The following is a 144,179-nucleotide window of genomic DNA, read 5'->3' on the forward strand; positions in this document are numbered from 1 at the left end:
TTATTTGAATGATTCTTACCATAATATGTTACGTTAACATACCAGGCACGTTCTCAGTTGGTTATTTATGCCTCATATAACGTACACTTATTCAGCCTGTTGTTCACTATTCTTTATTTATTTTAAATTGTCTTTCAAATGTCTATTCTTGGTGTTGGGTTTTATCCAATAAATTTCCCCAAAAAGTGCGACGTATACTCCAGTGCGACTTATATGTTTTTTTCCTTCTTTATTATGCATTTTCGGCCGGTCCGACTTATACTCCAGAGCGACTTATACTCCGAAAAATACGGTAGTCACGCTTCTCAGGAAGGAAAAAAACAGTATCTAGTCTGCAGTCGCTCCTTCTGGAGACACTGCCCCTTAGTGTTTTGGAAGAGAATTACAAGTTTGGCGCCAACCCCACATGGAAGAACTATAAATCAAACAAGACGCCGACAAGGGTGACTCAAGCTACGCGACGCAAGAGTAGATTCCCGTCTTGAGAGCAGACAAGAATGTGTGTGTGCTCAGATGATCTCATTCTGAACTAGAAATGATCATTCATGCTCTTGTTTCCTGACGTCTTGACTTTTGCAACTCACTCTTCAGCTGTCTCAACAAAACATCCACAGCTCACTTGCAATTAGTACCGCTAGGCTCTTGTCAAGATGTCATAAGGACAGTCATAATACCCCCGTCTTAGCATCCTTGCACTGGCTACCTGTTCATTTCAGGATTCAGTACAAAATCCTACCCATTACCTACAGGGTACTAACTAGCCAAGCACCAGTTTACTTGATAGATTTGTTTGTTGTCTCTTCACTGTCTTGTTAGGTCACTGCGGTCTGCTGACCGCCTTCTGCTTTTTGTGCCTCGTACAAAATTAAAAAGTAAAGGCGAGTCAGTTGACCCTAAATCATGGGTGTCAAACTCTGGCCCGCTGGCCAAAATTGTTGTGTTACGGTGCGGATGTTCTCCCGAAATGTGTTTGTCATTCTTGTTTGGTGTGGATTCACAGTGTGGCGCATATTTCTAACAGTGTTAAAGTTGTTTATACGGCCACCCTCAGTGTAATCTGTATCGCTGTTGATGAAGTATGCATTGCATTCACGTGTGTGCGCATACAGAAGCCGCACATATCTTGTGACCGGGCCGGCACGTTGTCAGAATGGATGAAAAACGGACGTGACGACAGCTCGTAGAGGACGTTAAAGGCAGTGCCTTTAAGGCTCGCCCCCAAGACTGTGGTCCGGGTGGAGTACGAGATATAATGACTGATGAACACCTTCGTTCGATAATGAAGGTTGCCTCAGCTCAAAGCCTGAGCCCCATGTCACTATAAAGTTATATAAGCCTTGCTTTTTCAATATTCAATGCAAAACTTGTTTGGGTCCCGATTAAAAGGTTAATTTGTTCAACCTTGGCCCGCGGCTTTGTTCAGTTTTTAATTTTGGCCTACTCTGTATTTGAGTTTGACACCCCTGCCCTAAATGGTGAAATGCACTCCCTGTATGAGCAGAGAGCGGCACCTCCTGTAGACATTTTTAACAGCCAGTTAAAAACACATTTGTTTAAGTGTGATTTACTTTCCCTTTTTTATATTATTTTGTATCATCATATTTATTATTTCACTTTGCAATGTTTCTGTTGTTGCATCATGTTGTATGTTTGTTGTGATTGTACTATTTGTATTTTAACCATGTGAAGCACTTTGTGAGATCACTCTGTGAGAAGGGCAGGGCCGGCCCGTGGCATAGGCCGTATAGGCAAATGCTAAGGGCGCCGTCCATCAGGGGGCGCCACGCCAGTGCCACAAATGTTGGAGAAAAAAAAGAAAAAAAAGTTGGTACTATTATTTCTAAATACAAAAAATAATCCCACGTTTATTAAAATGCAAAGTAAAGCCTATTTAATAGAAATATTATTTGTTACAACATTACGCCCCGCCCCCTCCCACCCACCCATCCCCCCGCACGGTGCGCCCCCTCCCTTCCTGTATCATGACTCTTACCACATCAAAAATCAACACAAGATGTCAAAACGGCCAAAACTGTCAGGTGCCCAGGGAAGAAAAAAGAGAAAAGAAGAGGAGAAACGAGAAAAAGACAGAGGTAGCAGGTAGGGAACGTTAGCCTACATTAAATTATTTGTCTGTTACAGAATGTGATAGTAACCTGGCTTTTTAGCATTAAGCTAATGTTACATGATTCGGCAATTGCTAATCAATAAATAGCTAGTTCTGCTTTAACGTCGGGTTAATATTGTGGAGGGGGCTAAATTGTTATGGAAAATAATAATGTAACGTTAGGTAATTACAGTACTCCCACCTTACATTCCTCAGGGACATTTGTATTAGATATTTTAAGCAGTTGCTTTTTGTTTACATTGTTATTGCCTTCTGGTTAGCTAATGTTTGCCCTGCAGGTAATAGTCACTTTTCCACCCCTTTATATATTAGGTATAGTTGTAAGCCTGGTTGTTAAAGTGCACATCATTAATGTTAATTAAGCACTATCACATGAGAGGAAATGCAGTTTTTTAATTTGAGCACTGCTGTGATTCGGTTAAAGATAACCATAACATAACATTCTCATATAATATGTTAATTTGCTTTCTTTAAGTAAAAAAAAAGGTCAAAGACAAAGCTATTCGGTTTTTTGTGAGTATATACACTTCACTGCCGATGTGGGGGGTGGCGGGGGGGTGGGGGGTTTGGGCCACCTAAAGTCTTGCCTATGGTGCCAGATTGGTTAGGGCCAGGCCTGGAGAAGGGCTATATATATACAACATGTTACTGACTTACTTACACGCCAAGGTAACTTTTCATCTCCACCAAGGCAGAGCAAGGGGGACAAAAGCATGTGAGGGGGACGACCAATTTGTAGAAAGCTCCGGACTTTAGACAGCTCGGTCGCATTCTCCAGCGCCGGTTTTGCTGTTGTTATTCTTCAATTCTGGTCGCCTCTCATTATTTAGACAGCCTTAGAACAAAACTAAGCTGGGAGGACTCTTCCCTGCAAAACGCAGAGTACTAATACTAACATCAATACAATGAAGTCATTATTCATGTTTTTATGCAACACCCGCAAGGTAAAGGGAGTAGGGTGGCCAAACCACTGCCATTTCTAAAATACACTACAGTGTGTTGGATCAATGTAAATGTGTAATTAAAAAAACATTTACATGTGTGGAAAGATTGCAGGGGAACTATGAAAAAATATTTAAATTTTGCCAACCCCCTGTTGAGGACCTCTGCTCAAAGGCTATGTTTACACTACAGGTTATTATTTTTTGCTACATCTGACCTTTTCTTTTTAATCTATCCTTTATACTCCCAGTAATATCCCATTTAGATTAACACTGTCTTTTACGAGGAAGTCCTGCCACACGCATGCATACACCAGTTTGAATGGCACTGGGTGCAAGGACACAACGGCAGTGATCACTGACTAGGATGGCGGAAACTGGATTTGTACCAGGAAACATCAAGTTTCTGGACGACCACACTATCATCTGCGCCACACCACCCTTTTTATGTTTTCATTACCAAAATCATATGCCGCTTCAATTACGATGTTTCCCCATATGTGAGATGCATCTGATTTTTCTTCAACAGCACAATTCATGTTTTTTTCAAATCCGACCCTGGCCTTTTTTGTATCTTAAAGGCCTACTGAAAGCCACTACTACCGACCACGCAGTCTGATAGTTTATATATCAATGATGAAATCTTAACATTGCAACACGTGCCAATACGGCCTGGTTAACTTATAAAGTGCAATTTTAAATTTCCCGGGAAATATCCGGCTGAAAACGTCTCGGTATGATGACGTTTGCGCGTGACGTCACGGATTGTAGCAGACATTTTGGAACAGCACGGTGGCCAGCTTAAGTCGTCTGTTTTCATCGCAAAATTCCACAGTATTCTGGACATCTGTGTTGGTGAATCTTTTGCAATTTGTTTAATGAACAATGAAGACTGCAAAGAAGAAAGTTGTAGGTGGGATCGGTGTATTAGCGGCTGGCTGCAGCAACACAACCAGGAGGACTTTGAGTTGGATAGCAGACGCGCTATCCGACGCTAGCCTCCGACCGCACCGATGATCGTGGTGAAGTCCTCTGTCGCGCCGTCGATCACTGGAACGCAGGTGAGCACGGGTGGTGATGAGCAGATGAGGGCTGGCGTAGGTGGAGAGCTAATGTTTTTAGCATAGCTCTGTCGAGGTCCCGTAGCTAAGTTAGCTTCAATGGCGTCGTTAGCAACAGCATTGCTAGGCTTCACCAGGCGGGACAGCATTAACCGTGTGGTTACAGGTCCAGGGTTTGGTTCGGTGTCTCCTGATAGTAGAAGTAATAGTAGTATTGTTGATCTTCGGTCTATCCTTCCAGTCAGGGGCTTATTTCTTCTGTTTCTATCTGCAGTTAAGCACGATGCTATCACGTTAGCTCCGTAGCTAAAGTGTTTCGCCGATGTATTGTCGTGGAGATAAAAGTCACTGTGAATGTCCATTTCGCGTTCTCGACTCTCATTTTCTAGAGGATATAGTATCCGAGGTGGTTTAAAATACAAATCAGTGATCCACAATAGAAAAAGGAGAAATTGTGGAATCCAATGAGCCCTTGTACCTACGTTACGGTCAGAGCGAAAAAAGATACATCCTGGCGTCCTGCACTGCACTCTAATCCTTCACTCTCACTTTCCTCATCCACGAATCTTTCATCCTCGCTCAAATTAATGGGGTAATCGTCGCTTTCTCGGTCCGAATCGCTCTCGCTGCTGGTGGGAATGATTGTAAACAATGTGCAGATGTGAGGCGCTCCACAACCTCTGACGTCACGCTACTTCCGGTACAGGCAAGGCTTTTTTATCAGCGACCAAAAGTTGCGAACTTTATCATCGATGTTCTCTACTAAATCCTTTCAGCAAAAATATGGCAATATGGCGAAATGATCAAGTATGACACATAGAATGGATCTGCTATCCCCGTTTAAATAAGAAGATTTCATCTCAGTAGGCCTTTAATATAAATCTGATATGTATCCGCTACTACAGTCTCTGAACAATCGGGTCGTGTTCATTTGACCTATACGTCATCAAAAAGTGTCATTATTCTTCACCAAAATAGACGGTGCTTAAGACAGATGTTTTAGACCTCACGTCAATGTCCCAACACTTCTGACTACGACTGCTCGCCCACGTGCTCTTTGGAACAGACGTTGAATCAAAAATTGACATCCACTCAAGGTCAGCTATATTTTCCTTCAAATTCCACCAACAAACGATTTGATAAACCGGACTTAGTGTTTCCCACACATTCATTTATTTGTGGTGGCCCGCCACAAAGGAATTACGTCCGCCACAAATAGATTTTTTTTTTTATTTAAATTTTTTTTTTTTTTTTTTTTTTTTTGGTCCTGTCCAGCTTCTCAGGCAAATCATATATTTGATGTAGATGCCCATATAGGCTGTTCAGATTTACTTTACAAAAAAGAAGTGTAGGATACTTCTCTAGTTGCCTTATTTGTATTTGACCACTACTGTTTTCTGTTTATTTGTTACTGACTGTGGCAGGACACCTCTGCCTCTGTTTCACTTTATGTTGCTGGTAAATAATATGGTTGTAGTAGTAGGCTAAAGTAAAAAAATTTAGTATGCACTAATTAAAGGGGCAGAGCTTTAAGAGACATTTTAGCTTTTATATTTTATAAGATATATATTTTTTGTAAGAACCACAATTAATAAATATATTTCAGTGAATAACTTATTGTTCAAAACTGTATATAAATATGTACATAAAGTGTTGTAATTATATTGTAAAATGGATGGATGGATGGATGGATGGATGGATGGATGGATGGATGGATGGATGGATGGATGGATGGATGGATGGATGGACGTTTAAAACAAAACTGTTATTATTAATTAGTAAGTATACATTTTTTGAGCCTTTTTAATGAAAATCATATCATTGTAGTACATTATGCAAATTAATCGATGATGGCATGGTGACCACGCCCATAGCCACGCCCCCACCGCCACAGGTATCTTGGCAGTTTATGGGAAACACTGGACTTATAATGTTCACGTTGACAGGAAAAAAATTAAATACAGGTCACATATTGACCTGCAGTGTGAGCCCATTGGTATGAATGTTTGTTTTTGTGAATGCTGACCAGTCCAGGGGGTCCCTGTCCTCTCGCCCAAAGTAGGCTCCAGCTCAACCGTGACTGAAAACAAGATAGACGCTGGAAAATTAATTAATATTTGTCCTTCCTGCCATCTGTGTGTCTTATCCACTGTGTCAGGTCTGAAACAGACTGTGATAGATCAAACTGCAAGCAGCTGGTTACTCGACCGACGTTGTGTGAGTGCAAACGTCCCACCCCGTGACGTTCTTTTCCTCCAAGGTTGCACGTTTTCACGCTGCGCGTTTACCGACTCAAATTAATCAGCTGGAGCGATCCATCACCACGGGAACTGTGCTGATTAACCCTAAACACCTCAACCTGCATCCCCCAACAGCCCTTTCACCCGTCGGACCTAACTCACCAGCGAGCGAGCCAAGTCTCTCTCGCTAGAGGCAGCGCTCTGTTACACATGGATGCCGTTGCTCCATTAGCATTAAAGTAGTCCATGCCAAAGCCTAAATGTGCAAAAAAGGAGGAAGAGAAGGATGCGGCTCTCATTAAACACATTGAGCACCCGACAGAATCAATTACAGTGATGTATTGATTTGTCGGTCGGTCCCAGAGTCCTAAGCCAGGGCACCTGCAGCCAAACTGTGGGGATGTGGAAGGATTCCAATGAAGAAGGAGCTGGGATACTAGAAAAAGTGATCAAACAAATCTCAAAATGTCTAAGGCGGAAGAAAGAAATGGTATAACAGTGGTCCATTGGCACATTTTTTAACGCATGCTCTACATTTTTTTGCCTATATTAAGTGTTACAAGTCTTGTATGTACCACAGTGCAGTATTTGCCTTATTTCCTACTATGTTGTGGCCAACGTTCCCTCTAAGGTGCGCGCCTGCGCAATTGCGCACTGCTCCAACGTCCTCTGCGCACAGCAAATATATGCCGCGCACCAAATCAAATCCCATCTGAATTCTAAACAAAATAAACACATTTATTCTGTGTAATTTTGCAATGCAACTCTGAGTGACAGTGACAACGAGCGGCCCTAACGGTGTTCGTCAACACCGTTCAATTGAACGGCGTTCAATTATTGTAACGTCTATCGAGATGCTTCGAGGACGGGAATTATATCGATCACTTTATTGAGCAAAACTGTTTATATTCGGCCATAACCACACCTAAAACATGAGTAAAAACTTCTACGGTATCTCGAAAAACTAGCTATTTTCTGCCGTACAAACCAGGCCAAAACCAACTTGTCATCTGTCACCAACACGCATACTACTAAGCCACTGGTGCGTTTATGGCCACACAAAAAGTCGGACAACTCAAACACCACACAAAGTTACACTATGACTCCTCAGTCATACGTGTGTTTATTCTACAGTCATTTATTATTGATGTTAATTTCTTCATATTAATCATGGAATGCTGTTACTAGAGAAAGTTACAGGAATGCACACTTCATCCTATGCTTACATTTCATTGTGCAACATGAGGATGTTTAAGGGGAACTAAATGTGATCTCTGAAAGGGGTACAAATGATTTACAAAGCAGGACCCCCACCCAGACATATTGTACAATACTAATCCATAGCTTATGAAAAACAAGATTTCTTTTATTTTCATTACAAGTGGGCCAAATCACTAATATTACAAAACAATCTCATGAAAATGACTCCTCTGTGTTATTATAAAAGAATGGTTTGAGACAGGTGTGCTGCTGGTATGGCCACGTGTAATGTTGCTCACATGAGCTCCACGAATGCTCAGTGAGTTTTTGTGTTTGCTCACACACATGAACAATTAGAGGGAATATTGGTTGTGGCTATCGACAAAGAAGCTTGAACACTGCGAATAACAACAAGGCGGCTGATATTGATGCTACAGTATCTTCACAGTGACAATCAAGTTGGCCGGACAGCTTTTTGATGCGCTTCATCTTCAACCCCTGCCTCATCAATAGCACATCTCTACAATGGTGAGCTTTTTGACATGAGCGTTGTCAAAAGACGAGATGCGCCACTTAATGCTTAGAAGACTGCTATCAGCTATCAGCAGCCGTCCGAGCTATGCTAAGTGGAAATGAACTCTGTTGATGCACTTTGTCATCAGCATCATCAGCTTCACATGACATTGGTGAGGTGAGAGACAAGCAATACGGAATGTTAACAACACGGCTAAATGATTGTAGTTGCAACTTTCACATTCACCAATATTTGGCAGAACAACCGTGGTTTAAGCACATTGAATCCCAGTTGTAAACTAGTGGAATTACCGAGAATGTGGCAAAGTATTTCCAAGTAGTGGCCAGATGGTGACTATATGGGTGTTACCTTATATTCAGAGGGCTCTAATTACGTTTAAAAACATATTCAGAAGGTCTTAACTGTTTTTTTTTATGCTATGCCTATAAATTACTCGATTCTTTAATGATAATCCTACTTCGCAGAAAATTTGTTTACCACAGTCAGGTGGCCAGGAACTAATTAGCTGCAATAAACGATGGATTGTAGGTGGTTGCTTATGAGTGCAGGTGATGGTAGGCAAAGAGAAATGTGTATCTGCAAAGGTGAGATAGGATGGAAAACAACACTATCTAATGGAACTGGATCACATTGTCACCTTCTGGTGCATCGGGAATAAGAAAGCATCGCCACCCATCTGCCACCTTTGGGAAAATTGTACCCTCTGTCTGTTCAACCTTTCTGTGATGTGTATTTCCTCACAACTTTCCGCACCTCACCTGTATGTCCCGATCATACTGACATAATAATACAACCATCGAGTCTGGTTTGAGTACAGCAGTAAAATACAGCAGGCAGACAACATGTTTCATTATCGTCTTTCACCATTTGCCCACCATCTCCTCTGCGATATCCATTTGAGGCAGACAATACAAATTGTCTGCCTCTAGTAATGAGGTATTGGTCCTCCAACGGACTATGTGGAACAGGATTAGATGGCAAATACCAATCCATCCGGGATTCCCAATTTGAATGCCTTCCATTCAGTGGTGATGTTAAAACTGTATTTCTAGAGACCTGCACTGAAGTATTGACAGTTTGATTATGTTTGCTTGACTACTGGAGGCTTCCTTTTGGTTGCAAGCAGCAAAGTCAGTGTGCCAAGATGGGCAGACGTGTAGGGGTACATGTTCTTTAACTTTCTTTGGTCCCATGGTGGCTTATTTCACAGTTGTACTCAATAAAAATGTACATATTTTTTGTTTGGACACTCACTTGCGCAGAATGATACGCACCAGTTTGTTACACAAAATGTTTGACCATACAATAACAGACTGAGTGTATGGAACCACTCCATCAAATTCAGATAATGATGAGATCTGTCTTGTATATTTGACTCTCACATCTGCACAGATTGTGGTGACTGAACGGTGGCCATATTGAAATGTTTGCCCACGATTTGAAACCCGGAATTGAGGCGGACTGCCTATATCCGTCACATAGTTGCAACACAGCAATAGCCGCAAGCGCATGTTCGTGGAGCCATCAGTAGTGTAGTGGTTCACATTGCTGACTTCAGTGCATGCAATGCAAATCCAACCAATCGAAGTGTTAGAAATCAATTTACCAGTAATTTGAGATACGAGCTATAGATTGGCTTTTTGTTATGTTTTAAATTGGCAGCATAATTTCAGTTACAAGCCTTTCCACCGCGGGTTTAAGCAATATATGTCCACATCCCACAGCTAGAGATCGACACAATCCTGCCCACCAACCATCAGAACTAAGAAACTTAGTGCGAAAGAGTAGAAGCGGACGCCCGAATCAAAATACAAGATGCTTTATTTGTCATCGCACCCAAAAAGTATAACGAAACTTGTTTGTAGTCAACCCATCCAAGAAACAGAAACACAAATATGACAGCGGTAGACAGGACCGGGAGGCTGATGGGTCGACAATGCGGAGAATGTGTGAGTTGGGGGGTGGGGTGTATGAGTGCGTATCTGCATAGTAACCCATGGTTGTGTGTGTGTCCAAAAGCCTGAAAGTCGTGCCGTTGGGCGTCAAACAAAATCAACATCACAGGTGTCCTTGAAGGAAGGGGGTAAGGAATTTCAGAGCGTATTTTACTGCAATGATCTCACAGGGGAATGTACAACATGACCTTACCAAGGCCAGAGTAAAGGAAGCCGAGTTGTAGAAATGGATTGTTTTGGTTAGGGCAATCAGATGCATTCCAATAGATTTATCTACTGGAGTTGTCCGTTCTGGCTCTGAAGTAGTCACAACCAGAGAAACAAACCAATAAAAAATATGTCCTAGCGGTTAGCAGCCGACCCGGCAAGTCAGCGCAGCCACCCTACGCAACATGCAGCCACAAACGTCTGAAGAAAAACAATCGAAGACATTCGTGCGCTACATTGACAATTAGTTCCAATTTTCATACACCGGAGAAGCAACCGGAACGAGACGCTGCTCCTCAATGTAAATGCTGAACAATATTATCGCATTATTACATAAAACTACTGTAGTTGTTTGCAGTACATAGCATTGTAATGTGATGTTTGCATACCTCTTAAAAATTAGGTACTGTAGTTGCACCCCTGCTGTGGACGATCAAATTGTTTTCAGTTGAAAATGTTTGTTCTTTGTGAGTAAATGTGGTAAGTTACGGGTACACGCAAACATCCAAGCTAGTGTTCGACTCAGGCCCAGCATTTCTAGCTTCCTCCTCTCGTCCCTCAACTCCAAATGATAAACTCAGTCGACACTGACAAAGATCTTCCTCCCCTCTTTGTCTCGGCGAGTGGGCCTTTTATGCAGTCTGTCGTTGAGCGGGATTTGTGGTAATTGCCGATTTAAAAGACCTCTAGTGTTCTCCTGGAGTGATTAAAACCGCCAATAATGGCCTCATTTCTGACCATATTGCTTTTGTCCTCAAGTGTCCGTCCCCTTGCACTTCAAGACAAAGTATTTCACCTCAAAGTCACAATGAGGGCATCGCCCCAATTCTTCCTCCTACGACAAACTACATTTCAGGGGTGAAAGACATTGGCTGAGGAAAGCCCACTTTGATTCAGCCGCCTATAACCATATTAAACCATGACCTCCTTCAGATCTATGGGCTTCCTATTAGAAACACCAAGATGCAGTAAATCCTTCTGAAGGATTGGTGACACTAAAACATTGGTCATAGTGTGTGAGGGTGTGAATGTTGTCTATCTGTGTTGGCCCTGCGATGAGGTGGCGACTTGTCCAGGGAACACCCCGCTTTTGCCCAAGTGCTGCTGGGATAGGCTGCGGCACCCCCGTGACCCAGAAAGGGACAAACGGTAGAAAAAAGATGGATGGATGGATAGATGTTTGCGAAAATAAACCACCCTACTATCCATTTCTAAATTCACTAGGTTGAGAACGCACACACCCACGAGGCAAATTATTGTTTTCATTTAAAGGGCACTTTTTATTCAAAACCAACTTTTCTTACCTGTTGGTACTTGCTGTTGTGTATTTGGAATCTGCATAAGTCCCGAAAAACTGAACTCAAACCATGGAGGCATGGCAAAGATATTTATAAAGCAATCGTGCCTTCCTCCATAACATTTCAAACGAGCCATTTGGAATGTGCCCAATTTGTGACGGTTTAACCAAGTGTGACGTCAGCGAATATCTCCATATATGGTAGAAATATACCCGAAAAGCTGTGCGCGAGTCCGCCATTGTAGTCCGACAAAAAGTACACTGCTCGATCCTCTTGTTGTGAGGCAGACTGCCTCGTATATGCACATGCATCTTCCTTAGTTGCCATTTCTAATACAAAGTAGAGAATAGTTCAAACTTATATCTGTCAGTAGACTCCATATGGAAGCGCTACAAACTACAACAAAGCTGGCGGGGAGAAGAACACAGTCGAGGTGGAGGCATGTGAATAAGACTGACCACAAAATGGGGCATCCTGAAGAGACAGACAGTGTCTTGTCGATGGTCTGTAAAACAATCTAGGTAAAAAAACAACTTAAAATGACCACTTTTAGAGCTGTCACTAATCCTTTTAGAGCTGTCACTAATATACATAAACGACATGTCATCGGCATGCGACTGTGAATTGTTTTTGTTTGCGGATGACTCTGCCCTGCTGGTATCCGGCAAGGACAAGTCACAGGTGGAGAAAATCCTCAGTGCTGAGCTCTGTAGAACTTGCACCTGGCTCGCTGACAACAAGCTATCCATACACTTGGGTAAAACAGAATCCATCCTGTTTGGGTCCCACATCAACCTCAAGAAAGTCAATGACTTCACCATAAAAGTGGGTGACATTGTTATCACCAGGAAAGATGAGGTCACCTACCTAGGTTCTATTCTAGAGGCTAACCTTTCCTGTGATAAAATGGCAACCAAGGTAATCAACAAGGTTAACCAACGAGCGAGATTTCTCTACAGAATCTCCTCTCTGGTCAACAAAAGCACCTTGAGGATTCTGGCGGGAACTCTCGTTCAACCCTTTTTCGATTACACATGCACCTCCTGGTACCCTAGCACCTCCAAAACCCTCAAATCTAAACTCCAAACATCTCAGAACAAGCTAGTCAGGTTACTGCTAGACCTCCACCCCAGATCACACCTCACTCCTACCCACTTCTCTAAAGTGGGCTGGCTCAAGGTGGAGGACAGAGTTAAACAACTTGCACTGAGCCTAGTCTATAAAATCCGCTACACCTCCCTGATACCGAAGTACATGTCAAACTACTTCCTTAACGTAAATGACCGCCATAACCACAACACCAGGGGGAGCTCCACTAACCACGTTAAACCCAGATTCCGAACTAACAAAGGTCTTAACTCATTCTCTTTCTATGCCACATCAATGTGGAATGCGCTCCCAACAGGTATAAAAGAAAGGGCATCTCTATCCTCCTTCAAAACCGCAATAAAAGCTCACCTCCAGGCAGCTACAACCCTAAACTAACACCCTCCCCGGATTGCTAATAATCAAATGTAAACAATCAAATGCAGATACTTTTTCTTATGCCTTCTGATCTCTCTCTCTCTCTCTCTCTCTCTCTCTCTCTCTCTCTCTCTCTCTCTCTCTGTCCACTACTTGATGTCCATATCCTACCCCACCCCCCACCCTCCCTCCACACCCCTGATTGTAAATAATGTAAATAATTCATTGTGATTATCTTGTGTGATGACTGTATTATGATGATAGTATATATGATAGTATATATCTGTATCATGAATCAATTTAAGTGGACCCCGACTTAAACAAGTTGAAAAACTTATTCGGGTGTTACCATTTAGTGGTCAATTGTACGGAATATGTACTTCACTGTGCAACCTACTAATAAAAGTCTCAATCAATCAATCAAAAAAACGTCTTAGACCTGTCTTCTAGTCTTCCTTTGCTCCTTCAAGGATGCTAATGTTGTTTACTTGATGGTCATGTCACTCTCCCAGGACAGAGTGACTGTGTGACGCGTGATGAGCCAAGAAGACGCCAACGAGGAATTGTCAAACAAAAAGCTTTATCTGTTTCAGCGAGCCTCAGACTGGAACCTGCAGCTTCCAGGAGACCTAATCACTATTCTGATATCCTCTCGGACAACTGTCCTTAAATACCTTTTACACAAAGACCCCCACTCTTTGTAACTCTAGCCTTGGAGCCGGCCAGTCTGGACAAAAGCCCAGCTTGTTGTTTGGCCAGTCAACCTATTTCCCGTGATCGGTTTGAGTCGGGTGACCTCCAACCCCTATCCTCTACTCTTACTTGTGAGGGCTTCCTACCAGATATTGTCTTTACTCTTCCCCCTAAACTCCAAACCTACATTCCTGTAGGATCCCAATTTCCTGGGAGCAAGAGCCACCACTCTCTGGAGCACTTGTGATGGACATGTGCACTTTTGACCTTAGTAGAATAATCCCCTAAAGGATTATGTGACCAAATACAAACACATGCTAGCTCACAGTCATAAAATTAAATGGTACATAGTATAATTCACCTCACTAGCAAGCTGCTCTTTCTAATTTATTTTGGTCTAACATGTTCATTTATCGATCCGTTGTGGTGAAGAAGGAGCTGAGCCGGAAGGCAAAGCTCTCAATTTATCGGTCGATCTACGTTCCCATCCTCACCTATGGTCATGAGCTTTGGGTTATGACTGAAAAGACAAGATCACGGGTACAAGCGGCCGGAATGAGTTTCCTCACCCTATCTCCCTTGGAGATAGGGTGAGAAGCTCTGCCATCCGGGGGGAACTCAAAGTAGATGAGACAGATGAGGTGGTTCGGGCATCTGGTCAGGATGCCACCCGAACGCCTCCCTAGGGAGGTGTTTAGGGCACGTCCGACCGGTAGGAGGCCACGGGGAAGACCCAGGACACGTTGGGAAGACTATGTCTCCCGGCTGGCCTGGGAACGCCTCGTGATCCCCCGGTAAGAGCTTGATGAAGTGGCTGGGGAGAGGGAAGTCTGGGCTTCCCTGTTTAGACTGCTGCCCTCGCGACCCGACCTCGGATAAGCGGAAGAAGATGGATGGATACATGGATGGATGGATGTTCATGATTGTCACATTAACAAAGGTCCACAAGCCTCCTATGTCTAAAAACGGTAGCCAAAGTCCCAGATAGGCAAAGTAAAATACAGGATGTAATAAGGCATAATCTACACATCCTCATTCCCAAAATAAACCTTGAAACTCACCAAGCAACTCAGCATTTTCAGTTTCATCACCCCAACTCCAGAAATGGACCCAACACACTATACCCAACGCCCTTATCCTATAAAAAGGCTGAAGACTTCTCAATCGGGGCTCACTCTTGCAGAGGCTTGTTCAAAATATTGTTTGTCGGTGATATGAACTGACTTAGATGATTTTACAATATTGAAACCAAGACTGTAATTTCTACCTGTGACTGCCCAAAAAACAGAACCGGGATATACTCCAATGTAAGCCAGCACTAAGCACTAAGGTACTCCCAGGCATGATTGGGACACATCATTGGTGCTTACAGTACCAGACAAGCACTTTGAGCTATAGACTCCTCCAATTATTGAAAAACTGGAGAAAAAGCTGTTTGGTCCAACAGCCAGACTCCCCAAGGAGCGACTGACACTACAAATAAATATATGCACACAAGGACTGGAATCTCACTTCATCTTTGAAGTCAATCCACTGTTGTACGCGTTCTTTATCAACCCGGCAATCGGTTTGTTACTGAGTGATCCTCAAACGCTCGCGAGTGAGCGATGACGGGGTGCTCATGAACCCCGCTGAGGACACCAGTAGTCGAGATTTATTAGCAGCAGCTTCTAGGACTAATGCTAAATAGCAACACACACACACACACACACGCACTCAAGCACAAAGTGCATGAATAAATTCACTATATAGATGACAAACTGGTTTCAGCGCCTGGTGTTTATCTTCCTGCACTCATACCTACACAGAGGGTGCAGCAGCTGTCACGGGCATGAGTTCTTTTTGCTCTAAAGTCATTTATCATCTGCAGGAGTAACCTCTGTGGTGGGAAATGAGATGTGTGTGTGTGTGTGTGTGTGTGTGTGTGTTTGGGAGTTAAAGACTCGGTGTGTATGTGCTGGATGACCTAATCCAGTGCCACCCTAACCTTATTAAGAACAAACTGATGACAAAGGTGCAGCGTGTAGGCGACACCGGCATTGAAGCCAAGTGGTTCTCCCCTTTGTGCCTCAATACACTTTACATGCAGCGTACACACACACACACACACACACACACACACACACACAGGCTGAGAGTTAAAGGGTCATATTATGGGGTTTTTTCTACATTCACTTCACCCGCCTTACTCCTAGTGCCACCCACATTGGTGTGATTGTAGCTTAAGTGTAGTTAATGGGTTTTTCTCAGCGTAAAGCGCTTTGAGTCATTCGAGAAAAAGCGCTATATAAGTATAATTCACATCACTACTGCATACATAACATATGTGTATGTATGTATATCATTTGTTTACCTTAATAATGATATGCAGTTTGTAATACAGCAGACCTGGGCAAATTAAGGCCCAGGGGCCGCATGCGGTCCGTTAAGCTTTTCAATCTGGCCCGCCGGACATTCCCAAATAATTTTTTTAGATCTTTAAGATGGAAACTGTAGCTGCCATTATGCTGTGCACTGATGTTTTCAAATGACCGTAAGTCTTAAAACTATACAAAGTATTTCAGTGGTTGGAATCTGCGCTTTTGCCTTATATACTAGTTACTATGGTAATCTAATTAGTTACTATGGTCATCTAAGTCACAGCAGCTCAGACGAGGCACCAAGCAGTGTGGGTGGGGAGCGTTTCCACAGAGTGTTTCCAGAGCGGCCAGCCTGGGTGTCAGGGACAGACGCTGAAGGAGATTTTTACAACAAAGTTCTAAAGCTTAGTGATGTATCAGATTGTCCGTGGGTTTATTTTTTTACCCTTTGCGTTCATATTTCGCTTTGTTTGTTGCATTTCCCTTGATTATTATTATCATAGAGGTTTATTTGAAATAGGGACAGATACAAAAACCTAGACATCTGAAACAGTTATCCGATGCATGCATCACAGTGTTTGTAGCCAAAGCTAATTTACAACACTTGTCCCCAACAACAACAACAACACGGATCCAACATCATTAAAATAGGAAAATAAAAAATAGAATGAGTTGATAATAATGATAATAGTAATAATACAGACAAAGTGCAAACTAGATAAAAGCCAATAATAATAATAATAACAAACAAAGTGCAGACTAGATAAAAACCAATTAGTAAAAATGAGTAAAAACTAAACATGGGAACACGATTGTTGCTCAACTAGCCAGATTGTAAAATATGTCGATCGAGAGGGGGTGTGACGTTCATATGTTGTCAATAATCGGTGTTTTATCGTTCATAGTTAATATTGTAAATCCCACATTCTTTATTTTCATGTACATTCTGGGTGTGTCATTCAGAAAAACGATGTAAAATGCCATTCCGTTTTTTTTTAAGGCGGTCTGTCATAACGTTTTTAGCATTATTGTGAGGTTTTGTTCATAAAAAGAAGATATACCGGCCCCCAGACATATTTTTTTCTCAAAATTTGGCATCCGAGTCAAAATAATTGCCCATGCATGTAATACAGTATACTACACGACACAGCAGCAACAGAACCAATGTTGGAATACGGGTAAGGAGCAAACTGCTTAGGCCAGCACTAATTAGATTACAGATCCCACCTCACTCCTACCCACTTCTCCAAAGTGGGCTGGCTCAGGGTGGAAGACAAATTAAAACAACTTGCACTGAGCCTAGTCTATAAAATTCGCTACACCTCCCTGATACCAAAGTACATGTCAAACTACTTCCATAACGTAAATGACCGCCATAACCACAACACCGGGGGGAGCTCCACAAACCAAGTTAAACCCAGATTCCGATCTAACAAAGGTTAACTAGGGATTTCCGATATTATCGGCCGATAAATGCGTTAAAATGTAATATCGGAAATTATCGGTATCGTTTTTTTTATTATCAGTATCGTTTTGTTTTTTTTTGGTTTGTTTTTTGTTTTTTTTTAATTAAATCAACATAAAAAACACAAGATACACTTACAATTAATGCACCAACCCCAAAAACCTCCCTCCTCATTCACACAAAAGGGTTGTTTCTTTCTGTTATTAATATTCTGGTTCCTACATTATATATCAATATATATCAATACAGTCTGCAAGGGATACAGTCCGTAAGCACACATGATTGTGCGTGCTGCTGGTCCACTAATAGTACTAACCTTTAACAGTTAATGTTACTCATTTTCATTAATTACTAGTTTCTATGTAACTGTTTTTATATTGTTTTACTTTCTTTTTTATTCAAGAAAATATTTTTAATTTATTTATCTTATTTTATTTTATAATTTTTTTTTAAAAGTACCGTATCTTCACCATACCTGGTTGTCCAAATGAGACATAATAATGTGTTAATTCCACGACTGTATATATCGGTTGATATCGGTATCGGTTGATATCGGTATCGGTAATTAAAGAGTTGGACAATATCGGAATATCGGATATCGGCAAAAAGCCATTATCGGACATCCCTAGTCTTAACTCATTCTCCTTCTATGCCACATCAATATGGAATGCACTCCCAACAGGTGTAAAAGAAAGGGCATCTCTATCCTCCTTCAAAACCGCACTAAAAGAACACCTCCAGGCAACTACAACCCTAAACTAACACCCTCCCTTCCACATAATACCTCTTCGGATTATAAATGATCAAATGTAAACAATCAAACAATCAAACGTAGACACTTTTTCTTACACTTTTTCTTATACTTTCTGATCTCTCTCTCTATGTCCACTACCTGCTACACATATCCTACCAAGTCAGTCCTACACAGTTTCAATATCCATTTCTCTGATGATGCAATTGTTGATGCTGATTGTTGATGACTGAAGTGTTGATACCAACCAAACCTAACCCCCCTCCCCCCTCCATATCCCACACCCTGGATTGTAAATAATGTAAATAATTCAATGTATATACTCTGATGATTATCTTGTGTGATGACTGTATTATGATGTTAGTATATATTTGATAGTATTTGATAGTATATATCTGTATCATGAATCAATTTAAGTGGACCCCGACTTAAACAAGTTGAAAAACTTTTTCGGGTGTTACCATTTAGTGGTCAATTGTACGGAATATGTACTTCACTGTGCAATCTACTAATAAAAGTTTAAATCAATCAAACGACACAGAAGCATCGATGCATTGTGAAAATACCTCAAAAATCAAATAGAGCTGTTGCGCCATTTTGACTGTAAATCACCATAATGAGTTTATCAGGAAGCACTTCTGTCGGCAAACAAGTGACAGCTCGTACTGGCAAAAGTCGAAGGAGAGGCGTGCCACATTTAACACCGTTTGATACAAAAGGAACTAAGAAAAAGGAAAAGAATCCGAAGTATGGTATCATTTTGATCTCAAGTAAATGTTCTTTTCCTGTTTACAATGTGGCTCATTGGCCAGAGTTTGAGATTCCTTTTTTTGCATAGCTGTTCTTTAGAAACATTATATTTACTACTTATCATATTTGCGGGTAAAATGTAGTGACCTTTTTAAACCAACAGATGGCGTCATCATGAAACACTATCACAGTGTTAGGACAGTTCACTGAGACTAGTGTGGAGAATGCATATATGTTTAAGAGTTATTTCTTTTTTCATAGCCATGTTTAGAGCAGCTAGTACTTTTCCTTTGTATATTCTACCAGTTTATCTTTGTCTTCGTAGGTCTGTTTAGTGTCTTACACATTGGAATGTGAATAGCTTCTTACCTTATCAGTGTGGCGAGAGGGAGAGGCATCCCTTTTCTGGAAAGTAGTTTTCTTCCGTTTGAATGCAGATCAACTCGAGTAGCCGATATGAATGTATTGGTGTGGGCTGATCTCCTGAAATTTCAGTAAAACTTGATAATATTCCTATTCTGTCTTGATGGTCCTTCTTACTCAGCATATATGTCATCGAAAGAACTTGGGATTGACCAGTAACGTAGATTCCCTGGGAGGAAGAGCTGGTCGACGCAACAATTTCCACAACCATTGCCTCAGGTGAGGTCATTGTAAACAGCAGCACAGAAAGTGTAACACAACAACAACAACAAGGCGAGTACTAAGGATGGGTACTGAATTTGGTATTTTTATAGGCAACACTGAATTACGCCGGTACTACCACGTATCAATTCACGCACAATCAATCATATTTTGACGTTGCTCGTGACGTCATGCTAGTGCTTACTTACACTACAGTATAAACACTTTGTAGGGCACGACATAAGACTAGACTGACATGCATTAGCCACTTCCTAGGTAGGCAACACACCATAATCGTTACACTACTGCCATCTAGCGTCTTGAAATTGGAACTGTATGCAAAGTCTACTATATAATACTTGCAAATGAGACTGAAATGTAATGAGAAAACAAGCTGTAGCAACTGTATAACACAGTTATCATAATCAGCTGTTTTTTAAATTTTGCAATAACAATATATTCTAATATTAAACAATTAACATGTATTAACACACACAAAAGTAGGGAACATTAGTAACGTTAAGTACCGATATTGATGAAAAGTACCTATCCGTCGCGAGTAGAACAAATAACATACAGATCATGTATTTAACTGCAGAATGTTGACAATTCATAATACTTAATACACAGCTACTGTTCATCTTGGTTGGGTAATTGGTTGGTTGAAATGTATCATCTTGGAGCATTGATTAATAAAAAAAAATCATCTGGAGGTCGCCTACAGCCACATCTGTTATTGGTAATGTTTTTTTGATTGAGCGTTAATGCTGAGTTGCTTTTGTAGACCAAACAGATTAGAATAGGTGATCCAAGTATTTTGGTAGCAATTTTTTTTGCAAACGTGTGTGTAATCCGATCCGGGTACGTGTGTTTTAAGTTGTCCGTCTGTCCCTAATCAGAAAGAACCCTGGAAAGGCTGTCTACTTACTTTTGAAACAAATCTGCTGTGTAAGATTTGAGCGAGCGTATCCAGATTCGTGAGCGTGTAATACAACGTGTGCACGCGCATTCAGAAGCAAGTGCGTATCTGAGGTGTGTCTACATTTAACCAACCACGCAATGTGTTTAAATTGCGTGGTGTCTTCCGTGGTTGGTTAAATGTAGGCTTGGTCTGGGATTGGTTATTTCGATCAATCAATCTGAGTTACTCACCCAACGGCAAGCTGCGAAAACCATTCTGCAGTATTTGTCCTATTCGCTAAGGATAGGTCAATCAATCAATCAATCAATGTTTATTTATGTAGCCCTAAATCACAAGTGTCTCAAAGGGCTGCACAAGCCACACCGACATCCTCAGTTCAGATCCCATATAAGGGCAAGGAAAAACTCACAACCCAGTGGGATGTCAATGTGAATGACTAGGTACCTTTCACATGAACATTATTATCGGTATTCAAGGTTATACTTAGACTTGGACAAACTTTATTGTTCCACAAGGGAAATTGTTCCATGGAAAGTGGGTAAAATCGAGTCCAAAGAAGCATGAGAACGAGGGCATCGGGGTGTTTGGTCTGTTGCCTAGCAACAGCGGCATGAATAGTGTCGCAAGCAGCAGCCTCGTCTGCAGAAGTTACAATATTTGCTACTTTTGTGTGTGTTAGTAAATGTTACTTGTTTAATATTAGAATATATGTGTATTGTAACATTTAAAAATTGCTGATTATGATAACTGTGTTATAGCTTGTTTTTTCTAGAGATGTCCGATAATGGCTTTTTTGCCGATATCCGATATTCCGATATTGTCCAACTCTTAATTACCGATACCGATATCAACCGATACCGATATATACAGTCGTGGAATTAACACATTATTATGCCTAATTTTGTTGTGATGCCCCGCTGGATGCATTAAACAATGTAACAAGGTTTTCCAAAATAAATCAACTCAAGTTATGGAAAAAAATGCCAACATGGCACTGCCATATTTATTATTGAAGTCACAAAGCGCTTTTTTTTTTTTAACACTGCTCAAAACAGCAGCTTGGAATTTGGGACATGCTCTCCCTGAGAGAGCATGAGGAGGTTTAGGTGGGCAGGGTTGGGGGGGCGGGGTTGAGGTGGGGGGGGGGTGTATATTGTAGCGTCCCGGAAGAGTTAGTGCAGCAAGGGGTTCTGGGTATTTGTTCTGTTGTGTTTATGTTGTGTTATGGTGCGGATGTTCTCCCGAAATGTGTTTGTCATTCTTGTTTGGTGTGGGTTCACAGTGTGGCGCATATTTGTAACAGTGTTAAAGTTGTTTATACGGTTCACCCTCAGTGTGACCTGTATGGCTGTTGACCAAGTATGCGTTGCATTCACTTGTGTATGTGAAAAGCCGTAGGTATTATGTGATTGGGCCGGCACGCAAAGGCAGTGCCTTTAAGGCAGTGGTCCCCAACCTTTTTGTAGCTGCGGACCGGTCAACGCTTGAAAATTTGTCCCACGGACCGGTGGGGGTGGGGGGGTGGGGGGGGGGGTGTATTTACATGTTTTTTTTTGTTTTTTTTTTAACATAAATAAATACAATCATGTGTGCTTACGGACTGTATCCCTGCAGACTGTATTGATCTATATTGATATATAATGTATATATTGTGTTTTTTATGTTGATTTCATTAAAAAAAAAAAAATAATATATTTTTTTTTTTATTTCTTGTGCGGCCCGGTACCAATCGGTCCGCGGTCCGGTACCGGGCCACGGCCCGGTGGTTGAGGACCACTGCTTTAAGGTTTATTGGTGCTCTGTACTTCTCCCTACGTCCGTGTACACAGCGGCGTTTTAGAAAGTCATAAAAAAAATTTACTTTTTGAAACCGATACCGATAATTTTGAAACCGATGCTGATAATTTCCGATATTACATTTTAAAGCATAATATCGGACTGCCGATAATATCGGACATCTCTAGTTTTCTCATTACATTTCAGTCTCATTTGCTAGTATTATATAGTAGACTTTGCATGCAGTTCCAATTTCATGGTATTCTTCTGACCCAATATAAGAATCCTAAAACCTACATAAAAACAAAAGGGGTTTGAATCACGAATAGAGATAAAACAAACTCCAAAAAAGGCAGGCATCTGTTATTTGTCCTTGTGGAATACGTTATGGTATCAAGTTTGGTGTGTTCACATTTTTGTTTTAGTTATTAAAAATGCTGGTTGCATTCAGAACTGCAAGGTCTTCACTGTATTCCATTGATGGATTATAATGTGTAGCCTAGTTCCATGATAATACATGCTCTCCCCTCCTAACCCCGTGCTTAGCAAAACGCTGGAAAGCAAAAAACGGCAACATGTGCATAGAGGTGCTCATCAGCATGTGTGTGTGTGTGTGTTTTAAAGATGTCAGGAGCTATTTAGGAAGCCCTCAGTGTGGTATTTGTTAATCTGGTATTACACGTCTCAGTGTGATATTCATAGTGTTCAGTTGCAGGCCTCCAGCGCTGATTATGCCATGCTACATGCGTCTACACAAGATGGCAACCACCGCCAGACACACATGAGCCCAGTTCTTGAAATACACACAGACATGATTTCAGGCAGACATTAAGCATATTAAGGCCTCCAAGCCAACGACAGGCTGTCAAAAACCCTTCAACTGTCTAATGATCCATTACACAATCACCGCGACGGACCGAGACTTAGATTGATGGAGCACAACAAAGAGGGATTACTCCCCGCCGTGACTTGTAGGAGCGGCTGAGTCGGGGGTGAAAGTGTGTAAAAAGTCAAAGCAAAGAAAATGCTTTTGTTGTGGAAATTTGGTCAACAAAGTAACAGCAAGTTCTTGGGAGGAGGACATGCATTTCTCTTGCTTTTATTTTGCTGATAATAAATTGCCAAACATCTTGCTTTATCATCTGTTTTTTTTTATTACAGTCGTGCAGCGTGAAACTGTGAAATCTACTTTGCACCTGTTGCAATCAAGCTAACAGACAATAATACATTTTGATAAATGTGTCCCGTTGCAGCTACACAACAGCTTAACACATAATAGCACACACGCTAGACATATGTAATACATATTTTTATTTGAAGAGTAATATTGTAGCAACATGGTTGTTAACCTTTTTGTGCTTTAGTGTGTGTGTGTGTGTTGACTTTTCATCTTACCGTTGTTGTTGTGTTAATTTGATAATGAAGAGATTATTAATCCATTAGCCCCTTATCTTTGTTTGATATACACATACACATACACATACACATATATATATATATATATATATATATATATATATATATATATATATATATATATATATATATATATATATATATATATATATATATATATATATATATATATATATATATATATATATATATATATATATATATATATATATATATATATATATGTGTGTGTGATGAAAAGTCAACACATCCGCCATTCCCACATTTTTCAAGTGATTCAAACCAATTCACGTTCATAATTTTTCCAAGTTCCAAAAAATTCCAGGAATTCCCAGGATTCACGTTTTTTCAAACCCTTTTTTCTGTCGACGACTTCTTCCACATTTTTCAACCCACTTCAACCGTTCCACCGTCAAAACATTCCTCTTAATCGGGACAAAAAACAAAGTTGTTTTTTAAACTGGAAAAACTCCTGTTTTTTCCCCGAAATTCCAGTAATTCCATAATACCATTCCTCAATTAAAAATGTTACTACTTCAACAATTCTCGACCGATTTGAAAAATTCCACCACCAACTCATTCAGAACATTCACATTTTTCAACATTTTCAAAAAAAAATCCCGCTTTTCCCGAAATTCCCAAATTTCCCATTGAAATGAATGGGACATTTTTCAAAGTTCCACGACTTCCACATTATTTTATCCGACTAAAACCATTCCAACATTCAAACTATTCTTACATTCATACTACGCTCTGTCAGCCTTTCAGTTCAACTTCAGCATTGGAGCATTCGCACGCAAATCCTTCAGGAATTTCCTCATCTGGTTATTTGACCTGTTTTAATCCAAGGTAAGACAATTAAGGACATATTTTAAATCATTTTAATGAATCATTTCCATTTGCATGTTAGAGATGTTGAAGTAAGGATCTGACACACCTGCCAGAATGATGTGCAAGTCCATACCGAAACACCAGATCTTGATGCTCTAATATCCATCCTCAATAGATCAGGGGTGTCCATACCAAGGGCCACATACTGAAAAGTCAAAGTATGCAGGGGACATTTTGATATTTTTTATTTAAAGAAATACTAAAAACAAATATTGTGTATTTTTAGTGACTATGTATATTATTACTTATTATTAGTTAAAACATTTCAGCTTTTTCTCATTACGTACCCATTTTTTTGCTCTTTTTCTCCCATTTTTCCCATTGTTTTTCCCCGTGCAAAAATAGAATAAAAATAATATGATTTGTAGTCAACAATTCTGCCTGTAAGAGATATTTATGTTCAGTTACATATTTAGCAGTGTTTATTATTGTTATTGGATTTTTTCACATTATTAATAAGTTTCTATTTTTTACATTTTTCATTTCATCTAATATTTTAGATCAGGGGTGTCCAAAATTTTTCCATCAAGGGCCACATAATGAAAAGTCAAAGTATGCAGGAGCCAGATTGATATGTTTTTTTATTTAAAAAAATACTAAAAACAGATATTGCGTCAGCTATGTATTATTGGTGACTAAGTATATTATTACTAATTATTAGTTAGAACTAATAAATAGCTCTGTTGGTAGAGCGGCCGTGCCAGCAACTTGAGGGTTCCAGGTTCGATCCCCGCTTCCGCCATCCTAGTCACTGCCGTTGTGTCCTTGTGCAAGACACTTTACCCACCTGCTCCCAGTGCCACCCACACTGGTTTAAATGTAACTTAGATATTGGGTTTCACTATGTAAAGCGCTTTGAGTCACTAGAGAAAAGCGCTATATAAATATAATTCACAAATTCACAAAGTCTGATGATCTCTCATCAGCTCTCATCCACCAACAAATAGATCACTCTCAATGGTTCTCAAAGGCTCTAAACATGCGGATATATGTGTTGGAACATACTGTAAATGGAAGAAATTTCAAGCATAATACATAATAATGTATTTATAATTAATTATGATTAATATTAGTCATTATTAATTAAAAGAGTACAGTAATTTGACAATTAACTCTAAGTATGTGCATTTACTGCCTTTAAGTTAGTGTGGTATAAAAAGAGTAAAACATCAATACAGTATTTGTATTCAAATTTGTGTTGAAATAATGTGCCTTTTGTGGTTAAGGTTAAAAAGTTGATGTTACTGACAACAAATAATCTTCAAAACAGAGCAACTTGTGCCTCAACTTTCTGAATAAGCTGCCGCGCCAAACCGTCAAGCACACACGCGTAAAGATACTCCATTTTGTTCACTCTCAAGCTACAAATCAGTCACTAATTTAGCGCCGTGACACATTTTGGGTGTAAAACTAGATACAAATCGAATCTTTCCAAAAGGCATCCATTAAAAGTTGTTATTGCCAACCTGGGTGAGAAGTAAAAATCCCTCGCATGCTTCATGTTTACATTTGTCTTGCCAAGTGTTATTGGTCCCCCCAGCCTTTATCTTAAATAGGTTGCAGTCATTTGATGGCCAGCCAGGGATCATTAAAATGCAATGCGGTGGCTAAAAAGGGGCTCTCTACTACCCCCTGTTGGCAGAGACGTCTTAAACCTGCAACGCTAAGTGACCTACAGTAAGTGACGGCAGCAGGAGTATTAATATGATTTATGGAGCATGAGCAGTCTTTTTCAACGGGAGAAATTATGACTTAAAAAAAACTGGGTTATTTGTACTGAGGGAATGATGAGTTTTAAAGGAAAACCGAACGATAATTAGGATTATTGGACAACTTTAATACTAATTAAAGCTGCAAGCAGCGTTGGTCGGGCCCGCATATTTGGCAGGTGCTAGTTGCTGAAGGATGTCAATCTATGAAATGTAGGTCTAAGTGAGACCTACATAGAGGTTTTTGTTTCATGTCTCTAAGACGTTCCTACCGGAAGTTACAAGCAGTTTTGTCTGTGTTTTCCTCCGAGGAGCAGTTTTGTCTGTGTTTTATTCCTAGGGGGCGCTAGAGCGCAATTTTGAATCTTGGGGTTCGGTTTTTTTATTAGATCGCAATTTCCGCCAGTCCTGATGTGTGTAAAAAGTTTGGTGAGTTTTGAAGTATTTTAAGGGGGTCAAATTACAGCTCAAAGAGGCAAAAATGAGTGTTTTTATGAAAATGTTGTTTTGAAGGGGTGATTGCCAACTTCCTGTTGATTTTTGCTGAAGGATGTTAGTGTATGAAATCTAGATCTAAGTCAGACCTACATAGAGGTTTTTGTTTCATGTCTCTACGATATTCTTACTGGGAGTTAGAGGAAGTTGTGTCTGTGTTTTCTTCCTAGGTGCTGCGGCACAGTGGTTCTTTTCTTTGAAGGCTCGTAAAATCAAAACCGTAGCACTTATCAAAACTCTTTGAGTATCCGTCAATCAGAAGGGTTCAATCTCTCTCCTGTTGTAGTTTGAAGCCGAAACGACAAACGCGCTCAGAGGAGATAATGTTTGATGTTTGGTGACTGCTTTTTACAAAAATTTAGTTTTGAAGGGGGGATATCAAATTTCCTGTTGATTTTTGCTGAAGGATGTCAATCTATGAAATGTAGGTCTAAGTGAGACCTACATAGAGGTTTTTGTTTCATGTCTCTAAAACGTTTCTACCGGAAGTTACAAGCAGTTTTGTCTGTGTTTTCCTCTGAGGAGCAGTTGTCAATCAATCAATCAATCAATGTTTATTTATATAGCCCTAAATCACAAGTGTCTCAAAGGGCTGTACAAGCCACAACGACATCCTCGGTACAGAGCCCACATACGGGCAAGGAAAAACTCACCCCAGTGGGACGTCGGTGAATGACTATGAGAAACCTTGGAGAGGACCGCATATGTGGGTAACCCCCCCCCTCTAGGGGAGACCGAAAGCAACGGATGTCGAGTGGGTCTGACATAACATTGTGAAAGTCCAGTCCACAGTGGATCCAACACATCAGCGGGAGTCCAGTCCACAGCGGGGCCAACAGGAAACCATCCCGAGCGGAGACGGGTCAGCAGCGCAGAGATGTCCCCAACCGATGCACAGGCTAGTGGTCCACCCGGGGTCCCGGCTCTGGACAGCCAGCACTTCATCCATGGCCACCGGACCTATGCGACTCCCCCTCGCAAGGGACAGGGGAGAAGAGGAGAGAAGAAAAGAAACGGCAGATCAACTGGTCTAAAAAAGGGGGGTCTATTTAAAGGCTAGATTATACAAATGAGTTTTAAGATGGGACTTAAATGCTTCTACTGAGGTAGCATCTCTAACTGCTACCGGGAGGGCATTCCAGAGCACTGGAGCCCGAACAGAAAACGCCCTATAGCCCGCAGACTTTTTTTTGGCTCTGGGAATCACTAATAAGCCGGAGTTCTTTGAACGCAGATTTCTTGTCGGGACATATGGTACAATACAATCGGCGAGATAGGCTGGAGCTAAACCGTGTAATATTTTATACGTAAGTAGTAAAACCTTAAAGTCGCATCTTAAGTGCACAGGAAGCCAGTGCAAGTGAGCCAGTATAGGCGTAATATGATCAAACTTTCTTGTTTTTGTCAAAAGCCTTGCAGCCGCATTTTGTACCAACTGTAATCTTTTAATGCTAGACATAGGGAGGCCCGAAAATAATACGTTACAGTAATCGAGACGAGACGTAACGAACGCATGAATAATGATCTCAGCGTCGCTAGTGGACAAGATGGAACGAATTTTAGCGATATTACGGAGATGAAAGAAGGCCGTTTTAGTAACACTCTTAATGTGTGACTCAAACGAGAGAGTTGGGTCGAAGATAATACCCAGATTCTTTACCGAGTCTCCTTGTTTAATTGTTTGGTTGTCAAATGTTAAGGTGGTATTATTAAATAGATGTTGGTGTCTAGCAGGACCGATAATCAGCATTTCCGTTTTCTTAGCGTTGAGTTGCAAAAAGTTAGCGGACATCCATTGTTTAATTTCATTAAGACACGCCTCCAGCTGACTACAGTCCGGCGTGTTGGTCAGCTTTAGGGGCATGTAGAGTTGAGTGTCATCAGCATAACAGTGAAAGCTAACACCGTACTTGCGTATGATGTCACCCAGCGGCAGCATGTAAATACTAAAGAGTGCAGGGCCAAGAACCGAACCCTGGGGAACTCCGCACGTTACCTTGACATAGTCCGAGGTCACATTGTTATGGGAGACGCACTGCATCCTGTCAGTAAGATAAGAGTTAAACCAAGACAAGGCTAAGTCTGACATACCAATACGTGTTTTGATACGCTCTAATAAAATATTATGATCGACGGTATCGAAAGCGGCGCTAAGATCAAGAAGCAGCAACATAGATGACGCATCAGAATCCATCGTTAGCAATAGATCATTAGTCATTTTTGCGAGAGCTGTCTCCGTAGAGTGATTTGCCCTGAAACCGGATTGAAAAGGTTCACAGAGATTGTTAGTCACTAAGTGTTCATTTAGCTGCTGTGCAACAGTTTTTTCGAGAATTTTGGAAATAAACGGAAGGTGGGAGACCGGTCGGTAGTTTACCATGAGGTCAGGATCGAGGTTAGGTCTTTTGAGCAGAGGATGAATAACCGCTTTTTTGAATGCTAGGGGAACAGTGCCGGAGGAAAGTGATAAGTTTATAATATTTAACACTGATGGACCTAATAATACAAACAGTTCCTTGATAAGTTTCCCAGGAAGTGGGTCAAGTAAACATGTTGTTTGTTTTATCCCACTTACACGCTGTAATAATTCCTCTAATGTTATTTCATCAAAAATAGAGAGACTATTTTGGAGGGCAGTGTCCGTCGTATATACAGTCGTATTTGTGTTAATAGAACCCAGTTGTAGCTGGGATGCGTTGTCTTTAATCTCCTTTCTAATGAGTTCAATTTTCTTATTAAAGAAATTCATAAAATCATCTGCCGAGTGGGTGGAGCTACTGGGAGGAGTCCCTTGTTGGGTTAGCGATGCTACTGTACTAAACAGAAATTTAGGATCGTTTTTGTTGAGGCGGATGAGATTTGAGTAGTATTTAGCTTTAGCTAAGGTAAGCATGCGTTTATAAGTTATTAAACTATCACTCCATGCTTGATGGAAAACCTCAAGTTTAGTCGCGCGCCATTTGCGTTCCAGTTTTCTACATGATAATTTATGAGCTCTAATTTCTTCTGTAAACCATGGGGTGCGCCTTTTAGGGGCCCTTTTTTGCTTTAGCGGTGCTATACTATCAATAATTTCGCGCAAGGCATCGTCAAAGTTGTTAGTGAGTTTATCAATAGAGCCGACATAATTTGGGAATGGTGCTATTACCGAAGGCAGTAGGTCAGCAAGAGTCATCGTTGTGGCAGCATTAATGTTGCGGCCGCTATAGCAGTTATTATTATTATTAGCTTGTTGACAAAGAGTCAAAACTTCAAATTTTATAAGGTAATGATCGGACATTACTTTAGTATATGGAAGTATCATAACTTTGGAGGTGGTGACACCCCTGACAAGCACTAGATCTATTGTATTACCGTTGCGATGCGTGGGTTCATGTATTATTTGTGTAAGACCACAGCTATCAATTATGGTTTGGAGCGCCACGCACTGAGGGTCCGATGGGGTATTCATATGGATATTAAAGTCCCCCATTATGATTATATTGTCGGCGTGCGTCACTAGATCAGCAACGAACTCTGAGAATTCACTGATAAAGTCCGAATAGGGCCCAGGGGGGCGGTAGATAACAGCCAGGTCGAGAGGTAGCGGTGTGACGGACCTCATAGTAAGCACCTCAAACGATTTATATTTATTATTTAGGTTAGGGGTAAGGTTGAAATTTTCATTGTATATTAGTGCGACACCCCCTCCCCTTTTAAGAGGGCGGGCAACATGCGCATTCGTATAGTTAGGAGGAGATGCCTCATTGAGCGCAAAAAATTCGTCCGGTTTGAGCCAGGTTTCGCTAAGACCAATGACGTTAAGATTGTTGTCTCTAATGACCTCATTAACCAATAACGCCTTGGGAGACAATGATCTTATGTTTAAAAAGCCCATATTATAGGTATTGGGCTGTTTTGACGAGTTTTTGTTAAGATTATCCGTAGTGGCAATATTAACAATGTTGCGTTTATTATGCGTAGTGCACTTTAAATAGTTTCGACCATATCTAGGAATTGATATGACGGGAATTTTCCGATTGTTTGCTTGGTGCTGCAATAGACTGGACATATCATAATTTGCCACCTCAGTAGAATGCATGTCCACCTCTGACACAGACACAACAGAAAAAACATTATGTGAATTGTGTATTATTCTAAGAGAATTGCTATGCGTACATGGATTATCCAGCCTGGCGCTGGCTAGTTCTAGCTTAACTGACTCCTCACCCGGACTAACAGACATTGTAATTGCCTGTGACCGGGCTTGCTCTAGTGTAGTCAGTCAAGTGAGACTTAAATAGTAGTCTATGTTTCTAGACAGGATGATGGCGCCTTCCTGGTTAGGGTGAAGGCCGTCTCTCATCAGCAAGCCTGGTTTGCCCCAGAAAGAGGGCCAGTTATCAATAAACGTTAGTCCCTGCGTCCTACAGTAGCTAGCCAACCACTTGTTAAGCGAGACTAATCTGCTATATCTCTCATCATTGCCTCTCGCAGGCAGGGGGCCAGAGACAATTACTCGATGCCTGGACATCTTTCTGGCGAGATCACAAGTCCTGGCTATGTTTCTCTTTGTAATCTCTGACTGTCTCATTCTAGTGTCATTGGAGCCAACGTGTACAACTATATTCGCATAATTAGTGGTGCGATTAGCCTGTCGTACGTGTTTACTAGGCCTGTTGCGAGTTAGCTCCCTAAGATTAGCTTCAATGTCAGGTGCTCTGGCCCCGGGGATACACTTTATTGTGGCTGGTTTGCTAAGCTTTATGTTTCGGGTGATGGAGTCCCCTATAACTAAGGTGTGGTGCCCGGTAGACTGGGGTGTAGGACTAGCTAAAGAGCTAAATCTATTATGCGTCTCAACCGGTACACCGTAGCTTGTAGGCCGCTTAGGACTGCTACAAGCTGGGCTAGTTAGCTCGCTACAGCTAACGCTAGCAGATGTGTCCGCAACATCTAAAGTTACGACATTACTCTGCTCTAACTGGCGGACACGGCCCTCTAGCAGAGCCAACCTCTCCGTGAGTATGGTGCAAGACGCACAGGAAGCCATTACTCACAGTGTTTTCTGTCACCGAGTGAAGTTCTTGCTGTCCTCAGGGAAGTGGTCGCGGTCTGTAGGAGTAGCTTCTTACTGACCGGCGCTGCCTTTCTCCGCGCTAGCTTAGCAGCTGGCTAGCTGAGGAAAGGGTGGTGGGACAGAGATCGGGTGATTTGCAAGTTAAATAGTACCACTAAAAATGTTTGAGAAGTGATAAAGAAAGCTGTAGAACAATTAAAAGCACACAGATAGAGCGCTACTTAGCTTTTTCGCAACAGCGAACAGACGGCGAGCAGTCACGCACGGTGAACCGTGCGTGACTGCTGAAGTTGCTGAAGTTGTCTGTTTTATTCAAAAATTGGGTTTGTTTTTTTTATTAGATTGCAATTTCCACCAGTCCTGATGTGTGTGAAAAGTTTGGTGAGTTTTGAAGTATTTCAAGGGGGTCAAATTACAGCTCACAGAGGCAAAAATTAGTGTTTTTAGTAAACTTTTGTCTTGAAGGGGAAATTGCCAACTTCCTGTTGGTTTTTGCCCAAGGATGTTAAAGGTCTAAGTGAGACCTACATAGAGGTTTTTGTTTCATGTCTCTATGACCTTCCTAGTGGGAGTTACAGGCAGTTTTTTTTGTTTTTGCCTAGGGGGCGCTAGGGCGCAATTTTGAGTTTTGGGGTTTGGTTTTTTATTAGATGGCAATTTTCGCAGGTCCTGATGTGTGTGTCAAATATGGTGAGTTTTGAAGCATGTTAAGTGGGTCAAATTGCAGCTCGAAGAGGCGGCCGGTTTAATAATAAACCTTACAATAACAATAGGTCCTTTTCGTCCCATTGCAAAAGGACTCCCTTTGGGATTCCTTTGACAATGGGCCGTGCGGGCCCTAATAATAATAATGCATTAGATTTATTTAGCACTTTTCTAGACACTCTGTTTACCTAATATGAATCTACAATGTAAATAGTCATGAAAATAAAGAAAATACATTGAAATGTGAAGGTGTGTCCAAACTTTTGGCCTGTGCTGTATATACAGTATATATCCATCCATCCATTATCTTCCGCTTATCCAAGGTCGGGTCGCGGGGGCAGCAGCCTAAGCATAGAAGCCCAGACTTCCCTCTCCCCAGCCACTTCGTCCAGCTCCTCCCGGGGGATCCCGAGGCGTTCCCAGGCCAGCCGGGAGACATAGTCTTCCCAACGTGTCCTGGGACTTCCCCGTGGCCTCCTGCCGGTCGGACGGGCCCTAAACACCTCCCCAGGGAGGCGTTCGGGTGGCATCCTGACCAGATGCCCGAACCACCTCGTCTGGCTCCTGACGCTGACTACAAACATAGTATTAATTAAATATACTACTAAAGAAAGGACTAATTAAAACCGATTAAAAAATAAATGTACATACACTTATGCGCTGCTAAAATAAATAAATTCTAACTTAACTAATAGCAAAAAATAACAATATGTATACATTTTAAATAAAATGTCAATGAAATTTAAGTACAAATTAAAATACAGCTTCTCCACTTTAGTCATCATTTTTGCGCTCAAGAAGCTTCTTTATGACTTTCGCTCCAGACTTCTTCTATTTGTTTGAAATTGTCATCGCTGCCACAAGTGGTGGAAAAGTGTATTACAACTGAGTACTGTTTCGGCCCATACCGACCTCAGCTGAAAAACTGATTTTTTTTGGCCCCATGGTTAAGAAAGACTGGTGTACATAACATGTAATGGTGGTTCTTTGGTGAAAATGTTGCATTGATTACCGTATTTTTCGGACTATAAGTCGCAGTTTTTTTCATAGTTTGGCCGGGGGTGCGACTTATACTCAGGAGCGACTTATGTGTGAAATTATTAACACATTACCGTAAAATATCAAATAATATTATTTAGCTCATTCACGTAAGAGACTAGACGTATAAGATTTCATGGGATTTAGCGATTAGGAGTGACAGATTGTTTGGTAAACGTATAGCATGTTCTATATGTTATAGTTATTTGAATGACTCTTACCATAATATGTTACGTTAAGATACCAGGCACGTTCTCAGTTGGTTATTTATGCCTCATATAACGTATACTTATTCAGCCTGTTGTTCACTATTCTTTATTTTTTTTATTGCCTTTCAAATGTCTATTCTTGGTGTTGGGTTTTATCAAATACATTTCCCCAAAAAATGTGACTTTATATATAACTTACATATGTTTTTTTTCCTTCTTTATTATGCATTTTCGTCCGGTGCGACTTATACTCCGGAGCGACTTATACTCCGAAAAATACGGTATGTTTTAAAGACCATCTTCAAGCCGCTTTCTGACTCTTCAGGATGCGCCGTTTTGTGGGCAGTCTAATTTACGTAGCTCCACTTCGACTTCGATCTTTGTTGTAATCCTTAGGGCTTCCATAGAGAGTCTACTGACAGATTTAAGTTAGAAATAGACGCTACTTTTTTATTAGAAATGGCAGCAGTGGAGGATACATGTGCATGTACAAGTCAGTCAGGTCAAAATCCAAAATTTCGCAGGAAGTATGAAAGGACGCAAGATTATTTTATAAATATTTCTGCCATGCCTCCATAAATTGATTTAAAATTTTCGAAACTCATGCAGATCCCAAATACAGGCACCAAGAGGCAAAACCAAAAGTTGATTTAGAAAAATAGGGCCTCGTTACTGATTAGCCGGGAATAACAAACAATCATTGAATCTTATGTAAATAACCAGATGAGACAATTCCTGAAGGAATTGCGTGTGAATACTCCAATGCTGAAGTTGAACTGAAATGCTGATTGAATATAGTATGAATGTAAGAATAGTTTGAATGTTGGAATGTTGAAGAGTTTAAATTTTCAGGAAAAACGGAATTTGGTTTGGAACTTGGGAAAGTGTTGGTTTGAATGTCCAGCATGAGTGTAATGTGTTGAAGGTGGAATGGTTTGAAGAATGCCCCATTCATTTAAATGGAAATATCCCAAAAAATTGGGAATATCGGAAAAAATTTGGATTTTTTTTTTTTAAATGGTAAACAACTTGAATGGTCGGAATGAGTTGAAATGGTTAGTGTTAAAATTTTTCAAATCGGTCGAGAAATGTTTAAGTAGTAACGTGTTAAATATAGAAATGGTATCACGGAATTCCTGGAATTTCGGGAAACCCGGGAATTTTTCCAGTACAAAAAACAACTTAGTTTTTGGTCCTAATTAAGAGGAATATTTTGACATTGGGACGGTTGAAATGCGTTTAAAAATGTGGAAGGAGTAGTCGCCAGAAAAAAGGGTGGAAATAGGGCTTTGGAGAACCAGGAAATCTGGAGAATGCTGGAATTTTTTGGAACTTGGAAAAAGGGTAGTTTGAATTTCCAAGATGCTGTAATGTGTTGAAGGTGGAATGGTTTGAATTGGTTTAAAAATGTGTAAATGGTGGAAGTTTGAAAAATGTCCCCGGAAAACCTGGAATTCTGGTAAATCTGGGAATTTTTGGAATTTGTCAAGGGAAAGCCCGCGATTCCCGAATAGGCTGAACAGTTTGAAGTTGGAACGGTTTGAATCGGGTGAAAAATATGGAAGGTAGAGCGCGCCAAAATCTGGAGGAGAAGAAGAAGTTTAATAAATAGATGAATTTTGGTGTAGAAAAACCATATGTGTGAATGTTTTGAAGCACTCACACAATAACAAGTAACGTAGCAATGCAATTTACCAAGGTTGGCTTCAACTTAATGGTTAATGTTTCACTTAATTTGATTGACCAATGATCAGATGCCAATCAAATGTCTGTCTGGATGTACGACGGACATAAAGTGCATACTAAGAACTAGGGATGTCCGATAATATCGGACTGCCGATAATATTGCCCGATAAATGCTTTAAAATGTAATATCGGAAATTATCGGTATCGGTTTCAAAATTATCGGTATCTGTTTCAAAAAGTAAAATGTATGACTTTTTAAAACGCCGCTGTGTACACGGACGTAGGGAGAAGTACAGAGCGCCAATAAACCTTAAAGGCACTGCCAGTCACATAACACACAAGTGAATGCAAACCATACTTGGTCAACAGCCATACAGGTCACACTGAGGGTGAACCGTATAAACAACTTTAACACTGTTACAAATATGCGCCACACTGTGAACCCACACCAAACAAGAATGACGAACACATTTCGGGAGAACATCCGCACCGTAACACAACATAAACACAACAGAACAAATACCCGGAACCCCTTGCAGCACTAACTCTTCCGGGACGCTACAATATACACCCCCCGCTACCCACTACCCCGCCCACCTCAACCTCCTCATGCTCTCTCAGGGAGAGCATGTCCTAAATTCCAAGCTGCTGTTTTGAGGCATGTTAAAAAAAAATAATGCACTTTGTGACTTCAATAATAAATATGGCAGTGAAAAGTTAGCACTTTTTTCCATAACTTGAGTTGATTTATTTTGGAAAATCTTGTTGCATTGTTTAATGCATCCAGCGGGGCATCACAACAAGATTAGGCATAATAATGTGTTAATTCCACATTGATATCGGAATCGGTAATTAAGAGTTGGACAATATCGGAATATCAGATATTGGCAAAAAAGCCATTATCGGACATCTCTACTAAGAACGTCATTTTCAGACTGTTTGGTAGAGGAGGAAACATAAATAAAGCATTTTGGATCTCAATGTTGCCTTAAAAAAGTGATGTAAGGGGCAAATGGCGGGCTAAAGGGCCTTAAATGCGTGTGCAGTGTTGTCAAGGCGACCCCACGTCCATCCCCTATCCCCCCGCCGTCCTCCCATCCCGGGCCTTCTCGCGCTCATTAAAGTCGGAGCTTTAACGATTGTGGCACAGGCCGCTGCGGGTTTGACGAGCCGCTGACTGCCCGCTGTGATGAGGCTAGTGGAGTAGCTCACTGTCAACCTCATTCTTGTAACATAAGCTCCGCTACGACACAGTTCAAAAGCTCCACGGACGGGAATTTTGATGAGATCATTTCAGCCCAAGGACGCTCGCTATAGAAAAACCGCGGGACATAAAAAAAAAAAGAAGAAGATTGAACCGCTACAGTATGCACATTTAAGAAACGCTGCTAATATCGCAGCCTGCAGCAGGCAAATAAAGCATAATGTGCATCATGTGGCTCAATAGATGTTTATGGTCTGATTTGATATGAATATTATGTGGAGATTATAAAACACAGAAACCAGCAGTAATTGCCAAATAAAAAGGCGTACACATACTGCACGATAGCGACTCGTAACGCGGCAGTGAATAATAAGATTCATTTGTATTTTCTCTCATAAAACACGACTTTTTCTTTCTCCCCACGCTGCTTTTATATCGTGACACAGAACCACTTCTAGTCGACAGCACTCAGCATAATTCTCCCCCGGTGTGTACTAAATATACAGCAGTGAAGTAGTTACTCAAGATAAGTAATCCATTACTAGGGGTGTAACGGTACAGAAAAATTTCGGTTCGGTACGTACCTCGGTTTAGAGGTCACGGTTCGGTTCATTTTCGGTACAGTAAGAAAACAAAATATAATTTTTTGGGTTATTTATTTACCAAATTTGTAAAAAATGGCTTTATCCTTTTAACATTGGGAACACTATAATAATTCTGCCCACGTTAATCAACATTAAACTGCCTCAAGTCGTTGCTCAGATTAAATAAAATGACAAAAATTTTCTTCTACATATAAAAAGTGCAACATTAAACAGTTTCGAGTCAACTCATCATGCTTACCGTATTTCCTTGAATTGGCGCAGGGAATATAGTATTCGCACGTCTAGAATTACTGCCGGGTCAAAGTCGTTTCTCAAAATAATTAACGCATGCTTGGCCTTATCGCCGGTTTATTATTGAAGCTGGATCAAATTCGTTTCGCAAAATATTAATTTTATTATCGCATGTCTATAATTTTCGCCGAGTCAAACTCGTTTCGCAAAATATTTAGCATATGGCTAGAACTTCCACCGGGTCAAATTCGTTACGTCACGAGTGACGCATCTGTCCTCATTTTCAAAATGGAGGAAGCTGCTTTCAGTAGTTTACAATCGCACAAAGGAAAAAAGATAAAGAGCTATTCAGTAGGATTTAAGGTCCAAGCTATTGAATACCGGTACAGTATGCTAAAGAGAACAGTAAGCAGCTATGTTTTATTAATATACCGTAGCTGCGTGTGTGAAATACTGTATAAGTCATTAAATGACTCCCGCCTCCTGGTGGTAGAGGGCGCTGCCGCGCTAGTGATCCTTCTTGCGACTTCCGGTACTGCAGAAGAAGTGAACACACGCAGCAAGAGATTTTTTTTTTTCCTCTGCCTGAACTTCTAACATGGAGGATTACGTACCGGTATCTCAAATAAAACAGTTTTCTAAACTGGACTTTCAATCGAAGCAGGAGGTAATAATTAAAGGAATATCTCCATCGAAACAGAGACTTTTAAAACTGAAGAAAGAAAATAATGAAGACTTCTATAAACAAGTTATCGATGCTTTTGGTCAGAAGGAGCTGCAAATGGACTCCATTTATAAGTACAGGTAAGACCATAATAACGTTTTTTTTAATTAAATGTGCTTTTCATGATGGTATGCTTACATCACACTCAAAGCGCACGCCTAAATTTTATGGATTCCTTTTGGTAAACGCCGGAGTGAGAAGAGGTTTTAAAATAATTACCGCATGCACGGCCATCCCGCCGGTTTCCGGTAAACGCAGGAGTGACAGGAGGTTTTAAATTAATTAACGCCCCTGCGGCTATTCAAGGAAATACGGTAATTTATTACAGCATTTGGGAAGCCTGTAGTTCATTTTTATTATGTAAATGTTATATTTCTATCAACATGTGATAGCAGGGACCCTGCCATTCAAAACTAGGCTGCTCCATTACTAATGATTAATGTAACTACAGCTGAAAAAATAGTACAATAGCAATAGGAGAGACTATTCATCCCTAAACACCATGGAGTTCATGTAGGCTTAAAGGCCTACTGAAATGATTTTTTTTATTCAAACGGGGATAGCAGATCCATTCTATGTGTCATACTTGATCATTTCGCGATATTGCCATATTTTTGCTGAAAGGATTTAGTATAGAACAACGACGATAAAGTTCGCAACTTTTGGTCGCTGATAAAAAAAAAAAGCCTTGCCTGTACCGGAAATAGCGTGACGTCACAGGAGGTAGGATTCCTCACAATTCCCCGTTGTTTACAATGGAGCGAGAGAGATTCGGACTGAGAAAGCGACGATTACCCCATTAATTTGAGCGAGGATGAAAGATTCGTGGATGAGGAACGTTAGAGTGAAGAACTAGAGAGGCAGTGCAGGGTGTATCTTTTTTCGCTCTGACCGTAACTTAGGTAAAAGGTCTCATTGGATTCCACAGACTCTCCTTTTTCTATTGTGGATCACGGATTTGTATTTTAAACCACCTCGGATACTATATCCTCTTGAAAATGAGAGTCAAGAACGCGAAATGGACATTCACAGTGAATTTTATCTCCACGACAATACATCAGCGAAGCTCTTTAGCTACTGAGCTAACGTGATAGCATCTGGCTCAAATGCAGATAGAAACAAAATAAATAAATCCCTGACTGGAAGGATGGACAGAAGATCAACAATACTATTAAACCATGGACATGTAACTACACGGTTAATAATTCTCAGCCTGGCAAAGCTTAAAAATGCTGTTGCTAACGACGCTGAAGCTAATTTAGCAACTTAGCAACCGGACCTCACAGAGCTATGATAAAAACATTAGCGCTCCACCTACGCCAGCCAGCCCTCATCTGCTCATCAACACCCGTGCTCACTTGCGTTCCAGCGATCGACGGCGCGACGAAGGACTTCACCCGATCACAGATGCGGTTGACGGCTAGCATCGGCTAGTGCGTCTGCTATCCAAGTAAGTACTCCTTGTTGTGTTGCTACAGCCAGCCGCTAATACACTGATCCCACCTACAACTTTCTTCTTTGCAATCTCCATTGTTCATTAAACAAATTGCAAAAGATTCACCAACACAGATGTCCAGAATACTGTGGAATATTGCGATGAAAACAGAGCTGTTTGTATGGTGACACATTGGGTACGAATACTTCCGTTGCCGTCGTGACGTCACGCGCATACGCATCATACATAGACGTTTCCAACTGGAAGTTTAGCGGGAAATTTAAAATTGCACTTTATAAGTTAACCCGGCCGTATTGGCATGTGTTGCAATGTTAAGATTTCATCATTGATATATAAACTATCAGACTGCGGGGTCGGTAGTAGCGGGTTTCAGTAGGCCTTTAATGACAGTTACATTATCATATCAACTATCAGAGACAGAAACTCTTCATTTAACATACTGTAATTTTTTGCTGCTTCAACACAGCTCAATCAACACAGAAAAAGGTAAAGTGAAATAACAGACAGACAGGGCTTTGCTGTCCGTAACACACACACACGCACTGCAAAATGAGCTAACGTTACGCTAAAAGCCCCGTACCGAAACGGTTCAATACAAATATACGCACCGTTACACCCCTATCCATTACACAATATTACATTACTTAAACAAAGGAATGTCAATTTGTATTGACAGGTGAGCCTTGGGCATTTGAACCGATACGGTGCCAATTGCAGATACTTGGGAAGCGTAACCAGTACTCAACAGTACCAATTTTCGGTACTTGTGTGTGGTAAATGTAAAAACAAAATGTCTTTCCTATGTAACATTCAACAGTTAGTTGTAATACCTTGTTTTCTCACACTTCTGGGTCTCATTTGCGAGTATGGATTCATTTCCGTTTGTCCTAGCTGTGTTGCCTTAGTCTGGAAGTAGTCTTTGTCTTTTGTTGAGTCCTACAAAGTGTTTACAATAGGGCTGCCAGACTATTACAATATTTAACAGCGATTAATCACAGTTTGTTCATAGTTAACTCAAAATGAATCGCTATTAGTCGCATGTAGATAATTTTTCATCATTAATAAGTGTACCCTAGACAGATAATTTTCAAGTTTTTATAACCAACACTGAACAATTAGTTTGTCTTGGCGAATTTTGTATTTTGTAGGAATACAGAATTTGTATTCCTGCTGTAGGAGCACTTGCATTCAGAGGAGGAGCTACATGCACCATTTTTAGATACCACTTTCACGCATTAATAACACAAAATCTAGATTGTTATGATCGTGATTTGATTGTCAAAGATGTTTACAGTCTGTGATATTTCTACCTAAATAAATATGTCTGATATTCTGTAAATAACATGTTGTACAAGTTAATGGTATTCATATCTCTGCATGACAATGTTTCATCCTTCCCTATTTATTATTAAAATGTAATATTCAGAAATTGCGAATTATCAGAACAGGTTATAAAATAATGTACACTTTGTTTTAATCAGCCAGAAATATCACAGATTACATCTTTGACAAAGCATGATTGTAATGTAAGACAATTTTTCATTTTGTTATGGTAGTTTAACGCGTCGCACTATTATTGTGAAGCCGGAATAGTGTGATTGGTTTTAGAAGCGGTGTCTTGACATATTTGACGTGAAAGTCTCCGATAAAAAAGTGACTCTAGACTTCTTCTCTACCATCTTTATTTCTAGTGAGCTTTTATTCCATCTTACTAAAGCAGTTAGTGTAACAATCTACATGTTTAAGTTTGTAATGCACTCAATCGTAATACAAACACGGAAGTAAAGCTCCACCTCTCTACAAGCGACAAAGCGCGCCAGCACGCTTTTGCTCCAATGTTGTCGTCTCACGGCGATTTAAGAAAAAATAGTTTTGTCTTGTCGGGAGAACGACTTGCCATGGCTTTGGATCGGAGACTTCCATAATGTACCCTTGTCTTTGTGCATTTCTGCTGTTTTTTTTAAGCTTGTGGCTTAAAAGTACTGACGGAATTCAGTCAATACCTATAGAAGTACTGGATCCCGTACCCATCCCTATGTATACCGTTGTGTAGGTGAGCAGTTTGTTATGTGGTTGAAGTGGTGCAAAGTGGCGGTAAGGTTATGCACAACAAACAGGTTTATTCTATCGGTGGGATTCTAAATACTGTAAGAAAATCATGAGGTCTATTGTTCTTGTCATTAATCCACGACCATCACATGATAATGCACGGCCCAATGTTGCAAGGATCTCTACACAATTCCAAGAAACTAAAAACATCCCAGTGTTTGCATGGCCATTATCAAACATGCTATGGATCGGTAAATATCCAGCAACTTGAGGAGACAGTTGATATTTCAACCAATCAACAACCACCTGATCCAACATTTGCAAAGAACATGTGTTGCGAAAGACAAATAATGATACACTACAGCTAGAGATTGACAGATTATTTGGACCTCCCCCAGTACAGTAAAACTCCCCTTTTTCTAGTGGTCGGACTAATGCACACATGTGCAATATCATATTGTCTGATAGATGGATTATCTTGGCAAAGGAGAATTGCTCATTAACACATTTAGACGCATTTGTCAACAATATTTGAGTGAATATGCCTTTTGTGTCCTAAGAATGATATACACTACCGTTCAAAAGTTTGGGGTCACCCAAACAATTTTGTGGAATAGCCTTTATTTCTAAGAACAAGAATAGACTGTCGCGTTTCAGATGAAAGTTCTCTTTTTCTGGCCATTTTGAGCGTTTAATTGACCCCACAAATGTGATGCTCCAGAAACTCAATCTGCTCAAAGGAAGGTCAGTTTTGTAGCTTCTGTAACGAGCTAAACTGTTTTCAGATGTGTGAACATGATTGCACCAGGGTTTTCTAATCATCAATTAGCCTTCTGAGCCATTGAGCAAACACATTGTACCATTAGAACACTGGAGTGATAGTTGCTGGAAATGGGCCTCTATACACCTATGTAGATATTGCACCAAAAACCAGACATTTGCAGCTAGAATAGTCATTTACCACATTAGCAATGTATAGAGTGTATTTCTTTAAAGCTAAGACTAGTTTAAAGTTATCTTCATTGAAAAATAAGGACATTTTAATGTGACCCCAAACTTTTGAACGGTAGTGTACGTGAGCAAAGTAACATTTTACTGTAAAACCAGGGTCGTCAAACTCATTTTAGCTCAGGGACCGCATGGAGGAAAATCTATTACCACCCGGGCCGGACTTGTGAAAACTTAAAAATAAAGACAACCTCAGATTGTTTTCTTTGGCCAAAAATAGAACAGACATATTTTGAAAATGTACATATTACAAATAATTCTCTTGGCAAAACACTTCAAGTTAGTTGAAAATTCTGAGGAAAACATTGGTGCCTTTTCAAAAGCACCAAGAAAAGCACAATGAACGTAGACTTTGTTTCAGTGTTTTTACAAAGCCATTAAACTTTAAGCACTTCCCGTGTAGCATTCTCATGTTGGCAGTTCATTATCAAAAACGTTTGGAAAAGCAACAGAGTGTTTCCTCAAACTGCCGCATTGGTGAAATCTGCAACTGCCACAACACATTCATTTAGCCCCATTAAATTATTACAATTATAGTATAAACAAAATAATTATCATAATGACAAGGTTAAAGCCCAAATCAAGGTAACATAACCACAAATAGTTTAAGTATAAAAATGAACTGCATTTTTTAAAATAAATTGTTGTTCTGAATGTCTCCACTGGATGTCGCAATAGCAATTCAAGTGTAACCCACATCACACATGACAGTGTTTAAAGATGACATGTCAGCTGACTTTAAGCGCCCTCTGGATTGGTTGCCGCTACTCCAATCGCTGCAGGTGCAAGCAATCAACTGCTCCTGCTGTGGCTGGCGGCAGTATCGTTGTAAATTATCCACTCAACGGATAAAATATTGAAACGGTAAGATGCACAGTCAACTTAACCATCATCTTTTTTGTTAGAGTTCCATGCAGTACTTGCAATTGGTTGAATGCACAATGCGCACCCTAAACTCCATTGTAAAAATGTTTGTTTCTATATATGTTCTATTTTATTTTATGCTTAAATCTACTATGTTCACCTTTGACACCCATGCTGTAAACCCTCAACACTGAATGTGAAGTGTGATATAAGGACTATTGATGGAGATGAGCTGAATGCTAAATGTTATGCAGACATTGATTATATCTGAATATTGTAAAGTGCACATTGTCCGTAAAGTAACTTTAAATATCGAAATAGGAATCCCGTACCCTGGCAAACCAAACTGTACAACTGCCCCAAAGCAAGCTGAAAAGGTGGATCTTCTACGTGACAACACTGAAAAACGTAAACATAAATAGCACCACATCATAGCAACAACAACTCAAACACATCCTGTGCCAAACTGAGCGGAAATGAAAATAAGGCATCGGGGTTTCTCTGTACGTTTGCTTTCAATCGCAATTTACAAGCCAGAAGACAATGCCACACATTCACACTAAGTTCAAATATTCACGGAAGTAAGCTCACAATAATGGAAGCGTGCACAAATATGCTCAAAATAAAAGAGGCATCTCAGGAAATCTCCCCTCGGATCCGGCGGCATTGTCCCCCTTCTCTCATTTTCCAGCACGCATGCAGCGCTCCTCTGGGTTTAAAACTCATTTTCATCTCTGTTGTAAGCTCGGCGTTCTTACATATTTGTTCTAAATCCTATTAGGAGGCCTTTGTGATATGAGAAATGCTTGCAAATTGGAAACTATCTTCAGGCAAAAAAAAGTTGGACACGGGAGACAATCTTCACAATCTAATCTCTTGAAGCACAAAAACACCAACAGCACATTTTGGATGTGGTTCATAACAAAACACGAGGCCAAAAGAAAGCGCTTTTGTAAAAAGCAATGGCAGATATAAGCATGGTTCGCTCATATCTGTAGTATCATATTATACTATTTTTCTACCATTTTAAAAAAAGGTCTCAACAGTCCCACAACAGTTTATCGCGGTCTTGATGCTGGTATTTAGACAGTTTAAAAGCACTCTTAGTAAGTAAGCCCTACTGAGAACACATCAGCGTTTTGCGTCCGTACCTTTATTGCTAATGAGCTGTGCGTGCCTCCAAGAAGCGCTATTGTTTACTTTATCTACTTTTTACATAACAGTGGTACCTTAGGATAGGAGTTTAATTGGATCTGTGACGCAGCTCGTACCTCGAAAAACTATTACGAAACACATCGGCCATTGAAATTATATGAAATCTGTGTAATCGGTGCTTGGACGCCCCAAAACTTAATTTTAATTTGCTTTGTAAAGGGAAAACAAACATTTAGATAACAAATGTTGTATAAAAATAGACAAAATGATCATGTACAGTATTTACCTTGGAGAGTGGACACATATGGAATCTACCTAGGGCTGATTCTCCGTCAAACACACCATCAGCAGCTTCTCCATATTTCTATGGTTAATGGTTTAAGTTTACTGCCAATTGTCGAGCCCCTACACAAATACATCAATACAAAACGAGAAATAACAGTGATATAAAGTTCGTAATGAGACAATAAAAAACTCTTTCTTTCGTCACACGTGCACCTAACTCTCAAGTTGGTATAGTGGACAAAAGGGAAGTACCGTATTTTTCGGAGTATAAGTCGCACCGGACGAAAATGCATAATAAAGAAGAAAAAAAACATATAAGTCGCACTGGAGTATAAGTCGCATTTTTTGGTGAGAGTCATTTAAATAGCTATAACATATAGAACATGCTATACCAGGGGTCGGCAACCCGCGGCTCCGGAGCCGCATGCGGCTCCTTGACCATTCTGATGCGGCTCAGCTACATACATGCCGACCCCCCCCCCGATTTTCCCAGGAGACTTATGGATCTCAGTGTCTCTCATAGATTACTCCCAGGGAAAAACTAATCCAATTTACACTCTAATTACTAAATAAAGGGCATGCCCTAATTGCACTGCAGTAATTGTCCTCTATAGCATTTACATACAGCGTGCCAGTCCAGCCACATGTTGCATGTTGTTATTACTAGCACACACAGGAGACAGCAAAGCATACTTACTCATCAGCCACACAGCTTACATTGACGGTAGCCGTATCAAACAACTTTAACATTGTTACGTTACAAATATGCGCCACACTGTGAACCCACACCAAAAAAGAATGAAAAACACATTTCTGGAGAACATCCCACCGTAACACAACATAAACACAACACAACCATTACCCAGAATCCCATGCAGCCCTAACTCTTCCGGTCTACACCGCTACCACCAAATCCCCCCACACATCAACCCCCCCCCTCTCCGTGCGTTGGTTGAGCGGAAGAGTTAGGGCTGCATGGGATTCTGGGTATTGGTACCGTCAGTGTAAGATGTGTGGCTGCTGATGTAGTACGCCTTGCTGTCACTTACGTGAGCAAGCTGAAATTGCATTCTACATGTGGTCGAGCAGGTACACTGTTAGGGCAGACTGTAGAGGGCGCCAAATGCAGTGTCATCACGCTCTGATTTTCGGGAGTCTCCCGGGAAAAATGAGAGGGTTGGCAAGTATGACGCTATCAAGCGCCATTCATTCAAAACTCGCGGGCTGCACTAACATCAAATTTCCACATTAAAGTGCGTGCCGGTGCGTGTGTTGGAGACCCCTGGTTAACATAGCACAAAGCATTTAAGCTTTGTATGCAGTGTTTTTCATTTTAAATTTTAAATTTTTTTTTGTGGCTCCCATTACTTTCTTTAATTTGTGAAACTTGCCAAAATGGCTCTTTGAGTGGTAAAGGTTGCCGACCCCTGTGCTATACGTTTACCAAACAATCTGTCACTCCTAATCGCTGAATCCCATGAAATCTTACACGTCTAGTCTCTTACGTGAATGAGCTAAATAATATTATTTGATATTTTACGGTAATGTGTTAATAATTTCACACATAAGTCGCTCCTGAGTATAAGTCGCACCCCCGGCCAAACTATGAAAAAAACTGCGACTTATAGTCCGAGAAATACGGTAATATCGAAATCGAGTTGTAAGATAAAGCTAACGAAATAAGACCGGATGTTTAGGTTGGATCTTGCGTGGTTCACTGTGGCATTTTCTACACTAACTGGTGGTGAAAAAAATTGTAACTCAAATGTTTGCTTCTAACTTAAAGGACAACAATGAGCTAAAGGGGCACACATATCGAGGTACCACTCTGCTTCTGTGTGTTCTCTCAGAAAAAATGTGGTCGTATCATCCGCAAGTAGTACTAATGCTAGGTCTTTTGAAACTTTACAAATGTCTTTTGTATAGAGATTGAACAATTTTGGTCCCGGTATTGATCCCTGGGGTACGCCACAAGCTATTTTTATAGCTATAGATGTGTGTTGGCTTAGCTTCACGTATTGCTTCCCGTTGGTTAAGTAGCTTTTTAACCAGTTCAAAACCAACCCATGATGCCATAAAGTAGGGCTGGGCGATATGGCCTTTGATTAATATCTCGATATTTTTAGGCCATGTCACGATACACGATATATATCTCGATATTTTGCTTTAGCCTTGAATGAACACTTGATGCATATAATCACAGCAGTATGATGATTCTATGTGTCTACATTAAAACATTCTTGTTCATACTGCATTATTATATGCTAATTTTAAACTGTATTTATTAAACAGTTATTAAGCAGTGGCACCAACATTCATGTCATTTCCAAAACAGAAAGTGCAAGATTGATACATTTTAAAACAAGCTATTAGTGCACTTTTGTGCATGATGTCACGAAGATGACATATCAAAATAACACTAAATTAAAGTGCACATTTTTTACAGAACGCCACTACAATAGTTTAAAACAAATAAAGTGCACTTTTGTGCATGATGTCACACAAGATATTTCAATAACTGTCAAATAAAAATTAGCTGCATAGTCAAATAGTGTATGTCCTTCGCTATGTGGTAGGTTCCTGCGGACGTTATCTCCTTCTGTTGTTGACTATTTTTTTCATACGGTGTTGATGTGGAAATGGTTCCTTTAGCATTTTGTGGGTGTGGCACCGAACGGAGATGTTGACATGCGGAGTTTCAAGCACTCTTCATTCTCTAGCGGGTGACTTTTCAAATGATGCTACAAATTAGGAATGCCGCTACTTTTTGTAGCGACGCTTTTGCCGCATACTTGACATATTACGGTTGTCTGTTCAACATCTTCCCGCTTGAAGCCAAACCACCGGCAGACGATGGACCCCGTGCTGTTTTTCTTGGGAATTAATTCTTCCTTCATTTGTTACAAGATTCGCACCTTCTTTCTCTCGTATTACCACTCCGCTAGCACCACAACCGGTTTTCCCGGTTGTTCGATAAGAAAAGAACCGAGTCCTCGGACTCGAATCCCTTTTTGAGAACCGGTACCCGTTATCGAGACCACTATAGTAAAGAAAAAGAGTTGCTTCTTTATTCGAATCCCTGGAATCCCGTCCCGACCAGAAATGCCCCATGAGACATCACAAGAAATGACGTCACGTAGCTCAGTCATTAGGCGCAGATAGGGAAAGCAGGAAAAACAATGGACCGGAAAAAGCGCTCCAAGGTGTAATAAAGTTCAAAACAAAAAGGTATAATCCAATGAATAACTTTACTGAGAGATTTGAGCAGGGTACAAACACATGACCAACACTTTTACGACCAACCGGAAACATGGCAACCAGGCTAGCAACGCACCTCATTTACGGCAGCTGTCGCAACGTTCTTAAAGCAACCGCAGCACATACATATATATACAACATATCTCGCTTTTTTAACTTTTGTTTTTCTTTCGTTGTAAACAAAACAAAATCACATTGTATATGTGTTGTCTGTCTAATTATAAATAATGCAGACGTTGGCTGAGTTCTTGACGTCTACTTTCACAGCGTGCTCATAATCTCATTCTTAGCTGCTGGCGGTGACACTTTTCGGGTCTACCGCGCATGCTTGTCACTCCCGTTGCATGCTGGGTAGTGTAGTTGTTATATACCTAGCTCATAACATCACATTTTTCTCCCTATAAAGAAATAATGTTCACTCGATAAAGTCTATTTCTTTTTTTAGCTTTAACTTTTCATTTTTTAGCATTGTAACCACATTTGCAAACAACTTTTCTCTTCATAGAATTGTCTTTCAATAAAGAAATAAAGTGCAAAAATGTCAAAGCATCAAAACAAACAGTTATGTCAAATAGCAGCAGAAGTGCACTTTTTGGAGAGCTGTATTATTTTCAGTTTTGTGCCCAAGGGACTGATTTTATGTAACACTATATTATTATCTATACACCTATAGTCATCACATAGACAGGTTGTTTTTGTGTTACTGTATATATTTGTTTTACTTAAAAATCCCACTTAATATACTTTGGGTAACAACAGTCAATATTTATTTATTTTATTTTATTTTTTTAGGGGGGTAACAGTCAATATTTATTTATTTATTAGATTTTATTTTTTTCTTATATACCGTAATTTCCAGACTATAAGCCGCTACTTTTTCCCCTCGTTCTGGTCCCTGCGGCTTATACAAGGGTGCGGCTTATTTACGGCCTGTTCTTCTCCGACACCGACGAAGAGGATTTCGGTGGTTTTAGTACGCAGGAGGAAGACGATGACACAATGATTAAAGACTGACTTTTCATATACCGGTAGGCTGGTTATTTTGATAACGTACAGGCGAGCACTTTGTATTACTTTGCACCGTTGTATTATTTGTACTCTGCACGAATATTGTTCGCCATGTCAAAGATGTGAAAGTTTGATTGAATGATTGAAAGATTTATTGTTAATAAATGGGACGCTTTGCGTTCCCAAACAGTCATCTCTGTCCCGACAATCCCCTCCGTGGTAGCAGGAACCCCTATATACTACGGTAATTACACATCAAAACCCTGCGGCTTATAGTCGGGTGCGGCTTATATATGGAGCAATCTGTATTTTCCCCTAAATTTAGCTGGTGCGGCTTATAGTCAGGTGCGGCTTATAATCCGGAAATTACGGTAATAAAAGTGAGCTTTTGTTAAACCAAATATTGTGTTTTTTTCCATATACAACAACCTATCTGGACTCCATAAGGAATCGGTTCGATAAGAGGATTCGATAAGAGGATTCGATAATAGGCTCGAACTCGATAATTTCTTATCAAACATCATCCATACCCATGCCGCTACCTCTCTGCTCTGCGAGGGCATATGACGTTGCACGCGCGACAGTATGTGACGTATGTAAGAAGGTGCGCTTGTTTTATGTCTCTGAGAAGGAGAGACAAGAGTGAGAAAAGCCTGTAGTGTAATGCCTGCAGCTAAAAGCAACTGCGTGAGAACGTATACTCAAATTTTACGATAGTCATTTTCTATAACGCACAGAGACAAACCCGCGATATATCGAGTATATTCGATACATCGCCCAGCCCTACCATAAAGATATCTATTTTGCACGATAGACTAACTTTAACATACTGTATGAGGTTTGCTGTTGTGGTCAAAATTCAGTTAATGTCCAAATCATGTGGGGAACACTCACCCAGATTAGAAAACTGGTGCCGCACAGACCCGTGACCATGGAGGTGCATCACTTTGGAGAAAAGACAATTATGGTGAGGTACAAGCAAAGAGAGACATTTATGGCAAGTACATTCTTGGTGGGGTTAAGGGCACTGAAACGAGAATTCAGAACAACGAAGAGTTAATTAAAGTTGGTCCCTGAAGCTTGACTTTCACCCAAACAGTCTAAAGGACAACTTCAATTTAAGGCAGCGTGTGTATTTTTCAAATTCCCAATAATAAGCAAGTCTCTTCCGCCCCACTCCCTCGGTTTCATTTGTTTCCAGCCGATGAATGGATTTTTAATTAACCCCCGGAGCACAGCGCGCATCTCAAAAATGGAGGCGAGGGTTTTCCTCCTTTTCCTGAGAAGGTGCCCCCGTGAGAAACAAGGCTGCAATGAAGAAAGTCTGTTTAGTTAAGATTAGATCAGCAGCATTAGTGTTTCAACACAATGAAGACGGCGAGAAAAATTGTGCTTCAGAGCCAGAAGGGCAATGAGGATGTTGAAAATAAGAAGAGCAAAGCTTAAAATTCCCAGTACATTTTGGCCAAGCAATATCTAACTGTTGTTTATACATCCATCCATTTTCTTCCGCTTATCCGAGGTCGGGTCGCGGGGGCAGCAGCCTAAGCAGAGAAGCCCAGACTTCCGTCTCCCCAGCCACTTCGTCCAGCTCCTCTCGGGGGATCCCGAGGCGTTCCCAGGCCAGCCGGGAGACATAGTCTTCCCAACGTGTCCTGGGTCTTCCCCTTGGCCTCCTGCCGGTCGGACGTGCCGTAAACACCTCCCTAGGGAGACGTTCGGGTGACATCCTGAGCAGATGCCCAAACCACCTCATCTGGCTCCTCTCGATCTGGAGGAGCAGCGGCTTTACTCTGAGTTCCTCCCGGATGACAGAGCTTCTCACCCCATCTCTAAGGCAGAGACCCGCCACCCGGCGGAGGGAACTAATTTCGGCCGCTTGTACCTGTGATCTTGTCCTTTCGGTCATAACCCAAAGCTCATGACCATAGGTGAGGATGGTAACGTAGATCGACCGGTAAATTGAGAGCTTTGCCTTCCGGCTCAGCTCCTTCTTCACCACAACGGATCGATACAGCGTCAGCATTACTGAAGACGCCGCCCCGATCCGCCTGTCGATCTCACGATCCACTCTTCCCTCACTCGTGAGTAGGGTTGGGTATCGTTTGAATTCGAACGATTCCGATTCCGATTCTTTGTTTCGATTCCGATTCCTGACGATTCTCGATTCCGATTCTTCTTGTACCATGCCGGGATCAATGTGTTTGACAGGTAGTCCCTGGTAGGTGGTATGTATTTTGGGTTGAGAGTTTTCACCATATCCCTGCAAACATAAACAAACATGTAATGTTGCTGTTACTGTTTAGCCCAGTATCAATTAGCTTAGCTCTAACGTTATTGCTTAACTAACCTAAATGTTGGAGATTCCACCTCTGAAAAGGGATACAGTCTTTTGACTATGTGTGCAGTGACCTTTTTGTGGCACTCTTCCGTCTGTGGCACCGACATCTTCCCCATTGCCGCTACGGTGAACGGAGTACGCTGAGCACATCGCGGAGCCTGGCTAGCAGGTTGTAAATTGTCTATGAAAAAATACGTGGGCTAATTTGTTAGCTGCCTCGACGTTGGCGCAAAACACATTATTTATTGCATATACATTGTTTTACTTACCGGATTCGGACTGCAATGCAGTCACCGAGGTGCCAGGCTGGGCGTCGAAGCCAGAGGAAGAGGCACAGTAGGACAGTCGGCGCAGCGCGTCGAAGACGGGACACACATTTATTTGTACTCGGAGGAGCTTCATCATGTTCGACGTGCACCCTCCTAAGCACGAAACAGTCCTGTCGCACGTGTTACATTTCACCGATATTTCATTTTTTTTTAGTAAAATAAAGCCACACTTCGACCGCCGACGCCCGCTATCCATGCTTGACTGACTCGCTCGGCTACATAGGCTCGGCTATGCTAACACTTCCAGCGGTGGCCGCTTCGTTGGTGTTTAGCGGCTTCTTCTTCCGGTCGGCGGACTTATTCTTTTTTTCCGGTCGGCGGACTGGGTATCGAAACTAGGAATCGAAACAAGGAATCGAAATTTTAACTTTTGAACGATTCCGGGAGAATCGGAAAATTAGTCCCGGTTCCAATCGATACTCGATACTCGATACCCAACCCTACTCGTGAGCAAGACTCCGAGGTACTTGAACTCCTCCACTTGGGGCAAGATCTCCTCCCCAACTTGGAGATGGCACTCCACCCTTTCCCGGGCGAGAACCATGGACTCTGACTTGGAGGTGCTGATTCTCATCCCAGTCGCTTAACACTCGGCTGCGAACCGATCCAGTGAGAGCTGAAGATCCTGGCCAGTTGGAGCCATCAGGACCACATCATCTGCAAAAAGCAGAGACCTAATCCTGCAGCCACCAAACCGGATCCCCTCAACGCCCTGACTGCGCCTAGAAATTCTGTCCATAAAAGTTATGAACAGAATGGGTGACAAAGGGCAGCCTTGGCAGAGTCCAACCCTCACTGGAAACGAGTCCGACTTATTCCCGGCAATGCGGACCAAGCTCTGACACTGATCGTACAGGGAGCGGACCGCCACAATCAGTTGTTTATACAGGGTACGGCAATTAAGAACTAAGCTTTTACATGTTAGAGATGTTAAGGTGTGATGATAATCTCTCGTCGTCTTTCATTTAACAACAACATTAGCGTTATGGATCGCTCTCAACAGTTCATGAATGCTCTTATCATGCTGGGGGTAAATGTGTTGGAACATAAATGAATCTTTAAGATGGACAGACACTTTTCAAGCATGAAACTTAAACAGAGAATGCCTGCAACTTGTGGACAACATGGATACAGAGGACATAAGGAAGCCTTTGTGGGGTTTCTTTCTGTAATTAATTATTACTATTATCAGTTATAATTAGAGATGTCCGATAATGGCTTTTTTGCCGATATCCGATATTCCGATATTGTCCAACTCTTAATTACCGATTCCGATATCAACCGATACCGATATAGCGGGGGGTGTATATTGTAGCGTCCCGGAAGAGTTAATGCTGCAAGGGGTCCTGGGTATTTGTACTGTTGTGTTTATGTTGTGTTACGATGCGGATGTTCTCCCGAAATGTGTTTGTCATGCTTGTTTGGTGTGGGTTCACAGTGTGCCGCATATTTGTAACAGTGTTAAAGTGATTTATACGGCCACCCTCAGTGTGACCTGTATGGCTGTTGACCAAGTATGCGTTGCATTCACTTGTGTGTGTGATAAGCCGTAGATATTATGTGATTGGGCCGGCACGCAAAGGCAGTGCCTTTAAGGTTTATTGGCGCTCTGTACTTCTCTCTACGTCCATGTACCACTCCGTACAGCGGCATTTTAAAAAGCCATACATTTTACTTTTTGAAACCGATACCGATAATTTCCGATATTACATTTTAAAGTATTTATCGGCCGATAATATCAGCAGTCTGATATTATCGGACATCTCTAGTTATAATGCATTAAAATAGTATAGTAATTTCACAATAAAAGTATGTTTTTCTGCCATCAAGTGTCAATTTCTAGGTCTGTGCTGTACAAAATTAGCAAAACATCAATAGTTTGTTTTCCAATTGGTGTTAAAATCCTGTGCTGTTTGAGGCAAAGGTTACAGAGGAACACTTAAAAGCACTGATAACCAATCATAAAATTACACGTCGAGTTCAATGTTTTTGAAGGAAAAATAAGCCTCAAAACATTACAACTTTTTCCACAAGTGTCTAAAAAAGCTGATGCAAATTCAGACATTCTAGGTCACAACAATCACAAAAAATAGTATGCCAAATCCTGGAGTAACTGAAAAAACAACATCATTACAGCAAGGCAGAAAATGTTTAAATTTCACAGTTCTTTTGGAATGTTTAAAATAATGTATTTTAAATAAACACACTGCTTAATAGTTTAACATTTAAATCAATCAATACATATTTTTTTCCAAAGTTCACACTTGAAATGCAGATTTAAACCAACTAGCAGACACAGCAACATTGATAAATTCAGCTGCTCTGTTTATTTATCCTGCTTACGTCACATCTGTTGCTAGGCAGGGTTCAAAGGGCTAAATTAACACCAGGTGTGAATAAATGATGGGTTTTTAACATGTAAAGTGACTTTGGGTACTTAGAAAAGCGCTATATAAATCCCAGGTATTATTATTATTATTATTAAATTAGAACTGCCCCAACTTTACTTTGTATTTCAAAAATGGGTCTTGCAAATAGGGTCTACTTTCATTTAAGGTTGTTTTTATTCAGGTTAGTAGGGTTCACTATAAGCTCTGTGAATACCAAATGACGTGTTTACAGCGCCACCATGGCCCTGGACTCTAGCCAACAAGAAGTCATCCACATTTTTTTCAAGTCACTCTATTATACTGTACACAAATCTCAATGTTAGTACAGTGGACTAAGCTAAACACTACCAGAGTCCCCAGTCTTGTAGTTGTTTAGTGTGCACTGTCTCTTTAAGAGAACACTATAGGAGAGGCTCTACCAATGATATCAAGGGGTATTTATCACCTTCCACATTAAAAATTGGTCTGTACATTTCTGCAAGTCTGTTTTTTCAGACAAAATGATACAATTGTGCACTATAATTAGTATAATAATTATAGCATAGCTTTAAAGACACGCAAGCTAACCCAAGCAGAGATATTTGTAGTGCTGCAAAATCAGTTTTTAGTTGGTTCTGTGACAAGGGTCGTTCCTTGAAAAACACATAAAATGCCTCTTTAAAAGGAAAAACAAACTAATGTAAGAAATATTGCATGGAAATCAATACAATGGAATGTACTACAAACTAAAGTACTTTTTTGAATTAATACAATAATGCATGCCATTTGCCTTGGAAAGCAGATTACACGGTATCTCCTTCCAGCTGTTCATCAGTCAAACACACTGTCAGGTTCAAACACTGATGACATCTATTAAACAAGACAAGAAGCAAGGAATTAAACAGAGACAGAATTAAATTTGGCTCAGTGAGGAGAAACGTGTACATCTGTACCCTTGTACAGTGTTATTACGCTCTGGCAAAAGATTGTACGACTCCTCTTTTATTTGGACTTTCCCTGATTACATGGCAACAGCTGTTTCTAAGGGGCGGGGGTTGTAAACAGCCTTCGCCTTTGGTTACAGAACAGTTCAAAGAAAAGGTCGTAAACAGTTCACAGAAAAGGTCGTAAAACAGTTCAAAGACGAGGTCCCTGTAGGGGAGTCAGGTCCTGCTTCCTCTTCGCTTTGTAGATCTCGGGTCAAAACAATATCTTTATGTTGATTACACTACATCAAAGAAACAGAACACCTTCATGTTGCTTCCCATCCTACACAGTGGAGTTTTACAAGCCTTTTGCTTGGTAGGTTCAAAGACAGCTTTTGTCCTCTCGCCGGGAACTCATGGCAACAAAAAGTTTTGTGATAACTTAGATACAATTATTCTGACACACACCATTAGCAGCATGTCCATATTTTCATGGATAAATGTCCACCATTTAGATATTTAAACATCCTTGGCTGGCGTTATTGACTCATTCTGCTTCAGTATGGTGCAAACTAGCAGTTCTACACTCCAACTCCTTCATCAAGTTAACTACCTGTTTTTGATTTATTTCTTTAATTCAATAAATATTATCCTTTTTTTTTTTAGCAGAAGGATAGTTGGTATCCTGACAAACTCGTAAGATGAGGCACTTGTACCCCAAGGTACCGCTGTAATTTAGTTACAATGTGGCATAGAGCTTGACTTAGTTTAGTACAGGTGTGTACTTATGTTGTTGAACACCTTGAAAAAGTACATCTATCAGCATGGGCCCACGTTTATAAAAGTAGAAAAACAACAGAAAGATTAAAGGCCATTTGTACGTGCTATCCTCACGACCGCAGACATCATTTTAGCTTCAACACTTTTAAAGAAGCATTATAGGTCATTAGGGATAAATTACAGCACTATATAAGTACTTTGTTCTTTTCCTTCACTGCACTTGCACCTTTACAACCTCTGCCTCGGGTATTTTCAAGCTTTTGATGAATAATGCAAAGTAATAACTTTCAAAGCAACAAACCAGGTCAGCTACAATAATAAAGTCTACTTTAGGTCTCCTCAGGAAGATCATGTCCTCTGGGTTATGAATGGGTTATACTTGTATAGCGCTTTTCTACATTCAAAGTACTCAAAGCGCTTTGACACTATTTCCACATTCACCCATTCACACACTGATGGCGGGAGCTGCCATGCCAGGCACTAACCACGACCCATCAGGAGCCAGGGTGAAGTTTGTTGTTTATACAGTGGAACATCTATGGAATGTTATTTTTCTCTCCTACTTGATTTGAAGAGTCTCATGCTGTCAAATCCAGGCTGTCAATGGACATGTCACTTTCACTATCTGTGGAAAAACAAGCATTTATTGACAAACTATCCTAGGAAATGTGGACATCACTGTAGATAAGGACATTTGTCCACTGTGGGTTGAATACAAGTCTATCCAATTACAATATGGTACCTCAGGATACGGGTAATTGTTAAGCTTTTGGTTAAGAGTACAGATGTCCGATAATATCGGACTGCCGATATTACCGACATTTTATGCTTTAAAATGTAATATCGGAAATTATCTGTATCAGTTTCAAAAAGTAACATTTATGACTTTTTAAAACGTCGCTGTACGGAGTGGTCCACGGACGTAGGGAGAAGTACAGAGCAGTTGTGTCTCCCAGTCATACTTGCCAACCCTCCCGATTTTCCCGGGAGACTCCCGAATTTCAGTGCCCCTCCCGAAAATCTCCCGGGGCAACCATTCTCCCGATTTCCACCCAGACAACAATATTAGGGGCGTGCCGGCCCAGTTACATAATATCTATGGCTTTTCACACACACAAGTGAATGCCATGCATACTTGGGTCAATAGCCATACAGGTCACACTGAGGGTTATCCGTAAAAACAACTTTAACACTGTTACAAATATGCGCCACACTGTCAACCCACACCCAACAAGAATGACAAACACATTTCGGGAGAACATCCGCACCGTAACACAACATAAACACAACAGAACAAATACCCAGAACCCCTTGCAGCACGAACTCTTCCGGGACGCTACAATATACCTCAACCTCCTCATGCTCATTCAGGGAGAGCATGTCCCAAATTCCAAGCTGCTGTTTTGAGGCATGTTAAAAAAAACAATGCACTTTGTGACTTCAATAATAAATATGGCAGTGCCATGTTGGCATTTTTTTTCCATAACTTGAGTTGATTTATTTTGGAAAACCTTGTTACATTTTTTAATGCATTCAGTGGGGCATCACAACAAAATTAGGCATAATAATGTGTTAATTCCACGACTGTATATATCGGTATCGGTTGATATCGGAATCGGTAATTAAAAGTTGGACAATATCGGAATATCGGATATCGCCAAAAAAGCCATTATCGGACATCTCTAGTTAAGAGCATAACTTTGGTTTACCGGCTTCCCAACTGCTAATTGACAATACCAATGTCACAGTGAAACCCGTAAGGCATGGGTGTCAAACTCTGGCCCGCGGGCCAAATTTGGCCCGCCGTGTAATTTCATTTGGCCCTTGAGGCAATATCAAATTAACATTAGAGCTGGCCCGCCGGTATTATACAGTGGTGGTGCCGCTGTAACACCGCATTCACCCCTAATACTCATACTTGCCAACCCTCACGATTTTCCCGGGAGACTCCCGAATTTCAATGCCCCTCCCGAAAATCTCCCTGGGCAACAATTCTCCCAAATTTCCCCTGATTTCCACCCGGACAAAAATATTGGGGGTGTGCCCTAAAGGCACTGCCTTCAGCGTCCTCTACAACCTGTCATCACGTCCGCTTTTCCTCCATACAAACAGCGTGCCGGCCCAGTCACATAATATATGCGGCTTTTACACACACACCAGTGAATGCAACGCATACTTGATCAACAGCCATACAGGTCACACTGAGGCTGGCCGTATAAACAACTTTAACACTGTTACAAATATGCGCCACACTGTGAACCCACACCAAACAAGAATGACAAAGACATTTCGGGAGAACATCCGCACCGTAACACAACATAAACACAACAGAACAAATACCCAGAACCCCTTGCAGCACTAACTCTTCCGGGACGCTACAATATACGCCCCCGCTACCACCAAATGTTGATATTTACCTCAGAAGGCTGCAAATAGAAAAGAGGCATTAAATTTTGTATTTAAATTGTATTTAATATTCATAATATAATATTTGTTTTTTGAAAGTTGATTTTGCACTATTAAGTTATATAAGCGTTGCTTGTTCCATATTCAGTGTAAAAGCAAATCAGAGTAGCAAACTGAGCAATAATTAACATTTTAGTCATGCACTTTCTCTTGCTACTTTAAGGCTTGAATGTTTGATTCATTCATTATTGTTATTTTATTTTCTAATTCATTATTAGCCTGTGGAAAAAGTTTATTTTGATATTTACCTCAGAAGGCTGCAAATAGAAAAGAGGCATTACATTTTTATTTAAATTGTATTTGATATGCCATTGCTATTTTTTAATTATTATTATTATTATTTGAAACTCGATTTTGCATGTCACTATAAAGTTACAGTATATAAGCCTTGCTTGTTCAATATTCAATGCAAAACTTGTTTGGGTCCCTATTAAAAGGTTAATTTGTTCAACCTTGGCCCGCAGCTTTGTTCAGTTTTAAATTTTGGCCCACTCTGAATTTGAGTTTGACACCCCTGCCGTAAAGTCCAATCAAAACATCATCCTTACTCACTATCAAGGAAGAAAGTGAATGAATGTGAAGGACAGTGCTAAAACATTAAATGGATGATATTCATTGAATTAAAGGAAGAAATCCTAAAAAAAAAAAAAGACCTGAGCCTGAAATGGATTTGATAAAACAGTTTGAGTGCAGACTAGCATGAGGCGATAACAACAGCGAAGGAATTTTGGCCTTGAAAATATGTCAAATAATTCTATTGTATTGTTTTTGACACAATAGTTCTTATCTGAAAGTTAGTTTTACTTTTTAAAAGGCATGTTAAATGTTACAATTGTGCTGTTTCGGGAGGGCCAGACACGGATTAAAGTGATTTGAATTAATTCCCAATGGGCGACGCGATTTGGCAAAACACGCTTTTGAAGGTACGCGGTAGCAATGTCCAGATGCGAAAATTATTCCGGCCCAATATCAGCCAGCAAACATGTATCAGATTTTATTTGCTTGCGTTCTAAACACTCTGATGTAAGGTTGCAATATATTTGTGCAACACTCGACAGCCAGTTAACAGCTAAATGTCCTCCAATAAGCACACAAGGTTGGTCTTTTAATCATAGTGAACTACAGGCTACTAGAAGCTAGCAGATACACAACAGCTGAGCACACAATTGCACAGAAGCTACACAAATGTAACAAGTGTCCTTCAGCGAACAACATTGTTTGAAGTCAGGGGTGTCAAACTCATTTTAGATCGGGGGCCACATGCAGAAAAATCTATTGGATTGGTAAAATCACGGCACGATAACTTAAAAAAAAAAAAAAAGTTTTCTTTGTTTAAAAATAGAACAAGCACATTCTGGAAATGTACAAATCATAATGTTGTTGGGGGTTTTTTTGTACACTTACATGTTGCGGTTAATAGCATTCTATCTTTATTTGTCATTATTTATATTTTCTGAAAAAATTATGTGATAATGTTCATCAGTCAACACATTAGTGTTAATTTTCAATCTATCAAGATAAAAAAATATCAATATCAAATTACAGGATTTTATTTATGTAGTTTGATCATTTTCCTCGACTGGTGCACTAACGTGGTTTATTTATTTTTTGCATATGTATTATAATCTACAAAGATACAAAGAATTGATATTGCGACATCTAGTGGACACATTTAGAACTACAGTTTCTTTCATTCAAAAATTTTGGCTCATTTTTATACTTAGCAAACTCATCCCGCGGGCCGGATAAAACCTGTTCTCTGCGGGCCGTACGTTTGACACCACTGTCTTTAAGCACATTTGTCAATATAACCAAGTATCACATAATCAAAGTTGCATAATACAAAGTCTCCAAGGCAACATTTATTGGGAAATATTCAGGAACAAATGTGTCTGCATCTTTCAACTTACTGGGTTATAAGCTTACTTTAATTCAGTTGTACTATTCCCCCTTAAAGACGGCATATTTCCATTCCAGTACCTAACATTGTTTGCTAATAGTGTTTTTCAAAAATTTTTGAGGCAAGGCACATTTTTCTCATTAAAAAATCCGGAGGCACACCACCAGCAGAAAACGTTAAAAAATGAAACTCCACCAGGTTGTCGTGCCTTATTTTGAGTTTGTTGGTGTTTTCCTGTGTGTAGTGCTTTAGTTCTTGTCTTGCGCTGTTATTTTGGTGGCCCTTCCTGTTTTGTTGGTGTTTTCCCGTAGCGGTTTCATGTCTTCCTTTGAGCGCTATTCCGCGCACCTGGTTTGTGTTAGCAAGCAAGGCTATTTACATTGTTGCTATCCTTCTTTGTGTGGACATTGTTGATTGTCATGTCAAGAACGGACGTACTTTGTGGACGCTGTAAGTTTTTGCTGTCGTCCAGCATTCTGTTTCTGTTTACTTTGTAGCCAGTTCAGTTTTACTTTCGTTTTGCATAGCCATTGCCTTTCCCTTTCCTTTTAGTTAATTTTTGGTTTAAGCATTACATACTAGAGATGCGCGGATAGGCAATTATTTAATCCGCAACCGCATCACAAAAGTCGTCATCCACCCGCAATCCACCCGAACTATCATTTTATCAAAACCACAACCGCCCGCCACCCAGCCGTTGTTATACATCTAATATAGACGATACAAGGCATTCCTGTTAAAGAAATGAGACTGATCAAATGCAGCAGAGACATTCAATGCGTGCCACGCAATAATATCTCTTGGCCACGCATTAGAGCATACTTTCCAACCCTCCCGGTTTTACCGGGAGACTCCCGGTATTCAGCCGGAGCTGGAGGCCACGCCCCCTCCAGCTCAATGCGGACCTGAGTGGGGACAGCGGCGACAGTCTGTTTTCACGTCCGCTTTCCCACAATATTAACAGCGTGCCTGCCCAATCACGTTATAACTGTAGAATGATTGAGGGCGAGTTATTGGTTTCTTATGTGGGTTTATTGTTAGGCAGTTTCATTAACGTCCTCCCAGCGCGGTAACAACACACAACAGCAGTCACGTTTTCGTCTACCGTAAAGCAGTTCGTCTGCCGTAAACTGCAATGTTGTGACACTCTTAAACAGGACAATACTGCCATCTACTGGAAAGCCTCCAGAACACTGAAATTCAAGTATTTCCTTTTATTTATATGTATAATAAAATAAATAAATATATATACTGTATATATATATATATATATATATATATATATATATATATATATATATATATATATATATATATATATATATATATATATATATATATATATATATATATATATATATATATATATACACTACCGTTCAAAAGTTTGGGGTCACATTGAAATGTCCTTATTTTAAAAGGAAAAGCACTGTACTTTTCAATGAAGATAACTTTAAACTAGTGTTAACTTTAAAGAAATACACTCTATACATTGCTAATGTGGTAAATGACTATTCTAGCTGCAAATGTCTGGTTTTTGGTGTAATATCTACTTAGGTGTATAGAGGCCCATTTCCAGAAACTATCACTCCAGTGTTCTAATGGTACAATGTGTTTGCTCATTGGCTCAGAAGGCTAATTGATGATTAGAAAACTCTTGTGCAATCATGTTCACACATCTGAAAACAGTTTAGCTTGTTACAGAAGCTACAAAACTGACCTTCCTTTGAGCAGATTGAGTTTCTGGAGCATCACATTTGTGGGGTCAATTAAACGCTCAAAATGGCCAGAAAAAGAGAACTTTCATCTGAAACTCGACAGTCTATTCTTGTTCTTAGAAATAAAGGCTATTCCACAAAATTGTTTGGGTGACCCCAAACTTTTGAACGGTAGTGTATATATATATATATATATATATATATATATATATATATATATATATATATATATATATATATATATATATATATATATAGGAAATACTTGAGTTGGTGAATTCTAGCTTAAATATATTCCCCTCTTAACCACGCCCTTAACCACGACCCCAACCACGACCCCGGCAGGCAGTGTTGCCCTGTTTGAGACTGTCACAGCATTGCTGTTTACGGCAGACGACCTGCTTTACGGTAGGACAAAAATGTGACTGTTGTTGTTGTGTGATGTTGCCGCACTGGGTAGACGTTCATGAAAACTGCCTACAATAAAGAAACAAAGAACTCGCCCTCGATCATTCACATGGGTAACAACATTTAACTATGTATTTTTTTTTCTGAAATGGTTCAACCGCCACCCGCCCGAATCTATTTAAAATCTATTTTTTTCGTCATACAACCGCCCGACCCGCGGTTTACCCGCGGACTCCGTGGATGTACCCGCTAACCGCGCATCTCTATTACATATCTTTTTACCTGCACAATGCCTCCCGATGTGGTCTGCGTATTTGGGATCACAACTAACCATCCTCGTCTCACCCGACACATTCCGACTTTTACAAAGCAATTAAGTACCTGCTGCCATCTACTGACATGGTGTATTACGTGGTTACCCTGCCGGGTTTTACACAGCACAGACACTAAGCAACGGCACATTATTTGCAGATTATAATTATTGATTTGCAAAAAATATTTTTTGGACCAAGTAGGTGAAGTTGCATAAACACTGTGCTAACATACCACACAACAAAATAATACCAAGGCTTACTATGATTTGTGCCAATATTGCTATCGTATCGGAAGAGAAAAGGCTGTCTTGGACATCTTTAGTACAAGCTGCGTCACTGAAACCATGAAACTCGTATCCTGCGGCACCACTGTGATAAGAATAACTCTACAACTAACATCTACAGCCAAACAATCCACATACCTGTTGGTGTGTCTTCCTCTTCCATCTCCACAGCCTTCAAAGGATCCTGTGTGCCTTTCAAGAGATATGATGGAAGTGATTTAACACTTGTCGTTGGAGTAGAGGACAAAAAACCTGTAGCGTCTGCATATGTTAATGAGCTAGAGCCACATTTATAAATAGGCAAGGGACTGACTCCAGGTGAGCTGGAAAACAATAGTTTCAAGCCTCCTTGAAGTGGATTTGTGCTGGAAGATATAGGTGATGAAGGAAAGTGAAGGGAATGATCTGAAAGCAGAGACTCCTGGTGGGATTGGTTCAGGCTCTTTAGATTGCTTGTTGGTGATTGGGAAGGCATCGCTGATGGGATTGGTTCAAGAAGTAACTGGGATGATTGTAACTTCTTTGGGAGGACAGGTGATATTGAGCCTTTTTGTAATGGCTTCGATCGGCCGGCATTGAGGAGTGAAGCTGAACTTGACGGAGAGACAGTGAAGGCCGAATTTAAAGAGGATGATGGCGGAAAGGGGAAGATATGCTCATGTGGGATTAGAGGAGAAGGATCAGGAAAGGGGTCTGGGAGCTCAGTTTGATGATGTGGAAATAATGGAGAGTGTGGGGAGCCACGGTGGTGTTTTGATTTGTGGATTGTGGGAGAGGAAGTGGACATCTGTGGCTTTGAGGATGAAGTTGAAGTGTTTGCTTTCTCAGCAGCAAAGTATGATGGCTTACTCTTGGTGGACAGCACTGTACAAAGGAAAGGAACTTCATTAGCTGCTTACTTGTGGGATCACATGATGTAAACATACTAGGAATAAACCAAAACAAAGCTGTCATAATATAATAATACTTTTTAATTTGATATATATATATATATATATATATATATATATATATATATATATATATATATATATATATATATATGTTACAAAATAATTAGAAATAGCTGACTACATTCCATCGTGCGAAAAGCAATAAATCAACAAAGAAAAGTGTTTGTTGGATTAAGTTAGCTCAATAATATACTGCACTTGGTTTTTAAATAAAGTACCGTAATATAATATTCTATAATAACAGAAAAACTATACACTATTACGTTATTGTCACAAATTATATACACTAAGTTATTATGTTATTATTACCCCGAATGGAATAAGCGGTAGAAAATGGATGGATGGATTTACACAGTAGGGCCAATTTAGTGTTGCCAATCAACCTATCCCCAGGTGCATGTCTTTGGACGTGGGAGGAAGCCGGAGTACCCGGAGGGAACCCACGCAGTCACGGGGAGAACATGCAAACTCCACACAGAAAGATCCCGAGCCCGGGATTGACCTCAGGACTACTCAGGACCTTCGTATTGTGAGGCAGACGCACTAACCCCTCTCACACCGTGCTGCCCTGTACATAAAACCATTTATTAAATTGTATGTGTAAAATGTTGTTCTAATATATTTCATATTATATATATACATATATACACTACCGTTCAAAAGTTTGGGGTCACCCAAACAATTTTGTGGAATAGCCTTCATTTCTAAGAACAAGAATAGACTGTCGAGTTTCAAATGAAAGTTGTCTTTTTCTGGCCATTTTGAGCGTTTAATTGACCCCACAAATGTGATGCTCCAGAAACTCAATCTGCTCAAAGGAAGGTCAGTTTTGTAGCTTCTGTAACGAGCTAAACTGTTTTCAGATGTGTGTACATGATTGCACAAGGGTTTTCTAATCATCAATTAGCCTTCTGAGCCAATGAGCAAACACATTGTACCATTAGAACACTGGAGTGATAGTTGCTGGAAATGGGCCTCTATACACCTATGTAGATATTGCACCAAAAACCAGACATTTGCAGCTAGAATAGTCATTTACCACATTAGCAATGTATAGAGTGTATTTCTTTAAAGTTAAGACTAGTTTAAAGTTATCTTCATTGAAAAGTAGTGCTTTTCCTTCAAAAATAAGGACATTTCAATGTGACCCCAAACTTTTGAACGGTAGTGTATTTCATATAATTGTATGTTTGCTATATTATTCTGTCATAATTTTTCACTTTTTTAATTATTAATTAGATATGTAACATATGCATGTATCATTTACTTATATTGTATTTAATTGTATATTAACATTAAACTATACAAGTATTAATTATACATTTTAGTTATAGTAATAAAAGTCAAACAATATGTTAAATCGTTTCATACTATGCACTTTATATATGCACACTGCAAATTATAATTTGCTGACTATACTGACGATGTCAATCAAAAGCAATGGTGGTCAATGGTGGTCAGGCAAATGCATGATCTGGATTTTCTCATGAATTTCATGGTGCTAGTATTTCAGATAGGTAACGCCGCTTGCTACTATAAAGTCCCACAACTGCACAGCTTACTTTTAATTGAGTGTCCTTCTCGTTCAGTTTCAGGCTTTAAGGGATGAGTTCCTTGGAGCACTTTGGGTCGAACTGGTGTCTCAGATTGTCTTGATAGTTGTGCTCCTGTGCACTCAATGCTGGTTAAAAGAGTTTGGGGAACCAATTCTCTTTCTTTGCTGGATGCTGGCTTGACAAAAGGGATGCTGCATGGGAAATCAAGCCAAGAAAGTACTGACTCAACATTAACAGTATACTCACTCGACAATTAGGTACTGTGCCAGTGACGTGCGAAGAGATTCATGGCTGGTAAGGAGGAGTGTAACAGTATATCTTATCCAGATTTTTCAATATGCAGCCTTCGGTTCTCTAAAGAGGCAGAATAAATCCCCACGTGGTACACATTGATTAGTAAGGGAAGTGTTTTTTTGTGTCATGTGTTTACCCGGCAATCAAATACAGTGGTACCTTGGGACACGAGTTCCTAATTGTACATGTTTTTTGAATGAGAATGATACGCCAGCTAAGGATGTTGAAATGGCAGACATTTATTGATGAAAATACGGAGAAGTTGCTGATGGTGTGTTTGATGGAGAAGCAGCTCAAAGGAAATACCGTATAAATGTGCTTTCCACAGTAAATACTGAACATTATTATTAAATTACTTTATAAAACTACTGGAGTCGTTCGTAGTGCATTATATTGTAGGGTTTTTCATACAATATTTGTATCTAAAAGTTAGCTTTTCTTTTAAAAGGCAAATTACATGTTACAATTGTGGTAATTTAATATAGGGTTTTTGAGGTACCAGGTGCGTCACAGAACCAACTACCGTATTTCTGGACCATAGGATGAATGGTCTATTCTCGATCTTATTTCATATATAAGGCGCACCGGATTATAGGGTGCATTAAAGGGGTCATTTGTGGTCTACATAACATGTAATGGTGGTTGTTTGGTCAAAATGTTGCATAAATGATGTTTTACAGATCATCTTCAAGCCGCTTTCTGACAGTCGCTTCCAGATGCGCCGTTTTGTGGCCGGTCTTATTTACGTGGCTCACCTTCGGCAGCGTCTTCTCCCCGTCATCTTTGTTGTAGCGGTGTAGCGTGCAAGGACGGGAGTGGAAGAATTGTCAAAAGATGTAGCTAACTGTTGTAATGACATTCAGACTTTACTTAAATCAATAACGGAGCAGCATCTCCTCATCCGGAAACAACAACAAGGCCGGAAATGTGTCCCGTGAAAAACTGCCCAACCGGAACACTCTAATAACTAAAAATTATTGGGTGAATAATTTAAAGTCACTACACCGGTATATTTTGTACCAAATACATATCAGCAGGTACCAGAAGGTAAGAAAAGTTGCTTTTGCATAATATTGCAAAAACAAAATGCCAGATAGTATGTCTTACCTTATACACACACCAAAATAATACTCGTTTGTTTAATGCGCCGACAATCCATCAAGCGGTGCGGCTTCATAGCTTACCAAAGTCGTACTAAAACATTTTTAAAATATTTTTGAGCGCCGTGTGTAATGTTCTATATTTTCAATAGAAAATATAAAATGTTGGTGTTGTTTACTTAAGCCATATTGCCATCATATTGGCAGTCTACACGTATATCTTATGTTTGACTGCCATCTACTGGTCACACTTATCATTACAACATGTACCAAATAAAATTGATTTGAGGTTGGTAAGCAAAACCAGAATTATGTTGTACATTAGGGTTAGGGTTTTGAAAAAAAAAAAAGATTTTAAGTGCGCCTTATAGTCCGGAAAATACGGTATACTCATATCCCAAGGTTGTTAGTTTAGTTTTTTTTATCAGTCATCATGACTTCCCTGCCTTCCTTGACCGCACGTCACTGACCTACACAATCTAAAGAAATCCCATATCAATAAATAGCCCCTGCTATTTTATCCGTAAAAGAAATGTATAAACAAATGGTGCCTTTACAATGAGAAAGTACTTTTGACTGACACTGTTAGGGACATACGAAGTAGTTTGGGATGTTGCAGAACTGTAGTTTTACTTCTGTAGTTAGATATCCAATTGTTTTAATGCAAACCAGTGACTACCATAATACAACATTATTGTGAAAATGATCTACTAGTTCTCCTTATTGGATCTCTTGAAATGTTTTTACTGTATTTTTGTAGACAAATATAGAGTAATTATGATATTGAATAATATAATAACTTACTTTCCTTTGTGTGGGCTTTGCTCAGCAATGACTTGGTCTCTGTCAGTCTGGAGAAGACATAACTTTGTAGATTGTTTCTAGGATTGTAATAGGATAGAGTGACTACTGTACTAAGCTGCATCTGTTAATGACCCAAAAACTCACATCATCCAGCACGTCGAGTGTAGCGTTTAGAGGTCCAAACCCGATCTCGCTGACGGGGACCGCAAACAATAATGCACAATAGCCTCGGAAATCTTCATCTTGACCTATGAACACACAAATTCAGTTTCTCAAAAAGAGAAGATGTTTCTAATGTACTAAAGTGTTTCAGTGATTTCAGCCTATTGACTGATCTGTAAGATAAGAACTAATAGTGTGCGCAAACTATAAAATTGTGTGTACATTAGGTGGGTATGTTGCAGGTGATCAATGTACTAAGACTACGTGCATGTTTTGATAACAAGTGCAAAAGTGGTGCAGACCACCTAATTTGAATAAGGTTTTGGCATGTACTACCAGCTGTCACCATTGAGACCGCAATAACTTTTTTTCAGGAACGTTAAATAAAGTTCTCCCTGTTTCCACCAAAAACTACCCGGGTAGATTTAGTTCTTCAGGAACCTTTCGGAGTTCTTTCTAGCTTGGTGGGACTTTTCCAAGCGACCAGGAACCTTTTCGGGTGTGGGCTGTGCTGTCGAACGCTGATTGTTTGAACACAGTTGCGGGTATTCCAAAAACTTGTTTTAAAACACAAGATCACCATTGGAATTAACGCGGCTACTTGTCTTTTTTGTTTTTTGTTTCTTGTGTATGTCTATTACAACAAACTTGAATATGAAGAGAAAGAAGAACGGAAGGAGCTTTCAAAATGCAGAAACTTCATTTCGTTAGCAAAGTTACGAGAAGTGGACAGACTCTTGTAAACTTTTTAACGGCGGGGTATGACCTCAGAGGCTTACTATTCTGACTTTGTTGGATAAATGTGGAAAAAAAAGTATGCAGCACACAAGTGGAACGTGTCATATGGGGGTTTGCGGCTCACTGCGGGGTCGTTCTCCCGGGAATGCAGAACAGACAACTCCGGACGACAGCGTGAGGTAGGAGATGATTTTAATCTTCTCAAGAAATTTTGGCAGGGCATGAGGTTAACAAACATAAACTATGGCGTGGAACAAACACGAAACTGTGGCATGAAACAAACAGCATAAACTATGGCTTGGAACAAACACGAAACTGTGGCATGAAATAAACACGACTTACGTGGACACGGCATGAATCGAACAAATAATGCCTCTGATTAGTGCTCGCAAAGCAGGTGAGCGGGCGAACACTAATCAGAGCCAGGGGGAAATAATAAGTAACTATGGTAACCAAACCAAACTCAGAGATGTCACAAACAGGAACTAAAAGAGTCCAAAGCTAACAGAAAATAACAAAAACATGATCTGGACCACGGATCATGACAGAACAAAGGTAAATACAATCAAATACTAACTATTTACTTTATTACATGTTGTAAAAGTAGTCAGTGTTTGTGTAGTTATTAGCCTCAACCCGAGTGAACAGATTGCTAATGCTAACAAGCTAACGCAAAAGCCGATGTGTTTTTATTCTCGGCGTGCGATAAACCCCAACATTTATTATTTATATATTGTTATTTTCAGCTGAAATTAACCAAAAGCAATCCCCTGACCCTAATGAATTCATCATGTACCAAGGGTACGACTTTCCGACTGATGGACATTGCGGACAGAAGTCCGACTTTTTATGAACAACTCGGTACACTTTATTTTTTTAATCATATCGTTTTGTATATGATTGCTTTGTATTTCAATTACTCACTTTTTAGTAAAATAACTGACCTAATATTGTCTGTTTATTTACATGGTATCAGTATAGAAATATAGTAAACACTTCCTCCATACGTCATCAGCCTGATTTATATAAACTACTGTTAAGTGCGATGGGAACACAAACCACACACTTCTACAGGAACCTATAAATCCAGGAACCAAAAAGGGCATATTGACTGTACTTCCAAGTTCCATGGCATCAACTTGTGTCGCTTTGTTATAACGTGGAACATGCAGCACACAATTGTCATCTGCAATACCTTTTCTCTGTTACTAGAAAAGTTCCTCCTGTGTCATCTACAACTGCACTGCAAAAGTGTGCTCTGGGAGACGCCTTTTAGCAAAAAATTTTGCGCTGAATTAATCCAGGCACAATGAAATGCAGTGTTGGAGGAAGTGTTTTCGTATAAAACACAACAGACATATGAAGAAATGCAAGCAAACACCAAAACAAATTAAGTAGCTCCAAATCATCCTCTTAAGTCATCCAATATCTCAAAAATGTAATTGCTGAATAGAAGATACAGTATGTCTAATCATTTTTTTTTAAATGCAACGTGACACTTAATGAAAATGAGTATGACACCCCTGTTCTTGAGGATCTTGCATTATATAAGGTGTGTCAGCATTAGGGAGACATGTAGTTAAGGGTGGTTCTGCAGATGGATGGCGGCTGCGGCGAGCTACTTCCATATCAGATTGATTACTCAGCGGATTATCCATCCGTCTATCCATCCATTTTCATTCAAAGAGTCTGACAGGGTTGCTTTCTATCTCCCTTGCTCTTCAATACCTGTGGTGAAGCCATCATTAGGCAGGTAAAAAAAGACCCTATCTTAGATAAAAGATCTGGCTTCAATGGTGGCAGAGCAGTATGGAGTATTCACGATGCTGGTGGCATTACTTTGATTGATAATTGAGGCAAAAAGCAGAATAATTGGAGAATGCAGCTGAACCAAACTCTCCCAACATGCATGTAATGGTCCATGGAAGCAAATGAGTCTTCCTTGGCAGAAATACAATCAACTAAGTGGACCACTACAAATTTTTTGGCTACATAGTTGGAATGGATGTAGACTACATTAGAGATCCATGCCAGATTATAAATAAGATGCCACCTGTCGACTAATTGGATTGTGTAAAACAAAAGAGATTTGGATGCAACTAAAGAAACACCTGGTGAAATCTTTAGTGTGACATACACTATATTGCCAAAAGTATTTGGCCACCTGCCTTGAATCACATATGAACTTGAAGTGCCATCCCATTCCTAACCCATTGGGTTCAATATGATGTCGGTCCACTTTTTGCAGCTATTACAGCTTCAACTCTTCTGGGAAGGCTGTCCACAAGGTTGCGGAGTGTGTTTATAGGAATTTTCGACCATTCTTCCAAAAGCGCATTGGTGAGGTCACACACTGATGTTGGTCAAGAAGGCCTGGCTCTCAGTCTCTGTTCTAATTCATCCCAAAGGTGTTCTATCGGATTCAGGTCAAGACTCTGTCATCCATGTCTTTATGGACCTTGCTTTGTGCACTGGTGCAGTCATGTTAGAATTAGGAAGGGGCTCGCTCCAAACTGTTCCCACAAGGTTGGGAGCATGTAATTGTCCAAAATGTTTTGGTATCCTGGAGCATTCAAAGTTCCTTTCACTGGAACTAAGGGGCCAAACCCAACTCCTGAAAAACAACCCCACACTATAATTCCTCTTCCACTAAATTTCACACTCGGCACAATGCAGTCCAAAATGTAGCGTTCTCGTGGCAACCTCCAAACCCAGACTCGTCCATCAGATTCCCAGATGGAAAAGCGTGATTCATCACTCCAGACAACACGTCTCCACTGCTATAGAGTCCATTGGCGACGTGCTTTACACTGCATCCGACGTTTTGCATTGGACTTGGTGATGTATGGCTTAGAGCCTTAGACGCAGCAGCGCGGCCATGGAAACCCATTCCATGAAGCTCTCTGCGTACTGTACGTGGGCTAATTGAAAGGTCACATGAAGTTTGAAGCTCGGTAGCAACTGACTGTGCAGAAAGTCGGCGACCTCTTTGCACTGTGGGCTTCAGCATCCGCTGACTCCTCTCTGTAAGCTGAGTTTCTGTTGTTCCCAAACTCTTCCATTTTCTTACAATAAAGCCGATAGTTGACTTTGGAATATTTAGGAGCGAGGAAATTTCACGACTGGATTTGTTGCACAGGTGGCATCTTATGACAGTTCCACGCTGGAAATCACTGAGCTCCTGAGAGCGGCCCATTCTTTCACAAATGTTTGTAGAAACAGTCTCCATGCCTAAGTGCTTGGTTTTAGTGATTAGGGCATCTGATTCTGATCATTTGGATGGCTGGCCAAATACTTTACTTGTACTTTATGGTGCAGAAAGGCGGATTCTGAAACAGAGTGACATGAGGAAAATACAGATCTTTGAGTTATGGGTATGACACTGAATGCTACAGGTCACCCGAAAGAACGAGAAGACCGATAGTTGGGTGCGCCAAAGTGTAGGAGTAACAGGGGTAGATGGTCTGCTTGCCCAGTTAAGAGGAAAACCTGCATGCACGAACACTGAAGTGACGGCCACATAGCAAAGTGGAGATGGGCCATTAAAAGAGAAGTTGAAGGAAAGTAAAAACCAAAAAGAATAAAAACGAGCTGGATTGATAAACTCAGAATGTGGACATATGGTTGAATCAAGAGAATGATTGAAGAGAATGCCAACAGTTCTTTGAAGACGATGGCAAAACAGCAGCAGCTTTGGAGTCTTCTCAAAAAAAACAATGCTGTATCAAATATTTAACTGTGACAAACCTATTGTTTGAATGATGTTTTAATAAAAAGACTATCTTTGTATATCAAAGGTGTGAACTATTGGCTGTACCGGAGGGCAGATTGCTAACAGCTTCCTTTGTCTGTAGGTCAGAGTGATGAATGATGTTTTTTTTGGTGTTCAAGATTAGTTGCTGTTAATTAGTTTTAAATGTGTTTCATTGCATGTTTGTTTACAGCAACACATCCCTGGGGAGTATTTAGAACAACTTCCGCTTATTCACAGCAGTTCATTCCAAAAGTAATAAACACTAATAGGGGGATATTTAATGCATCGAAGGTAAGTGGAGTTTTTCATTTACTGTGCTATTATTGACTGTGGCTCCTCCAGCCCTGTATGAATGCTACAGGAATGTTGTGTATCCGACTAAACACCTTTTCAATGTGTGAATAATGCACTGGAAACATGACACATAGTTTGAACCTTTGTGACTTTTTACCTCATTTTATTTGTGTGACAGATTCGTGGGGAAAAATAAGTTACGTGGTTGTAGCAGTCCAAAGAATAAGTTATTGCTGCCTGTACAAAGGATCTGTATTCTAAAGTTTGTTTGGTTCACATTCAACTGCAGGGGCCTTAAAGGGTCAAAAAGGCGATGAACTAGTTTTTTTCTTTTACAAAAAATTGTAATGTAATGTCTGAAAGTCTCATGGGCAAAAAAACATACTTATTTTTCTTAGAAAGCGGTCAAACAGACAGACCTTGGTCTGGATATCTCTATACGCCGCTCTATACAGACCCCTACTTATTGAAATGTTGGACATGTGTATAGCGCTGATATTTCCTGGAATGACAGTTGCCCTATTATCATTATTGGCCTATAAGTAATATTTCTAAACATTGTTTGTCAATTCAATAAGTAGTTTGTGTGTTTGAGTATATTTTTTATATTTAAGTCATTTCACTTCTCGTGTCAGTTGGTGAAAATTTAGATATGACAAAATAAGCGAGACTGAATGGCCGTTAAGATCTTTCTGGCTTCCTCTTGAAGACATTTTTCTCGACAGGATTTTTTTTTAGATTGTTTTTTAACATTACTGCTATGGGAGATGTGTTATAATGTGGGATTAACCCCTTTTTTGTAAATGTTTGCTGTATCTATGGCCAAATTTGTTGTTGTTACTCCATGAGACATGATTTTTCCAAATATATATTTTTTAATGTTAAAACAATAAAATTCCAATGTGCAATTTAATCACGATAGACTAACAGTTATTCGACAATATTCTAAAGGCACACAGGGTATAGGGGTCCTTAATTTTTCAAAGGGAAAAACATGTTGTAATATTTTATTTTGCTTCGTTTCTTATATTACATCTCTCTTAACAAAACAGGCTAATAAAATAATAGCCACTTCCATCATTCAGGACCCCACACATCCATTGCACTCATCATTCCAGCTGCTACCATCAGGCCATTGCTTTAAGGTCCCACTTATACAAAAAAAAAAAAAATGTATTCGTTATTTTAACCCTTAAAGGCATTCTGATTAAATTATGTCACAGTTGTCAATTAGTATAAATTTGCATTAGTTAATGTCACAACGGGGGTCGCATGTTTATGCGCGGATCGTTTTCCCAGGATGCAGACGGAACTCCGGAGGCAGTATGCAGTTAAGACAATGCAGTCAGGCAGGAATACAAAAAATATAGGAAGTGTGCCGGTAGCACGGGAAGCTATGGTAAGCTACCAGGAAAAGCTTAGCATGGAAAACAAGTAACCCAATGGCAAAGCTTAGCTCAGGAATCAAACGGAAAACACACATAACTTGTTGCATTGAGCAAACAAGACAGCCAGACTGAGCATGGCGAAAAGCAGGGTTAAATAGGTGAGTGTCCATAACACTAATCAGAGGCAGGTGGAAAATAATCAGCACCCATGGCAACTAAAACACAAACCCAGGGGTGCTGAAAACAGAACTAATGGAGTCAAACCAAAATAAAACATGGATCATAACAAATCTTTTTCTCATTTAAATATATGACATTGTCTGATCAAAAGGAAACAGTGAAAAAAAATACATGTGTTTAGGACTGAAGTGTATCGACCCTAACTAACCTTAACCCTAACCCAAAACAAGTTTTAAAAAAAGAAAAAAAGAATACTAAATAATTTTACATCCTTCAAAAACGTAAGGACATTTATGTCCAGTTTGGTTCTGAAGATAATAAAAATCAAATGTCCCCAGAGGGTTAAGGTAAACAAGAAGTAATTGATCTACATGAGTTCAGGATTGGAGCAAATCTTCATGGACGAGATATAAGAGACATTTGATAGCCTCAGAGTCGTACAGTAAGGTTTGGAAGGAGAGCATCACCCAAGTCTAACTGTCTCTTAACAGCTACCGCTGGGGGCAAGCACTCAGGACACTCCCCTGACTGATGAGTGACAGGTCATAAGCATCAGACAGGAATGCAAACCCAAACCCCCACTGCCCTGTCTACCTTGTCCATCTTCTTGCCCAGGCAGAGTGCAACCTGTCAGGCATGAATCGTCCCCGACATGCCTCTGCCCACACAATCAGAGCCTGTGATTACACATCAGTCTGTTACAGATGGACAGGCGGGCACAATGCATCAAACCCACTCGCATTCTATGTGTTTAAACTCTTAATGCATTTCTGTTTATGGGTGCAGGTCAGAGCATTAACGCTCTTAAAGGTTTATTTAGTTTGAGAACTCATTTGGGTATAAGCAGCACAAAGAACAAGAGCATATAACTGTTATTACTGTACATTAATGGGACATAAAAATGGGGGTTCATTACCTCTTCGGCTGCTCGCCTGTTTCGCTTCAATGAGTGTATCATTCATAGATTCCAAAGCTGTAGAGCAGACCCATGGTGGATGACAAGCCTCAAGTGGGGTGCTAGAAAGTAGAAATTAAAATGTAAATGTAGAGTCCTTATTGTTGTCATACACCATGCATTTGCATATGGAGAAAACAAGGTAGCCTTTCTCAGTTTATCTTAAGTAGATGCACGCAGGATGATAATCTATTCAAATGTATACAGCTCACCTTCACTGCAGACCCCTGTCCTTCACACTGTCTGTCTTTACCTTCCCAGGCAACTTCATTCCGCTCAGCAGGGCAAAGTGCGAGGCCGGTGAGAGAAAAATGGTCCCCAAGTGACTGCAATTGTGATATTTTTTTCCCCCATTCTGAATACCTTCTTCTTTAGCCTTTACTCTGCACAAGCATGGAAAGATATCTATTATATGTTGTTGTAAATAATGGACTCGGTATGTAATTGTTAATTACTGTCTCTCTTGTCATCACTTTGCTTCATCTTTCACTTTTCTATTATCCAAACAAGACACTGAAACCTTGAGACTCACTGTCTGCATCGGTTGCATACATTTATCATTCTGATGAAGGGGCCTACAGAGTAATCGGAGGGTTCCAATCTTGCCTCCCCCATGCCTGGGCAAGGAACCCCACACACCTTGCCCCCATTGCAGATCTGCGAGGCGATTCTCCATGATTGTTCCCCTCTGCTCTTCAAGAGGATGGGTTAAATCCAGAAGATGACAATAAAGATGATCCTTCTTTTTCCTTCGGGCAGGATAACCAATTCATTCATTCATTGTTCAGTCGCCTGTCTGGAATTAAATGCCGATCAATCGGATCTGAATCAGTCTCAGCTAGTTGCGGTCAAAATTAGATCATCATGACATTAAACACGATAAGTTGAGCTACATTGATGAATGTCAACTTTATTGCGGAGATACTTATAAAATAACATTGCCTTCCTTCATACTTTCGCCAAACAAGCCGTTGGGAATTTAAACAACCTGTGCGATTTTTCAGACCGGTGGCGTCAGCGGATTTTAAATATACAGTCATGGTCAAAAGTTTACATACACTTGTAAATAACATAATATTATGGCTGTCTTGTGTTTCCAATAATTTCTGCAACTCTTATTTTGTTGTGATAAAGTCATTGGAGCACATACTTGTTGGTCACAAAAAACATTCATGAAGTTTGGTTCTTTTATGAATTTATTACGGGTCTACTGAAAATGTGACCAAATCTGCTGGGTCAAAAGTATACATACAGCAACGTTAATATTTGGTTACATGTCCCTTGGCAAGTTTCACTGCAAGAAGGCGCTTTTGGTAGCCATCCACAAGCTTCTGGTTGAATTTTTGACCAGTCGTCTTGACAAAATTGGTGCAGTTCAGCTTAATGTGTTGGTTTTCTGGCATGGACTTGTTTCTTTTGCATTGTCCACACATTTAAGTCAGGACTTTGGGAAGGCCATTCTAAAATCCTAATTCTAGCCTGATTTAGCCATTACTTTACCACTTTTGACATGTGTTTGGGGTCATTGTCCTATTGGACTGTGCCCAAGACCCAACCTCCAGGCTGATGATTTTAGGTTGTCCTGAAGAATTTGGAAGTAATCCTCCTTTTTTATTGTCCCATTTACTATCTGTAAAGCACCAGTTCCATTGGCAGCAAAACAGGGCCAGAGCATAATACTACCCCCACCATGCTTGACGGTAGGAATGGTGTTCCTGGGATAAAAAGCCTCACCTTTTCTCCTCCAAACATATTGCTGGGTATTGTGGCCAAAGAGCAACATTTTTGGTGGACAAAGATAAGACCTTCTAGAGCAATGGTTCTTAACCTGGGTTTGATCGAACCCTAGGGGTTCGGTGAGTCGGGCTCAGGGGTTCGGCGGAGGTCAAGACACACCCAACTCATCGTATAAATAAAAAGTTCTCCCTGCCGGGCGTATTACGGATACGGCAACAACAGAAGTCACACTGATTCGCAGGTGTGTCATTTGTTGTGAGTTTATGCACTGTGTTGGTTTTGTTGTTTGAACAAGGTGATGTTTATGCACGGTTCATTTTGTGCACCAGTAATAAAACATGGTAACACTTTAGTATGGGGAACATATTCACCATTAATTAGTTGCTTATCAACATGCAAATTAGTAACATATTGGCTCTTAACTAGTCATTATTAAGTACTTATTAATGCTTTAAACGGCATGACCTTACTATAACTGGAACATATTCACCATTAATTAGTTGCTTATCAACATGCAAATTAGTAACATATTGGCTCTTAACTAGTCATTATTAAGTACTTATTAATGCTTTAAACGGCATGACCTTACTATAACTCTAACCCTCTAACCCTGGCCCTAACCCTCTAACCCTAACCAAATAACTCTAAATTAAGTCTTTGTTACTTAGAATATGTTCCCCATACTAAAGTGTTACCAAAAACATAACTTTGTCTTGAATTTGAAAAAGAAAAAATATATATTTTTCACTTAAGAAAGGTTTGGTGAATGCGCATATGAAACTGGTGGGGTTCGGTACCTCCAACAAGGTTAAGAACCACTGTTCTAGAGGAAAGGTCTGTGGTCAGATGAAACAAAGATTGAGCTGGTTGGGAGCAATGTTTGGAGGAGAAAATGGCTGTCTTAAGTTTCCAATAATTTCTACAATTCTTGTTTTTTTGTGATCGAGTGATTGGAGCACATACTCCAATCACTCGATCACAAAAAAATAAGAGTTGTAGAAATTATTGGAAACTCAAGACAGCCATGACATTATGTTCTTTACAAGTGTATGTAAACTTTTGATCGCGACTGTATGGTAAAAATTTGCTTTGCGCGTGTTTGCCATTGAAGTCCAACCATGTTGTCGATTAGCTCCTTTTTTTTGACTATCTTCTTGTTGTGGGGCAGGCTGGCTTGTACATGGCACATATATCCTCCGTTGTTGCTATTTGTATTACAAATTAGCGTATATGTTGAACTTTTATCTGTCAGTAGCCTCGCTATGGACGCGGAAAAAACTGCAACAAAGATGGCGGGGAGAAGACGCTGTCGAAGTGGAGGCACGTAAATAAGACCACCTTCAAAACGGCACATCCGGAAGAGACGGTCAGAAAGCGGCTTGAGAATGGTCTGTATAGCATAATCACTACAACATTTTGACCAAAGAATCACCATTCCACGTTATGTAAACCACAACCATGTGTGAAGTAGAAAACAAATCATAATATGATCCCTTTAAGGTTAATAAAATGTGCTTATTATTTGGAGGGAGGGTGGGGGGGGGGTCTACAGAGGGCAAACAAAATGCTATCAAATGACCTATCAACACTGTTTTTTTGGTTTTGACTCTAACTTTTCTCATGTTAGGTGTCAAGTAGCAGCAGTGGAAGGAGAGAGGAGTGTAAAAAATAGCTCCTTTAGAGGTCACCTCTGATTTATGATCGAGCAGTGTTGTGGAATTATACATGAGACCGTCTGATTCATTATTTCATCAGGTCTGCAGGCTGCAAGCATCTGTATGGATCATTGGATTGAATCAGTTTCTACATAACTGCCCGCCATTGGGAAGGTAGAACATGTGTTGTGTCAAAAGTACATATATTTGGCAGACGTTTTGGATCAAACTAACTGGCCTTAACATAGTGGGTACAATTCATGGCAAAAAACACTGGACCTGGGGACACCACTACAGTATTTAGCAAAAAGTTTTAGTATTTTTTGTGTAATTCTTCTTACATTACATAATTGAACGAGGCAATGACATGGGTTTTGTTTTAAAATTTGCAAATACTAGATGAGTGCAGTAGAGTTTTTCCTTGAAGGTTTTAAAGCCTTAATTACAGATACTTCTGACGTTGGCATTGAAAGAGGTACCCACACTGCCCAGCAACCTGGTGTAATCAGCCTGACAACCCTTCTAGTCACCGGACTGGTGGTGTTTACGACTGTAATACACCTTTCCACTTCAGTGACTTCTATAAAACATCTCCTAGCCGTCCTTCCTTCACTCTCAGAAACTTGTTAAAATTCAGCCTATCACTCTTTTTTTCCTGCCAGCCAACCAGTCTCTCCATCTCTTCATTAAACTCTGCCTCTATCATGGCTGCAGGCTTATTGCACCATAGATTGGCTCCCTCCTCTGTTCCTCACTTAACGGCCAGTGCAGCTAGGGACTTGCAGCAGTCCAGCTCAGGCAGTCAGTTGGCCTAAAGGTGGACTGGAGCTTTCCTCCCCTCTGGCCCAATCTCCGGTAGGCTAATCAGCCCAAAGATTGTGCTTAAATAAAGGGTTGTAATTATGGGACTTGCTGAAGCCAAGCCCTAATGCAGTTTGTAGCAGAATAAGTGCTGAGAAGCTATTTTGAAAGACAGATCCAGTGGCAAAATGTAGACATATTTTAAGTCAGAAAACAATTGGCAAAAATGGAGGAAACTTAAGGTCAATAAAGCTAACTAGAAAGTAGCCATACATGTTTTTAGCAATTGGGGAAAATGGAGCACCCAGAGAAAACTGAGACTGTGCCAAGTTGCCAACTGTAGACAGAAAGGACTAAAATCCATGATGGATTCTAACCAGATACCTTTCTGCTGTGAGGCAGTAGTGCAAACAATTCCTCCATGTCTTCAATGGTCACAGTAAATTACACTAGACTTAGACTTCCTTTTATTGTCATTTAAATTTGATCTTTACAGTACAGTAGGGTTGTATTAGTATAGTACCGTGATACATATGAATCATTTTCGGTACTATACGGTCTCTGAAACGTACCGGTCCACACAATCACAGAGTACTTACAAGCAGACACAGTGTGTAGACAGAAAAGGGAGAACGGACGCATTTTGGCTTAAAAACTAAAGATAAAGGTGAAGTTATAAAACTGAAACACACTCAGGAAGAGGTGCTTTAAGACATGGCTAGCTAGCTAGCGGCTAACATCCATCTGCCGTCGGCAGTGTTTTAGCGACTTCTAAATTACTAATCCTGGTCTCCATGGCGACAAAAAAAAAAAGTTTCTTACAAGTATCATCCCTGCAGGACGAGGAATAGCTAAACATGCTTCACTACACACCGTAGCTCACCGGCATCAAAATGTAAACAAATGCCATTGGTGGATCTACACCTGACATCCATTGTAATGATATCAACTACAGCCACGTATCTTGTCGATACTACTATGATTACGTCGATATTTTTTGGCATCCCATCTTGCGTTTTTTTTAAATGTATATTATGTTTATAAACTCAGGAAATATGTCCCTGGACACATGAGGACTTTGAATATGACCAATGTATGATCCTGTAACTACTTGGTATCGGATTGATACCCAAATTTGTGGTATCATCCAAAACTAATGTAAAGTATCCAAACAACAGAAGAATAAGTGACTTACATTTTAACAAAAGTGTAGACAGAACATGTTAAAAGAGAAAGTGAGCAGATATTAGCAGTAAATGAACAAGTAGAATAATAATTAATTTTCTACCACTTGTCCTTAATAATGTTGACAAAATAATATAATGATAGATGACACAATACATTACTGCATGTCAGCAGACTAATTAGGAGCCTTTGTTTGTTTACTTACTACTAAAAGACAAGTTGTCTTGTATGTTCACTATTTTATTTAAGGACTTAAGTGCAATAATAAACATCTTTAATGTACCCTAAGATGTTTTGTTAAAATAAAGCCAATAATGCAATTTGTTTGTGGTCCCCTTAATTTAGAAAAGTATCGAAATAATTTTAGTACCGGTACCAAAATATTGATACCGTTACAACACTACAGTACAGATAAGAACGGAATTTCCTTGCATTAGCTTGTTGTAGTGCAGGATAAAGAGCAATAAAGTGCAGTGTTTGCATTTACAAAAGAAGGTGAAGATATAAATAGATTACGTTACGCATCCAGTGAAAATCCAAGGTAAGAAGATGCCTGCTGCAAATGACGCTGTCCCAAAGCCACTCAAAGAATGGTATGCGCAAACTACAGTTAAATCCAAATAAAATAATAGGTATAAATAAGTTATCGATATCAATCAGGAGAAGCAGGCAGTTTCCTTTTTTAATTCGAGAAAACATATTGTGCAGTTTTATGAGGTCACTGAGGTGGTCTGGTCTGCATTTAGTAAAAAGCAATGTTAAAATAATGGCACACTTTAGATCAAATATTCAACTATTGTAAGATTTATTTTAAATAACAATGTTTGTGAGGTAAAGGCTGCATTTACATAGATGATAACATTAATCACACAATCTGTTTAGGAATCATGTCAAACGTCTCAATTTTAAAGTCATTCCTTTCATCACCTGAGTTGGCATATATTCTTCTGTGACTCACATTTCTTCTTGCATGCTCTCTGAATATACAGATACCGGCCTATTCTGTTCCTGCCTGGCATCTCACTCTCTGCTCATGCAGTCATTGGTCGATCTACGGTCATTACACTTATCACGCTGAGCTCCAGTAGACCTGTTTACAGTAGCACATAACTGGTAAGTGGCTGTTCTAACATCATTCAAGGCTAAATTGAGCCAAAATGCATCGTTCGGAACTAGCCTATCAAAGCACATCATGAGACACTGTCTCATTGTTTACGATATTCTGAGACGTTCAAAGGTTCAATAAAAAAGTAGTTGTGATTATTTAGCAGTGTTGTCTTGCTAATAACAGTAAAACTGTTAATGACTGTACCTGCGGTGCTTTTTGAGAAGCAACCTGTCCATGTAGGTGAGTCTGCTCTCATGGAACTCCACCTTGATCGGTACCTTGCCATTTCCCCATCCTGTACCTTGTCTTTCATGGTCTCGCTCTGGAGGAAAGCCGGTCTGAGTAGCTACACCTGACTTTGATGCTGGAAGAAAAAATAACAATGAAAAAATTATTATTTTTTTTTTGCTGATTGTATTGTAGCATATGTCCCGGCAAGAAATCTGCGTTCAAAGAACTCCGGCTTATTAGTATTCCCAGAGCCCAAAACAAGTCTGCGGGCTATAGAGTGTTTTCTATTCGGGCTCCAGTACTCTGGAATGCCCTCCCGGTAACAGTTAGAGATGCTACCTCAGTAGAAGCCTTTAGGTCCCATCTTAAAACTCATTTGTATACTCTAGCCTTTAAATAGACCCCCCCTTTTAAACCAGTTGATCTGCCATTTTTTTTCTTTTCTGCTCTGCCCCCCTCTCCCTCGTGGAGGGGGGGCACAGGTCCGGTGGCCACGGATGAAGTGCTGGCTGTCCAGAGTCGGGACCCGGGGGTGGACCGCTCGCCTGTGCATCAGTTGGGGACATCTCTGCGCTGCTGACCTGTCTCCGCTCTGGATTATCTCCTGCTGGCCCCACAATTGACTGGACTCTCACTATTATGTTAGATCCACTATGGACTGGACTCTCACAATATTATGCTAGACCCACTCGACGTCCATTGCACCGGTCGCCCTAGAGGGGGGGGGTCACCCACATCTGCGGTCCTCTCCAAGGTTTCTCATTGTCATCCCACTGGGTTGAGTTTTTCCTTGCCCTGATGTGGGATCTGAACCGAGGATGTCGTTGTGGCTTTTGCAGCCCTTTGAGACACTTGTGATTTAGGGCTATATACATAAACATTGATTGATTGATTGAAGAATAAAAGTAAAAAGAGAGCCCGGTTGAAAGAATGTTTCGGACAAAAGATAGAGAACGTTTTCTCGAGAAGTGAGAAAACGCCTATTCATTGCACTTTTTGTGTAAAAATACAGACAGACGGAAGTAGTGCCCATAGTGAGTAAGAACAATGTAGTTCAAACATTGCAAGTGCATGAGCGGAAAAAATGTACAGATGAATGTCAGAAAGAAAAACCTTATGATTGCTCTCAACACTTCAGAAGTCCACAATGGCAGCTTTCAATTGGACCTAAGTGCCAGTGGCTTGACTGAGATAATTAGGGCTGAAGGGTCTGGCAGTAATTTGCAGAATAAAGCGAATGAGAGGAGCAGTGTTTGTCCGAATGGTAAGGTGAAGAAAATAGTGGGGCGAAAAAAAGCACAAACACAGAGACACACAGAACCCAGACTAACATCGCTAATGGCACAACACGCTCGGCTGCACATGCAGACCCACAACTTGGAAGGCATAAAAAAACATTCACACACGGCTGAGAGGGATGAGTGCTGTGACGTGGAGAACAGCCATCCATAACACTTCTCTCAATATCTCAATATGCAACCACCGTGGATTATTTTTCTTACTGCAGTGGTAAGCACTTTCCAGAAGGCCTCCTGAACACATCCGACTATCGGCTTGGTGAAGGGCAGCACTCAGAACTTGGTGAAAATGGAAGGAGAACGATTGTGGAGTTGTCGATATACCCAAGAAAGACGTGTAGGGCAGAAGATATGACATATTAGCACACAATTGGGGGAAGACAAGGTTCCATTATTCACGCGTGCCCAGATGTAGAAAAGATTTGCTATAGCAAAAAAAGCCCAGTGCAAGTTATCACAGTGGGCTTTGCAGTGTGTAACAAAAATAGCCATTGAAATTAGGGAGATTGTCCTCAATAACTCCATTGTAATGCCCTTGGAATACTTGAATACCAGATGCAGTTAAATAACTAATTTGCCAAAGTTATCACTGAATAATAACAATAATCATTTCAACCGAATGTTTTCATAAGTTTGTTAACCACAGCTACTGTATTAAATTCTGCAAAAATCCAGGTTAGCGATGTTAATTACTTCAATTATTTCAGGATGGCAGCATTTTGGCATAGTTGCCGTTTCATTTACAACTTAATTATAAAAACAATGAAAACTTGTTATGACAAAAGTTAGACTTCTGGAACAGATTCATTTTGTCTTCATTATTTCTTATGAGGCACATTAATTAATTAAAATTTGGAACAAACCCAGAAGGTCAACACGCCTCCCGGAATGAATAATGTTCAAGTTCCAAGGATCCACTTTGATGACAAAAAAGTGTGGGTTTTATTTTTTTATTTTTCCAACAAATGACTCAAATGTAATATGCTACAACAGGGGTCTGGAACTCAATTTAACTGGGGGGCCTCTGGGGGTAGAGTCTGGGTTATACGTTTCAACCATGTGACTAAATTAAAATACTTCTACCAGCAGCTATAGTGAGCCTGCACGGTAGTCCTTAAATGTAAAATTGAATGTAATAATTCTATAATTTTGACACAGTTAAGTTCCCCAGGAGACACTTCCACTTGTTCACAGGAAGTTGCTATTTGTGTGTTTGTTAATGCAGTAATGTTTGTGTTTGCAACGTTATTGTACTTGGTCTTCTTTCTAGTAGGATTCAAGATTGCCATACTATACCATAATATCCAGACTATAAACCGGTACTTTTTTCCTATGCTTTGAACCCTGCGGCTTATAAAACGATGCAGCTAATTAATGGATTTTCCATCGCTGAGGGTCATAAATAAATTATTTTGGAGTCTTATTGTTTGTGCTATGGCGTCATCTTTGGACGAGTTTGATTACTGCAGGTGCTGCAGTGCCGTTCTGTTTAGACTGAACTTTCAACCAGAAGTTAAAGTCCTGTTACGTCTTCTATCAGTCCATACCGTTTCTACTTGTACGGATTCTTCATTCATCACTCCAAGCAACGTTTGTAAGTTTTACAATATATTTAAAATAATTCTTATTTACTACACGTCTGATGTGTGATGTCTGTAGGAGTGTTTTCATGCATATGTGTACATGCTATCATAATGTAATGAAGCTAGCCTCATTACCATTAGCTAATATGCTAACATGTTTTACGAGTGTCTGTTAGTATTATTAACTTACGATGGCTTTATTATTGTACTGTTCGTAATTCACTAAAACATAACTGTGGACTTATTGAGTCTGTTTAGCTGATTGGAGAGCTAGCTTCGGCAGGTCCATGACGATGACTCCTGTTTTGTTTGAATAGCCGTTTTACTGCCTCTTTACAAACACCTTTTGGAAACATTTAAAGTACGTAAATAAACATTTACAAAATCTTTCTGTGTAAATAACTCATTTCACAACATTTATAACTACGTCTTAAAGTCTGGTGCAGCTAATACATGGAAAAAAATGTTAATTCTAAAATTCAGTGGGTGCGGCTTATATATTTGTTCAGAAGTCCGGACATACAGTATAGCCAACCAGGGTGCACGGGCCGCAATTTGACTAAACTATGAAAATAATAAATAAAATATCAAAATATGGGCCTGCATTGAATTGTTTTATTCATATATCATTATCTAAAAGTAGAATACCTATGAATATAAATAAAATAAGTAAAAATATATGTGTACATTTAAGAAATGTTTAAAAAATCAACTTGCATTGTGATGATTTTGTGGCATTTCTCACCTGTTTGTGTCCACATAGTTGCTTGTTCTTCGGGACCAACACTTCTCTCTTGTCTCCACTGTTTGAGAGCTTCTTGGAAAGATCTTGCAGACTCCTCCTCATCATAGTCTCCACCAAGAAGGGAATCTTGAAAAGACTTTTGAACATTCTGTTCCTTCTTAGTCATCGCCGCCCTTCTGTCTTGTCCACAATCCCCAGCAAACATCTGCAGTAAAAATACGAAGAAGTGCACTGAATGACAAAACATGCCAAAGTGTGTATGCTCATCTTTCCTAATCTACTACTATGACAGAACTGCAAAACACGGGTATAAATTAAATGATAGTCCCAAAAGTCATGTTCTGTGACACAGCATTGCCTTCCATCCATCTTCTTCCGCTTATCGGAGGTCGGGTCGCGGGGGCAGCAGCCTAAGCAGGGAAACCCAGACTTCCCTCTCCCCTGCCGCTTCGTCCAGCTCTTCCCGGGGGATCCCGAGGCGTTCCCAGGCCAGCCGGGAGACATAGTCTTCCCAACGTGTCCTGGGTCTTCCCCGTGGCCTCCTACCGGTCGGACGTGCCCTAAACACCTCCCTAGGGAGGCGTTCGGGTGGCATCCTGACCAGATGCCCGAACAGCATTGCAGACAGTTCTAATCTATGTACTGCTACTGCATAGCTGAATAATTAGGCATTGAAGAAAACAAATAGAAGGGACAGTTAATGAGATTTTTTCAAAGCTGTGGGTATGTAATTTCTAATTTGAGCAGGCAAAGAGAAATGATAAAGTAATTGTCTCAACATTTTTACGTAAATGGGAGCTCATTTTACTGTGCGAGCCTGACATGATGCAAGATTCACATTAGACGGTACTTCCTGTTGCGGTACATATTATAACACGGTGCCATGTCAACACCATCCATGGCCAAATGGCATTAATCAACGTCTACTGACTACAATGTATTGTAAATTAAAATAAATTAAACTTACTAAATTTTGGGCCTGATCCGGATAAATTCTACCATGCTTCCTTACGTTGACATGAGAAGACTTGAGCGTGTGCTTAAGCTCGCAGCCCCACCTCCACCCACAGAGACAAAGAGTGTATGACTGATGAGAGGCTTCTTTCAATCCACTACAAAAAAGTATGGCTACATACAAAAACCATATATTGATATCTACACATCTGCGGTCTTCCCAAGGTTTCTCATTGTTATTCCACTGGGTTGAGTTTTTCCTTGCCCTGATGTGGGATCTGAGCCAAGGATGTCGTTGTGGCTTGTGCAGCCCTTTGAGACACTTGTGATTTAGGGCTATATAAATAAACATTGATTGATTGATTGATTGATAAAGGTTTCAAGTTAGCAACAGTTAGACCTTAGAACAGATTATTTTTAATTCCAATACTTCCTATTGAACTGGATGTCTGTTTTCCTTTTCACACAAGGAGACACATTATTCACTTTTATGAAGAATCCATACGAGTAGAAATGCTATGGACGGCTAGAAGACAGACCAGCACTTTTACTTCGGGTTGTAAATACTAAACAATTTTACTAGCATAGTCAAGTTAGGCGATATTGGTTGAAGATTAAAAAAAAAGGACAAATTAGGTCATTGCTGATGGCTATTTTAAATGATCAATCATTCCACCATTTCATAACATACCACACAATTAAACAATAATAATGCTTTTAAACTGACGAATAGACTAAACCCCTCATAACAAGGTGATGAGAAACGAGAGTAATGAAATCAATATTCTTTTTGGCTTTCCGTCCCATTCTCTGTCCCCTTAGCGCTCATTCTTTCCAACACAAATGACACAGGATTAGCTGAGGAGCGAGAAATGCATGCGTCAGCCGCATGTGTATTATCCCTCGCCTTTGCATCCTGCCAAAATACACAGTTGAGCGTGATTGAATAAGGGCAGGGATGTGTGCACTTCAAAATTAAGCAGGCATCCACCCCAGTATTACCAAGCACTGGCAATGAGAAGCCCACTAAACATCAGGTTGACCATGCCAACATTTACAATGCATATTACAGTGTTTATTTTAACAGCTGGCCTAAGTAATTTCCGTTTATAACGCTCTATCAGGTTTGGCTTGGCTTTTGTTTTGTCATATAATCCTCGTCTCGCATGTTGCATTAACTAAAAAATGTTTTGCTACCAAAGCTGAACCGGAATATCACTGGTCAGTGCTGCTATTTTATGTTGTGGAGCTACAACCTGATTAGAGGTGATTATACGGCAGTCCGTGTTTAAGGGTGCTACATTCTAAAAAAAAAAAAAAATACATTCTAACAAGACAGTTTAGAGACAATTTCATGGTAATATTGGTGTGCATTTCCCATGCTTTTTGGTTTGTGGTGTAACTGAAAATACTTTCCACAGAAATATGTCTGAATAGTCATTGTTATTCATTTTAGATTATCAGTGTCAACTCTGACCAAAGATTTAACAGTAGTACAGGAGCACCTAATGTGAATAAATAAATGGAGCTTCAGTGCCCCCTGTAGGTGAACTTTGGCAAATCAGGCTACGCCATACACACGTACCTGTATATGCTTGTCTGTGTACACACAAGCATGTGATGGTAAATTATCCAATAAGAACAATCAGGCGACATGCACAGATGAGTACAATCAGGATCCAATATATATATATTATATAAACGCTATAGAGCGTTTTCTATTCGGGCTCCAATACTATGGAATGCCCTCCCGGTAAAAGTTAGAGATGCTACCTCAGTAGAAGCATTTAAGTCTCATCTTAAAACTCATTTGTATACTCTAGCCTTTAAATAGACTCCCTTTTTAGACCAGTTGATCTGCCGTTTCTTTTCTTTTCTTTTCTACTCTGCTCCGGGGTGGACCGCTAGCCTGTCCATCAGATGGGGACATCTCTACGCTGCTGACCCGTCTCCACTCGGGATGGTTCCCGCTGGCCCCACCATGGACTGGACTTTCGCTGATGTGTTGGACTTTCACAATATTATATCAGACCCACTCGACACCGAGGATGTCGTTGTGGCTTGTACAGCCCTTTGAGACACTAGTGATTTAGGGCTATATAAATAAACTTTGATTGATTGATTGATCCAATGGGAAAAGAGGCGGCACTCAGAGAGGGGGCTGCACACCTCAAGTAGCTGTGGACATGGAGCCTTGATTGAGTGTACTTCACTTCAATAAACACTTGGCACCTTCTCAGAGAACAGATCATTGAAGATGGATCAGAACTACAAAGGGACTATACAAAGTAGTTTACGTCTATTATATATGTAAATAAATAAATGATAAATGGGTTATACTTGTATAGCGCTTTTCTACCTTCAAGGTACTCAAAGCGCTTTGACAGTATTTCCACATTCACCCATTCACACACATTCACACACTGATGGCGGGTGCTGCCATGCAAGGCGCTAACCAGCAGCCATCAGGAGCAAGGGTGAAGTGTCTTGCCCAAGGACACAACGGACATGACTAGGATGGTAGAAGGTGGGGGTTGAACCCCAGTAACCAGCAACCCTCCGATTGCTGGCACAGCCACTCTACTAACTTCGCCACGCCGTCGTTCTTTCTACGCAGTTATTAGATTTTGCATCATTTGTAGTTAGCATGCCTTTCCCAGAACAAGGGTTAGAATTTCGGCTCGGACCAGTGTGGAACATGCATTTTAGGTTATGTGGAAAAGTTAAAGGGGTCCTACATTGCAAAACCGGTTGGTACCCGTTTTTGTGTATTTGGAATCCCCATATGTCCCGAAATTTTTTAAATGAAACCATCAAAACAAATCTTCCTTTCTTCCAAACTGTTTTGAATTTGAGACCTTAGTAGGACTCGACGATTATGGCAAATATAATAATCACGATTATTTGTGATTGCAATCACGATTAATTACACGATTCATCATTTATTTGAAAACATGAGTATTTATTGCACAACCAAAACTGAACTTTAAATATAGTTTAAAAAAAACATGGATAGAAATGAGTATCGAATAAACGACAACAAGTAAAATAATAATAATAGCATAGGTTTAAATAACAATAGCAATATAAACAAGTACAATTTAGTTTTTCCATTTCAATTGTTTTTAATGTAGTTTTTTACCTTTTACACGTATTTTAACACCATAGAGTGTGTGCTTTTTCTGTAAAATTAAATGTAATGAAATGTTAATTAAATGCAAAAATTCTCACATGTATTGGTTGAATACATCTCTGGACAATTTTGACCAATATTTTAGGTCAAAGCATATTCATTTTGTGAATGTATCAATAATCGCTTTAAGTACATTATGCTTGTGCAAAGTGCTTTTTTGAAACATTTATTTAGTTAGCGCAGTCAGACCCAAAGTGGCGTACCGCGCTATTATTGTGAAGGGGAGAAGTGTGCTGTGGTGTTGTTCTGAGATTGACCAGTAAAGATACGACTCACTTGAGGCTGTTAAAAGAAAAAATACAGCGTCTGTCAAATTGCGACCACTGTTTGTACATTGTTGTTACATGGATAATGTTGCTACAACGTCATAAGAAGATGAGATGTATTGTGGGTGTATGGATTGTTTTTGCTAGCTTTAGCTTCGTAGTTTAGTCGCTGTTTCAAATGACCGTCTCGCCATTGTTTATCAGGACATGGTGGCTTAGTGTTTCTGTGATGAATGAGCGCTATTGGACACATTATTTTCTCAAACAAATGTTTCTTCTCTTCACAATGACAACATTTTGCTTTTATCAGTTGATTCCGTTTTATTGGCCAATTCTTTGACTCGGTCTGCGGTTACGTGAACGCGGAAACCATGCCTTACTGTTTTGTTGAGTTTAGTGATTATTGATTAGACATACTGGCGATAGTTGTGTCAAGTAAAAAGTAGTAAACATAGTGGCATCCCAAACTTCTAGTAGACATGCTCTTTTGTTACCTAATCGCTCATCTGTTTGACCGTCACAAGCTTTGGTAATGGCATGCACGTTGAGTGGCCAATTAATCTTTTTTTTTTTTCGATTATTGTATTTTAATTATCGCGAGAAGCCATAATTGAAATTGAAATTAAAATTGTATTATTTGTCCAGCCCTAGACTTTAGTGACATATATTGTCTAAGTTACATCAGCAGATATCTTTATACAGTTGTGGTCAAAAGTTTACATACATTTAATGTCATGGCTGTCTTGAGTTTCCAATCATTTCTACAACTTTCCTCCAGAAGGTCTTATCTTTGTCCATGTGATGTCAGATGAAACAAAAATTGAGCTGTTTGGCCACAATACCCAGCAATATGTTTGGAGGAGAAAAGGTGAGGACTTTAATCCCAGGAACACCAAGCCTTCCTACAATGGAACTGGTGCTTTACAGAGAGTGAATGGGACAATCAAAAAGGAGGATTACCTCCAAATTCTTCAGGACAACCTAAAATCATCAGCCTGGAGGTTGGGTCAGTTGGGTGTTCCAACAGGACAATGACCCCAAACACAAGTCAAAAGTGTTAAAGGAATGGCTAAATCAGGCTAGAAGTAAGGTTTTAGAATGGCCTTCCCAAAGTCCTGACTTAAACGTGTGGACAATGCTGAAGAAACAAGTCTGTGTCAGAAAACCAACAAATTTAGCTGAACTGCACCGATTTTGTCAAGAGAAGTGGTCAAAAATTCAACCAGAAGCTTGCCAGAAGCTTGTGGATGGCTACCAAAAGCGCCTTATTGCAGTGAAACTTGCCAAGGAACATGTAACCAAATATTAACATTGCTGTATGTATACTTTTGGCCCCGGCAGATTTGGTCACATTTTCAGTAGACCCATAATAAATTCATAAAAGAACCAAACTTCATGAAAGTTTTTTCTGACCAACAAGTATGTGCTCCAATCAATCTATCACAATAAAATAAGAGTTGTAGAAATTATTGGAAACTCAAGAAAGCCATGACATTATGTTCTTTACAAGTGTATGTAAACTTTTGACCACGACTGTATATGGTAGAGATTCTCCCAAAGAGCTTTGCGTGAGTGACTTTGCTAATTTTTTTCAGTTGTAGTTCAAAGATGTAGTCAATACGTTGCTTCTTTTTCTTTATCCTCTTGTTGTGGGGCAGACTAACTCAGCTGTTGTCCTTTCCAATAAAAAGTAGCATATAGTTCTAACTTACATCTGTCAGTAGACTCGATATGGAAGCGCTTAAAACTACAACATGGCTGACGGGGTGGAGACAGAGTCGAAGGGGCACGTAAGTAAGATCGCCCACAAAACGGCGCAGTCAGTAAGCGGCTTGAAGATGGTCTTTAAAACCAAATCTGTGTAAAATTGACCAAAGCCCCACCATTACGTGTTATGAAATTTGTACTTTTTAAATGTAGGAAAAAAAAAAGACTTTTGACTTTGACTCTCTTGCCCCTACATGCTGTTAGAAGGCCTACCTTAGGTTAATGACACAATGGCTTAAAACTAAGTGTTTGGAAAACACCACAACTGATAAGGACATCACTCTCAATACTGAAAAGTGTGCGTCCAATAGTTCAACTTTTTAAAGTAGCACAAGTGTTTATATGCAGAGATCAAATTCAGTACTTAAATGACTCATTTGGCTCCCTGTTGGTGCAGTTTGTGAACATCTTGTGTCCTGCTGTCATCATAACATCAGTGCTCCAGTCACAGGGAGTCCTTTAAATGTTTGTTTTGTAAAATTCATTTTCCATGTGTTTCTCAGAAATTACTTCTAACAAGAACTTTGAAATGACTTGAACAAATGGTTCTTGACCAAATACACACACACACACACACACACACACACACACACACACACACACACACACACACACACACACACACACCCACACACACACACACTATATACTCCACAGAAGCCCCCACACGTAAGGCAAGATGTTTTTTTTCATTATTACAAAGCTTATCTGTGTGGATATAAGATTAAATAACTTGTAATGAATTGTAGCTAAAAGCTGGATATATTTCCTTGCCTTCCCAAACTTTCCAAATAAACTTTGACTGAAGTGCTTCAGGTTTTAACGTAGTCAGAGAGGGTGTGTGTGTGTTAGAGAGGGAAGATGACAGCCTTTGTCTGTGAATTACTCGTTAGATCATCATTTTGTTTTCATTGAAAAGCATCAATGACAGGGCAGAGATACAAAGCCACCTATTGTCGGAGTAGTATTACTAGGGATGGGTACGGAATTTGGTACTTTTACAGGTACTGACACAAATCCGCCAGTACTAGTTGTTACAGATGAAGTGAAGTGAAGTGAATTACATTTATATAGCGCTTTTTCTCAAGTGACTCAAAGCGCTTTACATAGTGAAACCCAATATCTAAGTTACATTCAAACCAGTGTGGGTGGCACTGGGAGCAGGTGGGTAAAGTGTCTTGCCCAAGGACACAACGGGAGTGACTAGGATGGCGGAAGCGGGGATCGAACCTGCAACCCTCAAGTTGCTGGCACGGCCGCTCTACCAACCGAGCTATACCGCCCCGATTCACGTAAAATCAAACTGTACCATAATATAAATTTATTGTATGTGACATTTTGTATGGTGATGTCTAACTATGGCGTGCAAACAAGCAGATTTGTGGCAAACTGCCTGTAGGTAATGTTGCAATTTTCCATGTCAACAAAGCAAGCATGCCTAATAGAAAGCACTCAAAAGTAAGGCTCCACTTTTAAAATAGTGCTAACTCCATGCTGATTCACATTGGATATACCATATACAAGCTACTGATTAGCATTAGCAATTTAAACACCTCCAAATTTGGAAACAAAAACCACAACTAAGATACATGTTACAATCAAACAGATGGTGTAGTAGGTACAATACCTACAGTATAAACACTTTGTAGGGCTCAACAAAGGACAAGACTGGCACGTTCAGCTTAAGGGCAAAAACTACTTCCTGACTACTACAGCAGACCGTAGCCTATACACTACTGCCATCTAATGTCTTGAAATTGCAACTGCATGCAAAGTCTCCTACATAATACTTGCAAATGAGACCGAGAAAACAAGATATGACAACTGGACAGCACAATTATCATTATCAGCTTACTGTTAAATACAAATTTTGATTTCGTAATTTAATAATTAACGTTCATTACCACATGAACACACAAAAAAGTATCAAAAATGGGTCCTTTTGAGTACTGGTATCGGTTCCCAGGCACCGGCAATTAGTACTTTATTTGTTCAGATGTGAAATATACCCATTCCTAATCATTAGTAGCATTGTTTACAAGTTTAGACAATGTTGTGCCTATATTCTCAGTGGATTAGTTATTCTGAGCACATGTTTGTTGCTGAGCAGAACTCAAGAGGATTCTGTTGAATGTTTGGCCTTAGAGGACGTCTGTGCTAGTCATCTAGTATGTATCGATTCCCTGATATAATGTAGCTGTCATTGTGCGTCTACATCATATGTTCCTTTTCAATGATATACCTGTGTGTGTGTGTGTGTGTGTGTGTGTGTGTGTGTGTGTGTGTGTGTGTGTGTGTGTGTGTGTGTGTGTGTGTGTGTGTGTGTGTGTCTGTGTGTCTGTGTGTGTGTGTGTGTGTGTGTGTGTGTGTGTGTGTGTGTGTGTGTGTGTGTGTGTGTGTGTGTGTGTGTGTGTGTGTGTGTGTGTGTGTGTGTGTGTGTGTGTGTGTTGCACAAATACCAATACTGTAGAAGCAAGCCTACACAAGTATGAGACTGCCTTGTAATGGTCCCATAAAGCTGGCCCTTATTTCCCCCCTCAAGCCTGAGGATGAATTACAGGCACTCTTCAGGGATTGGGCATCCTATCAGGCAACACGCAGTACATCACTGCACTCTTGTGTGCCATGCTAGAGGAAATTAGTTCCCATTTCTGTGTCAATGCAGTGCATGCATGCATTGTGTATCTCTCCTGCTGAAGTGAAAGAAAAAACAACAGTGCTCTGATTAGAGGTCACTTGATTATTGATGAGAGGCTACAGCTAATCTGTGAGCAGTGCAAACAGATTTGGACAATAATGTCACGGTAAGAATGACACAGAGAGAGCTGATTTAAAGACCAGCAACAATATGGCGGATACTAAGGGGCATGTCTCTCACCCAGAAGGTGTGTGAGTTGAAGGGCAAGGTCTGCAAGCAGTGTTTTGGCACCAGAAGAGTGTCAACTTGTCTTGTTTTGACTCGGGAAGTCACTTGGACCTGCACGTCCGCACGCAAAGGGATAATATATTTTAATCACAATCCTTATGTATAACAAGAACACATGTTTTTCTTTTGTAATGCATTCTAAATAGTAAATAAACACCAGCCAAAGTCAGCTAATAGGCCCCATTGGGAGTCGTGCTATTCCGTCAATATAGCGCTCAAAAAAACATCAGAAAGCCTCCATCTTCATTTTATTTGCATCTGTATATGTAATTTAGTAACAGGCACATTCATAATAACATACACAATTTACGTATTTTGCTTATTTTCAGCATACGGTGTCGTATTAATTTTACAGACGCGGCACAACTTTCGCGTTTCCCTTCAACAACCACAAACCAACTACTCACGGCAGACTTCATGAGAGCCAAAAATGATTACTTTTTACAATTAAATTATCGTAAATTCCGGACTATAAGCCGCTACTTTTTTCCTACACTTCGAACCCTGCTGCTTATAAAAAGGTGCGGCTAATTTAAGGATTTTTCTTTGCTGAGGACCATAATGCAAATAGTTTAAAAAACAACATCAAGCAAAGACACTGAAAGGAGAGGTATTGTTATCTTTTGGACGAGTTTGCTTACTGCAGGTGCTGTAGTGCCTTTCTGTTTAGACTGAGCTTTCAACCGTAAGCATAAATGCCGTTCTGTTCACTATTCGTCCATAGCGTTTCTACTCGTATGGCTTCTTCATTCATCACTCAAAGCAACTTTTGTAAGTTTTTCAATATGACTAAAACAATTCTTACTGACAAAACCGTCCATATTGTGATGTCTGCAGAAGTGTTTTCATGTATATATTTGTAATGTAATCAAGCTAGTTTTGTTAGCATTAGCTAATATGCTAACACTTCTGCCAGAGTCTATGTTAGTATTATTAACTTATAATGACATTCTGTTTATATTGTTTCAGTTTCACAAATTCCTCAGTAAATTCACTAAAACGTCACTGTGGAGTTATTGAGTCTGTTTAGCTGATTGGATGACGGGGACTTCTGTTTTGTTTGATCAGCCGTTTTACAGACACCGTTTGGAAAAAATTAAGTGTGAAGTGTGAAGTGAATTATATTTATATAGCTCTTTTCTCTTGTGACTCAAAGCGCTTTTACATAGTGAAAATCAATATATAAGTTACATTTAAACCAGTGTGGGTGGCACTGGAAGCAGGTGGGTAAAATGTCTTGCCCGAGGACACAACGGCAGTGACTAGGATGTCGGAAGCGGGGATCGAACCTGGAACCCTCAAGTTGCTGGCACGGCCACTCTACCAACCGAGCTATATCGCCCCATTTACATACCATTGAGGTATGTAAATAAACATTTACAAAATATTTCTGTTTAAATAACTAATTTCACAACATATATATCTGCAGCTTAGTCCAGTGCAACTAATATATATATACAAATATTGTTTTCTTCTAAAATTTAGTGGGTGCAGCTTATACACCTGTGCACTCTTAAGCCTGGAAAATGATTTAATTAAAATGTTGCGTCACTTCACGTGGGTTTGCGGATACCTGTCTATCAGTTGCCGTATCACCTTGTCCAAAGTTTGGTCCCTTCATCTTGTTTTGTCTTGGTGGCTGAGGACAGCAGCAGCTTTCACACAAAGGTAGATGAGGTGGAGCTGAAGGGACAGAGATATTGTGATTCCACCATGAGACTGTCGAGCGGTGTTTTCCTGCCCACTCAAGTTTACATTTCCTCAAATATTTTCCTTGTCAGGGTTTGTCGGTGCAACAAGTGTCTGTGGTCAAGATTTAGGATTCTGTAAAAACAATGTCTGTTGGTCACATTAAGTTGACATATTTGACAGAAGAGTTTCTGTGTGGAGTTTGCATGTTCTCCCCGTGACTGCGTGGGTCCCTCCGGGTACTCCGGCTTACTCCCAGCTCCAAAGACATGCACCTGGGGATGGGTTGATTGGCAGCACTAAATTGGCCCTAGTGTGAATGTTGTCTGTCTATCTGTGTTGGCCCTGCGATGAGGTAGCGACTTGTCCAGGGTGTACCCCGCCTTCTGCCCGAATGCAGCTGAGATATGCTCTAGCACTCCCCGCGACCCCAAAAGGGACAAGCGGTAGAAAATGGAGGGATGGATGGACAGCAGAATGACAGCAAACTGAGGTTAATACACAACCGCATCCAGCGCTTAGCCAACAAGGTTGAGTTAGCATGTGTGCTTATTTTGTCATTTCTACCCTTGTGCACACTACAGTATAACTGTAATAAGGACACAGCGATGAAAAATATGCTTGACGATCAATGAGCAACCAGGAGTGCATTGCCAAAAGTTGACCCCATTGACATTCTTTCAAATATTAAAAAAACATGAATCCACTGAAAAGATTTTAACATGACTTTTTAATGAGATATTTATAATGCTCATAACATGTTCTACCTTGTAAGGCAAACTTGTCAGAACAATGAGGGTTCCCTTTAAATATTAACCTCCATGTGGAGCTACAAAGAGAGCCTACTTTGCTGCCAGGTAAATTTAGAATCAAATATTTTGAAGAGCATATCCATTTGAAGCTGTACAGCAAAGGCTCACGCTGTGGCTGAAGACTTCTTACCTGTTAAAGGTTCATCCTTCAGCACACGAATCTTCACCTTGCCTGCTGACAGCTGCTGGAGACAGGACATGAACCAGTGATAAAGCTTGGAGCAAACCAACTCAATTGTAAAAGTCCTTTATATTTCGACATTTTGTATGCAACTCTTAAGATCGCAAAATTCAGTTAATCACTGAAAAAAAATACTGGCAATTAGTTCTAACTACTTTTTTTCTGTACATCAATTATTAATTGGTCTAATTCGGACCATATTCAAGCTAAGAGCATGGTTTTGAATAGCTTCTTTGTCAAGAAACTCAGTTTATTGGATATCCATTTATGACTTGACAGCAATCCAAAGTCAAAGCTTTTATATTTAAAATGTATGACATTCAAATATGACAAGGAACACAGTGTAACATTTAATTTCCGCTCTTTTATGCACATGTACACTGAAAACTGCGGGTGTCCCTGATATAATAACAATATTGGAGCCTTGAGTATTGGCCGATAACGATATTGGTGTGATACGATATCAGCAGTAATCATACACCATTTTTCATCTTATAATGTGGAATGTTAGAAAAGGTTTGATTAAGTAAAATTACTCAAACAAAAAACGATGGTAAAAAAACATTTAGAATTAACCGTCTTTAAGTTCAAGTCAATTGTTTTTTGGGGGACACCAAGTGGCCACAATAATTCCTTAAGTTAAGATCATGCCGCTTTAAGTTGAATGATGCGTGCACGTTTGTTACTGGATACTTTCTAATATGCTTCTTCCTTGGAGACTTTGTATCTGTAAGTAAAACACAACTATATTTATTTGATATGTGTGTATATCGACTAATGTGCTTTTTCAGACTGCTTTTCAATTAAGGACACATTAAGTATGTCTAGCTTGTGTGCTATTAGGTGCTTAGCTGTTGTGTAGCTGCTAGTAAAGACCAACTATGTAAGCTTATTGGAGTACATTTAGATGTTAACTGGCTGTAAACGCACTGCAGGCCTGACGTATTGGTATCCATGCACTAAAACTTGAAAAGAAATGTACAGAATATTGAATTGAACATATGTAAAATTAAGTAAGTAACAACATTTTTGCAGGAATAGATTCCACAAGTACAGTAAACTTTACCTTTTGTGGTTTCTTAGGGTTGGGTATTGGAGCACAGCTGTTTATTGACCCATATTGTCCTGCCTTCCACTGAAGAATTCCTGGGTGCCTAAAAAGACAGGGAGAGGATTTTGGGGGATAATTATACATACAATCATTTTGATAAGATATGCTCTATTGCTGCTGTAACTCTTCCTTAGTGTATTCTGAAATTATTTATTAATCCCTAATGTGTCTTCAAATTAAAATGATCATTGGTTATGGACTTCCTCAGTGTCAGTTTAATCAAACGTTGTTATCCTTTATCCTTGATCTCACAGCCAATAGAAACCATCATCTGTGTTCCCATGCGTGTCTCACAGTCCTTTGTTGATCTCTCAGGTCCCACAGTACTTATTTAATTTTTATACACAGGTTGGTTTAATTATGTTATTGTCATTTTCAATTTACTGATGTTTGACATACTGTGAAGGCTTGCATTGTCAATAAATACAGTACTTGTAGTTATTGGATTACGAACATCTTGAGTGCCCTCATCACTAATGGCAGCATGAAGTGATATCTGCATGCAGTCCACAGACGTTTCTATGGTAGTGCAGCTCCACCAGTAGCACATACATACGAACCATAGCCACAAAGTGTGCTGTGTCAAGAGCAAGAAAGAGATACCAGGAGACAGGCCAGTAAACTAAGAGTAGCGGCAAAACCCAACATCAGGATAACTATCTGTTCGTCTGTGCAGGACGAGCACAGTCAGAGCAACAATTTGACCTCCGGCAGGTCACTAGTGTGTGTGTTTTTGTCCAAACTGTCAGAAGCAGATTCCATTAGGGTTGCATTACAGCCCGACGGTCACAAGTGAGATCTGCGCAACACAGCAGAACGCTATAATTGGCAGAATTGCAATTGTTGCCCTGGTCTTATATACAGTGTGAGAGCAGGTTCACGTTGAGTACATGTGACAGATCAGGGGATTCTTTGATTCCTACAGAACCCTCCAGCATGATTAGGATAGTACTTGGTTAGTCATAGCCTAGGGAGGCACATCATTGAAGGGTCGCAAAGACCCTACCATGCTCGCTGGGCGTACCATGACTACATACATTAGTTAGGTACACAAATAGCTCTTGAGAACAATCGTCAGACACTGTAGTGTACCGAGTCCAACGTTTCTTCTGGTACATCACATTGCCCAGTTGAGGTATGTGTGTCAGCAATTTTTTGAAGAACAGGGATATTGATGCTTCTGACTGTCCTGCCCCTTCTCCGGACTTGAATCCAACTGAGAACCTTTGGGACTTCATGCATTGTTGTATCCACCAACATATTGTGCAAGAGATTGTCCAAGATTTGTCTGATGCCCTGAAGTGGGTTTAAAGCCTGTAGGATTTGTGGTCTTATTTGTATAAATGATCAACACATCCATTCATGACAGAAGCCTTTAGATCTTTCATTTCAGGAAATTAGAAAATTAATTTGTTACATTACATTGTTAGAATTTTTGAAAATTCTACAACTACTTGAGTCTATGAAGGAAAGTAACAGATGTGCGCAGAATGCTTGCAAAGTTTAAGCAGAGATTTATTGCAGCAGTACTTCCTGTAGGTTTGAGGCAGAACTAAGTATTTCTTGAAATGACTTTAGTTTAAGAAATAAGGTATGCAAAATGTATTTTTCATTAATGAAAATGTATGCAGGTGTACGTGATGAACGTACAAATAGTCAATCCTGCCTGGTGTGAAGATCTGAAAAGGAATCTTCATTTAGACAGCAGTTATTCATGCTCATGCCGCTGAATTATTTATGCTATTGTGAAGCCTGTTTATTTTGGGTTGAGCTGGCAACCTGTCACCGCAAGTCAGACAATATCTGTGTGTGTGAGAGAGAATGTGTGTGTTTAACTGTGACAAGAGTTGCCAACTCCCTGAAATCTATTGGTGTGCCATGCTGACACTGGGGGTGGGCGTCAGGTAATCACCCCAGCGCCATCGCCCTGGCAAACGACTGTCGCCTAGGGAGACAGCTGAGGCACACCTCTGCAGGTGCAGGACAAGATGTCCCTTCAGGACATGCAACCTGGGGACACAAAGTGTGCCTGTTTGGGGTTTTTTGTTTTTTTTTTGCAAATTTCTATCTGATAATGGAGAAGGCTTCCACAAAGGTGGGCGGTACACTCTCTGAACAAGTCATATACACACAGAAATATTGTAATCACAGCCCTTGCAGCCTGCAGAGAAGCTTTCAAGTTGGTTACAAGTGTGACAAAGGGCATGGTCACTTCATTTCATAATCTGGTGACCAATGATTACTGGGTGTGGGGGGTGTCCCGATCTGATACTGATCTTGGATATCAGCTAAAATCTCTGATATAAGCGCTCCGATACAAGCACACCTGCAGCCGGTTTACAGCCAGTTAACATCTAGGTATCCTCCAATAAGCATACAAGTTCGTTTTTTTTCTTGTATTTTAGTGAAGTCCTTCACAAAAAGTGAAAATTGTAGGCTTTAAGCTACCAGGAGGTAGCAGCTACACAACAGCTAAGCACACAACAGCTAAGCACACAATAGCGCACACAACAGCAAGAAGTACACGTAATAAGTCTCTTTATATTTCAACAATATTGCTGATCAAAACAGCACATTTGTCAAAATAAACACATACCAAAAAATTACAGTTGCATATTACTTACAGAAACAGTATCAAGTAACAAATTGTCATGAGCTTAACTTAAAGGGGAACTGCACTTTTTGGGGAATTGTGCCTATCGTTCACAATCATTATGAAAGACATGACGACGTAAGGATTTTTTTTAATGCATTTGAAATATTAAATAAACGTAAATAAAAGTCCACTTACAGCAGAGCTAATGGGAGGTCCACTATTCTGCCCATAAAATCAGATAATTAAACCATTCAAAAAATGCAAACAATACTCAATTAAAATTTTAGTATTAACCAAGTGTTGGTGATATTGTTATTATAAGTTCTAACGAAGACAAACTATTTATAGTGGCGACGTGATCACTTACGTGTGTCCCTATGTTTACATAATTTGTTTGTTTATTTGTTTATTTCAAACAAACAAAAAAAAAAACTACTATATAAAATGACCATTTACAAAAAAGAAAAGCAGATTGTTATTTAACCATAGGGGCTCCTGGCTGTTTCCACCCAACACCAGAGCCAATAAAGATAAACTGTGCAGCAAAGAAGGAGTGGGAAAAAGCCATTCTCAAGGGTAGTTTAGGACAAGGCAAAATAGAGCTAGTATCTACAACCCTTCAAGGCCTAATAGACAAAGCCACGTTAAAACTGAGCGTTGGGCAGACCCAATCACAGAAGGATGTACTGCATTCGCTCTAAGCCATCAGACAGACTTTATTATTGCCTGTGTACTTGTCACAAAGTGATTACACCACACTTTCCTTCAGCAAACTAAATTTGCACAACTATTCTTTGGGCCCATATAAGTGAATCTGACTCTAACACAAGGATGAGCCATCCATCCACTCGGGGAGCAGTGCGACGTGGGGGACAAGCACAGGGAGAAAAACAAAGCAGTGCATAACACAGATACACAACAACAGCACAGCTGGGCTATAAATCACAGCTTGAAGAGTTGCAAGCAGAGTTTGTCAAATATGAACTACTATTGTTCTGAGGAGAGTAGGCATTTTAGGGAAGTTTTTCGGTATGTTATTTCAGGTAGGCGGAACATTGTAAACCAGAACATCACTACTAAGAAATGTCTATTATAAGAAAGTATAGATTAACCATGTAACCCTCAATTGAACATTTATGTCCCACAGCTTTTCATAGTCAAGCGTCCTGTCACTCATGGTGCCTGTTTTGTTGAGAGTAGTGCAAATGTTAAAGTGTGCTACGGCACCCTCAAGTTGAAAGACTAATACTAAAATAAGCAGTTAAATAACCATGTTTGTGATTGGTCATTTGCCTGCTAAACCCATGACAAGATTAGAAAAGCCTGACTTAACTAATAAAGTTATTATTGAGTTTTGTATTTATATGATACATACTGGAAATTAATGCTTTCGATACAAGTAAAAACAATAAAAGTGTAAAAAAAAAAATATTATGATTGGCATTGAAAAACATGTAATGATACAAATAACATCCACTAAAAGTACTGTTTTTTTTCCAATGTTTGCTTTTTTTTTTTAATTAATTCCATAATTTGTTTCAGTGTCAATACAACTTTTTCTACAATGCCTTTTTTTTTTTCAATACCCAAACTTACTGGCAGTGTTTTGGCTCCTTCATTTTCACTTTGGTCCTTGGAGGCAAAAGGTTTAACCACCCAGAAGTAAACAGAAGTTGTTGGGTTTTTTTTTAAACGTAGCGCAGACATCTGCCAGGCTCTATCTTCCAAAAGCAAAGAAATCTTTATAAAAAAAAATTGAATGCAGACGGTAATCCAGATCAGCCCCAAAATCTAATCACTTGTTCCTTATCCCATTTCTGACATTTCCTGAAAGTTTAATCAAAATTTGCCTCCAACTTCTTTTTAGCAATGTAGCTAACAAACAGACAACAGAACAAAAAACAATGTCCAGTGACAAATACACAACCACCAGGGGGAGGAAATTAATTGAAGGATAAATGGTCGATTTATTTTGTTCTGTTACTTCCAAACAGGCTGCAAGAGGTTTGAATAAACAGAGTGAATCCTCTTGGCAGTCATTCACTCTCTTTGTCTCTGTGGGTGGAGGCAGTACCACTAGCAAACATACAGAGAATTTCGGGCTCGTAACATAAACATAAGGTTATAGTAGAAATTATCCAGATCCGCAGACCATCTCCAAAATCCTGAGCCAATTCCTGACATTTCCTAAAAAGCCCGGTCATACTTTTTGGAGTTATGTTGCTAACTAACTAAGTCACCATTTAACGAACTAACTCCAGCAATTCCCGTAAATTCCGGACTATACGCCGCTACTTTTTTCCAACGCTTTTTACCCTGCTGCTTATAAAACGGCGCGGCTTGTTTATGGATTTTAATTCCCTGATGGCCATAATGCAAATATGTTTTAAAAAAAACAAGCAAATACACTGAAAATGCGTGTTATTGTTTGTGCTATGGCGTTGGTGTTGCGGGTTGAAAATGTACTTCTTGTTTTAATGCATTAAACCGTAAGTAAAACTGTCTATAGCGTTGCTGCTCCAAATTATTCTTCATTCGTCACGCCAAGCAATGTTTGTAAGTTTTACAATATAACTAAACAATTCTTATTCACTAAACCGTCCCATGTGTGATGTCCGTAGGAGTCTTTTCATACATATTTGTACGTGCTACTATAATCTAATGAAACTAGCGTCGTTAGCATTAGCTAATACGCTAACATGTTTTACGAGTTTCTGTGTTAACTTACAATGGCATTCTTTTTGTATTGTTTCAGTTTTGTAAATTCACCAAAACGTCACCATAAAATTATTAAGTCTGTTTAGTTGTTTGGAGAGCTAGCTTCCGCAGCTAGTGGGTACATGACGATGACGACTGTTTTTCTTTTTATCAGCCGTTTTACTGCCGTGTTACAGACACCATTGGGAAACAATTAAGGTGTGTAAATAAACATTTACAAAATATCTATGTCTAAACAACTAATTTCACAATGTATACATCTGCAGTTTATAAGCCAGTGCGGCTAATATTTGAAAACATGTTTTTTCTTCTAAAATTTAGTGGATGCGACTTATATACCGGTGCGCTCTATAGCCCAGAAAATATGGTACACAACCTCCTGGTGGAGGTAAAAATATTTACAGAAACATGGAAGTTGTACTCACTTTAATTAGATAACTGTATATACTGTGTGCTCTGTACCGAGGATGTCGTTGTGGCTTGTACAGCCCTTTGAGACACTTGTGATTTAGGGCTATATAAATAAACATTGATTGATTGATTGATTGATACTGTACATATATACGTACACAAATATATAGACGAATATAAACTTACTAGGAATAGTTGTACATTGCAATATGCTCCAGCATAGATGTTGTACGTAGAATGAACATGTATCAAGAGTTGTGTGATATTTACATTAGTTAAAAATGTTTGTTTATTCGTGGGGTGTAGAACTACACCAATGATTTAATAAAGTAGCTAAAACCAGTACTAATACTTTTAGTACTTTGTGGTTTGGTTTTACACATAAATGGCAATTTTTTACGAGGTGTTTGTATCAAAATAAAGACAGGTAGCCCACACCTTCACATATCATGAGTCCAGTAAAAAGCAAACAGTATTTCAAGAAGCATTACCTATGTGTGCGTCATCTGTGGCCCTCTCCACATATTGATCTATATAACCTTTGAATTAAGGTTAGACCGCCATTGGTACACAGAACATATTTGACACTCACCCCCTCTCGCCTTTCTCTTTTTTCATGCTCTCTTTCAGCTTTTTCAGCATGTCTTCCATCACGTTGCCCTGCTGGGCCAGAGTCACACTCTCTATCTGCAGGCCTTGAGGGTTCCTATGGTAACAGGCACACACACACACTCACTTATATGAAGTCAATCAATGACAGTCAATCATACAAATGACCCAGTCCATCAGATTGGTGGGCCAGGCTCTCATCAATATGTTCAATTCATCTACTGCAATTGCGGATCCCTGTTGCCATGGCGGATCAATACTTTCATCAATTAGTCACTGGAGGAGAGTACCGAAGGACTTTAGCATCAATTCAGTCAATTACTGGTTGGCAAATGAGAAACTACAAACGGAAGTTGGACTACATTTCCCATTAAGTGTGTCGGGGAGCCATGGTGAAGTATCCCGATCACATTATTCTTCCTAACTTTTAAACTGTAAGCATCTATCTATAAAGCATTGCAGCAAAATAAATATGAAGTGCTGGCAAAAAATATTTAGTGATGTTATCTGAACTTACCTCGCACTGAATTGTAATGATTTGGATTTACTGTTGGGATGCCCCACAAATTCATTTGGATTCATGTCTATTCTTGGGCTGGGCGCACGGGTATTCTTCTTCCCGTGTTGTTTTACAAAAAGGCTTTTTCTGCAATGAAATCCAAAGATAATGAGATTACAGGCATGATCACACTCATTTTAAAGTAATTCACACCAAGTACAACACCCCTGTCATCACCTTCTAAAAATGAAAGCATGACATATTTGCCAAAAGCTATGGAGGGTGGTTAAAACAACTGGCAGTAAATGTTTAAAGGGCTATTGAGAAATTAGTTAAGTGAGGCATTTTAGGTATATTGTTACAGCTAGAGCTGAGAAAGTGCCAGCGACACAGCTGATAACGTAATGACTTTGGAATGATGAGGCTTGTTAAGTTTCACTCAGCGAGGGGAACCTTGAGGCAATGACAAAGCAAACATTGCTGTTTCTGTCATGACTTTTAGGCCAGTAAAAGAATACGGAACAATAATACATTATTTAGGATCAGGTAATCCGTCACTGATGACCGAGTGGACGGCTCGGCTGATTGCGGTTGCTGGCAGCTTCCCTCGTTATGCTGTAAATAAGTGTGAATGGTTGTAAACACCACATAAAGAGTGTTTGGGTTTGTGACATAAGAAATGTGTGACATTATCACATGTCCTTAAACCTTATTTAATAACAGAACATGAAGTGGTCTACTTACAGGTGTTAGGTCAATTTTCCATTTTAAAAGGTAAGGTATCAACATTGCCCCTCTGACATATCGCTATAGCAGTGGTTCTTAACCTTGTTGGAGGTACCGAACCCCACCAGTTTCATATGCGCATTCACTGAACCCTTCTTTAGTGAAAAATAAAATGTTGTTTTTTTCAAATTCAAGACAAAGTTATGTTTTTGGTAACACTTTAGTATGGGGAACATATTCTAAGTAACAAAGACTTAATTTAGAGTTATGTGGTTAGGGTTAGGGTTAGAGGATTAGGGTTATAATAAGGCCATGCCGAATAAGGCGTTAATAAGTACTTAATAATGACTAGTTAAGAGCCAATATGTTACTAATTTGCATGTTAATAAGCACCTAATTAATGGTGAATATGTTCCCCATACTAAAGTGTTACCATGTTTTTTTACTGGTGCACAAAATGAACCGTGCATGAACATCACCTTGTTCAAAGAGCAAAACCAACACAGTGCATAAACTCACAACAAATTACACACCTGCAAATCAGTCTGACTTCTGCTGTTGCCGTATCCGTAATACGGCGATAGGGAAAAGTTTTTATTTACACAATGAGTCGGGTGTGTTTTGACCTGCGCCGAACCCCTGAGGCCGACTCACCGAACCCCTAGGGTTCGATCGAACCCATGTTAAGAACCACTGCGCTATAGAGTGGGACCACGGCTTACGGGTTTTTTCGGGATATAAGCTATCTCTCGGCTGAAAAGAAGTGGAGGCTATTCATTGAATAAAAGTAAGAAATTATCGAAAAACATGCGCCGACATGGCAAAGCAGTTATATTCAAGCAGTGGCGGGGCCGTGCGTTTCCCACCTCGGCCTTCAGTGATGTCCGACTTCAATGATTACCTCTCAAAATAACATAATGTATGTCCCCACATGACCATTGATGGAGAAATACTATACAGAAACACATTTGCGAACTACTGGCTTTTGAATCACCACCAACAGTGTACAAAACGGGTTATTTTCTGGCTCATTAAAAATCAATAAACCCGCATCAGCAATTAAAACATATCTTATGTTGTACTGTCAAAATTAAAATTGCAAAAAAAATCCTATTAAACATGAAAAAATTAAATATTTGAACTGACAATTTGTAGCACCCATTCGACGCCGTATGGCCCCTCGTAGTCCGTTGATTCGAGTGGAAATGGTGGGCATTTCCCCATTTAATCGCCAACATCGTTTCACAAGATGTAGTTTCTCTTTAAATATCCTTCTTGAAAATGGCCTAGCAAATTTATATCTGCCATCTAATCAACGCTTTGTTCTTCTCGTTTGTGGGTCAACACTACCTGTTTTCTGCTAAACTGAAACTTGTGAATGGATACTCACTTTGGAATAAAAAGTGAGTATCCAATCACAGTCTTTTTAACATCAGGCTAGCTAGGGAGGCTACTGTCAACAACTTGTGATCTGATTGGCTATCGCAACTGTCTGTCAACTGTGTGTGTTCTCAAATTCATCCGCTAACGGCCCCAGTGAGCATCCAATCACAGGACGCGTAAATGTCCCGTTCAACCTTAGGCCAGCTAGAAGGCCTTACTGACAACAACTCGTGATCTGATTGGCTATCGCAATTGTCTATCAACTGTTTGTGTCTGTGCAGACGCCTGCATTGTTGATTCTGAAGACTTCATAGATTCCGTACAGCATGGCAACATAAGCTAGCTGAATTCTGATTGGATACAAACTCTAATCTAAAAACAACAGCACTGTAAAGAATAATGTGACATGAAGAGAATATGAATACTTTTAGACATTAAGGGAAAGTAAATTAAAAATGACTTTTATCTTTAATTATGATCATAATGTGTGGTAATGTTAGGCCAGCAGAGAAGGCCTGGCTGGCCCTGACGGCCCACCACTGTTCAAGCATAATGAGTAAATAACGCGAGCCAAGGACGTTGGAATAATATCTAACATGTTTCCATGAAAATAAGTAAAAGCCATTGTTGGTGTTTAACAGAGAAGCAGCCCGACGGAAATACTGTTGAAGTCCACTCTCCAAGATAAATGTTGTACATTATTATTGAATAACTTCATAACTTACAGCAGTTAGTACATACTATTATATCGTTCTTCATACAATATTCTATTTCTAAAAGTTAGTTTTTCTTTTCGAAAAGCATGTTACATATTAAAAGTGTGCTGTTTCGGGGGGGCCAAAGACATTGGATTGGTTTTAATCTATTTCAATAGGCGACGGTGTTTCACAATATGAGTTTTTCAAGGTACAAGCTGCGTCACAGAACCAATTAAAATTGTATCCCGAGATACCACTGTATTAAAGAACAAGTACATGCTTAATGCGCAACAAGCTACACAGATAGTTTGTGATAGGGATGGGCGATACCACACTTTTAGGATTCGATACGATACCGATACTTTCTCTTGCATTTTCATCGATACTGATACCGATACCATTAATTTCTTATTGTCAATTTTTGTCAGTCAAAAATATTATTACTATTGTTATTATTTAAGACAAATCACAAGACAAATACAGACCATTTATACCACATTTATTATGGTCAATATATAATAAAAGTTAAATTAAAATAAATAACATAAATAAGAAAAATAAATTAAATATAAACAAAAATATACACATTTTCACTTTTCTTATTTCTCAAAAAAAAGTATTGGTAGAAAAAGCTTAAAAAACAATTATTCATAGCAATATTATGTTTCAAACCTCTTTGTGGAAGTAAACTTATAACACTTCTCTGAAGCAAAGTCAATAATTTCCTTATCACAATAAACTAGGATTTCCTTGTCCTATAAACCTGCATATGAAAGACAGTTCCCTGAGAAAATGAACTTGGAAAAATTATCTACAAAAATGTCTGACACCATCACACCTTTAGTGTACTAGAGATATGTCGTCACACGTCACACTTTACTGAAGTCTCAGATTGCTGTTCAGGAAAAGTAACAACACTGTCGGCTGGCTGTGTGTGTGTTGCACGTTGACGACGCTCATTCGCTGTCTCCTGTGACATGACTGGGCCAGCTCTATACTCTGCCAGGTACAGGGGTGTCCCAGCACATAGCAAGTTAAGTAAGTAATCAAAAACATCTGAAAGTGATGCTCGCACCCCCCACACACCGTTGTTTTGGTTTATATCGATACTTTTTTCAGAAAAGTGATGCCAAATGAGTAGCGTGATACCACAGGATCGATACGCACATCCCTAGTTTGTGAGTAAAGTCGAAAATGCCAAATCTGTAGTATACCGTATTTTCTGGACTATAAGGCGCACTTAAAATCTTTTATTTTTCTCAAAACTCGACAGTGCGCCTTGTAACCCGGTGCTCCTAATGTAAGGAATAAGTTTGGTTGAGCTTACCCACCTCAAAGCTATTTTATTTGGTACATGATGTAATGATAAGTGTGACCAGTAAATGGCAGTCAAACATGAGATAAGTGTAGGCTGCACGACGATGGGTCTCATGTAAACACGAACATTTTAAATGTTCCATTGAAAATATTGAACATTACACGCGGCGCTCAAAAATCTATCAAAATGACTTTGGTTAGCTATGAAGCCACACCGCTTGAAGGATTGTCGGTGCATTAAAAATACAAGTGTTATTATGGCGTGTGTATAAGGTAAGACATATTATCTGGCGTATTGTTTTACGATATTATGCAAAAGCAACTTTTCTTACTTTCTGGTACCTGCTGATCTGTATTTGAGATCTGCGTAAATCCTGAAAAACCGTGCGTCTGCGCCAACACCGTAATCGATTTTTTTTCTCTATTTTCTTGTTATGGGACATTCATCCTCCGCTGTTGCCGTTTCTAATATAAAGTAGTGTAAATTTCTTACTTATATGTCAGTAAACTCGCCATGAATGCGCTAAAACATACCGGCGCAGTGAGTTTACATTATTCACCCAAGGAACTTTAGTTATTAGAGTTCCAGTCGGACGGTTTTTCACGGGACCCATTTCCGGTGTGGTTGTTTCCGGATGAGGAGATGCTGCTTCGATATTGATTTAAGTAAAGTCTGAATGTCATTAAAACAGTTAGCTCCATCTTTTGACACTTCTTCCACTCCCGTTTTTGCACGCTACACCGCTACAACAAAGATGACGGGGAGAAGACGCTGCCAAAGGGGAGCCACGTAAATAAGACCGCCCACAAAACGGCGCATCCGGAAGCCACTGTCAGAAAGCGTCTTGAAGATGATCTGTAAAACATCATCTATGCAACATTTTGACCAAAGAAACCATTACATGTTATGTAGACCACAAGGAAGTGTTTTACATTTAGAAAATAATAATAATAATGTTGATTCCTTTTTTGCGCCCTATAATCTGGTGCGCCTAATATATGAAAAAAGATCAAAAATAGACCATTCATCGGCAGTGCGCCTTATAATCCGGTGCGCCCTATGGTCCGGAAAATACGGTACATATTTTTTTGGGTCAGACACTAAATCTTTTTCTTGCGGTCCATATCTAATTGTGGCAGTATGCCACACATAGATGAATGTAAAACACTGTGTTCACACCTATTGACTATTATATAGAGCAGGCCTGGGCAATTATTTTGACTCAGGGGCCAAATTTAGAGAAAAAATTGTGTCTGGGGGCCGGTATATCTATTTTTAGGAACACTAATACAAAACCTCACAATAATGTCTGATTGAATGATAAAAACGTTATGACAGACCGCCTTAAAAAAAAGGAATGGAATTGTAAATGTCTTTACTGAATGAGACACCCAGAATGTACATGAAAATAAAGAATGTGGGATTTACAATATTAACTATGAACGATAAAACACTGAATATTGACAACATATGAACATCACACTCGATTGACATATTTTACTATCAAGCGAAATGCAACAAAACAGCGAAACATGAACGCGAAGGGTACAAATAAACCCACCTACAATCTGATATATCTGATACATCATTTAGCTTTAGAACTTTGTTGTGAAAATCTCCTTCCGCGTCTGTCCCTGACACCCGCATTTCAGGCTGACACTCTGGAAACACTCTGTGGAAACGCTCCTCCACCCACACTGCTTGGTGCCTGCTGTGACTTAGATTACCATAGTAACTCGAATATCATGCAAAAGCGCAGATTCCAACCATTGAAATACTTTGTATAGTTCAAGACTTAGGGAGGAAGCCAGATAAGAGGAAGAACATGCAAAATAGGCACACATGCAAACCACCTCTAGTAGCACCCAAAACATGAACAAAGTTAAGTAAATAAACACATATTGGACTATTTGGACAAGAAAAGGACTGTAAAAAAAAGGCAGACAAACTCACCTGCAACAGGTTGACAACCTGTCACCTTGTGGGCATATATTTACACTCACTCAGGTCTGAAAAATAAATAGAGGGAAAGCACGTACACTATTTAGAAAATAAATAGGCAAGTTGGAGCTTATTGGTGGAATTGGCACAACAATTTAAGACAGCAGAGTGTTGAACAAAACTCCTAGCACTAATATGACATATATATATTTACTATATAAGTTAAAGTCACGCATCACGAAAGCTGGAGTCTCCAAAGGAAACACGAACATGACGTCATGCTAACATATGATGTAAGCTAATTGGTCATAGTGACGACAAAAACATCAATTATTGGAGATTAGAAACTTACCTGACGGTTGTGACCCAGGCTGGTGGACAACCTAATTCAACATGTTTTTTATTAGAGCGTTTGTTTCCCAATACTAGAGGAATAAACGCTCGTAGTTCGTCGTTTCCTGGACTCACTCTGCCGGCTGTATTGGCAAGCGTTTCCATGACAACTGCATCACGTGACGCCCATTTCTTTTTCTCGCGATAGTTCTGTTAATGGCGAGATTTTAGTGAAAGCTAATGTTTGGAGCCCGGAATTGACTCTTTATTATTAAAAAACATTTAAATGATTAACATCGATTAGAGATGGGATTTATGGCTCTTTGAAAGGAGTCGAATCTTGAGGAGCCGTTCTTTAAAAGAGCCGTTCAACAGGCTGGCTCGTTCTGTTTTTTGTTGAACAGTGGGGGTTTTTTTAATCAAGAAAACAATCTCCCGTAACAGTTTTACAATAATATGTACGTGAGAATAATTTGATTTATATAATTATTACTTTAATAGTGGGAGTTATTTAGAAATATTGGACATCATTTTATTTTTTGTTGCATTTACACTGTAAACCAGTGGCCCCCAAACTACGACCTGCGGGCCAGATCCGGCCTGCCAGCGTCCAAAATCCGGCCCACAGGAAGTTGCTGGTTTAAAAAAATATATATATATTTAGTTTTATTTTTTTAAATTATTTTTTTAAATCTGGCCTTTCTAATCCATTTTCTACCGCTTGTTACTCTCTGTGTCTCCTAGTCGCTCAGGCAAATCATATTGTCTAAAAATGCATTTTCCCATCGACAACGTGACATTATCGCGCTCTTTCAGTCAATAAGCGCGAAAGGATATATATATATATATATATATATATATATATATATATATATATATATATATATATATATATATATATATATATATATATATATATATATATATATATATATATATATATATATATATATATATATATATATATATATATAGATTCATATATATATTCATATATATATATATATATATATAAATAAATACATAGATATATTTATATGTATATATATATATATATATATATATATATATATATATATATATATATATATCTATATATATATGTGTATATATATATATATATATATATATATATATATATATATATATATATATATATATATATATATATATATATATATATATATATATATATATATATATATATATATAAATCTATATATATATGAATATATATATATATATATATACACTACCGTTCAAAAGTTTGGGGTCACCCAAACAATTTTGTGGAATAGCCTTCATTTCTAAGAACAAGAATAGACTGTCGAGTTTCAGATGAAAGTTCTCTTTTTCTGGCCATTTTGAGCGTTTAATTGACCCCACAAATGTGATGCTCCAGAAACTCAATCTGTTTAATGGAAGGTCAGTTTTGTAGCTTCTGTAACGAGCTAAACTGTTTTCAAATGTGTGAACATAATTGCACAAGGGTTTTCTAATCATCAATTAGCCTTCTGAGCCAATGAGCAAACACATTGTACCATTAGAACACTGGAGTGATAGTTGCTGGAAATGGGCCTCTATACACCTATGTAGATATTGCACCAAAAACCAGACATTTGCAGCTAGAATAGTCATTTACCACATTAGCAATGTATAGAGTGTATTTCTTTAAAGTTAAGACTAGTTTAAAGTTATGTTCATTGAAAAGTACAGTGCTTTTCCTTCAAAAATAATTTCAATTTCAATGTGACCCCAAACTTTTGAACGGTGAAGTGAAGTGAAGTGAATTACATTTATATAGCGCTTTTTCTCAAGTGACTCAAAGCGCTTTACATAGTGAAACCCAATATCTAAGTTACATTCAAACCAGTGTGGGTGGCACTGGGAGCAGGTGGGTAAAGTGTCTTGCCCAGGGACACAACGGCAGTGACTAGGATGGCGGAAGCAGGGATCGAACCTGCAACCCTCAAGTTGCTGGCACGGCCGCTCTACCAACCGAGCTATACCGCCCCACGGTAGTGTACATATACATATAACTTTATATATATATATATATATATATATATATATATATATATATATATATATATATATATATATATATATATATATATATATATATATATATATATTTATATATATATATATATATATATATATATATATATATATATATATATATATATATATATATATATATATATATATATATGTATATATATATATATATATGTATATATATATATATATATATATATATATATATATATATATACATACATACGTATATATTTATATATATATATATACATACTGTATATATATATATATATATATATATATATATATATATAGATATATATATATATATATATATATATATATATATATATATATATATATATATATATATATATATATATATATATATATATACATACATATATATATATATATATATATATATATATATATATGTATATGTATATGTATATATATGTGTATATATACAGCCTGGCGCCCGGCCAAATTGTTTTAACCCAATGCGGCCCCCCGAGTCAAAAAGTTTGGGGACCCTTGCAACATTCAATAAGACGGTGCTATATTTTCATAGCAGTTAACAATATAGAAAATAGTTACACAGATAACAAGTACAAATGAAATGCAGTAACGGGTATAAAAAAAATATAAATACAACTGCAGTAAAAATTAGGACATAAGAATGTGAGTAGAAAATTATACGGGGAAAAAAAAGTCCTTTAACTCTCGACTCATTTTTTCATCCAAAGTGGTAAATATCGACGGAAAATTTGTATGTGCATAAAAAACGGCTCCCAAACTAACAGCTCACAACTGAGAATCGGTTCTCATCGTTCACTTAAAAGAGTCGTTCAAAAGACCTGACTCAATTGGCAAAGACATGCGAATGTCAATCATCGCAAAACAGAATTCCAGACTATTTAAAAATCCGGGTGATGATCTAACAGATGGATTCTTTGTCTCTCTTCGCTTTTCATTTCTGTATGTTTTTGATGATGTAATCAGCAAGGGGAAGGAAAAAAATAAAATAAATTTAAAACATTTTTTAAATATTGATAGATGAGCTGAATGAATTTAATGATACAAACTGATAATGATGATATTTACAACAATGTTGTCTACTCAAAGGTAAGACTTATACTGTTATTATCCTGACAAGCACCTAAATCACTAAATACTGCATTTTTTTTTAGACCTTAGCCTCTCTTTTGTCATTCTGTCCATCTCTGAACCTCCTCCCCGCACGCTGGAGAAGGCCCATGACCTGCTGCACCTGCCATCATGGAAGAGAGCATGTGTGACTTATTGAGCGTGGCCGTGGCTGGATGGTCATTTAGGGTCGTGACCCTCCCAGCTGGGTTCTGTCTTGGCTGCTCAGCAGTGACTCTCTCACGGCCGTTTTTTGCTCCCTCGGCCGGTGAAGACGGACGGCCATGCGCGGGCATACCGATGAGCGAGGAGGAGAAAGATCAATAAACGAGGAGCCGAAGCTGTGCTAAAATGGGGATTGGGGGGGTTTGGGGTAAAAGGGCAATTAAAGGACTATAAAGAACATGATAGAAAAAAGAAGGACTAAATACAAGAGAGCAACAGCAGAAGGACAATCATGTGAATGTCAGGGCTATCTGTAGACAATGATGATGGTCTTGTAATCAAAGGCATCTGCTGTGTTTACAAAACCCAAAACCAGTGCAGTTGGCACGTTGTGTAAATCGTAAATAAAAACAATATAATGATTTGCAAATCCTTTTCAACTTATATTCAATTGAATAGACTGCAAAGACAAGATATTTGATGTTCTAACTGAGAAACTTCTTTTTTTTTTCAAATAATCATTAACTCATTATTTAATGGCAGCAACACGTTGCAAAAAAGTTGGCACAGGGGCATTTTTACCACTGTGTTACATGGCCTTTCCTTTTAACAACACTCAGTAAATGTTTTGGAACTGAGGAGACCAATAATTGAAGCTTGTCAGGCGGAATTCTTTCCCATTCTTGCTTGATGTACAGCTTAAGTTGTTCAACAGTCCGGGGGTCTCCGTTGTGGTATTTTAGGCTTCAAAATGCGCTACATATTTTCAATGGGAGACAGGTCTGGACTACAGGCAGGCCAGTCTAGTACCCGCACTCTTTTACTATGAAGCCACGCTGTTGTAACACGTGGCTTGGCATTGTCTTGCTGAAATAAGCAGGGGCGTCCATGATAACGTTGCTTGGATGGGAACATATGTTGCTCCAAAACCAAAAGCATTAATAGTGCCTTCATAGATGTGTAAGTTACCCATGCCTGGGGCACTAATACACCCCCATACCATCACAGATGCTGGCTTTTCAACTTTGCGCCTATAACAATCCGGATGGTTCTTTTCCTCTTTGTTCCGGGGGACACGACGTCCACAGTTTCCAAAAACAATTTAAAACGTGGACTCGTCAGACCACAGAACACTTTTGCACTTTGCATCAGTCCATCTTAGATGAGCTCGGACCCAGCGAAGCCGGCTGCCTTTCTGGGTGTTGTTGATAAATGGCTTTCGCTTTGCATAGTAGAGTTCTAACTTGCACTTACATATGAAGCGACGAACTGTAGTTACTAACAGTGGTTTTCTGAAGTGTTCCTGACCCCATGTGGTGATATCCTTTACACACTGATGTCTGTTTTTGATGCAGTACCGCCTGAGGGATCGAAGGTCACGGGCATTCAATGTTGGTTTTCAGCCTCGCTGCTTACGTGCAGAGATTTCTCCAGATTCTTTGAACCCATTGATGATATTACGGACCGTAGATGGTGAAATCACACAATTCCTTGCAATAGCTGGTTGAGAAATGTTATTCTTAAACAATTTGCTCACGCATTTGTTCACAAAGTGGTGACCCTCGCCCTATCCTTGATTGTGAATGACTGAGCATTTCATGGAAGCTGCTTTTATACCCACTGATGACACCCATCTGTTCCCAATTTGCCTGTTCACCTGTGGGATGTTCCAAGTAAGTGTTTGATGAGCATTCCTCAACTTTATCAGTCTTTTTTGCCACTTGTGCCAGCTTTTTTGGCATCAAATTCCTAATGAGCTAATATTTGCAAAAAAAAACAACGTTTTCCAGTTCGAACATTAAATATCTTGTCTTTGCAGTCCATTCAATTGAATATAAGTTGAAAAGGATTTGCAAATCATTGTATTCTGTTTTTATTCATGATTTACACAACGTGCCAATTTCACTGGTTTTGGTGTTTTGTAGATGCTTCATGCACACCCAATGCACACTTGGGTGTAAACTCACAACACCCAACAATAAAAACCTGGATGGAAAATGTCCTTCTGATATTATTTGATCATATCTATGTGTTCTTATCACTCCCAAGCTGTTGGAGACCACCCATCCCCTCCAGCCAATGCATGTTAAAAGAACAACTCTGCAGTCTTATCGCAGGATTAATACCAAGCAAACACCCTCAAGTGGACACTTTTAATCCCCTACCTGGTGTGACCTGCATGTTCAAGACTGTATAGCATGTGGAGGACCACGCGTGACCCTTGTTTGGAATAATGTGGTGCCTTCTGCGGAATTTTAATACGGCCTCATTCCCATTGTTCCAACCTGGAGTTATTACATTAAACTGATGTGGGTTATTGAAGGTGGTGAAAATTGTTTTTCGGAATTCTTCTACTTCAACATTTCTCGACCGATTTTAAAAATTCCAACATCAACTCATTCAGACCATTCAAGCTTTGTACCCTATTCAAAAAAATTCCCGCTTTTCCCGAAATTCCCAAATTTGGAGGAAATTCCCATTGAAATCAATGGGACATTCTTCAAAGTTCAACAACTCCCGCATTTTTCATCTGATTCAAATTGTTCCAACTTCAAAATATTCAGCCTGTTTGGGAATTGTGTGCTCTGTTACGGCGCACGTGCAGTCTGCTTCTCCCTCCTCTGCGGGAGCACCTAGAGCAGTGGTTCTTAACCTGGGTTCGATCGAACCCTAGGGGTTTGGTGAGTCGGCCTCAGGGGTTCGGCGGAGGTCAAAACACACCCGACTCATCGTGTAAATAAAAACTTCTCCCTATTGGCGTATTATGGATACGGCAAAAGCAGAAGTCACACTGATTTGCAGGTGTGTAATTTGTTGTGAGTTTAGACCAGGGGTCCCCAAAACTACGGCCCGCGGGCCGGATCCGGCCCCCCCAGCATCCAAAATCCGGCCCACGGGAAATCCCAAGTAAAAAAACTCTATTTTTTTTTTTTAAATTATTTTATTTATTATTATTATTTTTTTAAATCTTTCATTTCTAATCCATTTTCTACCGCTTGTTACTCTCGGTGTCTCCTAGTTGCTCAGGCAAATCATATTGTCTAAAAATTAATTTTCCCATCGATAATGTGACAATGTTAAATGACAAAACGGATTAACTCGCTGGAATATAAAGACAAGGTATGTATATATATATATATATATATATATATATATATATATATATATATATATATATATATATATATAAATATATGTGTGTACAGCCCGGCCCGAGTCAAAAAGTTTGGGGACCCCTGGTTTAGACACTGTGTTGGTTTTGTTCTTTGAACAAGGTGATGTTCATGTACGGTTCATTTTGTGCACCAGTAAAAAAAACATGGTAACACTTTAGTATGGGGAACATATTCACCATTAATTAGTTGCCTATTAACATGCAAATTAGTAACATATTGGCTCTTAACTAGTCTTCTTCTTCATCGTATGGGCAGCTGTTTTCCGGCACCCGGACCTGAGGCCGAGGGTCTATGCCTTTTACCACCCCAGGCCCGGGGGGCCCTCCCGTTCATATGTCAGGACACACAGAAGTGAGCCAGGTCACCGAGCAGTCATCCAGGTCCGCCAGGCCACGCAAACCATTAGGAGCACGATAAATCGGGCAACGCAGGATCACGTGGTCGGCAGTCTGCTCCTCCGCGCCACACTCACACGTCGCGTTAGGTGCTAAGCCCCACTGGAACATGTTTGAGCGAAAGCGACCGACACCAGTTCGGAGGCGGTTAAGCCTCACCCAGGCCACTCGTGGTAGTGAGAGGCCTGGTATTGAGCCGGTGTCAGGTATGAAGTCACGGAGTCTGGAGGAGATGGTATGCTCCAGGTCCGTGCTCCATTTGTGATTCGCCCAGTGAGCCGCCCTGATGTTGTTGTCACTGCATTGCTGCAGGAGCTTCAGGGCGGCTGGTACCAGTGGGTCTCTGGAGGGGAGGCGGGGCGTTGGCTCTGAGGAGAGTGTGAGCCTTTCATGGAGCAGGTGGTTCTCATCCATGTTTGCCCGGCCCGCCAGAGTTGCTACAGCACCTTGGCGACGAAGCTCAGCGGGTTGGATGCCTGCTAAGATGGGCAGTAGCTCCACAGGGGTGGGGCGCAGGCATCCAGTGATAACACGCAAGGCTTCGTTGATCGGGACATCAAGTTGTTTAGAGTGAGCACTGCGCGCCCAGACAGGTGCGCAGTACTCAGCAGTTGAGTAGACCAGGGCAAGTGCTGCTGTTCGCAGAGTTCTTGCCCCGGCACCCCAACCAGACCCGACCAACCGTCTCAGCAGTGAGACGCGGGTGTTGAGTTTCTTGCGTGTTGCCAAGAGGTGTTTACGGAAAGTGAGCGACCTGTCCAGGGTGACCCCAAGGTATTTAGGGTCAGGACGAGGGTCTTCAGGTGTAGGACGAGGCCGGCATAGGGTAAGGGAAGCCCCATCCGGCTTCCGCACCTCGAACCTGATCTCACGATCCGCTTCCCAATTGTATAGGTGGAAAGCTTGTGTCACCGTCTTGGATTCGCTGAGCTTCAATCTCCAGTTATGGAGGTAAGCCACTAAAGTCTCCATGTCCTGGCTTAGAGTTCCCTCCAAGGCCTGCCAGTCCCTGTCGGAGTGCAGCAGCGCGAGATCGTCTGCGTATGCGAACCTCCGTGAGACTGTGGCAGGCAGGTCGTATGTATAGATGTTATACAGGAGGGGAGCCAGGACAGATCCCTGGGGGACGCCATTTTTCAGGCGCCGCAACCTGCTTTTATCTCCGTTACTGGTGGTGAGAGTAAAGCTGCGGTTCCAGACAAGCTCCATGATCATTTTGACCATGTGCCTGTCTGGAAGCAGGCGGAGAAGTTTGCAGGTGAGGCCGCGGTGCCAGACTGTGTCATAGGCAGCAGTCAGGTCTATGAAGACGGCACCGGCCTTCTTTTTCGCCTCAAAGCAGTCCTCGATGTCCTGGGTAAGGAGGGCGACCTGATCCACCGTGGACTTCCCACGTCGAAAACCCGCCTGCTCCCGGGGGAGGTGGGGGTCTATGATGGGCTCGACACGGGCGTGAATCAGGCGCTCGAGGACTTTAAAGGGGACGCAGAGCAACGAGATTGGTCTGTAGCTCGTTACGTCATCCTTTGGCTTGTTCGGCTTGGGGATAGCGACAACAGTGGCCCTTCTCCAAATCCTGGGGATCCGGAGTTGGCGCAGGCAAGAAGACAGGAAAACTCTCAGCCAGGACTTCATTGCAGGGGCAGCGTGGAGCACGAGTTCTGGGCAGATGTTGTCAGGCCCAGCAGACTTGCCTGGTTTGGTATACTGGAGGGCAGCTGTGAACTCCTCCGGTGAAAACTCACCGGAGATGTTACACTCGCTAGATGTTGTTGTCCTCCAGAGGTCTGCAGTTTCCTGGCGCACCGCCCGGGAAAAATCTCGATTTATCCCGGTATATGCCCCGTTTTTCACAACCTGTGCTGCAATAGCATTTGCTGTAACGGGGCATGTTCGGGGTGCGCGCTCAGACCTACCAGTCAAGTTGTTCAAAGTGCTCCACGCGATACGGCTAGTGTGCGAGAAGTCGATGGAGTGGACTGCCTCTTTCCAGCGCTGGTGCCTCTTCCTTCCAAGAGTGGAAAGAAGGGCAGTGGCTGAATTGTTAGCCTCCGGGCCATAGGGAGCCCGGAGGAAGGCGCTGTAGAGGGTCTCGCACTCGCCATCCCAGCATGGTTTGTAGTTCTTACGCCGGCCGCGTGGGATGGCTTTTTTGGCCGCAGATGTTAGTGCCCTACAGAAGTCCTGGTATGCCTCGTCCACGTTGGGTGTGTCTGGTGGTGGGAGACACCGTGTGGACTTGTTGGTATGGAGGCGATAGAGTTTCCAATTGGCCTTCCGGAAGTTCCATCGCTTCATCGGTCCGCTCGGAACTGTTGTCACGAGGTCGGGCACCGATATCAGCGACGGTCGGTGTTGCGACCTGGGGAACATTCCTAGAACACGTCTGTCGGGGAGCTGGGTGTCCACACCGACACTCACGAAAGCCAGGTCAGGGTTCGTGTCAGTGTTATGCCGAGCGGAGTGAAAGCTGGCTGGGCCCTTCGGGTTGTAGAGAAGGTTGAGCGAGTTGCGCTCTGCCCAGTCAGAAAGAGTTTCCCCGCTCGGTGAGGTGGTACTGTATCCCCACCGTGTATGCCGGCAGTTGAAATCACCAGCATATACACACGGTGGTTCAAGCACTGGCAGTGACACTGGCGTGAGTTGTGAGGGTGGTGGTTTGTAGACGTTGACAATTTTGATGTCGCCAACGTCCACTCGCAGCCACTCGATCTCGGAGTTGTCCGGTGATCGATCGGCGAGGGTCCAGCTCAGATCGTTGTGGACAAACGTGGCAAGGCCATGCTTCTTGCTCAGGATTGACCCAGCTAGCGTGAAGTTGGTGATCGCTAGCTTGTCCGCTGTTGGGCGGTGGGGTTCCTGAAGGAGGATGACCATGGCTTGGGTGGTGTGGGCCATGTGCTCGATGACGGATGTTTTGGCATCTGTGAGCCCTTCAACGTTCAGTTGCAGTATTCTTGGTTGGAGACCGGCAGCAGTGTTGCTACCAGATCTCCGCCCAGACTGCCCCTGGACGCCAGAACGGGAGGGTACCCGAGTTGAAAGTTTTTTGTTTCGCCGCGTTGCCATGGAGTAGAGCAGCGCGGTTACTTGCAGGGATCACGGCGTGAACGTAAACTTTCTCGATCCCCTTTCTCGAACTAGTCATTATTAAGTACTTAATAATGCCTTATTCCGCATGGCCTTATTATAACCCTATCCCTCTAACCCTGGCCCTAACCCTCTAACCCTAACCCTAACCCTAACCAAATAACTCTAAATTAAGTCTTTTTTACTTAGAATATGTTCCCCATACTAAAGTGTTACCAAAAACATATAACTTTGTCTTGAATTTGTCATTTTATTTTTCACTAAAGAAGGGTTTGGTGAATGTGCTTATGAAACTAATGGGGTTTGGTACCTCCAACAAGGTTAAGAACCACTGACCGAGAGGCTCCGCTGTGAGCTCCACAGGACATGCCCCCGCGTTTGCCGCGCAGAACGCGCCCACGCTTTGCCGCAGACAATCTGCAATAAGCGCACCTGGACCTGATGAGAGGGAGTTGAATAAAGGACCAGTGGACCCAAAGATCCTGGCGGGAACTTAGTTTCTCGATGGTGAACCGTAAGCGACAAGCTTTATGCTCTCTCCGTGTTTCCTCTTTGAGGCTTGATTTGTCCCCTGTCTTCTCCTTTGTGTCCACAATGCTTTCCTTCCATTGCCCTCGATCCTCGACCCCCGCCTGGACACGGACCTTGTCGCCTGTCTCTCTGCCCCACGGACCTCACTTGGATCACAGATCCCTTTCACCTAACCCCCTTTGGATTTGTCTGCTTCCTCATCCAACATCACAGTAATACACAACAGTTAATTACACACATAGTTTAACACCACACACACTCTTGGATTTTGGTCTCACACTCCATTCCTTAGTTTAAGTATAGCTAGTTTGTATTGTTTATTATTATATATATTTTGACGATATATATATATAATAAATCATTGAACAATACTGCCCCCTGGTGTCTTTACCGTCATCTCCACTCTGTAAACCATAACAGCTCTACTTCAACAATTCTAAAAAAAATTCCAGGATTTCAGTTCAACTTTAGCATTGGAGCATTCACACGCAAGCATCAAATAATCTCTACCTTACACTAAGTGGTGAAGCAAAATTTTACATATTTATAATTCTATAAGTGAATAATGACGGATTGCATAATTTTTAAAACGCACATTCTGGCTACTATATATCAAATTTGTCTGGAATATTTTGTAAAAAAAACAAAATAAAACTGAACTTTTTAAGGAAATTTTATTTAGCCTTTAGACCCCCTAAAAAGGCCCAATGACATCATTGGTTCGAGCACTTCCGAAAAACAATATCGATGAAACCAAGGCATAAACGTGGAAATATAGTTAGCTCTCTGATCATGGAGTGTGCCATCTACTGTGCTTCTGGGTTATTCTTATGGGTAATACTGGTACGTACGCACAACATCGGGTACAACGATCGATCATTGGGAGTGTTTACATGCAAGAGGGATCTGGTTTAAAATAAAACACAGTATTTTTCGGACTATAAGGCGCACTTAAAATGCTTTCATTTTCTCAAAACTCAACAGTGCGCCTTATAACACGGTGCACCTAATGTACGGAATCATTTTGGTTGTGCTTACAGACGTCGAAGCTATTTTACTTGGTACATGGTGAAATTATAAGTGTAACCAGTAGATGGCCGTCACACATAAGAGATAGGTGTAGACTGCAATATGACACAAGAAAACAACACCAAAATTGCATATGTTCCATTGAAAATATAGAACATTACACACAGTGCTCAAAAATCTATCAATATGTTTTAGTACGATTATGGTAAGCTACGAAGCCACACCGCTTGATGGATTGTACTGTGCTTCAACATACGAGTATTATTATGGTGTGTGTATAAGGTAAGAGATATTATCTGATGTTTTGTTTTGCAATATCATGCAAAAGCAACTTTTTTTACCTTCTGGTACCTGCTGATCTGTATTTGGGATCTGCATAAGTCCTGAAAATGTGCGCATTGCCACCTTTGTAAGTTTCTTCTTTTTCTCTATCTTCTTGTTATGTGACATTCATCCTCAGCTGTTGCCATTACTAATATAAAGTAGTGTAAAGTTCTTATTTATATCTGTCAGTAAACTCGCCATGAAAGCGCTAAAACATACCGGTGTAGTGAGTTTACATTATTCACCCAAGGAACTTTAGTTATTAGAGACGGTTTTTCACGGGACACATTTCCGGCCTTGTTATTGCACTCGTGAGCCACGAACGAGGAGATGCTGCTCCGTTATTGATTGAAGTAAAGTCTGAATATCATTAAAACAGTTAGCGCCATCTTTTGACACTTCTTCCACTCCCGTCCTTGCACGCTACACCGCTACAACAAAGATGACGGGGAGAAGACGCTGCTGAAGGTGAGCCACGTAAATAAGACCGCCCACAAAACGGCACGTCTTGAAGCGACTGTCAGAAAGCGGCTTTAAGATGATCTGGAAAACGTAATGTATGCAACATTTTGACCAAAGAACCACCATTACATGTTATGTAGACCACAAGGAAGTGTTTTACATTTAGAAAAAATAATAATAATATGACCCCTTTAATGCGGCCTATTATCCGGTGCGCCTTTTGTATGAAAATAGACCTGACTGGACCCGCTCATCCGGTGCACCCTATGGTCCGGAAAATACGGTAATCGAGATATGTTCATCACATCTTTAAAAAAGTCTCACATCCTATTCAAGTATTTTCCATACAAAATTTGGCGACATCATAAGCTGCATGTAAACACCTTTAAAAAGGTTTTTTTTATTAAGCTAGTTTCAACTAAATTACGTCGATAATTTGTCTTAAGGTTCATGTAAGCATACTGAGTGATGCTAGGTGTCAGGTTCAAACACTGATGACATCTATTAAACAGACAAAGAAGCAAGGAATTAAACAGAGACAGAATTCAATTTAGCTCAATTGAGGAGAAACGTCTGGGCTGTACTCTTGTACAGTGTCCCACCATGCTCTGACGAAAGATTGTACGCCTCCTCTTTTATTTGGATTTTCCCTGATTACATGGCAACAGCTGTTTCTAAAGGAAGGGGGTCGTAAACAGCCGCTGCCTTTGGTCCACAAAACAGTTCAAAGAAAAGGTGCCTGGATGGGAGTCAGGTCCTGCTTCCTCTCCGCTTTGTAGATCTCGGGTCAAGATGCATCAAAGAAACCGACACCTTCATGTCGCTTCCCATCCTACACAGTGGAGTTTTACAAGCCTTTTGATTGGTAAGATCAAAGACAGCTTTTGTCTGCTCGCCGGGAACTCATTGAAACACAAAGTTTTGTGATAACTTAGATACAATTATTCTGACACTAGGTTCAGGTTTGTGTGGGGCCCTTCAGGAATCTAATAATTATAAAGAAGTAATATTAAAGCAAAATCCTGTTTAGGGCCACACAATGCCCTGTTTGAGGGTTTGGATCGTAAAAAAAAACGATTGGTTAGTAAGACAACCAATCAACCAATCAACCATAGTTCAACTCGCGACCGTCTGGGACCACTTTCATTTAAAACACAATTCCATACAAGATACACAAGTAGGGGATTCATTAGTTTTAGGGTCCTTGGCTTGGAAAACGTTGGGGACCCCTACTTTTAAGAGATGTTTTGAATCAAGGATCTCATTAGATTACCTTTTATATGTCATTACCAACTTAGCTGCACCATTTTAGACTATTTCGCATTTTGCGTTCAGTTCCAAACCCATCATAGCCGCAACAAACTTATGTTAATTTTCAGCTTGTACTATCAATTTTTAAAGTCATTTTAACATGCAGGCTGACATCTGCTCGTGCAAGGAAGTTTCCCTTATTGTTGCACCGAACTAAAAGCGCCTGGGGGTCACACGAGAGCTTCTTTGCTCAATTATGAAGTACCGTGAACGTCTGCCAATAGATGTTTCTAAATTAACTCTCGCTGTGTTGTACACCCATTTTGAAAATAATGGGATCCAATCTCAGGGAAAAAAACTGAGAGTCTTAAGTTTCCTTCCTTTAGTTTATTAACATGCTGCATATCATGTAGTCTGTGATATCTTCCTTAAGGACAACACCATACAAAGTAGTCAGTGTACAGCTTTGAAAGCAGAAGACAGGGGATCATGCTTCGTCTTAGAATGTCACAGCAGATGGTGGAATTATATGGAGGTTAATTTGTGTCTTTATTACGAAAGCTTTTTTTGGACACAAAGTGTATGTGACAAACTTTTTCGGTTTAATTTTTTTTCCCATCAAATTATGCTGACAATGTTATTAAATAGAAGTTTGTAAGCAAAATGTGTGTTTAAAAAATCCGCGTGTTAAAATTCAGTGTTTTTAAATGCAGTGTGTAAAATAATTCAGTGTAAAAACAATTCATTGTATGAAAAATGAGTGTGCAGAAAAATTCTGTGTATGAAAATTCAGCGTAAAAACAATTCGATGTAGAAAATTCAGCGTAAAAAAAATTCAGTGCAAAAAAATTCAGTGTTTAAATATTTAGTGTTAAAAAAAAATAAGAGCAGAAAAATTAATGGTATAAAAATTCAGTGTAAAAAAATTCAGTGAAGAAAAATTCAGTACAGAAAAATTCAGTGCAGAGAAATTCAGCGTAGAAATATTATGTGTAAAAAAAAAAAATCAGTGTATAATAATTCAGTGTATAAACATTTTGTGTAAAAAAATTAAGTGCAGAGAAATTCAGTGTATAAAATACAGCGTAAAAACAATTCAGTGTAGCAAAATTCAGCGTAAAAAATTCAGTGTATTAAAATTCAGCACAAAGAAAATCAGTGCAGAAAAATGATGTGTATAAAAATTTAGTGCGTACAAATTTGGTGTAAAAAAAAATAAGAGCAGAAAAATTCAGGCTATAAAAATTCAGTGTTTAACAATTCATTGTAGAAAAATTCAGGGTGAAAAATTTAGAATAAAAAAAATTAAGTGCAGAAAAATTCAGTGTATGAACATTCAGCGTAAAAACATTTCAGTATAGAAAAATTTAGTTGTAAAAAAATCAGTGTACAAAAATTATGCGTAAAACATTCAGTGTAAAAAAATTCAGGGCAGAAAAATTCTGTGTAAAAAAATTGAGTGCGTACAAATTTGGTGTAAAAAAAATAAGGGCAAAAAATTTCAGGCTATAAAAATTCAGTGTTTAACAATTCATTGTGGAAAACATTTTGTGTAAAAAAATTAAGTCCAAAAAAATTCAGCGTAGAAACAATTCAGTGTAAAAAAATTCAGTGTGAAAAACATCAGTGTAGGAAAATTCAGTGTAAAATATTCAGCGTAAAAAAGTTCAGCGTAGAAAAATTCAGCCTAAAAAAATTCAGTGCAGAAAAATTCAGTGTAAAAAATTCAGTGTATAAAAATTCAGCGTAAAACAATTCAGTGCAGAAAAAGAATTAACTGTATAAATGTTAAGTGTGTATGAATTTGGTGTAAAAAAAAAGAGCAGAAAAATTCAGGGTATAAAATTTTAGTGTTTAAAATCAATTGTAGAAAAAATCAGTGTAGAAAAAATCAGCGCGAAAAAATGTAGGGTAAGAATTTAGAGTAAAAAAAATCAGTGTAGAAAAATTCACCGTGAAAAAATTTAGAGTAAAAAATTTAGAGTAAAATAAATCAGTGTAGAAAAATTCTGCATAAAACATTCAGTGTAAAAAAATTCAGGGCAGAAAAATTCTGTGTAAAAAAATTTAGTGCGTACAAATTTGGTGTAAAAAAAATAAGGGCAAAAAATTTCAGGCTATAAAAATTCAGTGTTTAACAATTCATTGTAGAAAACATTTTGTGTAAAAAAATTAAGTCCAAAAAAATTCAGCGTAGAAACAATTCAGTGTAAAAAAATTCAGTGTGAAAAACATCAGTGTAGGAAAATTCAGTGTAAAATATTCAGCGTAAAAAAGTTCAGCGTAGAAAAATTCAGCCTAAAAAAATTAAGTGCAGAGAAATTCAGTGTATAAAATACAGCGTAAAAACCATTCAGTGTAGCAAAATTCAGCGTAAAAAATTCAGTGTACTAAAATTCAGCGCAAAGAAAATCAGTGCAGAAAAATGATGTGTATAAAAATTTAGTGCGTACAAATTTGGTGTAAAAAAAAATAAGAGCAGAAAAATTCAGGCTATAAAAATTCAGTGTTTAACAATTCATTGTAAAAAAATTCAGGGTGAAAAATTTAGAATAAAAAAAATTAAGTGCAGAAAAATTCAGTGTATGAACATTCAGTGTAAAAACATTTCAGTATAGAAAAGTTTAGTTGTAAAAAAATCAGTGTACAAAAATTCTGCGTAAAACATTCAGTGTAAAAAAATTCAGGGCAGAAAAATTCTGTGTAAAAAAATTTAGTGCGTACAATTTTGGTGTAAAAAAAATAAGGGCAAAAAATTTCAGGCTATAAAAATTCAGTGTTTAACAATTCATTGTAGAAAACATTTTGTGTAAAAAAATTAAGTCCAAAAAAATTCAGCGTAGAAACAATTCAGTGTAAAAAAATTCAGTGTGAAAAACATCAGTGTAGGAAAATTCAGTGTAAAATATTCAGCGTAAAAAAGTTCAGTGTAGAAAAAGTCAGCCTAAAAAAATTCAGTGCAGAAAAATTCAGTGTAAAAAATTCAGTGTAGAAAATTTCAGCGTAAAACAATTCAGTGCAGAAAAATAATTAACTGTATAAATGTTAAGTGTGTGAATTTGGTGTGAAAAAAAAAAAAGAGCAGAAAAATTCAGGGTATAAAAATTCAATGTTTAAAAATCAATTGTAGAAAAAATCAGTGTAGAAAAATTCACCGTGAAAAAATGTAGAGTAAAAAATTTAGAGTAAAAAAAAATCAGTGTGGAAAAATTCAGTGTAAAAATATTCAGTGCAGAAAAATTCAGTGTATAAAAAATGTGTATGTACAAATTTAATGAAAAACATCAGTGCAGAAGTATTTGTTGCTTCAAAACTCAAGACCCACTTTGGGTAAATTAAGAGTAAAGCAATTGATCCTGCCTCAGAACCAGCCAATGAGGTGTCAAGTCTGAAGTCACATGACACAGGTGTTACAAAGTGGCAGGTTATGTATAGCACTATATGCTACTAGATGCATGTAATCTGCTGATTGTGCTTGGATCCCTTTATATATATATATATATATATATATATATATATATATATATATATATATATATATATATATATATATATATATATATATATATATATATATATATATATATATATATATATATATATATATATATATATATATATATATATATATAACACAGTGGAGGTTGCTCACAAAAAAATGAGTTCTATAAAGCCAGTTTCCAAAAAAAGCTTTCATAATAAAGACACAAATTAACCTCCATAGAATTGCCCCTACTTGCCTCAATGAACCGCGGCTCCCCAGTGTCTGCAGGAATTATGCAGCCCCAGATAACAACTCAACCACCGCCGTGCTTGACTGTGGACTGTGGCTACTCACTTGTGTCTCCAGCTATTAAGACCTAATAGTGACCGTGTTTTTAAGGACAGAGTTTGGTCCCTTGCACTTTTTGCCATCCAAAAATAATGTTTCGCTATTTTCAACCGAGACGAGCCAAGCACTCTTGCAGAAAACGACCGCCAAAGCCTGTGCCCCACCCCCCCTCCCTTAGACCGCCCACAAGGTCATTGATTGGCTCGAGCTGCAACAATTGACAGCACGCAGCAGCTGACCAATCAGCAGTCAGATGTGCCGACAAGCAAGCAGTCGGAGAAAAAAATGTGGCCTCTAAACGTCAATATAAGTCAAAGAAAGAAAACTTGAAAACAGTAGGGGTCATGTGCTTCATGGTTACTTTTTGTCTGTCAATCCTTGGTGTTGCAAAGGCACATGTTTGTGCCTTTTGTTGCAGAGGATGATGGTTCAATACCCAGCCAGGACTTACCAGGTCAACATTAAACTAAATCATCATTCGATCTTGAAAATTTGAGTAACAGGTTTTTGTTTATTTCGCTGTAAATTGTCACGGCGCGGGCTCGACCCCGCTTGTCATCTGCAACAAGGGCTGCCAGCACCTCCGTGAGGGCGAGCGGTAAAAGCTGTCTTTGATCTCATCAAACAAAAGGCGGACGGCTTGTAAACCTCCACTGTGTGCGATGGAATGCGCCGTGGAGGTGTCGGTTTCTTTGACCTACTGGACTGCCACAGGAAGGACCCGAAATCTACGAGCAGAGAGGAGGCAAACCTGACACCGCTCCGGGCACCTTTTTGTTTGAACTGTTTATGACCCAGTGCGGCAGATGTTTATGACCCCCTCCCCTTAGAAGCAGCTTCAGCTATGTAATCAGGAAATGCCCAAATAAATGAGGAGGCGTGTGGAGCTTGTTCCTCAGAGCGGTGGGGTGACACTGACGGAGGGTGCAGGTCCACACGCGCTCTCCTCATGAGCTAAATTGAATCCTGTCTCTGTTTCATTCCTTGCTTCTTGTCTTGTTTAATAGATAGTTCGGTGTTTGAACCTGACACAGTGGCCGGAACTTAATCATTTGTTACCCGTGTCTGGCTTCTATCCTGCGTATTCGCTCTCCCCCTGTGACTTCCTTGTTTCCGTGTCTGATGTCCGTGCTGTCCTACCGCAGTGCTTTCCAGAGTTCTCCTGTGATCCCCTGTTGATCCTCTCTGGATTCTGGACTGCCTCCCTTCATCTTCGACCTCCGCTTGGACACGGACCTCTGACGCCTCGCCATTCTCCCTGACTGTCTCCGCGTGCTCACGGACTGCCTTCCTGCCTTGTTCCTTCTCCTCGTTCAGCATTTGGTAACACACTACAGCTAATCACACACATAGCCTCACACACATGCTTTTGAATTAGTCACACGCCATTCTCTTGTTTAATATATATATAATTAGTATTGTGTATTATTATATATATTGCGCATATTTATAATAAAACATAGAGCAACATCAGCCCCTTGTGAAACTGTGCCGTCACTACTCCCCCTGAAACGTAACATTAATATTGTTATTTTGAACATAACTATTGATAACTTTGTTTTGAACTGTATTCATACCATTACAAAACATGCACCTAGGCAAGGGGTGTCCAAACTCAGTATCATCAACTTGGCCCGTGACACGGCACATGTTCAAGAAACTGATTGCTGCCATTTTGTCAACATTTGGTGGCCAAGAGAAAATAACGCTGCCATTATTGTGCTGTCAAGCAATAATTGTACAGCATTTATTTATATGACCCAATCTAAACCACCTTCCCTAGTCACGGTGCAGAACAAACATGGTGACACATAACACAACCTGCTCATTGAACTTTGTGGATATTATAAAACACGTCCAATCAACATAAAAAAGGGTCAAAATGACACCCATTTAAATCCATTAGAGTGCATGATGGGAAATATGCAAAATGTCTCCACTCCTATCCATGTTTGGCGCATTTTAGCTGGTTCCAGTTGCGGTCATTAAAGTAAGAAGAAGTGTTATTGCAGCTGTAACTTATCAATGTAATACATTCAAATGTTCTCAGAAGTGCATGTCACACAACATAGGTTTACCAACTCTGTGAGCAACTACAACTTGTGAACAACTTAGATTGTTTGTTCCGTTTATTTTTGTGAAGAGTGTTATTGCAGCTGGAACTAATCTATGCATTACAGTCATATTGTTGGTTTGCCAAGTCTGCAACCACACCTTGTCGATTATTTAGCTTGTTATCTTCCGTTTGTGGTCATTAAAATGAGGAGTGTTATTGCAGCTGGAACTTATCAATATAATACATTCCTATTTTCCCAGAGGTGCATGTCACACAACATAGGTTTTCCAACTCTGTGAGCAGCCACAACTTGTCGACTCTTTAGCCTGTTAGCTTATATTATGATCATTAAAATGAGAAGGAGTGGTATTGCAGCTGGAACTAATCAATGTAATCATATTTTTTTCCAGAGGTGCATCTTACACAACATGGGTTTGCCAACTCTGTAAGCAACCACAACTGGTCGACTATTTAGCTTGTTGGTTCTGTTCATTTTTTTGAGGAGTGTTATTGCAGCTGGAACTAATCCATGCATTACCGTCAGATTTTTGTAGAGGTGCAAGTCAAACAACATAAGTTTGCCAACTCTGTGAGCAACCACAACTGGTCGACTATTTAGCTTGTTAGCTTCCTGTTACTGTCATTAAAGTAGGACAAAGTGTTATTGCAGCTGTAACTAATCAATATAATGCATTCATATTTTCTCAGAAGTGCATGTCACACAACATAGGTTTGCCAACTCTGTGAGCAACTACAACTTGTGGACTACTTAGCTTGTTGGTTCCGTTCATTTTTTGAGGAGTGTTATTGCAGCTTGAACTAATATATGCAGTACGGTCAAAATTTTGTAGAGGTGCACGTCAAACAACATAAGTTTGCCAACTCTGTGAGCAACCACAACTCATTGACTATTTAGATTGTTAGCTTCCTGTTGCGGTCATTAAAGTAAGACAAAGTGTTATTGCAGCTGCAACTAATCAATATAATACATTCATATTTTCTCAGAAGTGCATGTCACACTACATAGGTGTGCCCACTCTGTGAGCAACTACAACTTGTGGACTATTTAGCTTGTTGGTTCCGTTCATTTTTTTGAGGAGTGTTATTGCAGCTGGAACTAATCTATGCATTACAGTCATATTTTTGTAGAGGTGCACGTCAAAGCCTGTTAACTTCATATTATGATCATTAAAATGAGAAGGAGTGGTATTGCAGCTGGAACTAATCAATAACATATTTTTTCCCAGAGGTGCATGTTACACAACCTGGGTTTGCCAACTCTGTGAGCAACCGCAACTTATTGACTATTTAGCTTGTTAGATTCCGATTGCAGTCAGTAAAGTAATTAGAAGTGTTATTGCAGCTGGAACTTATCAATATAATACATTCATATTTTCTCAGAAGTGCATGTCACACAACATAGGTTTTCCAACCACAACTTGTCAACTATTTAGCCTGTTAGCTCCATATTATGATCATTAAAATGAGAAGGAATGGTGGTATTATTATTATTATTATTATTATTGCAGCTGGAACTAATCAATATCATATTTTTTCCCAGAGGTGCATGTTACACAACTTGGGTTTGCCAACTCTGTGAGCAACCACAACTGGTCGACTATTTAGCTTGTTGGTTCCGTTCATTTTTTTGAGGAGTGTCATTGCAGCTGGAACTCATCTATGCATTACCGTCATATTTTTGTAGAGCTGCAACTAATCAATATAATACATTCATATTTTCTCAGAAGTGCATGTCACACAACATAGGTTTGCCAACTCTGTGAGCAACTACAACTTGTGGACTATTTAGCTTGTTGGTTCCGTTCATTTTTTTGAGGAGTGTTATTGCAGCTGGAACTAATCTATGCATTACAGTCATATTTTTTGTAGAGGTGCACGTCAAAGCCTGTTAACTTCATATTATGATCATTAAAATGAGAAGGAGTGGTATTGCAGCTGGAACTAATCAATATCATATTTTTTCCCAGAGGTGCATGTTACACAACCTGGGTTTGCCAACTCTGTGAGCAACCGCAACTTATTGACTATTTAGCTTGTTAGATTCCGGTTGCAGTCAGTAAAGTAATTAGAAGTGTTATTGCAGCTGGAACTTATCAATATAATACATTCATATTTTCTCAGAAGTGCATGTCACACAACATAGGTTTTCCAACCACAACTTGTCGACTCTTTAGCCTGTTAGCTCCATAGTATGATCATTAAAATGAGAAGGAGTGGTATTGCAGCTGGAACTAATCAATATCATATTTCTTCCCAGAGGTGCATGTTACACAACGTGGGTTTGCCAACTCTGTGAGCAACCACAACTGGTCGACTATTTAGCTTGTTGGTTCCGTTCATCTTTTTGAGGAGTGTCATTGCAGCTGGAACTAATCTATGCATTACCGTCATATTTTTGGAGAGATGTAACTAATCAATATAATACATTCATATTTTCTCAGAAGTGCATGTCACACAACATAGGTTTGCCAACTCTGTGAGCAACTACAACTCGTGGACTATTTAGCTTGTTTGTTCCATAACATTTTTTGAGGAGTGTTATTGCAGCTGGAACGAATCTATGCATTACAGTCATATTTTTGTCGAGGTGCACGTCAAACAACATAAGTTTGCCAATTTTGTGAGTAACCACAACTCATTGACTATTTAGCTTGTTAGATTCCGGTTGCAGTCAGTAAAGTAATTAGAAGTGTTATTGCAGCTGGAACTGACCAATATAATACATTAATATTTTCTCAGAAGTGCATGTCACACAACATCGGTGTGCCAACTCTGTGAGCCACCACAACTTGTCGACTCTTTAGCCTGTTAGCTTCGTATTAAGATCATTAAAATGAGAAGGAGTGGTATTGCAGCTGGAACTAATCAATGTATTCATATTTTTTTCCAGAGGTGCATTGTTACACAACGTGGGTTTGCCAACTCTGTGAGCAACCACAACTAGTCGACTATTTAGCTTGCTAGCTTCCAGTTGCGGTCATTAAAGTAAGACAAAGTGTTTTTGCAGTTGTAACTAATCAATGCATTCCAGTCATATTTTTGTACAGTGCACGCCAAACGTAAGTTTGAAAACTCTGTGGGCAACCACAACTCATTGACTATTGAGCTTGTTAGATTCCGGTTGCAGTCAGTAAAGTAATTAGAAGTGTTATTGCAGCTGGAACTAATCAATATAATATTCATATTTTCTCAGAAGTGCACGTCACACTACATACGTTTGCCAACTCTGTGAGCAACTACAGGTTGTGGACTATTTAGCTTGTTGGTTCCATTCATTTTTTTGAGGAGTGTTATTGCAGCTGAAAGTAATCTATGCATTACAGTCATATTTTTGTAGAGGTGCACGTCAAAGCATGTTAACTTCATATTATGATCATTAAAATGAGAAGGAGTGGTATTGCAGCTGGAACTCATCAATATCATATTTTTTCCCTGAGGTGCATGTTACACAACCTGGGTTTGCCAACTCTGTGAGCAACCGCAACTTATTGACTATTTAGCTTTTTAGATTCCGGTTGAAGTCAGTAAAGTAATCAGAAGTGTTATTGCAGCTGGAACTTATCAATATAATACATTCATATTTTCTCAGAAGTGCATGTCACACAACATAGGTTTTCCAACCACAACTTGTCGACTCTTTAGCCTGTTAGCTCCATATTATGATCATTAAAATTAGAAGGAGTGGTATTACAGCTGGAACTAATCAATATCATATTTTTTCCCAGAGGTGCATGTTACACAACGTGGGTTTGCCAACTCTGTGAGCAACCACAACTGGTCGACTATTTAGCTTGTTGGTTCCGTTCATTTTTTTGAGGAGTGTCATTGCAGCTGGAACTAATCTATGCATTACCGTCATATTTTTGTAGAGCTGTAACTAATCAATATAATACATTCATATTTTCTCAGAAGTGCATGTCACACAACATAGGTTTTCCAACCACAACTTGTCGACTCTTTAGCCTGTTAGCTCCATAGTATGATCATTAAAATGAGAAGGAGTGGTATTACAGCTGGAACTAATCAATATCATATTTCTTCCCAGAGGTGCATGTTACACAACGTGGCTTTGCCAACTCTGTGAGCAACCACAACTGGTCGACTATTTAGCTTGTTGGTTCCGTTCATTTTTTGAGGAGTGTCATTGCAGCTGGAACTAATCTATGCATTACCGTCATATTTTTGTAGAGCTGTAACTAATCAATATAATACTTTCATATTTTCTCAGAAGTGCATGTCACACAACATAGGTTTGCCAACTCTGTGAGCAACTACAACTCGTGGACTATTTAGCTTGTTTGTTCCATAACATTTTTTTGAGGAGTGTTATTGCAGCTGGAACAAATCTATGCATTACAGTCATATTTTTGTCGAGGTGCACGTCAAACAACATAAGTTTGCCAACTCTGTGAGTAACCACAACTCATTGACTATTTAGCTTGTTAGATTCCGGTTGCAGTCAGTAAAGTAATTAGAAGTGTTATTGCAGCTGGAACTGACCAATATAATACATTAATATTTTCTCAGAAGTGCATGTCACACAACATCGGTGTGCCAACTCTGTGAGCCACCACAACTTGTCGACTCTTTAGCCTGTTAGCTTCGTATTAAGATCATTAAAATGAGAAGGAGTGGTATTGCAGCTGGAACTAATCAATGTATTCATGTTTTTTTCCAGAGGTGCATTGTTACACAACGTGGATTTGCCAACTCTGTGAGCAACCACAACTAGTCGACTATTTAGCTTGCTAGCTTCCAGTTGCGGTCATTAAAGTAAGACAAAGTGTTATTGCAGTTGTAACTAATCAATGCATTCCAGTCATATTTTTGTAGAGTGCACGCCAAACGTAAGTTTGAAAACTATGTGAGCAACCACAACTCATTGACTATTGAGCTTGTTAGATTCCGGTTGCAGTCAGTAAAGTAATTAGAAGTGTTATTGCAGCTGGAACTAATCAATATAATATTCATATTTTCTCAGAAGTGCATGTCACACTACATAGGTTTGCCAACTCTGTGAGCAACTACAACTTGTGGACTATTTAGCTTGTTGGTTCCGTTCATTTTTTTTGAGGAGTGTTATTGCAGCTGGAACTAATCTATGCATTACAGTCATATTTTTGTAGAGGTGCACGTCAAAGCATGTTAACTTCATATTATGATCATTAAAATGAGAAGGAGTGGTATTGCAGCTGGAACTCATCAATATCATATTTTTTCCCTGAGGTGCATGTTACACAACCTGGGTTTGCCAACTCTGTGAGCAACCGCAACTTATTGACTATTTAGCTTTTTAGATTCCGGTTGAAGTCAGTAAAGTAATTAGAAGTGTTATTGCAGCTGGAACTTATCAATATAATACATTCATATTTTCTCAGAAGTGCATGTCACACAACATAGGTTTTCCAACCACAACTTGTCGACTCTTTAGCCTGTTAGCTCCATAGTATGATCATTAAAATGAGAAGGAGTGGTATTACAGCTGGAACTAATCAATATCATATTTCTTCCCAGAGGTGCATGTTACACAACGTGGCTTTGCCAACTCTGTGAGCAACCACAACTGGTCGACTATTTAGCTTGTTGGTTCCGTTCATTTTTTTGAGGAGTGTCATTGCAGCTGGAACTAATCTATGCATTACCGTCATATTTTTGGAGAGATGTAACTAATCAATATAATACATTCATATTTTCTCAGAAGTGCATGTCACACAACATAGGTTTTCCAACCACAACTTGTCAACTCTTTAGCCTGTTAGCTTCATATTATGATCATTCAAATGAGAAGGAGTGTTATTGCAGCTGGGACTAATCAATATCATATTTTTTCCCAGAGGTGCATGTTACACAACGTGGGTTTGCCAACTCTGTGAGCAACCACAACTGGTCGACTATTTAGCTTGTTGGTTCCGTTCATTTTTTTGATGAGTGTCATTGCAGCTGGAACTAATCTATGCGTTACCGTCATATTTTTGGAGAGATGTAACTAATCAATATAATACATTCATATTTTCTCAGAAGTGCATGTCACACAACATAGGTTTTCCAACCACAACTTGTCGACTCTTTAGCCTGTTAGCTCCATATTATTATCATTAAAACGAGAAGGAGTGGTATTGCAGCTGGAACTAATCAATATCATATTTTTTCCCAGAGGTGCATGTTACACAACGTGGGTTTGCCAACTCTGTGAGCAACCACAACTGGTCGACTATTTCGCTTGTTGGTTCCGTTCATTTTTTTGAGGAGTGTCATTGCAGCTGGAACTAATCTATGCATTACCGTCATATTTTTGTAGAGCTGTAACTAATCAATATAATACATTCTTATTTTCTCAGAAGTGCATGTCACACAACATAGGTTTTCCAGCCACAACTTGTCGACTCTTTAGCCTGTTAGCTCCATATTATGATCATTAAAATGAGAAGGAGTGGTATTACAGCTGGAACTAATCAATATCATATTTCTTCCCAGAGGTGCATGTTACACAACGTGGGTTTGCCAACTCTGTGAGCAACCACAACTGGTCGACTATTTAGCTTGTGGGTTCCGTTCATTTTTTTTAGGAGTGTCATTGCAGTTGGAACTAATCTATGCATTACCGTCATATTTTTGTAGAGCTGCAACTAATCAATATAATACATTCATATTTTCTCAGAAGTGCATGTCACACTACATAGGTTTGCCAACTCTGTGAGCAACTACAATTTGTGGACTATTTAGCTTGTTGGTTCCGTTCATTTTTTTGAGGAGTGTTATTGCAGCTGGAACTAATCTATGCATTACAGTCATATTTTTGTAGAGGTCCACGTCAAAGCCTGTTAACTTCATATTATGATCATTAAAATGAGAAGGAGTGGTATTGCAGCTGGAACTAATCAATATCATATTTTTTCCCAGAGGTGCATGTTACACAACCTGGGTTTGCCAACTCTGTGAGCAACCGCAACTTATTGACTATTTAGCTTGTTAGATTCCGGTTGCAGTCAGTAAAGTAATTAGAAGTGTTATTGCAGCTGGAACTTATCAATATAATACATTCATATTTTCTCAGAAGTGCATGTCACACAACATAGGTTTTCCAACCACAACTTGTCAACTCTTTAGCCTGTTAGCTCCATAGTATGATCATTAAAATGAGAAGGAGTGGTATTGCAGCTGGAACTAATCAATATCATATTTCTTCCCAGAGGTGCATGTTACACAACGTGGCTTTGCCAACTCTGTGAGCAACCACAACTGGTCGACTATTTAGCTTGTTGGTTCCGTTCATTTTTTTGAGGAGTGTCATTGCAGCTGGAACTAATCCATGCATTACCGTCATATTTTTGTAGAGCTGTAACTAATCAATATAATACATTCTTATTTTCTCAGAAGTGCATGTCACACAACATAGGTTTGCCAACTCTGTGAGCAACTACAACTTGTGGACTATTTAGCTTGTTTGTTCCATAACATTTTTTTGAGGAGTGTTATTGCAGCTGGAACGAATCTATGCATTACAGTCATATTTTTGTCGAGGTGCACGTCAAACAACATAAGTTTGCCAACTCTGTGAGTAACCACAACTCATTGACTATTTAGCTTGTTAGATTCCGGTTGCAGTCAGTAAAGTAATTAGAAGTGTTATTGCAGCTGGAACTGACCAATATAATACATTAATATTTTCTCAGAAGTGCATGTCACACAACATCGGTGTGCCAACTCTGTGAGCCACCACAACTTGTCGACTCTTTAGCCTGTTAGCTTCGTATTAAGATCATTAAAATGAGAAGGAGTGGTATTGCAGCTGGAACTAATCAATGTATTCATATTTTTTTCCAGAGGTGCATTGTTACACATTGTGGGTTTGCCAACTCTGTGAGCAACCAAAACTGGTCGACTATTTAGCTTGTTGGTTCCGTTCATTTTTTTGAGGAGTGTCATTGCAGCTGGAACTAATCCATGCATTACCGTCATATTTTTGTAGAGCTGTAACTAATCAATATAATACATTCATATTTTCTCAGAAGTGCATGTCACACAATATAGGTTTTCCAGCCACAACTTGTCGACTCTTTAGCCTGTTAGCTCCATATTATGATCATTAAAATGAGAAGGAGTGTTATTGCAGCTGGGACTAATCAATATCATATTTTTTCCCAGAGGTGCATGTTACACAACGTGGGTTTGCCAACTCTGTGAGCAACCACAACTGGTCGACTATTTAGCTTGTTGGTTCCGTTCATTTTTTTGAGGAGTGTCATTGCAGCTGGAACTAATCTATGCATTACCGTCATATTTTTGTAGAGCTGTAACTAATCAATATAATACATTCATATTTTCTCAGAAGTGCATGTCACACTACATAGGTTTGCCAACTCTGTGAGCAACTACAACTTGTGGACTATTTAGCTTGTTGGTTCCGTTCATTTTTTTGAGGAGTGTTATTGCAGCTGGAACTAATCTATGCATTACAGTCATATTTTTGCGACAAGATGCAGGTGGAGTGAGAAGGATCACACTTTCAATAGGATGCAAGAGGTGAAGAACATGTGACTGTGTTGTCACTGGGAGGGAGACAGACAAGTAATGAGAGCTCAGGTCGAGGGGGGGGGGGGGTAGGGGGCTGTGGGGCGGGTGAAAAAAGGCCAAGTGAAAAATGGAGGGCTTGAGCGTGGGTGAAGAGGGGCAGGAGAGGCGGATGGAAGAGGACGAAGGGGGAGGAGCCGTTTGGAATACATGCGAGCGGGCTCTTCATCACGTGCGTAGCTGGAGATGACGGCCCAGCAACACCCGCGCTGGCCTACTGGCACATCCGTCAAAGCCGTAACGATTGTTAGCGTGGCGGAGTCGCTGGTGACAGAGTGACTGCAGCAAAGACAGACAAGCACCTGCTGAAGTCGCGGCGGAACTTGTGAAGGACATGAGGGGCTGCAGCTGAAGCAACAGAACGATCCAAAAGGAAACTTCAAGGAAAACTGCACTTTTGGGGGGAATTTTGTCCATCATTAAGGATCGCCTTTCTCTTTTCTGTGCATCCTAAATCGTAAAATACTGCTAGCAAGAAGCGGTTAACAATACCGGTATTGAGATTCATCTAATCTCCCTATAAGGCCCTTTAAAAACATTCAAAAACAGCAAACAATGCTCATTTTCAAGCTCTGAACTGTATACAAAAAAATGGCACGTTGTGTAAATGGTAAATAAAAACAAAATACAATTATTTGCTAATCCTTTTCAACCTATATTCAATTGAATAGACTGCAAAGACAAGATACTTAATGTTCGAACTTGTTATTTTTTTGCAAATATTAGCTCATTTGGAATTTGATGCCTGCAACGTGTTTCAAGAAAGCTGGCACGAGTGGCAAAAAAGACTGAGAAAGTTGAGGAATGCTCATCAAACACTTATTTGGAACATCCCACAGGCTAATTGGGAACAGGTGGGTGCCATGGTTGGGTATAAAAGCAGCTTCCATGAAATGCTCAGTCATTCACAAACAAGGACGGGGCGAGGGTCACCACTTTGTCAACAAATGCTTGAACAAATTGTTGAACAGTTTAAGAACCGCATTTCTCAACGAGCTATTGGAAGGAATTTAGGGATTTCACCATCTACGGTCTGTAATAATATCAAAAGGTTCAGAAAATCTGGAGAAATCACTGGCCGTAAGCAGCAAGGCAGAAAACCAACATTGAATACTCGTGACCTTCGATCCCAAAACTCAAAAAGCGACATCAGTGTGTAAAGGATATCACCACATTGGCTCAGGAACACTTCAGAAAACCACTGTCAGTAACTACAGTTGGTCGCTACATCTGTAAGTGCAAGTTAAAACACTCCTATGCAAAGCCATTTATCAACAACACCCAGAAATGCTACCGGGCCCGGGCTCATCTAAGATGGACTGATGCAAAGTGGAAAAGTGTTCTGTGGTCTGACGTGTCCACATTTCAGATTGTTTTTGGAAACTGTGGACGTCGTGTCCCCTGGACCAAGGAGGAAAAGAACTATCCGGACTGGTATAGGCGCAAAGTTGAAAAGCCAGCATCTGTGATGGTATGGGGGTGTATTAGTGCCCAAGACATGGGTAACTTACACATGTGTGAAGGCACCATTAATGCTGAAAGGTACATACAGGTTTTGGAACAACATATGTTGCCATCCAAGCAACGTTATCATGGACGCCCCTGCTTATTTCAGCAAGATAATGCCAAGCCACGTGTTACAACAACGTGGCTTCATAGTAAAAGAGTGCAGGTACTAGACTGGCCTGCCTGTAGTCCAGACCTGTCTCCCATTGAAAATGTGTGGCGCATTATGAAGCCTAAAATACCACAACGGAGACCCCGGAATGTTCTAGGCACAAAGTTCAAAAGCCAGCATCTGTTCATTAGAAATACACACACACACACAACAAGAAACACACATTTACACACACGCACACACACTTCAAGAAAGATACATTTACCTACAGACACACACACACACTTCAAGAAACACACATCTACCTACAGACACACTTATAAATGCACACACACACACACAAAGAAACACACATTTACACACACCACACAATCAAGAAAGACACTTTTACCTACAGACACACTTACAGATGCACAAACACACACAATCAAGAAAGACACATTTACCTACAGACACACTTACAGATACACACACAAGGAAACACACACACGCACGCACACACACACACATTCATATTCTTCAAGAAAGATACATTTACCTACAGACACACACACATGCACATGCACACACACACACACACACACACGCACATACTTACCTACAGACACACTTATAAATACACACGCACACACAAAGAAACACACATTTACACACACACACACACACACACTTCAAGAAACACACATTTACCTACAGACACACTTATAAATACACACGCACACACAACAAGAAACACACATTTACACACACACACACATCAAGAAACACACATTTACCTACAGACACACTTTTACACACACACACACACATATCAAGAAAGACACACTTACCTACAGACACACTTACAAACACACACACACAAACAAATAAACACACTTTTACACACACACAAACACACACATACAAACACACACACACACATATACAATCATACACACACACACACATATCAAGAAAGATACATTTACCTACAGACACACTTACAAAAACATGCACACACACAAAGAAACACACATTTACACACACACACACATACAAACACACTCACACACATCAAGAAAGACACACTGATCTACAGACACACTTACAAATACACACACACACACAAAGAAACACACATTTACACACACACACATACAAACACACTCACACACATACACACACATCAAGAAAGACATACTTACCTACAGACACACTTACAAATACACACACACATACACACACACAAAGAAACAAACATTTACACACACACACACACACACATCAAGAAATACACTTTTACCTACAGACACACTTACAAATACACACACACACAAACACACACATCAACAAAGACACACTTACCTACAGACACACTTACAAAAACATGCACACACACAAAGACACACACACACACACACATCAAGAAAGACACACTTACCTACAGACACACTTACAAATACACACACAAATACACACAAACAAACACACTTTTACACACACACACACACATGAAAACACACTCACACACACACACATACAAACACACACACACACACATATCAAGAAAGATACACTTACCTACAGACACACTTACAAAAACACACACACACAAAGAAACACACATTTGCACACACACACAAACACACACACACATACACACACACACACAAACACAAACACACTCACACACACTCACACACATCAAGAAAGACACACTTACCTACAGACACACTCACAAATAAACACACACACACACACAAAGGAACACACATACACACACACACATACAAACACACTCACACACACATACACACACGTCAAGAAAGACACACTTACCTACAGACACACTTACAAATACACACTCACACACACACACAAGGAAACACACGTTTACACACGCACGCACACACGCACACACACATCAAGAAATACACGTTTACCTACAGACACACTTACAAATACACACACACACAAACACACACATCAAGAAAGACACACTTACCTACAGACACACTTACAAATACACACACACACACAAAGAAACACAAATTTACACCCACAAACACAAATCAAGAAAGAGACACTTACCTACAGACACACTTACAAATACATATACACACACGCACATAAACGCACATATACTTCAAGAAAGATACATTTACCTACAGGCACACTCACATGCACACACACACACACATCAAGAAAGACACATTTACCTACAGACACACTTCCAAATACACACACACACACAAAGAAACACACATTTACACCCACACACACAAATCAAGAAAGAGACACTTACCTACAGACACACTTACAAATACATATACACACACGCACATAAACGCACATATACTTCAAGAAAGATACATTTACCTACAGGCACACTCACATGCACACACACACACACATCAAGAAAGACACATTTACCTACAGACACACTTCCAAATACACACACACACACAAAGAAACACAAATTTACACCCACGCACACAAATCAAGAAAGAGACACTTACCTACAGACACACTTACAAATACATATACACACACGCACATAAACGCACATATACTT

The 144,179-nt window shown here is 39.8% G+C and overlaps 1 protein-coding gene across 10 annotated transcripts; it reads right to left on the reverse strand.

Annotated features, from left to right (window-relative positions):
- Nucleotides 1-27,454: 27,454 nt before the first annotated feature.
- On the reverse strand, nt 27,455-112,072 carry zbbx (zinc finger, B-box domain containing). Of its 10 annotated transcripts, XR_009828382.1 has the most exons (18): nt 111,932-112,072; nt 111,592-111,647; nt 105,532-105,660; nt 104,998-105,111; nt 98,636-98,723; nt 97,519-97,573; nt 96,461-96,570; nt 85,782-85,986; nt 82,129-82,288; nt 75,400-75,500; nt 68,112-68,215; nt 67,968-68,044; nt 65,776-65,960; nt 63,399-64,124; nt 56,734-56,795; nt 50,320-50,370; nt 31,921-32,039; nt 27,455-28,027 (listed from the first exon to the last, which is right to left on the reverse strand). XR_009828382.1 is itself a non-coding variant. In XM_062068154.1 (16 exons), exons 3-15 carry the CDS (start codon nt 105,594-105,596, stop codon nt 56,749-56,751), a joined length of 2,037 nt encoding a protein of 678 aa, XP_061924138.1. In that variant the 5' UTR covers nt 105,597-105,660; nt 111,592-111,647; nt 111,932-112,072; the 3' UTR covers nt 29,520-32,039; nt 56,734-56,748. The 10 variants fall into 10 exon arrangements, 6 of the variants coding, with proteins under 6 accessions (XP_061924135.1, XP_061924138.1, XP_061924139.1 ...); XR_009828381.1 differs by lacking the exon at nt 27,455-28,027 and having other exon boundaries at nt 29,520-32,039; XM_062068154.1 differs by lacking the exons at nt 27,455-28,027; nt 50,320-50,370 and having other exon boundaries at nt 29,520-32,039.
- Between the last annotated feature and the right edge of the window lie 32,107 nt (nt 112,073-144,179).

The sequence above is a fragment of the Entelurus aequoreus genome, linkage group LG13 (genome assembly GCF_033978785.1).
Source record: "Entelurus aequoreus isolate RoL-2023_Sb linkage group LG13, RoL_Eaeq_v1.1, whole genome shotgun sequence".
Taxonomy (NCBI): Eukaryota; Metazoa; Chordata; class Actinopteri; order Syngnathiformes; family Syngnathidae; genus Entelurus; species Entelurus aequoreus.

Coding starts and splice junctions, on each gene's coding strand:
- zbbx (XM_062068151.1), bottom strand. CDS start 31,106: ATGTCTGTTAGTCCGGGTGAGGAGTCAGTTAAGCTAGAACTAGCCAGC.